Source organism: Hemiscyllium ocellatum, chromosome 22 (genome assembly GCF_020745735.1).
Source record: "Hemiscyllium ocellatum isolate sHemOce1 chromosome 22, sHemOce1.pat.X.cur, whole genome shotgun sequence".
In the NCBI taxonomy this organism is placed as follows: Eukaryota; Metazoa; Chordata; class Chondrichthyes; order Orectolobiformes; family Hemiscylliidae; genus Hemiscyllium; species Hemiscyllium ocellatum.
Genome location: NC_083422.1, coordinates 26,044,241 through 26,188,419, shown reverse-complemented (window position 1 = coordinate 26,188,419; position 144,179 = coordinate 26,044,241).

Genomic DNA, 144,179 nt, shown 5'->3' with positions numbered 1-144,179 from the left:
TCTGGTTCTCTAGTATCCTTTAGAGAAGGAAACTGCCATCCTTACCAGGTCTGGCCTACATGTGACTCTAGGCCCACAGCAATATGGTTGACTCTTAACAGCCCTCTGGGCAATTAGGGATGGGTAATAAATGCTGGCCCAGACAGTAACATCCCATGAGTGAATTTAAAAAAAAATATACAATTAAATATAGTGTCCTGGATAGTATTGTCAAAAAGAGAAACTGGGGGTCCTTTAAAGTTTGTGAGAAGATTTGTAGCTCGGGTGCTCATTGTTGTGGTTCTGTTCGCCGAGCTGAGAATTTGTGTTGCAGACGTTTTGTCCCCTGTCTAGGTGACATCCACAGTGCTTGGGAGCCTCCTATGAAGCGCTTCTGGGATCTTTCCTCCGGCATTTGTAGTGGTTTGAATCTGCCGCTTCTGGTTGTCAGTTCCAGCTGTCCATTGCAGTGGTCGGTATATTGGGTCCAGGTTGATGTGCTTATTGATTGAATCTGTGGATGAGTGCCATGCTTCTAGGAATTCCCTTGCTGTTCTCTGTTTGGCTTGTCCTATAATAGGAGTGTTGTCCCTTTCAAATTCATGTTGCTTGTCATCTGCGTGTGTGGCTACTAAAGATAGCTGGTCGTGTTGTTTCGTGGCTAGTTGGTGTTCATGGATAAGGATCATTAGCCATCTTCCTGTTTGCCCTGTGTAGTGTTTTGTGCAGTCCTTGCATGGGATTTTGTACACTACATTGGTTTTGCTCATGCTGGGTATCAGGTCCTTCATTCTGGTGAGTTGTTGTCTGAGAGTGGCTGTTGGTTTGTGTGCTGTTATGAGTCCTAGAGGTCGCAGTAGTCTGGCTGTCAGTTCGGAAATGCTCTTGATGTATGGTAGTGTGGTTAGTCCTTTGGGTTGCGGCATGTCCTCATTCCATTGTCTTTCCCTTAGGTATCTGTTGATAAAATTGTGTGGGTATCCGTTTTTGGCGAATACATTGTATCGATGTTCTTCTTCCTCTTTTTGCAGTTCTGGTGTACTGCAATGTGTTGCGGCCCTTTTGAATAGTGTCTTGATGCAACTTCTTTTGTGTGTGTTGGGGTGGTTGCTTTCGTAGTTCAGGACTTGGTCTGTGTGTGTGGCTTTCCTGTATACCTTTGTGGTGAATTTAAAAGTTGTCACATGTAGACAGGGTGGTCAAGAAAACATGTAGCAAGCTTGCCTTCATTGCTCAGACCATTGAGTATTGGGATTGGGATTTCAATTTGAGGTTGCACAGGATGTTAGTGAAGCCATGCTTGGAGTACTGTGTACAGTTCTGGTCATGTTGCCTTAGGAAAGATATATTATTAAATTGGATAGGTTTCAGTGAAGGTTTACCAGGATGTTTCAGGGAATGGAGTGTTTGAGTTATAAGGAGAGGTTGGAAAGGCTGGGACTTTTTGACTGGAGTGAATGGGGTTGAGGGGTCATCTTATGGAGGTTTGTAGAATCATGAGGGGTATAGAGAAGCTGAATAGCAAGGGTCTTTTCCCTAGAGTGGGGGAAATTCAAGACTAGAGAGCATATTTTTAAGGTGAGAGGAGAAAGATGTAAAAGGGACATGAGGGGCAACTTTTTTCACACACAGTATGGTTCCTCTTTGGAATAAAGTTCAGAAGAAATGGTAGATGCAAGTACAGTTACAACATGTAAAAGACATTTGAACAGGGACATGAATAGGGAGCATTTGGAGGGATATAGACCAAATGCAGGCAAGTGGGATTAATTTAGTTTGGGAGATTTGTTTGGCATAGATGAGTAGGACTGAAGGGTCTGTCTCCATGCTGTATGACTCTCTAACTCTATGACTCCACTATTGCTGAAATGTTGTATCCAGCCCTTCTAACCTATTCTCAATATCGGGAGGAGTGAATCAAATTGGCTGACGACTGACATCTGTGATGCTGAGAACCTCTGATGGAGGCCATGATTGATTCTCCATTTGGTAATTCTGCTTGAAGTTTGCAGCAAATGCTTCAGCCTTCTCTTTTGTACTAAAGTACTTGGCTTCCTTGTTCGTGTGGATGGTGGTATTTGTGAAGCCTCCACCTCCAGTGAGTTGTTTAGTTCCCAATAGATTGGGCAGGACTGCAGAGCTTGGATTTGATCTATTGGTTGTAGAATCAATTAGTCCTTTCTGTCACTTGCTGTTATGTTGTTTGGCATGCAAGTAGTCCTGTTTTATAGCTTCACCAGGTTTGATCCCCAGCTTGATGATGGTACTGGTTAAGTGTGGATATGCCAGGCCATGCAGTTGTCAACTGTATTGGATTACAATTCTACTGCTAATGGCTCACAGCACCTCATGAAGGCCCAATCTTGAGTTGCTAGATCTGTTTAAAGTCTATCCCGTTTAGCACAATGGTAATACCCTCAACATGATGGAAGTCATAATTTGGAGATGCCGGTGTTGGACTGAGGTGTATAAAGTTAAAAATCACACAACACTAGGTTGTATAGTCCAACAGGTTTACTTGGAAGCACTAGCTTTTGGAGCACTGCTCCTCTATCACGTATTTGTGGAGTATAACATTCTAAGGCACAGAATTTATAGCAAAAGTTTACAGTGCGATGTAACTGAAATTATGTATTAGAAAAGACCTGGATTGTTTGTTAAGTCCCTCATCTGTTAGAATGACCACGTTGGTTTCAGTTCTTTCATATGTAAATCACAAAACTTTTTTTAGAAGTTACATTCTGAAGTGAACTTTAACAATTGGGTGTCTGATGAAGGGCTTATGCTCGAAATGTCGAATTCCCTATTCCTGAGATGCTGCCTGGCCTGCTGTGCTTTGACCAGCAACACATTTTCAGCAATTGGGTGTCTGTCAGCCCAGATAGTGTATTGAAGATGTGAGCTCCCCTGTGTGGTACTGTCTGTGCCACAATGTTTACACTGATTCTAATCTTAAAAAAAAGAATTTACAGAACCTTACGTGGATTCATGCAGTTTTTGAGTGAAGTAAAATGTAATTCTGCAAGTACACATTCATCCCACAAACTTATATATGTGTATGTGTGCATCTGAGTGTGTGTGTGGATGTGTATGTGTGTGGGGGGTGTGGTGGAAGGTTGTGAGTGTCAGTGAGAGAGTGGGTGCATGTGTGTGCGTGTGAGTATAAATGGGTATGTCTGTGAGAGAGTATATGTGTGTGTGCGCGTCAACATGATGGAAAGTATTCTTTGTGTGAAGATGGAACTTAGTCACTCATACAGGTAATGTCACATGAGATTGTGGAGGCAGGTGTGAGTGTAGGGTTGTGGAATGTGGTCATCAGTAGAGGTTTCCTTGTCAATGTTTGACCTGATGCCATGAGACATCATGGGGTTGAGAGTCAATGTTGAGGACACCTTAGACAGCTATTCCTGACTCTTTGACTGTGCATTGTCCGGTATCACCTCGCAACCTTGGAGCAATGTATGACCCTGCCAGGAGTAAGGCATTCTCGAAGGCTTAGAAGGTAGAGATTCACAAAGGGAAGTGCAACAGGGGGTTTGGGTGTAGTAGGGTGCTACAAACACTTGTGAAAGAGCAAAAAGGTATTCTGTTTTTATTGAGGAACAATTGTCAGAGATCAAGGAGAAAACTTCTGCTCTTCTTCAAAAGAGTATGATGGGACACTTACATCAACCTGTAAGACCAGAAGGGCCTTGGTTTAGTGTATCATCCAAAAGCAAGTATCTTTGACAACCCAGCATGTCCTGAGTGTTGTGCTGGCAATTGTGTACTGAATGTTGTTGAGTAAAGCTTGAACATCTTGACTTTGAGATGAGAATTCTTCCCACAGAGCCATGGTTGACAGTGTATGCAGCAAATGGGTTAGTAGGACAAGGTTTATAGCAGGTTGTAAGACTCACACAGGATATTTTTGCTATACTTGATTTGTTAATTTTAAGTGAATGGTCTAATGTGTAAAAAGGAAATTTTCTGTTCATTTTGAAAATGTTCAGAGTTTTTGGATGCTCTGAATAAATATTAGTTGAAAAGTCCTTGTTTGCGTTTCATTTAAAATAAGATTAGCCCAACCTTTGAAATATTATACTTGCTGCGTATCCATCGTGGTTGTGTAGTGGTGCTCACTAGCCTTTGTAAAATACTATCAGATACAAGATATCATTATCCAAGCCCAGTGCTTTCCAATATGAAAAATTGATCAGCTCATAGTATGAGTTGGCCTTTGTGCACAGTTTCCTCAGAAGTGTTTAAACCTGTATTGCTCCCAGTATGTTTTGCTCCCTATGATGACAAAGAAGGAAAAATTCAGTTGCCCTTGACGCATAGATAGAATAAATTATATTGAAATGAAGAACATATAAAATGTTATTTTTATGTTTTTGTGCCGAGAAAGAGTTTGAGTCCTACAGTATTAATCATTCACTGACATATGTAGCATGAAGTGCATTGAGGTGAACGGAGATTGTTGAATCTGTGTTCGCTGGAAATTATTTTAGAATTTGCTTTGGGCGAATTTTACCAAGTTGTCTGGTATACACACTGCCAGATTTCCACTGAAAACAGTGAAAATAAAAATTGAATGGTGTGTAAGATGATTGTCTAGTCTGCTCTTGATCATGTTCTGCCCAGTGGTAAAAGTAAAAACTCCCCCATGGTTCATCAATCAGAATTTACAAATGTCTATCTCAAACAAAATTATATTTATCCATTTCGAATTTATTCCAGTGATTTTTACTTGGTCACATTCATTACTGCTATAAAACTTCTGTTCAAACACTTCAGGCAGCAAAACTAAGTAATCTTGTGATTAGATAAACATTTTTTTTTGTTTTAATACAGTAAATCAAACTATAAGAAGTGGGCTAATTTTGAAATTTGTGTCTGATTAATAAAACTTGTTTTCTTGCATGCAAAGTGTGACAAACATTGTGTGTTATTTTTACAGTGGGACCGCATAATGCATCCTTCAGTTGTAGGATTTCCTCCACCAGTTGACTTTATACCTGTAGTTCCACATATGTACACCTCCTGGAGACCGTCAAATAAAGGTTGGGAAGAAAAAAGGAAGCCCGATTGCAAAGTGAGTTTAATGTCTAGATGTAGTACACTATTAAAATGCAGGTCTCGTTTTCTTGGTATCCCAGAATGGTTGTTGAGGAACCTGATGCATGTTTTACATTCAAGTAAAATTATGACAAACCTAAAATGAGAGGCCTTTTTTTGAAAAGAGAAGGAGCATTGGGATATATGAATTTCTGCTGGAAATTTTATTTGATAGGGCTCCTATGAAATGCTTTGGTATATTATATTCTATAATCGTTATTTAAAATGTTGATTGTTGCTGTTACTTTTAAAGTTCTAGAGACCTACAAAGTTCTAGAGACCTAGGTTGCATTGTTGGGAATACCCATCATCTACCTTTCATTTATAGTCCACTGTTTATTTAGTTCTCTGGTAGTTTTAAACTTCAGTTAATCATTAACAGAAAATTTCAGTACTGAAATACTTCTGTATTCTTTCTAATTATTATTATATTATTAACGTCAGTTATTTAATTTGTGTCATCTGATAATTCAGTTTTTAGCACTTAGTTTCACTTTATATTGCTTATTGAAGAATTCAAATTTTTTAGAGTTCCTGCTATTTGCAATGTTTTAAATCTAACTTCTGTCTCATTGACAATTACTAAAATATACAGGATGTGTCTTTTAGTGAGTATACCTCAATTGGATCAATTTATTGACTCTTATTCTAATGTTCAGATTGTAAGGATTTAAAAATAACCCAGCATTCTTTTGACATCATTTGAACAAAGATTTTTTATTCCAAAACTTTCTGTTTTGATGAATTGAATTAAGCTTGAGAGTTGACCTACTAGTACAGTGCTAGAATATTGATCTGCTGTTTCTTCTCCGGTTTCCAATAAGGAGCAACTGTTACCTGTCTCATTTTGGTCAGTGGAGGGAGAAAAGCTTTACCAGTGATGGATTGCCTAGAGAAGAACTATTGTGCTTTCCAAAACAAAAGTATGCTAAGAATAGGGCAGGAAAAGAAATGTATTGAAAACATCATATTGAATATAGTGCATGTATTGCACACATATGTGACCTGATGCGCTTATATTTCCCTGTGCGACTACATAACATTTAATTAACACGACTAAATCCATCTTAATCATTGGCTAATTTGTTCTATCACAGCAAAATTTCCTGAGCAAATCTAAGCTGCCCAAATGGCTAACTTCCCAACCTGATCATCCATGTCCTGTCTCCTTCTTTTGCTGAAGTTGCAGTAAAGCAGAGAGAAGTTAATTAAAACAATTGACACATTGCTGAAAAGAGATAAGTCTTCCTGAAGTTTTGACTTAACTCTTCAAACAGAATTTAAAAATTCAAGCAATCACAACAATTCATAGTACAGGAGAAGTGTGTTGATTGGTTGACAAATCAATGCTCATTGGTTGAGATGTTGGCATGGGGAAAGCAATAAAAAATGATTGGCACTGTAAATGTCCAGCTAATCCAAAACACGCACAAAGTTCAATCATATTCCTTTAGTTTACAGAGAATGGGTCCCTGAGTGTGAAAGGAAGTGTACACAAGCCTCCTAACACACTCAAATCAATATTTAAATTGTTTATTGTAGCTTTTTATGCACTCAGGACTTTTTATTTATTCATGAGATTTGGGCATCATTGCCTATTGCTCAATTGCCCAGAGGACAGTTACAAGTCAACCACATTGCTATTGATCTGGAGTCACATCCAGGTCAGTCCAGGTGGAGGCAGCGGTTTCATTCACTAATGGACATTAATGAACCAAACAAGTTTTTCCCACAATGGTTTCATGGTCATCATTAGCCTCTTATTAATGCTTTTTTTGAGAAATGGAATTCAATTTCTACAACCTACCATGGAAGGATCTGAATTCGGATCTGTTTCCACAACGCTACCTGGGTCTCTGGATTAATTATCTAGCAATAATACCAGGAGGCCATTGTATCCCCATGCTAGACCATTGCAAGCCATCATCAAGTTCCACATAAGCATAGAATTACATCTAAAAGTTGACATTTTGTATTTAGTTTTTTGAAGCACAGCACTGGTTGAGTATAGTCTTTACTATGCTTATGAACAACCGAAGAGGCATGTTGTTTGGTCTTATGTTCCTGGAATTGCGTATTTTCTTTGCATAGCAACTGTATAATAGCAATGTGAAATGGCTTCCTCAAACTCCTGTTCAAATTTTTGAGATATAAACAATTTAGAAGAAATCTTCCCAGCCTCTGAATGCCATTGGCTATGGGTGAAAAAATTGGGAAAATCAGATGAGAAGCCCAGCAAGGCCCAACTTGACTTTGAGACCAAAATGTTGCATTCTCTAAACAAGTTCTGAATGGAGGTATGAGCTTCTCACTAGGAAATAGTGATAGGATTGTTAATGGGGTTGATTACTCATTATCCCTAATTACTGTCTGATCTTATCAAATTAATACGCCAGTTCCCATTTGCTCTCCTGCCAGATAGAAACTGATCATTAAGAATTCCCAGCATGAAAGTCAGAACAGGTACATTGTGTCTCCAGCTCATCACTTGATCCATTGAACCTCCATTTTGGATCTCCAGCCTATAGTTCGTGTGCAGTGGCTGCATGTATGCTGTCTTGCCATCTAACAGCCTTGCTGTATCATCACTGAATATCTCAAATCCACTCACAATATTTTGCTGCACTTTGGAGTGCACATCGAGTCATAGAGATGTACAGCATGGAAACAGACCCTTCGGTCCAACCCATCCATGCCGACCCGATATCCCAACCCAATTTAGTCCTACCTGCCAGCACCTGGCCCATATCCCTCCAAACCCTTCCTATTCATATACCCATCCAAATGCCTCTTAAATGTTGCAATTGAACCAGCCTCCACCACTTCCTTAGGCAGCTCATTCGATATACGTACCACAGAGAAACCTCCTATTGGAATACTGCTACGAGGACAGTCACCCAGCTCAAAGAATGGAACTATGTGCATCTCAGGACTGTTCACTTACTCTCTTGCCATGCATTCAATTTTTTTCCGACTCTGCTCACAGCTTACCTGCCTTGTCTTTCCACTTGCCATTTTGCTCCTTAAGCCAGACCTTCAATGCTCACAGTTTGTCTGTCTTGGCTTGTCTGTTAGCACTGACACAAAACCAGGAAACTTGTCATGGTTACCGACAATCATCATTCAGACCATTTCTTTGAGGTTTTTGCTCTAAGTATTTTTAAATATTCATTTACTTCATAAGTTTAGCCTTTGACTGGATGTTGTTCCTGAAGAATAATTAATAGCACTTGTAAACACATGCAGTTTATAAAATATTGTTGCTTTCAATTTATATGAGAATGAATTGAAGTAAAATGACATCTCCCATCACCCTTAGTGAATTTTTGCATGTTTTGCAAAATGTTTTCAAAAGAACTTCTGACTTATTTAAATATAGAATACAGGAATGCAAATGCATTCATGCATTGTAGGGAAGCTGATCGAATCAGTTTATCAATTTATGTAATTTGACAGTTAATAATGAATGTAATTCCTAATATAAACACTGGCATGGTTCATATAGGGCTCAATGGACTGTCTTATATTTTAGATTCTATGTAACAAAAAAAAAGACCAAGTGAATGTAGTCGATGTACAGAGATATACAGAAGTCTCATTTAAGACATTTATTACAAAAATAAGGGCAAGTGGCATCTGGCTTTGCTGTTGCCTTCTGCACTTTTGCTGACCAAGAGACTCACCAGCTGTTATTGTCTGTCATCAGGTGCATTAGGAAGATTTACAGGTTGAAAATCAACCTGTATGGCCACAGTTTGAACGCATTTCCCATCATGTCCCATAGTGATACTTAAATCCAGACCTAATGGCTGCTACCCACTGCACCACAAGATCTTGAAAAAGATTATGAAATTGAAAACACATGATAGGGATTAAAAGAAGCATCTCAAACTGGTAGAAAGTGGGATGTGATGTCCTGTAAGGATTTGCATTAGGATCACCATTATCTGACGAGTCATGAATTACTTGAATTGAGTCATTCAAGGTTTAGTTCTGAAATATACGTGTTATTAGCAAAGCGAAATCTGCCTGAAATCAATGATAAGAATAGAATACTGAACATTGGAAAAATCATAGGCTGCTCAGGTCTGTTTTAATGGGTCTTTACAGGGTACTTTAGGCTCTGAAATGTTACAGTACATTGATAAAAGGAATGCGGCGAAGGCTTTATGAATGGGTTTTGAGTAGCCACTTGATAAGATGCCATGTAAAAGGTTTATGCAATAATTTATGCAGCATGTTATGTGGAATGCAGCCATATGGACTGAGATCATGAAGGGACTGGAACAGATGGTAGTTGTAAATGGATGTTTTTTTCAGACTGACAGGATGTGGTTAATAGTATGCTCATAAATCTATGATTGACCTGTGTTCTGTTTGATTAAACAACCAATATGCAAGCTGATGAAAAAAGAGTGATATCAATATGAGAGTGAATCCAAGCTAATATTGGAATGCCTTTTAATGGGTCAGTGAAGTGAGTGAAAGCATGGAAGGTACAGTTGATTACAGCTGAAAATGTGTTGCTGGTTAAAGCACAGCAGGTTAGGCAGCATCCAAGGAACAGGAAATTCGACGTTTCGGGCCAGAGCCCTTCATCAGGAATGAGGAGAATGTGCCAGGCAGGCTAAGATAAAAGGTAGGGAGGAGGGACTTGGGGGAGGGGCAATGGGGATGTGATAGGTGGAAGGAGGTCAAGGTGAGGGTGATAGGCTGGAGTGGGGTGGGGGTGTAGAGGTCAGGAAGAAATGACAGTTGATTACAGGAAAATATGGAAGATTATGGTTTACAGGGAAAAGAAACTTGAAAAGAATTGGGTTCTATATGATAACATTCTGAACAAAATGGAGGAAGTGAGATGGATGAAAAGTGCAGATGTGTGCATTTTTAGATCTGGAAATGACATTAGAATCAAGCACAAAGAAGCAAATTGAATGCTGGGGTTTTTTTTACAGTACAATTAATTAAAAAAACATGAAATGAGGTGACATTTATATAATGATTTGGAGATGCCGGTGTTGGACTGAGGTGTACAAAGTTAAAAATCACACAACACCAGGTTATAGTCCAACAGGTCTAATTGGAAGCAGACTAGCTTTCATCAGGTGATGAAGAAATGGCGCTCCGAAAGCTAGTGCTTCCAATTAAATCTGTTGGACTATAACCTGGTGTTGTGTGATTTTTGACATTTATATATGACATTGATTGGGCCATAATAGTTTGAAACATTAACTCTACTTATATTTCCAGTCCACTTGCTGAGTTTCTCCAGCAATTTCTGCATTTATTACAGATTGCTAACAATCACAGTACTTTGATTTTATTGATTTAGGTTGCAGTTGGAGAGTTAGCCGTAGTACTGGCAACCTCATTGTTTGACAGATTGAGCCATAATGATGTATGTTGGGACCAACAAAGTAGTGAAAGGTAAATGCTCCTTTTTGGAAAATATCAGGAACTACATCTAAATCAAATAATAGGACCGCTGGAGTTTTAACCCTAAAATTATTAACCATTTACAAATTGGCTTAAAGATAAGCAGTTTAGGTAGATGATTATGTGGCCGATGAAATGATGTGAGATTCAGTGAATGTTTCAAAAGGATGATAAACACTGGTAATGGGGCATGGCTCTACCTAAATCGGACTGTGGTTTGAGTCCTAATGGGAAGAATGTGGTAGGTGATCCCTAAACCTTTAAAGTTGTAGATTGGAGAAATGTTCAGATGGAAAAGGTAGTGCAGGTGATGATGCAAAAACAGATAGAGAGGTAAAGTAACTGTCAGAAATGGTGTCTCAAATGCAAAGGAAACAAAAGTATCTCATGTTATTAGACCAGGACTGAGCAATAATAAATAAAGCATTGCAGCAGAAGGTTATATAAGCTTTATACAAATGTAAGACATTGAAAGAACAAATTGAATGAATTTCAAACACAGATTCAACTTAAAAGGTATGACCCTGTAACCATTCCTGACTGGGCTTGAGGTTCCACTGCCCTGACCTCCACTGAGATGCTGTTCCTGATTTCAATTAACTGCCAGTAGGCAGGAAGACTAACCAGTGAGGGAACAGCTGAGGCCACTGAAGTGATGAATACGGTGCCAAATCACACTAATTGAGTTTCTGGCAGCCTGTTAGATGAGCTACTAGCATTCATTCACCTCAGCCCTCATAGATACTGGTGTCAATAAATACACTGCAATGTTCTTAGCTTTGTGTTTTTGATGATTATGCAAACTTCCTGTTACTGGTTCTGAGAGTAAGCCCACTGCCTTTGAATGTGCCTGTTCCATTAAAGGGCTCGCCTCCCTTCCACAGCAAACCTACTGAAAGTGACAGGAAGGAAGGCATCGTTTAGTGATAATTCCCTGCAGACTATTCTCTCAGCTTTTCAAGAAAGACAAGTCCTCCTTATAAGGCACTGCAGGAGAGACCAGGCAACTGGTTTTAGGCTGTCTATGATTAAAAAAAGTAGAAGAGGAAGAGGCAAATAACCTTCATGATTGAAGATAAATTTGCTTAAGGTAAGAGGATATAATGAGGAGTAAGCAGATAGTGGAGGTGATCTGGATGAAACTCAGGAATTGTAAAGGATTTAAGACTGGATTGGCAACCATGTATGAGTCCTCTCTTAGCAGTGCAAAGTTGTACAGTTCATAAGTGCTAGGATTAGGCATTTGTTTGAATTTATTTGGTCATGGAAAAAGATACAGAATGGAAGTACAGTACTGAGTGCCGGGCATACAATATAGAAGGAAAGCCGAGCTAATCAAGCTAAGAGAACCTGGCAAGGTTGGATGGCTTGTATTTTACTGTAAGGAGCCTTGCGAGTAATGTAGATGAGCCAAAGGTGCTGATTTAATGCATGGTAGTATAACATATTGCTATCACAGAGACATGGTTGAGCGAAGGACTGAACTAGCACGTCATCCTCAGAACCTTCAGGCGAGACAGGGAAGGGTTTGTAAAAGAGGGGGTGGTGTCAAACTATTGATCAAAATCAATTACTACAACATGAAGGGATAATATTTTGGGAGGCTCCAATTGAGAACATAAACAGAAAGGGGGCGATCACATTGGGAGTGACCAATAAACAGTTAGGAAGAGATGAAGGGAAAATATATAGGCAAATTTCAGAAGTGTAAAAATAATAGGGTAAGAAAAATAAGGGTTTCCAACTTTGCCAACATGGACAAGGTATTAAAAGCTTAGAGGCACTGAAATTTTAAATGTATCCAGGAGAGCATTAAAAGCTAAAATGTCCAACAAGAGACAGGCTAATGCTAGATCTATGGTTAGGGAATGAAGTTGGGAAAGTGGATTGTGTCAGTAGGGGAACAGAGGGTGACAGTGACCATAACTTAGGAAGATTTAAGGTGGCCATGAAACTTAGACAGAATGGGCCAAAATTTTTAACCTGGATGAAAACTGATTTTAATATGCTAAGGTAGGATCTGGTGAAAGTGGACTTGGAACAATTACTCAGGAAAAGAGCAATGGAAGTCTTTCAAAAAGAAAGTAGTGAAAGTTCAGGGCAAACATATACATAGAATCATACAGTACAGAACGTGTTCTTCAGTCTATTGAGTCTGCACTGACAAAAAAGGCTACTCTAAATCTGTACCAGTCCCACTTTCCAGCACTTGGCCCAAAGCCTTGGATGTTGTGATGAAGTGTGGGTCCAAAAATACTGGATATCAAGGAATGTAAAGGATTATACAAAGAGAAAAAGGCAGGCTTATGGTAGATACTGATGTCTCAGAACACCAGGAGCCTGAGAGATGTAAAGAAAATGCAGGGCTTCTAAAAAGAAAATAATTTGAGGGGAACGAAGGGTGGAAGGGGTGGCATGAAGAGAAAAGTACAGGCAGGTTGTAAGGCATTTTGTAAGCATATTTAGGGGCAAGACGATAACCAGGTGGAATGGACCCCATGGACTGAAATGGCAGATTTTGGATGGAGCTGGAAGACAGAGCTGAGGCTTTATATGAATAGTTCCACCTGTATTCACTTCAGAAAAGAACAATGTAGATATAGAATTCAGGGAAGAGAAATGTGATAAACTTGAACAAACTACAATTTAGCAAATGGAGTTTTTAATGATTTTACCAGACTTAAAGTTAAATATATATCCAGAAACAGATGCGATGTATCCCAAGCTGCTGTAACAGGCAAGGGAAGAGATTACAGTAACACCTAATGTGAATTTTCAAATCCTCTCTGGACACAGGAAAGGTGCAAGGACCTAGAGGACCACTGATGTGGTCATAAAGGGTGGGAGGAGTAAAACAGGGAAGCCTCGACCAGTAAGTCTAACATCAGTAGTAGACAAAACTATTGTTAAAAAAATGGAGGGAGAGAATTAATCTCCACTTGGAAAAACAGTCAGCATGACTTTGTCAGAGGGCGATCATATCTGATTGTTTTGATTGAGTTTTTTGAGGAGGTGAGATAACATATGGATGAGCAGAATGCAGGGAATATGGTCTACATGCACTTCAGTAAGGCATTTGTAAAGGACTTGAATAGTAGACTAATCAAGAAAGTAAGAGCTCATGTGATCCAGGGAGATGTGGTAAATTGGATCCAAAATTGGTTTAGTGGCAAAAAACAGAGGGTGATGGTCTAAAGTTGTTTTTTGACTAGAAGCCTGTGCCAATGCTATACTTCATGGTTCCCTTGTTGTTTGTAATGTATATCATTGATCTAGACATGAATGTGAGAGGTTTTATCAGTAAGTTTATAGATAACATAAAAATTGATGTGGTTAAAAAAATAAGGGGGAAAGTCTTAGATCGTAAGGCAATATAAATGGACTGGAGAGAAAAAAATGGCGAATAGAATTTAATTCTGCAAAGTGTGAAGTGATACATTTTGGGAAGGCTAACAAGGCAAGAGAGTATATGCTGAATGGTTGCGCCTGAAGAATTTTTTAAATTGACTCATGGGTTATGTGTTGCTGACTGGGTTAATATGTATTACCCATTCCTGGTTGCTCTCTAGAAGATGGTGGTGAACTGCCTTCTTGAACTATTGCAGTCTATATGCTGTCAGGAGATCCCCACTGCCCATAGGATGGGAATTCCAGAATTTTGATCTGGTGACAAATAAGAAACTGTGATATATTTCCAAGTCAGGTTGGTGAGTGACTTGGAAGGGAATGTGCAGGTGGTGGTATTCCTAGTAGAGAGGATCAGAGGGACCTTAGTGTGCATCTCCACAGATTCTTGAATGCAACAGGACATGTAGATTAAGTAATTAAGAAGGTGTCTGGAATATTTTCCATTATTAGTTGAGGCATTGAATACAAGACGATGGAGGTTATGATGAAACTGTATAAGATGTTTTTATGTCAGTATTTACTGTGTAAAAGGATATGGAAGATATAGACTGTTGGGAAATAGATGGTGATATCTAGCAAAATGTCCAGATTACAAAGAAGGAAGTGCTGGATGTTTTGAAACGGTTAAAGGTGGATAAATCCCCAGGACCTGATCAGGTGTACCCAAAAACTCTGTGGGAAGCTAGAGAAGTGATTGCTGGGCAAATATCTCTTGCTGAGATATTTGTATCATCGATAGTCACAGGTGAGGTGCTGGAAGACTGGAGGTTGGCAAACGTGGTGCCACTGTTTAAGAAGGGTGGAAAGGACAAGGCAGGGAACTATAGATCAGTGAGCCTGACGTCAGTGGTGGGCATGTTGTTGGAGGGAATCCTGAGGAACAGGATGTACATGTATTTGGAAAGGCAAGGACTGATTAGGGATAGTCAACATGGCTTTGTGCGTGGGAAATCATGTCTCACAAACTGGACTGAGTTTTTTGAGCAAGTAACAAAGAGAATTGATTGGGGCAGAGTGGTAGATGTAATTTATGTGGACTTCAGTAAGGCGTTCGACAAGGTTCCCCATGGGAGACTGATTAGCAAGGATAGATCTCACTGAATACAGGAAGAACCAGCCATTTGGATACAGAACTGGCTCAAAGGTAGAAGACAGAGGGTGGTGGTGGAGGGTTGTTTTTCAGACTGGAGGCCTGTCACCAGTGGAGTGCCACAAGGATCGGTGCTGGGTTGTCTATTTTTTGTCCTTTACATAAATGATTTAGATGCAAGCTTAAGAGGTACAGTTAGTAAGTTTGTAGATGACCCCAAAATTGGAGGTGTAGTGGACAGCGAAGAGGATTCCCTCAGATTACAACAGGATCTTGACCAGATGGACCAATGGGCTGAGAGGTGGCAGATGGAGTTTAATTCAGATAAATCTTGGCAGGACTTATACACTTAATGGTAAGGTCCTAGGGAGTGTTGCTGAACAAAGAGACCTTGGAGTGCAGGTTCATAGTTCCTTGAAAGTGAAGTTGCAGATAGATAGGATAGTGAAGAAGGTGTTTGGTATGCTTTCCTTTATTGGTCAGAACATTGAGTACATGGGTTGGGGGGTCATGTTGCGGCTGTATAGGACATTGGTTAGGCCACTGTTGGAATATTGCATGCAATTCTGGTCTCCTTCCTATCGGAGAGATGTTGTGAAACTTGAAAGGGTTCAGAAAAGATTTACAAGGATGTTGCCAGGTTTGGTGGATTTGAGCTATAGGGAGAGGCTGGACAGGCTGGGGCTGTTTTCCCTGGAGCGTCGGAGGCTGAGGGGTGACCTGATAGAGGTTTACAAAATTATGAGGGGCATGGATAGGATAAATAGACAAAGTCTTTTCCCTGGGGTCTGGGAGTCCAAAGCTAGAGGGCATAGATTTAGGGTGAGAGGAGAAAGATATAAAAGAGACCTAAGGGGCAATGTTTTCACACAGGGGGTGGTACGTGGGTGGAATGAGCTGCCAGAGGAAGTGGTGGAGGCCGGTACAATTGCAACATTTAAGAGGTGTTTGGATGGGTATATGAATAGGAAGGGTTTGAGTGGTATGGGCCAGGTGCTGGCAGGTGGGGCTAGATTAGGTTGGGATATCTGGTTGGCATGGACGGGTTGGACTGAAGGGCCTGTTCTCATGCTGTACATCTCTATGACTGTATGACTCTATGACGATGTTAAGTGAGGCCAAAGCTGGAATACTGAGTGTAGTTCTGATTATCATACTATAGAAAACATTTGATTGCTCTAGAGAAAGTGTACAGTCAGTTCTGCTGTAACATGTGTTTCTTCAACACAACTTGGCTTGAACGTGATTGAAGACTTTAGACCATTATTTGTAGAATGTGAACTTTCCTTACCTGTATTGGCTATAACATGATTCTTGCCCCATTAGTTTAAATGACACAGCTGTTGCACGAATTTCTTATAATGCATAGATAAAAAAAGAAACATTTTCCCTTAGTTGAGGAATCATAACCAGGAAGCACAGATTTAAGATCAAGTCCAAGAGGGTTAGAGAGGATTGAAGAAAGATTTGCTTTCTCCCAGAGGGAGGTGGGTACCTGGAACACACTGCCTGAAGATGTGGGATCCATCATTGCAGTAGTATTTTGATGATCACTTGAAATATTACAGCATATGGATCAAGTGGAACTAGGCCTGCTTGATGACCACTGCTGATCCACTGGGCCAAAGGCCTCTTTCTATTCTGTAAAATTCTGATCATATGAAGAATAGCATAGGTAGCATGGATTTAAATCAGGAATTTTTAACTTGCATGAGGAGTAGACTTGAATAAATGGACTAACATATGTCAGAGTGTAGTAAAACTTCAATTATGTCCAGGATTTTTTTTATTTCACAATATGTCCTAGTACCAACAAGGGTGTAGAACATACTAGGTTTATAATGAGAGTCGCGTAAGATTTAATTAACAATCTAATCGTGCGTGAACATGGTGTGATTAAGTTTGCTCAGTGCTGGAAATGGAGAAATGTGAAACAGTTATTGAGTTTCCAGATACAGAGAAGGCTGACTTCTGCAGAGTGCAAATTAGACTGTCTATATTACACACTACAACAGAGACCTGTTGCTGATTGAAACAAGAGATCGTAAGGGATATTCAAAAAATGATTCTCTGTCATATGAAACCAGTTAAGTTCCTAAGGGACAAGACCTCCACTGACAACCAAGGAGATAAGAGATGCCATAAAACTAAAAGAGAAAGCAAACAAAAATTTATAAACAGTTGACAGAATGGGAGAGATGAAAGGAATGGCAAAGGGTGATAAAACAGATAGAAAGATACTCTAAGAAGCAAACAATGAATTTTGGAAAGATTTGCCATGTTATTTGGACAATTTATTAAGCAACAGAAGGAAGGTCAGCAGTATTCTAATTCAGATGGTACTTGCTTCCCATTGATTCTGGTCACTACAGGCAACTCGTAGAATGTGTACTTGTTTCTCTCCTTACGTCATCTTCAAATGTATGCAATATTGAACCTCTTCCATTGTCCTTTTTCATCCTCTGCAGCCAGGGCTTATGCTGTGCACTAATATTACTGTGATACTTTGATCTTATTATTCAATTTGTCGATGGTGATGGACCTTGACAGAATTTCTTCAACACATTGTTAACTTATTGCTGTATTATCATTTTCTGGGAGCCATAACCCTTGCAGTCATTTTCGTTAGAACTCCAAATTCCACTGATCTAAACATTTCAAAACCTACACTTTGGTAATGACTGATAAGATAGTTTGGAAGTTTGTCCTAATTTTATTTTTGCAATTCACCTTACTACATGACTTTGATTTTACCCTCAATAACATAAGCCATGCGACTACACTGAGAATTAACCCTTCATCAACCAGAAGCTTGTACACATTACAAGAAGCGTGTAAAATTGAATTCTTAACATAGAAATTATTTTTTAAAATTACATAAAGTGTAAAAATGTATACCTTTCCTGCAGAATTACCTAAATAAAGTAATGCAAATAAATTACTGAACAAAAATAATTACAATTGTGAGTGGAAAGAGGTGGCAGAAGCAATGAGTGCATAAAAGCTGCCAAACTTTAGATTGTCAATGAAAGTAAGGAAATTGGAATAACAGTCTTGCATCACTATTGAGTGAGTAAGTGTAATGCACATGTTCACTAAAGCTGTTTAGACAACACCTTCATGATCTCTATCCTCTAGAAGAACAAAGGCAGCAGGAACATGGGAACACCACCTGCGAGGTCATCTCCAAGTCGATCACCATCCTGAATTGGCACTTTATTACCTTTCTTTCATTGTTGCTGGCTCAAAATCCTGGAATTCCCTCATTAGCAGTGCTGTGGGTGTACCTACACCAAAATGCAGCAGTTCAAGAACGCATCTCACTATCACTTTCTCAAGGCCACCTAGGGGTAAATGCTGACAGTAATCAAAGCCTACATCCCCTGAATTAATTTTTAAAAAAAGGTGAAGGAAGAGTGTAGAGTGCTGGACATCCAAAAGAAACAAATATTCAATCAGCAAAGAGTGGCACTACTTGACTAATTTAAATTGCAGAGAATCCTCAATTCTGTATTTTCTCAATTGCTGTGCCATTTTAGTGGTTATTAAAGTGGGTGATCATTTTCTTCTCTGGATATCAAACTGATGGCCAACTGAACTCTCAGTCGGGCAGGGAGCTGGACACTGACAACACCACAAAAAGTATATCTGCTTGGAGAATGGGAATTAAAACATTATTGGAGATGTGGTGAACAGTATCTGAGGGTTCACTGGAGCTCACAGTTGATGAAAGAGAAGTTAGAGTGAGGATAATCAGAAGGTGAGGAGTGGGCAACTGATATGGGACGTGCTCAGAGTTGGGAGGAGGGGGTGGCATAATGAGAACTGCTGATCCTAAGAATGAGGTCATGACCTGGGGGTTGGAAGGAAAGGTGTTCTTGGTAGAAGGGGCTTGTAGGCACTGGGATGGGGCAGGTTGGAGTCAGCAAGGGGAGTCAGTTAGAAGGGCCTTGATCATAGACAAGTAGTTTGTGTTCTTATTTTGAGAAAGCTGTTAATTCATCCAGTGCTTAATAGATGATAGAGTCATAGAGATGTATGGCACAGGAGCAGATACTTCAGATCCAACTTGTCCATGCCGACCAGATAATCAAAATTAGTCTAATTCCATTTGTCAGCATTTGACCCATATCCCTCTAAACCCTCTCTAATCATGTACCCATTCAGATGCCTTTTTACATGTTGTAATTGCCCCAGCCTCCACTACCTTCTCTGGAGGCTTATTCCAAGTAAACACCACCTTCTGTGTGAAAAAGCTGCCTCTTAGATCCCTTTTAAGTCTTTCCCCTCTCACTTCAAACCTATTTCTTCCAGGTTTGGGCTCCTCTACTGTGGGATAAAGATCTTGGCTGTTCGCCCAGCCCAAGCCCTGCTTGATTTTATAAACCTCTCACCCCTCAGCCTCTGACACTCCAGGGAAACTCACTCCAGTCTCTCCCTATAGCTCAAAACCTCCAACCCTGGCAACATTCTTATAAATCTTTTTCAAATTTCACAACATCTCACCTAAAGCAGAGAGACCAGAATTGCACGCAGTATTCCAAAAGTGGCCTAACTAATGTTCTGTGCAGCCGCAATATGACATCCCAACTCCTGTACTCGATGCACTGACCAATAAAGGCAAGCATACCAAATGCCTTCTTCCCTACCCTGTCTACCTACAATTCTACTTCCAAGGAACTATGAACCTGCACCCAAAATTTCTTTGTTCAACAACACTCCCCAGAATCTTAGTACGTTAAAACTAAAAAAGCAGGCTAGGGTCAGGAAACAGATTTCTGGTCATCCATCTAACCATCAGTGAAAAAGATATTGCAATGGAAAATAATGTGGTTAAAGGCTGACAAATCTCCAGAGCCTGATAATCTACGTTTCAGAGTGCTAAAGCCCTGGAAGGTATTGAATTGAATTCTATACCTTCTGCAGTGGCTCCTGCAGATTGCTGGGTGTCAAATGTAACTGCACTATTTAAAGATGGAGAGAGTATAGAGAAAATGAACAACTACAGTTACAGTCAGTCTAACATCGGTCATGGGAAAATGCAAGAATCTGTTATAAAGATGTGATCTCAGAAACTTGGAAAACATTAATATGATTGGACAAGGCCATCATGGGTTTATAAATGGCAAATCATGATTATTAAATATAGTGGAGCGTGGCAAGATGTGTGGTAGAATTGGGCAACAAGTGCCATGTGTGCCCATTCAGTGGTTAGCACTGCTACCTCACAGCGCCTGAGACCCGGGATCAATTCCCAACTCAGGCGACAGACTGTGTGGTGTTTGCACGTTCTCCCCGTGTCTGCGTTGGTTTCCTCCGAGTGCTCCAGTTTCCTCCCACAGTCCAAAGATGTGCGGGTCAGGTGAATTGGCCATGCTAAATTGCCCATAGTGTTAGGTAAGGGGTAAATGTAGGGGTATGGGTGGGTTGCACTTCGGCGGGTCGGTGTGGACCTGTTGGGCCGAAGGCCTGTTTCCACACTGTAAGTAATCTAATCTAATCTTTTTTCAGAATGTAAGTAGTACAATAGATAAGGGAGAAGCAGTGAATGTGGTATATTTGCATTTTCAGAAGGCCACTCAAGGTCACTCAAGAGGCTAGTGGGTAAAAACTGAAGCACATAGGACAGGGGTAACATATTGGCATGGATTGAGAATTAATTGACCGACAACAAACATGTGAGAGTTAATACATCTTTTTCTGGGTGATTTGCATTGACTAGTGGTGTATGCCCAAAACATCAATTCTCCTGCTCCTTTGATGCTGCCTGACCCTCTGCACTTTTCCAGCAACACATTTTTGATTTCCAGCATCTGCAATCCTCACTTTCTCCTCGTGGTGTGCTGCAAGGATCTGTGGCCCCAACTGTTCCTGACTTTTATAAATAACCTTGGAAACAAATGCAACATTTCCATGTTTGCTGGCAACACAAAATGGGCAGGATTGAGAGTTGTGAGGTGGCTGCAAGAAGGCCTAAAGATGACTTGTTCAGATTGAGTGAGTAGGCACACACCTGACAGATGCAGTACAACATAACTGTATGTGAAGTTATACACTTTGGTGTGGAAAAAAATGGGCAGTATTATAGGACAAATATTACTAAATTGGAGAGGATTCAGAAAAGATTATGAGGATGTTACCAGGGCTGGAGAGTTTGAGTAATAGAGAGAGGCTGGATAGGCTGGGACATTTTTCACTGGAGTTTAGGAGGTTGAGTGATGACCTTATCGAGGTTTATAAAATCATGAGGGGCATACATAAGGTGAACATCAAGGGGTAGGGGAGTTCAAAACTAGAGGGCACAAGGTGAAAGGAGAAAAATTTAAAAAGACTCTGAGGGGCAACTTTTTAACAGAGCCTGGTTTGTATCTGGAATGAACTGCCAGAGGAAGTGATATATGCGAGTACAGTTACAACATTTAAAAGACATTTGGATAAGTACATGAATAGGAAAAGTTTAAAGGATATGGGCCAAACACAAGCAAATGGGACTAATTAATTTGGGGAAACTTGGTTGACAAGGACGAGTTGGACCAATCAGAGTGTTTTCATGCTGTATGATTCTATTTAAATGTTGATATATTGGGAAGTATAGATATATAGAGAGATCTGGGTGCCCATTTCCATCAGCCGGTGAAAGTAAACAGACAGGTGCAGCAAGCAATTAGGAAGGAAATGGAATGTTGGCCTTAATAGCAAGAGGATTTGAATTAAGAAGCACGTGTGTCTTGCCTTACCTTTATCCCCCTCTGTCCACGCATCAATGAATTCAACACGCGTCGTGACATCAAACACTTCTTCCGCTGCCTCCGCCTCTGAGCTTACTTTTTCAATCAGGACTCCCGCCCACCTTCCGAGAATCCCTTCACTCGCCTCCAACACACTCCATCCACCTGGATACCCTGCCCTCGATCTCTTCATTTCCAACTGCCAACGAGACATTAACCGCCTCAAACTGTCTACACCCCTCCCCCACTCCAACCTCTCACCCCTACGACGCGCAGCCCAACACTTCCTCTGACCCAATCCCAACCTTCGCATCAAACCAGCACATAAAGGGGGTGCAGTGGTAGTTTGACAGAATGACCTCTACACCGCTGAAGCCAGGTGCCAAATCAAAGACACCTCCTCCTACCGCTCCCTCGAGCATGACCTCATCCCCCCCATCTCCCAGACCATACAGAACCTCATCACCTCAGGAAATCTCCCAGTCACAGCTTCCAACCTCATAGTCCAGGATCCCCGCACCATACGATTTTATCTCCTTCCCAAGATCCACAAGCCTGACCACCCTGGCTGACCCATTGTCTTAGCCTGCTCCTGCCCCATCAAACTCATCTCCACCTACCTCAATACTCTCCTATTTCCCCCCCTAGTCCAGGAACTCCCCACATACATTTGTGACACCACCCACGCCCTCCACCTCCCCCAAGACTTCCATTTCCCCAGCCCCCAACGCCTCATCCTCACCATGGACATTCAATCCCTCTACACCTCCATCCGCCATGACCAGGGCCTCCAAGTCATCTGTTTCTTCCTCTCTCGATGTTCCCAACAGTACCCTTCCACCGATACTCTCATTCGTTTGGCTGAATTGGTCCTCACCCTTAACAATTTCTGCTTTGAATCCTCCCATTTCATCCAGACCAAAGGGGTAGCCATGGGCACCCGCATGGGCCCCAGCTTTGCCTGTCTCTTTGTCGGCTACGTAGAACAGTCCATCTTCCATGCCTCACCCTTCCAACCGCCACCAGGACAGAACCCCACTGGTTCTCACCTACCACCCCACCAACCTCCATATACAGCGTGTCATCCGCCTTCATTTCTGCCACCTCCAAACGGACCCCACAACCAGGGATATATTTCCCTCCCCTCCCCTATCAGCGTTCCGAAAAGACCACTCCCTCCGTGACTCCCTTGTCAGGTCCACACCCCCCACCAACCCAACCTCCACTCCTGGCACCTTCCCCTGCAACCGCAAGAAATGCAAAACTTTCGCCCACACCTCCTCCCTTACTTCCCTCCAAGGCCCCAAGGGATCTTTCCATATCCGCCACAAATTCACCTGCACCTCCACACACATCATCTATTGCATCCGCTGCATCCGATGTGGCCTCCTCTATATTGGGGAGACAGGCCGCCTAGTTGCAGAACGTTTCAGAGAACACCTCTGGGACACCCGGACCAACCAACCCAACCACCCCGTGGCTCAACGCTTTAACTCCCCCTCCCACTCCACCAAGGACATGCAGGTCCTTGGACTCCTCCATCGCCAGACCATAACAACATGACGGTTGGAGGAAGAGCGCCTCATCTTCCGCCTGGGAACCCTCCAACCACGAGGGATGAACTCCGATTTCTCCAGTTTCCTCATTTCCCCTCCCCCCACCTTGTCTCAGTCAAATCCCTCAAACTCAGCACCGCCTTCCTAACCTGCAATCTTCTTCCTGACCTCTCCGCCCCCAACCCACTCCGGCCTATCACCCTCACCTTGACCTCCTTCCACCTATCGCATCTCCATCGTCCCTCCTCCCTACCTTTTATCTTAGCCTGCTGGACACACTTTCCTCATTTCTGAAGAAGGGCTCATGCCCGAAACATCAAATTTCCTATTCCTTGGATGCTGCCTGACCTGCTGCGCTTTTCCAGCAGCACATTTTCAGCTCTGATCTCCAGCATCTGCAGACCTCACTCTCTCCTTGAAGATCTTCCAAAGTTACACCGGCACTACTCCCCACCTCTTTCTCCGCTACATTGATGACTGCTCCTCGTGCTCACATAAGGAGGTTGAGCAGTTCATCAACTTCACCAACAATTCCACCCCGACCTTAAATTCACCCGGACCATCTCTGACACCTCCCTTCCCTTCCTGGACCTCTCCATCTCCATCAATGATGACTGACTTGACACTGACATTTTCTACAAACCCACTGACTCCCACAGTTACCTGGATTATGCCTGTTCCTACCCTACCTCCTGCAAAATGCTATCCTGTGTTCCCAATTCCTCTGCCTCTACCTTATCTGCTCCCAGGAGGATCAGTTCCACCACAGAATACACCAGATGGCCTCCTTCTTTAAAGACCACAATTTCCCTTCCCATGTGTTTGAAGATGCCCTCCGACGCATCTCATCCACATCCGCACCTCCACCCTCAGACCCCACCCCTCCAACCGGAACAAGGACAGAACCCCTGGTCCTCACTTTCCACTCTACCAACCTTCACATTAACCGCATAATCCTCCCACATTTCTGCCACTTCAAACAGACCCCACCACCAGGTATATATTTCCCTCCTAACCCCTTTCTGTTTTCTGCAAAGACCGTTCCCTCCATGACTACCTGATGAGGTCCACGATCCCCAACAACCCAGCCTAACCCCCCTCCTCCTCCTCCCCCCCCCGGCATCTTCTCCTGCCACCACAGGAATTGCAAAACCTCTGCCCACACCTCCCCCCTCACCTCCACCCAAGGCCCCAAAGGAGCCTTCCACATCCATCAAAGTTTCACCTGCATTTTGCCACGTCATTTATTGCATCTGTTGCTCCCGATGCGGTCTCCTTTACATTGGGGAGACTGGGCACCTTCTCGCAGAGTGCTTTAGGGAACATCTCAGGGACACCCGCACCAATCAATCCCACTGCCCCGTGGCCCAAAATTTAAAGTCCCCCTCCCACTCTGCTGAGGACATGCAGGTCCTGGGCCTCCTCCACTGCCACTCCCTCACCACCCAACACCTGGAGGAAGAACACCTCATCTTCCGACTTGGAACACTTCAACCCCAGGGCATCAATGTGGACTTCACCAGTTTCCTCGTTTCCCCTCCCCCCACCTTACCCCAATTTTAACCTGCCAGCTCAGCACCATTCTCATGATCTGTCCTACCTGCCAATCTTCCTTCCCACCTATCCACTCCACCCTCCTTCTGACCGATCACCTTTAAACCCACCGCATGGGCAACATGGTGGCACAGTGGTTAGTACTGCTGTCTCACAGCGCCAGAGACCTGGGTTCAACTCTCGCCTCAGGCGACTGACTGTGTGAAGTTTGCACATTCTCCCCGTGTCTGCGTGGGCTTCCTCCCACAGTCCAAAAATATGCATGTTAGGTGAATTGGCCATGCAAAATTGCCCCTAGTGTTAGGTGAAGGGGTAAATATAGGGGAGTGGGTATGGGTGGGTTGCGCTTCGGCGGGTCGGTATGGACTTGTTGGGCCAAAGGGCCTGTTTCCACACTGTAAGTAATCTTAAAAAAAACTCCATCCACCCATATGACTCTGACTCTATTGTACTCTTGGCTACCTTCTCTTGAGCCCCACCCACCTCCCATTTATCTCACCACCCCAGAGGCTCCCTCCCTTCATTCCTGATGAAGGGCTTTTGCCCAAAACATCGAATTTCCTGCTCCTCAGATGCTGCCTGACCTGCTGTGCTTTTCCAGCACCACTCTAATCTAGACTGTAGTTATATAAAGTCTAGGTGAGACCACACCCATGGCATTGAATGCAGGTATATTCGGTCTCCCTACCTAAGAAAGGACATACTCATTGTAATGGAAGTGCAACAAAGATTTTCAAAGCTGATTCAGAAGATAAATGGGCAGTCATATGAGGAGAGATTAATTCACCTGTGTCTATATTCGCTGGAACTTAAAGGATGAGAGACACAAAGTTCTAACATGACTGGATATTCTAGATGTAGAAAGGATGTTTTCCTTGTTTGGGGGCATCTAAAACCAGAGGTTACAGCTTCAGGATTTGGGTTGGGCCATTTAAGACTGAGATAAGGAAACGTTTCTTCCCTCAAAGGGCAGTAAATCAGTGGAATTCTCTACCACAGAAGACTATTGAGGCAAATCTCTGAATATATTTAAAAAATATATTGAAACAATTTTCGACATTAAAAGCATCAAGAAGTATGAGAGGAAAGTAGGAATATGGTGTTGAGTTAGTGATCAGATTGAATGGCGAAGCAAGCTTTTCTTGGCTTACTATTACTTCTAGTTTCGATGGCTTCATCTAGGTTTATTTATTCTTGTTCCAATCACAAGAAGAAATTGATCTGGTTTGTTACAAGTGGTTATTAGCAAAAGGTTCACTTGTGGGTTTTCTTTTCAGCAGAAGAATGCCAGAACCACTATTTCAGTCAAACTGCTGATGTAATTATTGTAGCTGATCAAATGGTTCCTGTTGAACTCCTGACAAATAATAATAACTCAGTGAAAATTGATAGGTCAGAAATACCAGAGTGGCTGATCATGTTTAGGGGTAGATAAATTGTCTGTTTGAATGTCTTGCAACCCTGGTTTCAAAAGGATCGTTGTTGATGGTATACTCAAGTCTGCAAGGCTCTTCAAAAATGGCATTTTTGTCAAGCTTCATTGTATATTTACACTTTACATTTATTTACACTTAGAGTGTCAGAGAGTCATAGAGATGTACAGCATGGAAACAGACCCTTCAGCCCAACCTGTCCATGCCAACCAGATATCCCAACCCAATCTAGTCCCACCTACCAGTACCCGGCCCATATCCCTCCAAACCCTTCCTATTCATATACCCATCCAAATGCCTCTTAAATGTTGCAATTATACTAGCCTCCACCACATCCTCTGGCAGCTCATTCCATACACGTTCCACCCTCTGCGTGAAAAAGGTGCCCCTTAGGTCTCTCTTATATCTTTCTTATCGCACTTCATTAAATTATTTTTGCGTAATTATTAACATCATACTGCAGATGTTCCCTCTATTTATCAGTCTTCCATGAATCATTTATCCTTTAAACATAACAAAAGGGACTTCTGGTTGGAGTTTGCAGAAAGACTAGTATCCCATCTTTATCCTATATAAGGGAGGTACCAGAATATTGGAAAGTGATAAATATAACACTCTTATTCAAGAAAAGGTGTAAGAATATTCCTAGCAAGTGCTGGCTTTTCAGTTTAACATCTGTGGTGGATAATGTTTTATGAATAATTTAAAGAAAAATGAAACAACACTTGCGGAGGCTGGATTTTATTAAGTATGGGCAGCACAGACTTGTGAAAGGTATATGATGTTTTGCTGATTTGGTTTAATTGTTTGAAGTAACTGTGAAAGGTGTTTGCATAAATTTACCAAAGCACTTTGGTATGCAAAAAGCCTTTTAACAAAATTGTTGCTCAGTGAAGACAGAAGCTCATGTGAACATGAATAAACTAACGACTTAAGGACTGAAAATCTGAATCTGGATTATTGGTTGTCTGCCTGACAAAAGGAAAAAGCAGATAGTAGATAGTGGTGTCCCCCATTGGTTAGCACCATGACCACTGCATTTTCGGATGTGCATAAGTAACCTGGATATTAGAATACAAAGTAAGTTTGGAATACACAAAAATTGACAAAGATACTATATTTGGTAGTGTAGCACAGCATGAGGATGATACTCATTAACTGCAATGGAACATAGATAAGCTAACAGTATGTAAAACAGTAGCTAGTTGAATTTAATACAGGGAAGTGTGAGGTGATACACTTGGGATTAAGAGACTGTTATGAAGATGTAGATGTAATGTACCTTTAAGAGAGTTAAAAGCTAGCAAAACTACCTGACAGCACCAAGTGCTCTCAATAGCTAACAATGTAACACTTGGTCGAAAGCTAAATTAGCTGGGTTGTGTGGAGACAAAAACAGATTCAAATTAGGCCAATCGCTTAAAATTATACCCCCCCCCCCCCCAAAGAAAACAAACTCCATTCCAGTTTGAACTTAGTATATTGATAATCTTAAAAGCCAATGACACAATCTGATGCTGTGGGGATATAAGACCGGGGAAGGGGGAGAATGAGCGGGAGGTGGGGAGAGATGGAGGGAAGCACAATAGTCCAGGTTTTGAAGTATGGTGAGTTTGGGGTTGGTGGATGTTGGTTTTTATAGTTGGTGAAATAGAGTTTATGCATGGATCCAAGGATGAGGATGAGAGATTTTATCTCGGAATTATGGGGAGATGAGGAGAATAGGATTTAGTGCAGGATAGGATATAAGTATGAGATCTTTAACCAAGTAATTATTTAAAGAGAGTATAGGTTGGCAGTCTGGTCAGTAGAGCATTGAAATTGTCACCTCTGAAGGAGACAGTTATGGACAAATTTAGTTGAGGGGAGAACTGCCAAGCCACCAGTATGTAAAGACTGCCCCAAAAAAATCTCTCTTAAAAGTACCTTTATCGATCAATAGCCTGTGAAGCAGAATCCCCAACAAGCAGAAAAGAAGCCAGAAATACAGAGAAGAACCGAAAGCTGTCAGGTTTTGAGATAAGACGTTTTGTTTTGTAGATCTTAATAGAGACTTTTATTGGATTAATATTATAGAAGGGAAGGTTAGAGGAAGGAGTTGTAAATAGTTGTTAGTTAATTATTCTCTGTTATACTTTAAGAAATAAAATTGTTAATTGCTATTTTAAATAGTTCTTGGCCTCTCGAATTTTCACAGATTATTGCATGGGATAAATCTTTTCTGTGTTGCTGGCTTAAATTAAGCAGGAGGGTCTACCCCATTTCATAACAGAGACAAAATGGATTATGTAGCACACTTCTAAAAAGTGTGCTAAGCCATGGGGATCTAGAGGTTGATGTGTATTTTTGAAGATGGCAGGATATATTGAATGAGCATTTAGAAAAACATTTTGAGAATGTGGGCTTCATAAATATGAAAGCAATGAAAAGAAAACCAGGATAGTTGTGCTGAATTTGTGTGAAGTTCAGGCGAGGTCTAATTCTGGTTGTCACACTTTAGGAAGCATGTATGAATACTTAAGAAGCTAAGAACATCTGTTAGATTGACTTCAAGGATGAGGAAATGTAGCATTCAAGGTTTGATTGGAAAGTTGGGGTTGATCTCAGGGCAAAAGAGGTTGAGGGGAGATTATGCAGAGGCCTTCACGATTACAACTGGTTTTGATGAGGTAGGCAAAGAAAAGCTGTTCCCAACTTCTGCTTCTTTTGTGATGTTTAAAGAATAAACAAGATGCATGAGAGAATCCATGGGGCAATAGATAAATAGAGGTAAAAATCTTTAAAATCGAGAGGATGCATTCCTACAAGAAAACCCATCAAAATAATGTTATGTTAATAATTAGGCAGAAATAATGTTGTTATAAAGTATGATACATGTAAATAAGCATGAAGTATAAATATACTATGAAACTTGATATTTTTGAAGAATCTTGCAGGCTTGATGAATGTACCACCAATAAAGATCATCCATCTCAGGAGCAAAGCCCTCCTGGCATGTTACCTGAAGGGGGCGAGAGAGAGAGGAAGGGGGGAGAATGAGCGGGAGGTGGGGAGAGATGGAGGGAAGCACAATTGTCCAGATTTGGAAGCATGGTGAGTTTGGGGATAGTGGATGTTGGTTTATTTAGTTGGCAAAGATAGAGCTTATCCATGGATCCAAGGATGAGGATGAGAGATTTTATCTTGAAATTATGGGGAAAATAGGATTTAGTGCAGAATAGGATATAAGTATGAGAACTTTAGCGAATCAGTTATTTAAAGAGAGTAGATGTTGGCAGTCTGGTCAGTAGAGCATTGAAATTGTCACCGCTGAAGGAGACAGTTATGTATAAATTTAGTAACTGGGCTATGGCTGGGACAGTGGAAGTCAGTGTCGTAGAGTGGAAATAATGGCCTTTGTGATGCTTTGCATTGGGCTGACTACAGTGCCAAAGTTGCTCAAAACATTCAGCCTTAAATAGTTGAACAGGTCCCAAAAGTGTGAAATTGGTGGAGGCCAAAAATGACTTTGAGTTTCCCTTTGGCCATAAATTCTTCCAGTTGAACAATCAAAGAATGGGACAAGTGGTTTGTTGACATTAGAAGTAGATAGTTGAAAGGAGTGGTAGTGCTGGGTGTCTTCGGATCATGTTGCCAAAAGTAGAATGCAGATGAAGAAATATATACATTTCAAAATATAAATTCTTTGAGAACTCTGGAGATTAAGTCAAGCTCAATCAAGTTATAGAGATCCAGGATTGCTATTTGTTAAGATAACACTTTCTAATCCTTACATTTTTGGGGGGGGGGGGCTTTCTTCCATAAGGCTCAGCCAAGACAAAGAGCTGAGTTTTAACATGCTGCATAATCCATCCTATTTTTTATAAAATCAGATTTTAGTGATCGATCCATAATTATATTCTCAGATCAGCTTATAACTTGCTTACAAAGGGTACATGTCTGGGTATGTTGGATTAATGGTGAAAAATATTTCGTTTCAAATCTATTGTGAAACAAATATAATGGAACAGACATAATAAGTTGTCTGTTGTGATACTAGTCAAGAGCTAGATGGAAGGACTTTTAAGTGATTAAAATTTGTTGACTGGTTTTGTTATATAATACAATCTACATGCTTTCATCAAGCTAATTAACAGAATGTGATAGTAGATTAAAATTGAGGAATTTAAGTGCATTGTGACTTCAGATACATATGTATCATGCATCAGAAAGGTTGATGGAGACATTATTTGCGATAAAAGCTTTTTAATAACTTACTGTTCCGATCCAATGGAAGCATTTCTGCTTTGATGCAGCTCTTATTGAATGCCAAATTGTTTCCATTTTTAAATCAAGTTAAAAATATTTTTATTCATTATTTTCAGTTCAATTGTGAAGTGGAATGGCGAACCATTGTCTGCAAGGTTATTTAATCCAGCAAATTTTAAAATTGCCCAAAATGTTAAAATGTAACAAAGCATTTATAGTTATTGACATGTTCCCCTCTTCAGAAATGTATATTTAATATGTTTACAGCATTTACTCCTCTTATTTTGAATAGATTTTAGTCGTAAGGTATTTTTGTGGCTTTCCCATCCCTTTTAGCATCTGTGTGTACTGGTTACTTGTTAACTGTTATGTGTTTATCCCAAAAAGGCTTCTATAATCTTAATTTCATAGATTTGATTTGTGGTTGAAACCGATCTCAGCTTTGAAGAAGGGTTTATGTTTCCTGATGTTTTGCCATTACTGGCAAATGGCATAGCAGCTGTGCTATGATTTTTACAGTCCTACTATATGACTTATATCAATAACTGCCAAGTTCAATTTATTGTTTAGTGATTCTTTATATATAGTTTGAAAGGATCATGGAAACTATATCTGAAAAGGAAATATTTAGAAAGGTAAAGATGGCCAATTCAAAAAAACTAACATGCAGAAAAAAATATATATTACAACGTCAACTAATCAATGTATAGGATATTTTTTCATCTGTCTACATTGAGTTTGGAATGCACTATGAAGGCTAGTCTTGTAAGCAACTTCAATAACCTATGAATGAATAATGCAAAACCAAAGATGGTAATATAGTTTTAATCAGGGGACAATTTGAATGAGTATGAATGATTTGAACATCAAAAAAACTACAAAATTTGTGTTCAGTAGTTTCAGAACTACTTGGTGTACAATCAATAATTAATTAGTCTGCAATAAATTGGCCTCCATCATCGAGTCAAAAATAGATCAAAGTCTGCTTCTGGCTCACATCTGCATAATTTTAATGAATTATTTTGTTTAATGCTAGTCAGTAATTAAGTGTACTTAATAATGCAAAGTAACTATTTGTGTGTGTTGTTGTTTGGCAAATATTACATCAGTTGACTTCTTTGAAACGTTTGATCAGCTTAGATATATTTTATATTTATTCCTCTGAGCTTGGCATGATTAGGCTTGTCTCCTACCTGTCACATATTAAGGAATGACCTATATAATTATTCACACTAACTCTAGCATTTACTGCTGAATTGTCTATTCATGTACTCTTTTGTTGTGCACAGGTATATTTCAATAATGCATTTGCTGTGGAATCAACCTGGGGAAAGTCAGAGGAAGTTAATTTTTTTCAAGGACACAAAATACCTGTTTTAAAAGCAAATCAAGTAGCAGTGGCATTATCAACAGTGACTAAACCTGCATCACCTACCGGACCCAAACCTTTCCTTGTGGTTACACCTCAAACAATAACTGGTGAGCTGCTTAAAATGTTTACAATCGTTCATGTAACTCATCTATTCTTCTTTTGTTTTTGTGTTAAACATCTGTATTTATTTTGTACAAAATAGACCCTTCAACATATTTAACTTGCATGCTTCTGTAATTCCAAATATGCTGCTTTTCCATTCCAGCATTTAACTGTTTCATCTTGAAACTGGTTCATTGTTATACTTTCAATTGTTTGTCCTTTAGAACACCTTTGCACTACATTCTGTGTACATTCTGTGCACAGAAATTCTTCTCGACACCTGTGGTAATTTGTCCTTCATAACCCTGAACCTCTGCGCTCTTGAATTATCCTGCCACAACTATAAGTATTGCTTTGGGGTTGTTCTCTCTATTCCACTGAGTATCTGATTTACATCTAAAAGGTTCTTTTGGATGCATTTTAAAGACTTTATAAACCCTATCTATCAAACAGATACATGTACAATCTTCCTTTTTGTTACTGAGTGTGAATCTCATTGTCTTCCTTCAGTCCCTCAATGTGGATGTCTTGTGGTTAGTACTCCAGTCAAATAGATAAGGTTTGAGAGCTAATTTTTAGTTATCATCGAACTGGCACAGGTCAAATACCTGAGGTTAAAATGCTGGTTAGACAAAATTAAGCCATAAATCTTGTTTTTTTTTTCCGTCAGAGTTTGATTACTACTGGATTGTTAGTTGAGTGACATCATCAATGCATCAACACTTCCCCAGTATAATGCAAATTTTAACTCCAAATACTGTTCTTGCAGTGTTTCTTAGAGATTCTGCGTTCTTTGAAAAGTAAGCAGTTGCTGTCATCCACCCAATTCAATTTGCATGTTTCTCCCTTCTCCATTGTCTGTTTTCAAACTGCAATATCGAACCCTCAGAGTTGTTAATCATTTTCAGAGTTGTTATTTATGTAGGATTGAATGGGTCTTACTGCTAAATCACTTTTTAGAACTTCTTCCAATATTTTCATTCAAAAAATGCTGTATTTACCGCCTTAATGACAGTGAGATTTTCTGCTGCTGAGATACTTCTTACAACCCTCCTAGTACTTCCAATTAAACCTGTTGGACTATAACCTGGATGTAGGTTTGCTCACTGAGCTGAAAGGTTCATTTCCAGATGTTTCATTACCTTACTAAGTAACATCTTCAGTGGATCTCAGGCAAAGCAATGCTAAAAATTCCTGCTTTCTATTTATATGTATGGGTTTCTTTGGATTGGTGATGTTATTTCCTGTGGTGATGTTATTTCCTGTTGTGAAGTCACTTCCTGTTCCTCTTCTCAGGTGGTGGTAGATGGGATATAACACAATGTGTTTGTTGATAGAGTTCTGGTTAGAATGCCATGCTTCTAGGAAATGAACCTTTCAGCTCAACGAGCAAACCTACATCCAAAACCTCAACCTGAGCAACAAATCTTCTCAAAACTCGCTGGGACCATAACCTGGTGTTGTGTGATTTTTAACTTTGTACACCCCAGTCCAACATCGGCATCTTCAAATCATGAGGTGTAGGAGAGTTCATAATTTCCCTTCACAAAGAATGGTTAAGTATTGCCCCACACCTCCACTGCTGGCCTTTAAACAACCGCCAAACCTCAAACAGATCATTTTTCATAGCAAACTGCCTGGCTTTCAGGACAACTCCATACAACCCTGTCATGGTAGGCGATGCAAGATGTGTCAAGAGTGTGGACATGGATACCACATTACACATGGGGACACCTCTCACCATGTACGTGGCAGGTACTCCTGTGACTCAGCCAACGTTGTCTATCTCATACGCTGCAGGCAAGGATGCCCTGAGGCATGCTACATTGGTGAAACTGAACAGAGGCTACAGCAATGGATGGGCACCGCACAACAATCAACAGGAGTGTTCCCTCCCAGTTGGCGAACACTTCAGCGGTCCAGGACTTTCGATCTTGGACCTTCAGGTGACCATCCTCCAGGCGGACTTTAGGACAGGCAACAGCGAAAATTGGCCAAGCAGAGGCTGATAGCTAAGTTCGGTACCCATAGGGAGGGCCTCAACCAGGACCCTGGTTTCATGTCACACTACAGGTGACCACCATTGCACTACACACACTCACACACTCACACACACACTCACACTCACTCACTCACTCACTCACACATGCACCTTCTCACAGACTTAGACCCCTTTAAACTCACACACACATATACACTCTCTCACAGACACTCACAACCCACCACCCCAGACACAGACACACTTTCACACTCCCACATGCACCCTCTCACAGACTTAGATTCCCACTCACACACACATACATATACACCCTCTCTCACAGACACTCAACCCCTCCCCACCACACACACAGGCACTCCTATACACACACGCACACACGTGCACAAGCCCACATAGACATATATGTTTGTGGCATGAATTTGTACTTGCAGAGTTACATTGTACTTTACTCAAAAAGACTCTGTTAACTCATTTTTTAGATTTGAATCAGTCCAAACATTATGGCACAGAAACAGCACACAGGGGGTGAATACCTTCAATACATTATCTGGGCAGACCCCAATTGTTAAGTTAACCTGAGACTGTAACTTTTTAAAAAAGTTTTGTGATTTCCGTATGAAAGTAATGAAACTAACAGGGTCATTCTAATAGATGAGAGACTTAGAAAACAATCAAGGTATTTTTGAACGTATAATTGCAGTTACATCACACTGTAAATTTTTGCTATAAATTCTGTGTCTTACAATTGTGTCCTCCACAACCACCTGATGAGGGAGCGGTGCTCCGAAAGCTAGTGCTTCCAATTAAACCTGTTGGACTATAACCTGGAGTTGTGTGATTTTTAACCTCCTACACCTCAGAAACTATCACAGGGATTCACATAAGATGCATCATAATAAAAATAATTTTTATATCTCTGGCATAACCCAATGTTAGGAATTTCAAAACACAAAGCTCCAATTATTTTTTCAATGCTGTGTTTGCTTGAATAATATAGAATAGCGTTTAGAATAGAACAGCAATTTATTGTGTCTTCTATTTGTGAAAATACTATGATATGAGTACAAGTCATTCAATACAGAAATGAGAAAAGGGTTTGGAAGGATATGGGCCAGGTGCTGGCAGGTGGGACTAGATTGGGTTGGGATATCTGGTCGGCATGGACGGGTTGGACTGAAGGGTCTGTTTCCGTGCTGTACATCTCTATGACTCTGAGAGAAAAAAAATAATTGAGACACAGTTAGGACAAAGTTTACCTTTAGTTCCCTCCACGGCTCTTGGCTTTATGGAGTGGCTATAGGAAGGCACTGCAGAAGCCGCCTGTGATGTCACCAAAGCAAGGATTTCTGGACCTAACCCACCACATTGCCGCAGCCAAAGCAGATACTGAAGCAACTGCATCGCCGCCATAGCAGGGATGGACAGATCAGAGCTACCAGTGATCAATCCATCGCCACTTTCATCACTGGCCGAAGTCACCACATTGCTGCCATAGCCAATGGAAACAAACCAGAACCACCATACCACGACCGCTGTACCGCTGCCAGGGCCAATGGATCAGACCCACAGATGATGAAGCCTTCAGTAAGGCTGTGGCCATTCTGCCCATTCACCAAGTTGCTTTTGCAGCTGGCACTCACAAACACCTTCCTCCATCACAACCACAGAGTAGAAGGAAAGGTGCACTTTGCAAATGAAAAATGAAGAAATAGGGCAAAAAACAAGAAGAATGCAGCCTTTGGGAGTGTATGGGCACAGACTTTCTATCCTGCTGCTGATGCTGCCATCTTGAAAAACGAACCCTCCACATTCAAATTTTCACAGTCATACTCAACTCTAAGAATTCAAAATTAATACCTGGCCTTAGTTGGGTGGCCAGCCAATGCAGCTGTATAATTAGATTACAGAAATCCTCCATTTCCGATTTGGAAAATGCTTCTTTTTTATTTGCGAGACCCTGCACTGACTAACACTAATGGGGCTAATATTTTCCAAATGAAATTGCTGATACAAGTTGGCTCTCTCCATTCTCCCTAGGTGGCACAGTGGTTAGCACCTCAGAGTGCTAGGGACCAGGTTTGATTCTAGCCTCAGGTGACTGTCTGAATGTTTGTGCATTCTCCCTGTGTTTGTGTGGATTTCCTCCAAGTGCATTGGTTTCCTTCCATATTCCAAAGATGTGCAGGTTAGGTGGATTGGCCACGCTAAATTGCCCATAGTGTTTCGGTGTATGTAGACTAGGTGGATTAGCCATGTGAAATGCATGGTTACAAGGATAGGGCATGGGGATTGATCTGGATGGGATGCTCTTCAAAAGGTTGGTGTGGACTTAATGGGCTGAATGGCCTGCTTCCACAGTGTAGGGAATTCTATGATTCTGCCTGATTTTTCAACACAATGTATTTAAAAACTCATGAAACCTCAATTCCAATTTTAAATTCCACTGTATGCTCATTTATGGCAGTGTTTTCAAAACTCATTGCTCCCACTCCACACATGCGGTTCACAAAGATGCCAGAAAGCTGTCTTCCCATCCCCATCCCCCATCCCCCATCGTGCCAACAAAACATAGAAGAGGCTACTTTAAACAGGAAACAGCACAATTTTAAATAAAACGTAACTTCCTGAGAAATGTCAAACTTCATTTCGCTCATGTAGATATTTATTTAACTTTCAGTGTCTGGATGTAGGTTTGCTCATTGAGCTGGGAGGTTCATTTCCTGACGTTTCATCACCCTACTAGGTAAACTCTTCAGTGGGCCTCAGGTGAAGCAATGTACATGATTCTTGCTTTCTAGTTATATGTTTGGGTTTCTTTAGGTTGGTGATGTTATTTCCTGTGGTGATGTCATTTCCTGTGGCATCACCACAGAAAATAACATCACCATCCCAAAGAAACCCAAACATATAAATAGAAAGCAAGAATCATGTACACTACTTCGCCTGAGGCCTACTGAAGAGGTTACCTAGTATGGTGATGAAACGTCTGGAAATGAACCTCCTAGCTCAGCGAGTAAACCTACATCCAGACCCTCAAACTGAGCTACAAATCTCCTCAAAACTTGCTAGGTTTCAGTGTGTTTGGTGGCTGAACTGGACAGTGAAGAAACACTACTATTTGAGTTGAGTTGATATTTCTGCAGAAATGCAGCTTTCATATCAATTGATCTACATTACAAGCATTTTCCTTTGGTCACAAGGTCAAAAAAGTCTTCCGAATTATTTTTCTTGTTGTAAGTGAGTCTATTCTTATGTCTTAACCCCCCAGTTTTTCTTCAAAACCTTGTGATACCAGTCTTGGTTTAGTGTTACAAATCCAGTCAAGAGACACTCTATTTTGGTGCATATCCACCCATGTGGTCAGGTTGGCTGTCCACTCTTTGGTAGCTTTGTGAACACCCCAAATGCTCTCTAGCGTTGTAATTCTTGCTTCATTTTTTTGACCAATTGTTAGTTCCTGGACACTAAGATTTCCTGATCATGGGCTTATGCTCCTTAAACAATTTCTAGCCTGTACTTCATTTCTTAACATTGTTAAACTACAACCTCTCTCTTGCCCTGTAGCTCTTTCTGGACTGTTTCTTATTGATCTATTCCTTCTGGTACAAGGATGTGTTTTGATGGTTTGTGATTTCTTTCAAAAGCCATTCTCTGAGCTTGCAGTGCATTTACTTGCCTCCTATTTTTGTACCACATGTTCCCACACTATGCATCTAACCTCTAACCTCTTTCCTCTCTTTCTGTACACTCAACCAGTTGTTATATTTTCCAGAGGCCTTTCCTGCTTTGCTTTTATAACTTTGAATTGATGTAACCTTTCTAGAAAATGTTTGACTTTCATACACACTTTTGGCAGTTGCCCTTTGTGACTGATGACTAATGAGATCAAAGCTGGGAATTAAGTCTTCAAGGTATGTGACTTTTTGAAAGGATAGGAAGAAAGGAGAGCTTGGTGGGTTAGTTTGGTATGAGATAGAATAAATGCAAAACAAGAAGTGAGCTTGGATTGGAAAATGTAATATTCGAATGAACAGAATTAAGAAATGGCCAGACCATTGCAAAAGCCAATCTTCCATCCATGGACTCCATTAACATTTCTCGCTGCCACGGAAAGGCTGCAACATTACCAAAGACTTCCATCCAATAATGCTCTCCTACAACCAGTTCCATCAGGTAGAAGATACAAAAGCTTGAATACACACACCAACAGGTTCAGGAACAGCTTCTTTCCTGTCATTATTACACTGTTGAATGGACTCTCTAACTTAATATAATGTTGATCTTGTTAATATTGATTTTGTTTCGTGCACCTTCTGTGCAATTGTAACATGTATGTATCACTCTGCCAAAGCGACTTATGATCTGTATGTCTTTGCTTGCTATGATCTGCCTGTACCGCTAGCAAACAAACCTTTTGACTATAGTTAGGTACATGTGGTTACTATGCAATAAATCAAATCAAATAACAAGGGGAAAAAGACACTGCTGTTAGGAGTCTGTGGGTTCTGTAACAGTAGCTGTACACTGGAACAGACTAAATCAGGAGATAATGAGGACTTGTAAAAAAGCAGTACATTAATCATAAGTGACTTTAATCTTCATATCGATTGGGGAATATCAAATCGGCAGAAGTGGCCACAAGGAAGAATTCTCAGAGTGGGATCTTATAGGGGCCTGAATAACCAAGCCAGTGGTGGTAAATGTAACAGAATGGTATAGACCTTCAAGTAAAAAATGAGGTCTGCAGATGCTGGAGATCACAGTTGAAAATGTGTTGCTGGTTAAAGCACAGCAGGTCAGGCAGCATCCAAGGAATAGGAAATTCGACGTTTCGGGCATAAGCCCTTCATCAGGACTCCTCCCTACCTTTTATCTTAACCTGCCTGGCACCCTCTCCTCGTTCCTGATGAAGGGCTTATGCCCGAAACGTCGAATTTCCTATTCCTTGGATGCTGCCTGACCTGCTGTGCTTTAACCAGCAACACATTTTCAACATAGGCCTTCAAGGCCTGTATTGATATCAGGAGCAACTTGCTGCATCTTTTAAGTAATTTCCAGGCATTGAGCTGAAATTCCTGCTAGGAATTGGCAAGTTGCCAATTATGGGGATTATTGCAAGTTAATAACCTTATAATATGCCCATCTTCCTTCATTAATATATAACCTGTCACTCCCACATGCCACAAACAAACTATATGTCAAGAGTTCTCCATGCAAGTCAGGGTGAGCATTTGATGACTTAAGTTTGCTGCTTGCTTAAAAGTTCGGATACCGAGCACCAACAACTTGGGGGCAATCTCTGTGGGCAGCAGTTGCGTGCACCCCATGTCCACAGACATTAGGATAGAACATGTGCCAATCTCTAACAACGTATCTCTGATTCGCTTACAATACACTGCTGTACTTCAATGCTGCATCGTGGTCTGAACCATAATGGTGGAGAAGTACACTCTACACCCAGGAACATGCGTCTTGATCATGGACTGGACCATTTTGTTCACTCGCTACCCTAGTGCTCACTCACTACCTGGATCCTCATAGCACCCCTTACCTTGAGTTTTTGTGATTTTCCCCCCTCTGCCAGAGATACCAGGCTCCTAGTAACGCGATATTGGTGTTCTGTAAGCACAATTGCAAAGTCAGGAAGCTTTCAGGAATGTCAGCAGTCTTCAGTCAAGCCAAGGGCAATAGATTTCAGTCAGGGGGTCCTGGCACAGTAAGTCAGAGTCAGGATGTCCTCGTTATAAGTGACATGAAGGTGAATGTTGACCAGCCCACCCCCAGCTTGACCTTTTGATGCCCTATGCTTTCTTCCTGGAATGAGAGAGGAGCAGGTATTACAGAAGATGAAGATAACACAGCTATTACCTTTGGTGCCGATAGGGAGATGTCCCAAGAGAGTGAGTAGGGCATGCAAGGTTGGTGCTATCTTGGTTGTGGTGGGTGACAGTGAGCAAGGGCGATTGTTACTGGCAGTAGTGAGAATGGTATAGCATGAGGCCTGGTGGGAGGGTATATACAGTGGCAGAGTGAGTATGAGATAGCAGAGAGATGATGATAGCACTTGCACTAACAGAGTGGAGAAGGTCATTGACCTCTTTCTGACAGGAATGTGCATTCCTCTAGACAGCTGAGACTGAATAGACAACCTTGAACCAAGCTGGCATGGTGTTGTATGGAGAGCTCGACTGTTCATCCAGGATGATGAGGAAAATCCCACATCGGCGCCATCCCATCGACCAAATCATCTAAGTCCCTGCCCACAAAGTCTTCTCTGGGGCAAATGTGCAGGGCTCCTTCAGTCTATCAGTTTGTTCAGGTGTACAATGTCTTTTTAAAGATGATGCCAGTGTCAGGAATGTTGGCCATTTCCGGGATATACTGATGAATTGTCCTGGAAATGGTATCTAGTAAGTTGTGACTAGAATCAGTGAAGAACACCTTAGGCTCAGGAGACACGGATATTGAGGTGAATTTGGTAATGTATGGCAAGCAATCTCACTAAGTTTATTGACAAGAAACTTTTCAAAAAACTTAACAGAACTGACAGTTTGCTGAAACAAAGTAAGATTCAGCTCAGATTTATTTATGACATGTTTTGAAAACAATGTGTTATGGATTCAACCAGGAATCAGGGTACTTTGGATCTGGTAGTGTATAATGAGACAGATTTAATAAATAATCTCAGAATAAAAGATCCATTAGTGACAATAACAATATTGAATTTAGCGTTCAGTTTGAAAATGAGAAATATGGGTTAGAAACAATTGTATGAAACGTATATGCAAGAATAACCTTGAATATAATTACAACGAATGAGGGCAATGTTGGATGGACTGGGTTTGAAAATGAATTATTAGAAAAGTCACTTGATGAACAATCGCAGACATTTAACAAAGTAATTCATGACTCACAACATAGATGTATCTTTGTAAGAATGAAGGAATCTAGAAAAGATTTCAACCAATCATGGTTAACCAAGCAAGTAAATGATGGTAGAGCATGAGGTCTGGTGGGAGGATAAATAAAGTGGCAGAGTGAGTATGAGATAGCAGAGAGAAGATGGTAGCACTTGCACTGATGAAGGGCTTATGCCCAAAATGTCGACTCTCTTGCTCCTTGGATGGTGCCTGATCAGCTGTGCATTTCCAGCGCCTCCCTTTTCAATTCAAGTAAAGGATGGTATCAAGTTAAAACAAAAAATGCATTATAGCAAAGATTAGACATCTCCAGAGAATTGAGAAAGTATTAAATAAAACAAAAAGAGGAGGGAGAAAGCAAACATTGAGGGTTAATTTAGCAAGTCATGTAAAAAGGAAGGGAAAGGTCAAAATGAACGTAGTCCCATTGAGAATAAGGCTGGGGAAATAATAATGTGGATGAAAGAAATGGCAGAAGAGTTTGATAGATACTTTGCAGAGGTCTTCATGTTAGAAGCCATTCATTCAGAGTGTGATACTGGAGCATTTAGAAATGCAGCATAAAATAAAGCAGACCCATCATGGTTTTATGAAGGGAAAATCATGCCTAACCAATTTAGTAAAATTCTTTTGAAGAGGGAGCAAGCAATATATATTAAGTGGCATCATCAAATGCAATATATTTAGATTTCAAAAAAGATTGATAAGTTACCACTCATGAGATTTCTTAACAAGATAAGAGCCCATGTTATTGAATGTAGTATGTTAGAAAGGATGTAAAATTGCCTGAAAGATAGAAGGCAGAATTAAAATAAGCAGGGCATTTTCAGTATATCAATTTGGAACCATTGTAGTGCCACAGTGATCAGTGCTGAGGCCACAATTATTTATCATATTTATTAATGACTTGCACGAATTAAATGAACATAATACTGCCAAGTTCACAGATAATACAAAAGTAGGTTGGGAGGCAAATAATGCGTTGATGCAGACTACAAAGGGATATAACTGCGTTAACTGAATGAGCGAAAATCTAGTGGATGGAATGTAATGTGGAGTAATGTGCAGTTATGCACTTTTGCAGGATGAATAGAGGAGCTGAATGTTATATAAAGGGAGAAAGACTGCAACAAGCTACAACACAGATATTTGTGGTTCCTTATGTATGAATCACACAAAGCTAACATATAAATTCAATGGTCTGTACAGAAGACAAGCCTTTTACTTTAGGGATAATGGAGTATAAAAGTAGGGAAGTCATGCTCAAACTAAAAAATCAGACTGCTCCTGGAATACTGTGAATAGTTTTGTTCCCCTCTTCAAAGCACTGGAGGCAGTCCAGAGAAGGATCTCTTGATTGATCCTGGGTATGGAGGGTTTTTATTATGAGCAGAGTTCTGTAGGTTGGGCTTGTACTCATGCAAGTATAGAAGACTGAGGCAAACTTACTGAAACATATGAGATTTTTGGGGACTCGTTGGAGTAGATGTGGAGAGGTTGTTTGCCTTGTGGAAGAGTTCAGGACCAGAGTGTATAATCTGGGTAAGGAGTTGACCATTTAAGGCTGAGATGAGGAGGAATCTCTTCTCAGAGAATGGTGAATCTATGCAATTCTTTACCACCGAGGACTATAGAGGTTGTGTCGTTGTGTCGAGATAACTGATATTTAATCCCTAAGGGAATTAGTTATGGGAAAATGACAGGAAAATGGAGTTATCAGCTGTGACCTCCTGGGCTGAGCAGAGCAGCTTGATTGTCCAAATGGCCTAGTCTGCTCCTCAGTCATATCATCATCTTGATTTTCAGAACTTGTATGTCCTTTATCTAATGATCTGTTGTGACAATCTACTCCTCATAGCTATGCAACACATAAATAATCATGAGTGACACCTGGTTCCTTGTAACTTTATAACTTCTTTGGAATCTGTAACTTTGAAATTTATACCCAGAAGTGATATCCAATCAGTATCTTTCCATTATTACCAATGCTCATTCTTAGGCTTCTCTACTGTTTAAGCCCCTCTCTTATAGTAATCCATAGCCTTAATAATATTTTAAACTTGCTGATTTCTTCTAGACTTTGACTTTCTAGCCTTTCTGTCTGCAAGGGGAGTATTCAAGTACTCCAAAAAGTAAAGATAATTGTTGTCCTTTCCCCAAGCTGGGGCCCACTCACTATTACTGATGGAACATTAGGATTTCTACCTGAATCTAGAGTATATCCTTTGAATATCAACATAAATTTTATAACACAGACAGTCTGTGCCAGTGCAGTTGATAATTAACAATACGGCTGATCTGCTAAAATTTTGTGAGCTGTCACACCCATTACTTTGATTCTTTTTGTACACCACATTACTAAAAGGGATTTCTGCTGCGGTATTCATAACTATTGTGTTCTTATTTGCATACATAGGCTCTAAATTCATCATGAGCAAATTCCTCCCATTTCTCCACCAACTACCTTTGGGGAATTTTGCTGGTGGTCTAAGTCTCATCTTAATCCACATTAACATTACCTTATTTATGACTATTTTCTTATCTTTACAATGTATTATTGTCAGCTAACTAAATCTAGTTGCCGCATCTACAAAATTGTATTTGCCTTTAACATACACCTTTAAATCCATAGCCATCACCTCATTGAAGTCCCTTGTTAGAGGTAGATTTCATATAGGTTGTGATGATGTACTTTGGCATACATTATAGACCTTTCGTCTATCACTACTCTCTTCCATAAGGTTAAAAGTCACACAACACCAGGTTATAGTCCAACATGTTTAATTGGAAGTTCACTAGCTTTCAGAGCGGCGCTCCTTCATCAGGTGATTGTGGAGGGCTTGATTGTAACACAGAATTTATAGCAAAAATTTACAGTGTCATGTAACTGAAATTATACATTGAAAAATTGATTGTCTGTTAAGCCTTTCATCTGTTAGAATACAGTGATAGTTTCACTTCTTTCATGTGTAAATCACAAAACCTTTTTTTAAAAGTTGAATTCTCGGGTTAGCTGTTAACAATGGTGATAGCTAGACAATATGTTGAAGGTGTTAGCCTCCTGTGCTCTCTGTCTATGACCTGATGTTTAGATTGATTCTAATCTAAAAAGTGAGATAACAGAGTTTTAGATAAATTCATGCAGTTTTTGAGCTCAGAGTTCTATATGAATGCATGCAGTTTCTGAGCAAATTGCAATGTAACTCTGCAAGTATAAATTCACCCCACAAAATATATGTGTGCATGTGGATCTTTTCTGTGTCTGTGTGTGTGTGTGTGTGTGTGTGTGTGTGTGTGTGTGTGTGTGTGTGTGTGTGTGTGTGTCTGTCTGTCTGTCTGTCTGTCTGGGGTGGGGGTTGTGAGTGTGAGAAAGTGTGTGTATTGAGTGCACAGTGTCTTAGGTCTGTGAGGGGTGCATGTGTGAGTATGGGAGTGTGTGTGCCTATAACAGTGTGTGTGGGTGTCTGTGTGCATGTCTGTGTGTACCTGTGTCTGTGTCTATGTGAGAGTGTGTGTGTGTGTGTGTGTGTGTGTGTAGGAATATCTGTGTGTGTGTGTAGTGCAATGGTGATCACCTGTAATGTGACATGAACCCAAGGTCCCAGTTGAGGCCCTCCCTATGGGTACCGAACACAACTATCAGCCTCTGCTCGGCCACTTTTCTCTGCTGCCTGTTCCGAAGTCCACCTTGGAGGATGGTCACCCGAAGGTCCGAGGCTGAATGTCCTGGACCACTGAAGTGTTCCCCAACTGTGAGGGAACCCTCCTGAAGGTTGTTTGTTGTGCGGTGCCCATTCATCCGTTATAGTAGCCTTTGCTCGGTTTTCCCAATGTACCATGCCTCCGGGCATCCTTGCCTGCAATGTATAAGATAGACAATGTTGGCTGAGTCACATGAGTACCTGCCATGTACAAAGTGGGAGGTGTTCCCACGCGTAATAGTGGTATCTATGTCCACAATCTGACATGTCTTGCAGCGTCCACCGTGACAGGGTTGTATGGAGTTGTCCTGAGAGCCGGGCAGTTTGCTATGAACAATGATCAGTTTGAAGTTTGGTGGTTGTTTAAAGGCAAGTAGTGGAGGTGTGGGGAAGGTCTTGGTGAGGTGCTCATCCTCATTGATAATGTGTTGCAGGTCACGAAAACGTAGCGTAATCTTTCAGCTCCTGCGAAGTACTGAACAACGAAGGGTACCCTGTCAGTTGCAGCACATGCAGTCTCCTGAGGAGGTCATTACGGTTCCTTGCTGTGGCACGTTGGAATTGGCAGTTGATGAGTTGAGCATCGTACCCCGTTCTTGTGAGGGCATCCTTGAGTATTTCCAGGTGTCCGTCACGTTCCTCCTCATCTGAGCAGATCCGGTGTATGCGTAGGGCTTGTCCATAGGGAATGGCTGTTTTAATATGTTTTGGGTGGAAGATGGAGAAGTGTAGCATTATGAGGTTTTCTGTGGGTTTGCGGTAGAGTGTGGTGCTGAAGTGTCCGTCCTTGATGGAGATGCATGTGTCCAAGAATGAGACAGATGGTCGAGAGTAGTCCATGGTGAGTTTGATGGTGGGATGAAACTTGTTGATGTTACTGTGTAGTTTTATCAGTGACTCCTCGCCATGGGTCCAGAGGAAGAAAATGTCGTCAATGTACCTGGTGTACAATAGGAACACTTCAGAGGTCCAGGACATTCACCCTCGGACCTTTGGGTGACCATCCTCCAAGGTGGACTTCGGGACAGGCAGCAAAGAAAAATGGCCGAGCAGAGGCTGATAGCTAAGTTCGGTACCCATAGGGAGGGCCTCAACCGGGACCTTGGGTTCATGTCACATTACAGGTGATCACCATTGCGCTACACACACACGCAGATATTCCTACACACACAAACACTCTCACATACGCACAGACACAGGTACACACAGACGCACACACACACTCACACACACCCTTGTAGACACACACACTCACACACTCACACATGCACCTCATCACAGATTTAAGACACTCTGCACTCACACACACACACACACACACACACACACACACACACACACACACACACACTTTCTCACACTCACAACCCCCACCCCAGACACACAGACAGACAAAGACCCATGTGCACACATATATTTTGTGTGGTGAATTTGTACTTGCAGAGTTACATTGCACTTTGCTCAAAAACTGCATGCATTCATATAGAACTCTGAGCTCAAAAACTGCATGAATTTATCTAAAACTCTGTTATGTTACTTTTTAGATTAGAATCAATCTAAACATCATGGCATAGACAGAGAACACGGGGGCTAACACCTTCAACATATTGTCTAGCTATCACCATTGTTAACAGCTAACCCGAGAATGCAACTTTAAAAAACGGTTTTGTGATTTACACATGAAAGAAGTGAAACTATCACTGTATTCTAACAGATGAAAGGCTTAACAGACAATCAATTTTTCAATGTATAATTTCAGTTACATCGCACTGTAAATTTTTGCTATAAATTCTGTGTTACGATCGAGCCCTCCACTATCACCTGATGAAGGAGCGTCACTCCGAAAGCTAGTGTGCTTCCAATTAAACCTGTTGGACTATAACCTGGTGTTGTGTGATTTTTAACTTTGTACACCCCAGTCCAACACCGGCATCTCCAAATCACTCTTCCATAAGGTTATTGTCTTCTTCATTCCTTCCATTATTCCTGTCTTCTAAATTTCAGCCTCCATGTCAATAATGTGTCCTTAATATCTTCATTGGAGAGGTTTATCCCATTGTAGTAGTGCTTTATAAATTGCAATTTTGCAAATCTTTCAAATTCATAAACTGTTTTATTTTTTATATCTGATTTCCACTGCACTTTTGTTAAATCAATGGCCTACTTCATAACAATGGTTTTTCACCGCTTCCATGCTGACTAAGGAATGATTCATGATTTTACTGTCTTATTATCCCTACATTTTAAACCGGGGCAGGGGTAGAAAACACTCATTCCTTAACTTTGTTCTGATTCTTAATAATGGAGAGTCATGTCCGCACATTGAAGACTTGCATCTGAGGTTGAATACTGCATAATTGAAAGATCCTGCTACTAATACATTCATCATTGGACAGAAACATCTTGTGACCAATACATTGCCCTCTCTTTGATCCAGGTCTCCAGTCTCTCTCTCTCTCTGATCTATCATTTTTTAATCTGAGTTTCAAACACTATTATTCTGTTTGGGGCAGTTCATGGCATTACGGTACTTTGAATTGCTCCTAAACATCAATAGGCTGCCCATTGGGCATTTCTAAGGTTCAGTTTGTTTTTTATTATATGTTCCACATTGTCTTCACTTCACACAATTGTCAAAAACATTCTGTCCTCACTTCTTCAAGTTTTATTCTTTTGTATAGTCTCCTGTGATCTGTATCAAAAATGGTCTTGTTAATGTTGTGGCTCCATTTTGTGTCAGATGGCTCCATTTGTGGCATGTACGTAGCTGAAAACGAGTGCTTTAAGAATCTTTTTTAAAAAATGCTGCCAATATTTGTTCCAACAATTTGTGTTTTTGTAGATTTGACTCCCATCAAAACAAGTCTGTTTATATTTGATATTTTTACGTAGCCTGATAATTTAAATGCCAACACAAATGGACAAATTTTTAGCTGCAAATTCTTTAATCTTGTGTACAATCAACTGAATTCTGTTGTGCATTTTTCTATTGTGCTATTGTCAATCATTCTAAATTTGACTATGTTTCAGAAAAAGTAAATTATCTTTTAGATAAATTTTGTCTGTGAAAATTAATTTACTCAAGACTTCATCAGTAATCAAATCATTAGGATTCAGTTCTGAATAAAACATTGACTTATCTTGCTATAGTATCATAATTGTCAAGGCTATCTCTTATTCTCAAATAAAAGCAAAATACTTCGGATGCTAGAAATCTGAAGTCAACAATGTTGGAAAAAATCTGCAGATCTGGCAGCAGCCATGGAGAAAGAAACAGTTAATGTTTCAGGTCCAAAGTGATGTTGTGAAGAAGTCATTCCAGTCTCTTTGTCTCTGTCTCCACAGATGCTGCCAGACTTGCTGAGCTTCTCCAGCATTCTCTGTTTGGCTTATTCCTTGTTTCTTCTTGGGTATGACAGTTATCGTGGTATACTTTCGTTATCTTTCTTCCTTTGCATATCAAAAAATTCATTTTCAGAATGGGTAAGCCTATTGCAATACTTCCCATTTAGCTATAGCCATCTTTCCTGAATTTTCTCAACAATGTTTAGTTCTCAATCCTTGATTTACCAACAGGCAATCAACATCTGCCACCATTGTCAAATCCCAGATATTGAAGTGTTGATTAGACAGTGTTCAGTCACAATTGTTTGAGTTGTATTCCTATCTCACACATCACTATTTCCAACAACATTGATTATATGCGCCCCATATTTATGCGGGGTAAAAACAATGACTGCAGATGCTGGAAACCAGATTCTGGATCAGTGGTGCTGGAAGATCTAGTTTTCAACCAATTATCAGTTCATTAATATATAAAACCATCACCTGTTCCCTAGTTTTGATTTGGTTCTGCATGCTATGCCAACCTTTAGTAGATGATAACAGTGCATTCACCATGGCAAAACCTGGACCAATCAATCCATAGTCCATTGTCATAAAGCATAGTGTTGTTTCCCTTGTGCATTGATAACTCTGACAAATTTTCATGCTTGTCCAAGACAAAATGTGGCTTTCTCTGCAATACTCAAGTTCTACACTACCAAATGACTAGTTGCTCTCAGTCTAGGAAACATTCACTTCTGATTTGTTGTCAAAAACCTTTGGGAATTTGAGAGCTACTGAAGGACTTAGAGTTTAGGTTATCATGGCCGGAAGAAAGGAGTGTGATTGGTTGGTTATGCAAGATCCCCTGTCTCTAAGAGCTGTATTGGTTGTTATTTATTGGATTTATTTTCATGGGTGTGTTCTGTCTTTGGGGGTTAGGGAAAGTGTGTGGGTAGAAGACTGCTAGGGTATACCAGGAGGGCATTGTGGAAATTCAGGTGATATAGAAGATAGAAAAATCAGCTGAGCTAGTTGGTGGGGATGGGTGGATAGTTCAAAGTGGGGTTTGTGGTGGAGGGGGTGGAGATGGGACACATGAGGCCAGGTCTAAAAGAATGTGGTTGGAAAATTCAGGGGACTGTGGCAGTAGATTATGGAGTTTGGGTCAGTGAGGTGATTGATGGGCCAAATCATAATATGATAAGATAATATCATAATTATCATAAGATAATTGAGATAGGAAGATTTGATCTTGAAGATTGCAATAGACTTGCACCCATCCAACATAAGTGGGATGTAGAGATTGATTCAGCGAGATAGTGGAGACTAACCAAGAGGGGAGTGAGAGTTATCATGGGCTGGGGTGGATAACATTATGTAGGTAGATGGGGAGCATGAGGAAAGATTGGATTACAAGGGGTAGTGTGGAAGAGTAATCAGACGTAGTGATGATGGGAAACCTTCTTGCTTTTCCAGGCTCACAGAAGAGCTAGGAAGGTACTTAACTGTTAAGAGAACCATATGGTTCAAGGAATTCCTGTTTTTGGGTCAGATATGACTTGGTCTGTATTCCATTAATCAATGATATAGCTATTCTATTTTCAAGTAACTATAGATCTGATCTATTCAAAAAATTATTTGATTTTTCTGTCCATGCATCTAAGAAAGAAATACATTCAAAATGGTGACAAAACAATTGATACAGAGCAACAAAATGAGCTTGGCATTCACATAAACAGCATTCCTTTGAGTGATTGTTGCACTGCTCAATTCACCATTACCTTATTATATTTGTTAGCATTTTACTTGCAAAACAGATAGATCCATTTACTGTTTTGTCATTTATTGTCAAAGTGAATTGCAAGTTTGTAATAAAATACTTTGAATAGAAATTTGCTTTGAATGACAATACCTTTTTTATGCATCAAAATATTTAAATGTTTGTCTGAGTGTTTTCCCTGTGGCTCAGCTGATTATGGGACCAGAAACAGAACTTATTTGACATTCTTATGACATTCCAAAATATTTCTTGTTAATGTGAAGAAAATTCATAAATTACTACAGGATTTTAGATAGCAGTATTGTGTTGCAATTATCTCCCAAATTAGCACTTGATAATGGAGGGATCCCTAACAGTAATTTCCTATGTAATGATTGATGTTATGAATACCTTTTCATTTGGAAGATTTAGAAAATTACAGCAGAGGGATTTGACTTGAAGCCGTGGTGATGAGGAGGTCAACATATTTAGCAATTGGATGTAAGTTTGCTCGCTGAGCTGCAAGTTTTATTTCCAGACATTTTGTTACCCTACTAGGTAACCTCTTCAGTGGGCCTCAGGAAAAGCAATGCTGAACATTCCTGCTTTCTATTTATATGTTTGGGTTTCTATGGGTTGGCGTTGTCATTTCCTGTGGTGAAGTCACTTCCTGTTCCTTTTCTCAAGCAGTGGTAGTGAAGGAACAGTGAAAAAGTCCTAAATCAGGCATGGTGTATGGCTTCTAGCTAATATTTTCAGGTTACCATTATAATAATGTCAATTGATTAGTAATCCAGAAACCCAGATAAATTTACTGAGGACATGTGAAAATCTCACCATGGCAGGTTATATACCTTATATTCTGCTAATAAATGTCAAAATTGAAGACCACTCTCAGTCATGATGACCAAGAAACCATTAAAATAAAAGGAAGAACTGTGGATGCTGAAGATGTGAAACAAAAACAGAAATTGCTGCAGAAACCCTCAGCAGACCTGTGGAGAGAAAGTTAATGTTTTGACCCCGGTGACCCTATCTCAGAAATTCTGAAGTTCAGAAGTGCTCTTGAGAAGAGTCACTGGACTTAAAACATTAACTTCTTCTTTCTTTCCACAGACGTTGCCAGACCTGCTGAGTTTCTCCAGCAATTTCAATTTTTGTATCATGGAACCATTAAAAAGTCTAGTTCATTAATGATCTCCAGGGAAGAAAATTTGCCGAACTTATCTGGCCTGGTGTACATGTGACTCCAGGTCTACAGCAATGTCGTTCAATCTTAAGTTTCCTTTGAAAATGCCATGCAAGCCACTTACTTTAAGTGTAGCTAGGGAAGGCAACAAAACAGGGTCTTGAGTGTGACATGAGTATCATCTTAAAGAGAAAGTAGTGGTTGTAGTTTTAGAAGGATCCTTCATGAATTGCATTCAGACTTCCGCCTCTGTGCATTGACACTGGAGGGAGTGCATGGTGGCTGGTGTGCCTATTTAGTGGATTACTTTGTCCTGGATGGTATCAAAATTCTTGAACAGGAATGCATAATCACCAGCAAATATCTTCTCAGCTTATGATCAGTGATACTAATTTAGGAACTCCTGCAGCGATGTCCTGGGATACAGATTGACTGCGAACAACTACAACCGTCTCCTCTGTTGTCAAGTAAGACTTCAACCAGCAGTTAATTTTGTATCTAATTCACAGTGAGTGATGTTTTGCTAGGGATCTTTGAGGCCAAGTTCAGTCAAGTGCAACCATTATGTTCAGTCACTCTCCTCTCAGCTCTGTAATTCAGCTATTTTGTTCATTTTTAGATTAAAGCTGTATTGAGGTCAAGAACTGAGCAACTCAACTGGAACCCCAACCAGACTTCAATAAGCAGATTATGGCTGTGCAAATGAAACAGTAATCTGTATACATAATTTTACACAAAGCCATACAACTTCAGGGGCTGGCTGGAAATTAGCGAAAATGGAGAGAATGATTGTATTGCTGAGTAATTGAGCCTATTACTTTCCCATGAGTCTGTTGCTGATAGTGCTATCAAGTAACACTTAGTCAACAAAAACTTGCTTAGTTTGAGTTCCATAAGGATCATTCAACTTCAGACATGGGTTACCGCTTTGTTGTGAACATGAACATAAGAGTTGAATGCAGAGATGAGGTGAGACTGACAATAAGTTTATAATTTATGTATATTAATGTTATTTTTGGAATTTGAATTTCAACACCGTGGCATGTAGCTGTTGGTTACTTTATGAAAACTTTCCTTCAGAAAAAGCAACGTTGGAGATTCCTTCCAGAAGAGTGACCTAATCCAGTATGTATCAGAGTGCGGGTAAGTGCAACTCCAGTGGTGCCAAGGGAATGATGTTTATATAGTGCAATGTTTACAAAGGGTAGAAGTAAACAAGTGTAGCCATTAAATTTACTTTCAATTTAGAAAATTTGAGAATGAGCAAGATTTATATATTTTTTTAAATTCAGTTCTGGACAAGTCTTTTTTCTTAGATCAGCTTGGTTGCATTTAGAACCCAATTTGTCTCATTGAAGAAAGATTCAAGGCAGTTCAAGGAATAAGTTCCTTCAGCAGAAGTATAGTTGTGCACCTTCCAAACCAGGAGAGTTTGGTTGTAGCTTATTAGGACAGAGAGTTAACGCTCTTAAATGTTTGGAAGAGTTCATTTTGGATTTGGAAAAGACTTGTTAGATTGCCTTCATAGACCCTGGCTAAGAAATAGTTGAACTCAGGTAAGTAGCACAGTTAAGAATTGAGATATGGAACGTAATTTCTCTGGACTTGAGTCTCTGGAACATATAGGTCCAGAATCAAGTTAAAAGATTGTATTGCCATGTGATGTGAAGTTGTTCAATTGTTTCGGATATTTTGTCTTTGTGATAAACTTCTGTTATATGTTCAAGAAAATCTACAGCTTTGTGTGAATGTCTCTGACTAATTACCTTGTAACTAACTAAACTTGGCTGATCAAGCAAGGCCTCCTTCTGGGATCTGACTTGTCCAGTAGTACATTCAGTTAGGCATAGCAAGAGAGACTGACGTTGACACCAGTGTGGCACTAAGAAACCTAAGCAAATGTGAATTTAATGGGAATAGAAGGAAACATATTGATTGGAGTAAAACTTAGCTCAAAGGAAAATTGTTGTGGTTGTTCGAAATCAAAAATCTCAGTTTTAGAACATTACCATTAGGAATTTCAAAGGCAATGTCCTTGGTCCAAACATTATAATCGCTTCACTGAGTAGTTTCCCTTTAACATAACATCAGTGTGAAGTTATTTGCTGTTGATTGTGTGGTGCTGGATATATGCACAATTCTTCAAATACTGAAGTATTTAGTTCTGTATATGGCAAGATCTAGGAAGTTATGTTTATATACAATCACTTCCAGAATCCAGAAAGGATCATCTTCAAGAAAAGAGAATCAAGAAATGTCCTTGAAGCATTCAATTGCACTGCCATTCTGAATTCCTTCAGCAATCTTGAAGTTACCATTGATCACAAACTTACCTGGATCAGACATTAAACACTGTAGCTACCTGAGTAGACCAGAAGCTGAGAATTAGATTAGATTACTTACAGTGTGGAAACAGGCCCTTCGGCCCAACAAGTCCACACCAACCCTCCGAAGAGCAACCCACCCAAACCCATTCCCCTACACCCAACACTATGGGCAATTTAGCTCGGCCAATTCACCTAACCTGCACATTTTTGGACTGTGGGAGGAGACCGGAGCCCCTGGAATAAACCCACGCAGACAGGGGGAGAATGTGCAAACTCCACGCAGACAGTTGCCTGAGGCGGGAATTGAACCCAGGTCTCTGGCACTGTGAGGCTGACCACTGTGCCACCATACTGCCCGTAAATAAATGTCTAATACTTTTTCACAAAGCACATGTCAGGATTATGATGGATTATTCTCCATTTGCCTGTATAGGTACAGCTGCAATATCACTTGAATTGCCAGACTCCATGCAAGATTAATTAACAACTTGTTCAGTCCTTCCACGATTTGTATACAATGCCAGCAATGCATGACAAACAATGTGCACTGCAAGAATTTGCCAGGGTGCTTGAACAGAATCTTAAGATGGTGACTTTTGTCACCTAGAACAATAACAGCAGATGGATGGGAATGCTACTACAGTAAGCTCCCTCCACATCAGACACCAATGTGGACAAGGCTCTAGATGGTGGTTGGTACACTGTTGTTGGGTCAAAGTCTGAGCATTGTGCTTGCCACATGGACTGCAGTGATTTGAGAAGGCAGCTCATCACAACCTGCTCAAGAATAATTAGGTTTGGACAATAAATTCTGGTCTTGCCAGTGACATCCCAAGAATGCATTTTTAAAAAATCAATTTCATGAGATCCTAAAACTGACCCTGATTAACATATTCACAGTGGCTGCCAGGAATTCTTGACTGAATAATACACTTGATTCAGTAGTTGTCAAATCTATTTCTGGCATCTTTCAAGTTTAGGACACTGGCCCAATTTCATGGTGGTAAACACATTTACCACCTGAAAATGAATGCAACAAAGTCCAATATTTTGACTTGGGTCTTTTAAAAACACAGTGCTTCAAATTGCTGACATTTAATGAAATATGGTAATTGGAGCTCTGCAAACTCTGCTCCTTTGCTCTCTGTCAAAAAATAAACAAACTGACAAAAAGGTTAATATTAGGGATTTGTAATTTTTACTCTTGTCATATAATGTTGAAACTACAAATAGCCTGAAAAAAAATCATCTACATAGTTAACTTTCTGTAACGAATTACTGAAACTGAATGAGTCTTCCAGAAAACTGAGTAAAAGCTGTAACAATATTCTTTAACCTCATGTCAGTATAGTTTCTGTTTTAAATAAACCACCATTGTAAATATTTTCAGAATATATATTTTACAATTTATTGTCTAGCTTTTCTCAAAATAACTTTGAAAAACTTTTAGGTGGAAACTGTGGAATGTTCCAATGTACCTTTTGGCCGATGGTGCCGATGCATTGTGGGAAAATTGTGTGTACACACTGTGTCATTGTAGCTTGTACTTTTCTGAATTGGCATACTCATGCATAGCTGCTTTCTGTATTGAGGCATGAAGACAGAAATTGTTAAAACCAGCATGGAACATAATGTCAGAAGTATGTAGCTGTTGCTGTGTAGATTTTGAGAACCAGGGTATTAGTTTAGGTTTCAGAAGTTGGGTTTTGAAGCTGCCATAGATCTCCCCTTGCTGCACAAAATGTTTGAGTTCTCTTACCCTCACTCCCAATCTCTCTCTCTGTCTGCTCTCTTGCTCTCTCACTATTACTTACCTTCTCACTCTCTTACAGTTCTTCTTTCTTTTGTTTGTGTTTTAACTATATGAAAAAATAAAGTGTGATTTGCTTAAAGCTGAGTAATGTGAACAATCGAGTTACATTTGGAACACAGCACCTTATACTTGCTTTTAAATAAGATAAAAATAAGGGTTAAGGTTACCTCCTTGATATAGTTAAAGGGAGTTTGGTCTGGTCCATAACGAAAGATTCAGCCTGTTTTCATTAGAATTTAGTAGGTTAGGTGTGATTTGATTGAGGTTTCAAGATACTAAAAGGAAAGGACTGAGTAGGTCGATAAACTATTTTCATTGGTTGGAGATTCTAGAATTAGGGAGCACAGTATAAAAATTAGGGCCAGACTATTCAGGAGAGATACCTTTACACACAGGATGGTTGAGGTTTGGAACTCTGTTCCACAATTGGCAGTTGATACTAGATTAATTGTTAGTTTTAAATCTGAGATACATTTTTGTTAAGCAAAGATATTAAGGGATATGGTCCAAAGGCAAGTGTGTGAAGCAGGACCTAGATCAGCCATGGTGGAACAAGGGACTGAATGGTCTCCTCTTATTCCTAAAATCTGATAACAACCAACAACAATGACTACATAGGACATAAAAAAGATCTGATTGCTTTAAAGATAAAGTATGTAAAGCATAGGAGAAGGTGTAGAATTTGCATGGGAAACTTGTTGGTATCTGAAATCGTACACTTGTTCCCCACCTCATTCATTTCTTAATAGCAAGCATCTCTTGACTTTTGACAGGTTTGTCATCCACTAGTCAGCTTCATTGACACACTCTGTTTTACTGGCTGGGTGTGGATATTGGCAGGGAAATGGGGTTTTCTCTGAAGCATTCTCTGAATTCCCATTCCCAGCAAGGGAGTTGATTGTCCAAACCCCAGGAACTGAGCTTGCGAAGTACAGACCTTGATGCTGAGCCCAATCTCTGCCCACAATTTATTTGGGTGGTAATTGCCAAAAGTTGAGGTGGTCTACTGAAGAGGTTGAGGTGGGGGTAGATTTGGGGGCTGGAAGCAACACTTCTGCTCTTCCTAGCCTGCAAGTAGTGATGCAAAGACACATGTTTCGCACTGGAATTGTTTGTTTTCCCCTCAGTTGCCTGTTTTTGCTAATTTTGCCGATGTTTTGTATTCTAATTTTTAATTCCCTTTTCAACTGCTTTATTTTTGTTTTAAGCATTGCTATGCTTTTCTGCAGTCTGTTTTTCTTCTAACAGGGTGGATCTTTGTGGACCTGTCTTTTCAAAGAGTGTCTGATTGAGAAACCGTCACCAACATCTGCCACTTTCTTCAGGCAATTCTGTAACTTTTGGCTTGGGAGAAAACACTTTTTTCCTGTAGGGCTAAAGATCTCACAGCTGTATTGACATTCCTTGACACTGGCTTCTCAAATCTCAACTGGAAACTTGTGTAGAATTTCTCAACCAGCAGTCCACAAGTGGTTTTATGATTTTACTAATGTCCTTTACAGGAAAACGGTTCAATTTGTCCTTTTCACCATTGACCCAGATATCAACACCATCTGAGTCATGGGATTTGCAGCTATTGCTGGGTTCCCTTGGGGACAAGGGACCATAATTAAATCTATAGCACTCTGAGCTCCCTGGTATCATGCAGCCATGTTCATGCACAGGAAATGGTTTCACTCCCTCAATGTCCAAATTGTTTGTGAATGCAGGGAGCAATTCCTCCAAATGTACTCCCACTATCCTGGGAGCTGTCACAATGCTTATATTTTGCATAGCTTCCAATTTCCTAGATTGTTTCCTTGCCCCAATCCCTATCTTCTCCAACCTTCGCTCATGAGTGACAAGGCATATCCCCAGAAAGCATAGGTAATGATCACCTTCCAAAACCCTCTGGCTGCCTTGCTTCAGGTGATATTGGTGGATGTACTCTGATCACATGGGTCCTTGAGGGTCCGCGCCTGCTGGATATCTCTTGCATAGCTGCAGGTGTAACTTTGACCTGAACGAAAGATGGTATTTGTTGGACCAGGCATCCTGGTACAGCAGAGCATCCCTGGAGTGTCCTGAGAGGTTTATTCCAGGATGCCTGTGCTTTGTACCTGCTGCCTGTCTTTGTATAGTGCAATCACCTTTACCCATGAGGGTTAGAGCATCTGGAAGGGGTTGGGGGGGGAGGTCAAAGCTTTCTTGGCCCCATCTTACTGAGCTAATGAATGTCTGAATGAAACCATAGCTTGAATCATGGAGTGAAGGTCCAATATGTAGACAGCTGGACATGGTTCTTGAAGGTGGGTGTCACGTGTTTGGTGGAGACAAGCATGTGCTCAGATGCTGCAGACACAGCAATGAATAGAACTTAGGCAGAGTACTGTGTCCTTCACACTGGGCTACACAAGATCTCTGGCACCTGTGTCAGATCTCCCAATGCTTATCTCTTCAACTCTGTCAGCTTATTTATGGCCTAATCCTGAGGCTCCTCATCTGTACTAGATTCAGCAGAGTCTGTTTTGCCACAGTCTTGAGTGTCAGAGCCATTGGCTGTTTCTTCCCCTAGTAGCTCATCACTAGTATGTGATCCGGAGCATACTCTAGATTCTTTAAACCCAAAGTGAATGTCTTTGCATTGGTGGAGGCTGGGGTGGAATGCCTTGATGCTACATCCTTTAAGGAGCGAGGTTGTACTTCTTCAGAGATGTTGGCTGTAGGCCTGGTAGAGATAGGCTTGAGAATTGGGTCTCTTCCTCTTCTGGTCCTTTCTTGACTTTCTGTTCCAGAGGCTGCAGAGATATATGTCAAAATTTGCTAGTGTTACTATGCCCCATTGTTACCCAAGTTCCATTACCTTGGTGATGCTCCATGTGCATCTGGTAGTAGCTGCTTGAAGGTTGTTTCACTGGATGGCTGGATCTACACCATTGATTGATATGGATAGAGATGTCAGTCCCCAAAGTTATGATTGCCCTCGTAAGCTCCAGAAAAGATGAATGTGATATGGAGGGCAGTTAAGAGTTAAAGGATTCTGAATGAGAAGTGATTCAGTGCAGTCAAAGAGCTAGAATTGCTCAGGATGGTATACTGAAAGGGATCCGTGTGCCTGATACGGATAGTGAGGTAGTCATCCTGAAGCCCATATCTCATGGCAGCATCCATGACCCCTGCAAGCCTTTAGTGAGAAGCTCAGTGACATGTACATTCTCATAGTTGCAATAAAAGACCATTGAGCTGATGGTGCATGAGCCACTGAGTGCGGTAGTTCTTTTTATGTTTTATGGGTGGCCCCGAATAGCTGGGAGAGTGGAAATAATGCATGCTATGATGTGGCCATAACGGAGATGTGGGTTTCACAGGGGCAGGAATGGTTGCTTGATGTTCCACAGTTTAGAAAGTTTAAAAAGAACAGGGAGGGTGGAAAAAGAGGAAGGGGTGTAGCATTGTTAATCAGAGAGTGCATCACAACTACAGAAATGAAGGTTGTTGAGGAAGGTTTGTCTACTGAGTCAGTATGGGTGGAAGTTAGGAACAGCAAGGGAACAGCCACCACATTGGGGGTTTTCTACAGACCCCCTAATATCAGTAGAAAGATTGAAGAACTCATAGGCGGGCAGATTCTGGAAAACTTCAGAAGCAGCAGGGTTGTTGTTATGGGTGATTTCAACTTTCCCAATATCAACTGGAACCTCCTAAGTGCAGGTGGTTCAGATGGAGCCGTTTTTGTCAGGTGTGTTCAGGAGGGTTTCCTTACTCAATATGTAGACAGACCGACGAGGGGAGAGGCCATTTTGGATTTGGTGCTCGGCAATGAGCCAGGACAGGTATCAGATCTCGTGGTGGAAGAACACTTTGATGAAAGTGATCACAACTGCCTCACATTTACCATAGCCTTGGAGAAGGAAAGGAGCAGTTACCGAGAGGGAAGATATTTAATTGGGGATAAGGAAATTATGATGCTATCAGACAGAGTTGGGAAGTACAGACTGGGAGCAATTGTTGCACAGAAAGGGCACAGCAGACATGTGGAGACTATTTAAAGAGCAGATGTTGCGAGTGATGCATGAATTCGTTCCTCTGAGACAAGTAAGAAGAGGTAAGATTAAGGAACCTTGGATGACGAGAACAGAGGAGCTTTTCATCAAAAGGAAGAAGGCAGCTTACTTAAAGTGGAGGAAGCAAGGATCTAGCACAGCTTTAGAGGACTACAGGCTTGTTGGAAAGGAGCTCAGAAATGGACTGAAGAGAGCCAGGAGGGGGCACAGAAAAAGCTTGGAAAGACGGATTAGAGAGAACCCAAAGGCATTTTGTTCATACATGAAGAATAAAAGAATGATCAGGGAGAAGGTAGGGCCAATCAGGGATAGCGGAGTGAACTTATGCCTGGAGCCTGAACAAATAGGGGAAGCCCTAAATGAGTTTTTTGCTTCGGTTTTCACCAATCGAAAGGGACCCTGTTGTGAATGAAAACTTTGAGGAGCTGGGACACAGGCTTGACCAGATCAAGGTTGATGAATTTGATGTGCTGGAAATTTTGGAAAACTTTAAGATTGATAAGTCCCCAGGGCCAGACCAGATTTATCCGAGGTTGCTCTGGGAAGCGAGAAAGGACATTGCTAAGCCACTGGCGAAGATCTTTGCCTCCTCACTCTCCACAGGAGTTGTACCTGAGGATTGGAAGGAGGCGAATGTCGTTCCTCTTTTCAAGAAGGGTAATAGGGAAATCCCTGGCAATTACAGACCAGTCAGTCTCACATCTGTGGTCAGCAAAGTTGTGGAAAGAATTCTGAGGGATAGGATATATGACTATTTGGCAAAGCATAGTGTGATTAACGGCAGTCAGCATGGCTTTGTGAGGGGCAGGTCATGCCTCACAAATCTTATTGAGTTCTTTGAGGAGATGATAAGACAGGTCGACGAAGGTTGAGCCATGGATGCAGTGTATATGGACTTCAGCAAAGCAGTTGATAAGGTTCCCCATGGTAGGCTCATTCATAAAGTCAGGAATCCAGTGGCTATCTGGATTCAGAATTGGCTGGCTGACAGAAGGCAGAGAGTGGTTGTAGATGAAAAGTATTCTGCCTGGAAGTCAGTGTTGAGTGGGGTCCTGCAGGGCTCTGTTTTGTGGCCTCTGCTCTTTGTAGTTTTTATAAATGACTTGGATGAGGAGGTTGAGAGGTGGGTTAGTAAATTTGACATACGATAGAGATGCATGGCATCCAGTCTTGTATATGACATTCCTGAGCGGTGACAGTTACTCTGGTAGTGCACAAGACATTATTCATCCTCTTGTGCCACCATGGATGCTGATTGCTACAGCCACTTTGGTCTAGGCTGCCTTGGTGATGCTGGATGAATTCCTGTTGACGTCATTCCGAAAAGTCCATCTTTTCTCTCTCAGCCAGCCTACAGGAGAACATTGCAGGTCACCCCTGAAACCCATGGCCTCGTCTGAAACCAGGCAAAACATTTCCAGGAATGGTTTGGGGTGATGAGCAGAGATTGTGTGAAAGACCTGGCTTGTAGGAAGTGATGTACTGTCCAAATACCTTTTTAAGCATGCCAGACAGTATCAGGAGGTGGACAAGTCAACATTTCAGGTGTAACCCTTCTTAGGGCTGGGAAGGCTGTAAGTGTAGCTGCAGATAAAGGGGGTGGGGGGCAGGGTGGATAGGTGAACAAGGATGGTCATATCGGATAGGGAGTGTGAAGAAGAATTAAAATGGGACCATCCTTGGCCTCCATTGCCACAGTGAATCAAACCGCAAATTGGAAAATCAACACCTCATCTCCCGCTGGGCAGCCTACAGCCCAAAGGACTCAACGTTAAGTTCTCCAATTTCAAACAACCTCCCTTCCCATCACCCAACTCCCTTTCCAGCCCCTCACCCTCCCCTCCCTTCCATTTGTCTCATTGACCTCTCCTCCCTGCCACCAATTGGTTTATTCCTCCCATTAACCAACCTGGTCATACCCTCTATCTGTGTTCACCTATCCCTACCTCACCACCCTGCCCTTTATCTGCAGCTCCCTTTCCACCAACTCCCAGTCCTGAAGAAGGATTACACCGAAATGTTGACTTCTCCACCTCCTGATGCTGTCTGACTTGCTGTGTTCTTCCAACCTCCTGCTTGTCTACCTTGGATTTCAGCATCTATCTCTAACCTTTTTAAGCATGGTATGTGGAAGGTGCCAGAACCTCTTACCCACCTAATGCTGAAATCTGATGCTTTACCTACACTTGAATATGAAATGAAGGTCAGAATGTAATTGCACAATACACTGCGCCTGAGTAAAAGTCTCACATGTCTGATGGCCTTCTCCCCATTCACCCTCTGAAATTCTTTAGAGTACTACATTTTTACTTTTGTCAATTATTGTTTTTCTGTAGAGGAATGGGAATGAAAACTAATATGTAAGTTTCTTAAAATAACTGAAAAGCCACAGAAATGAGGGCATATACTGACAAGAAATGACCTACATTAGGTGTATGTGGGTTTAGATTGGTTTTCAGATAGTACATAGATAAGAAGAGATTCTACTTCAGGAAGTGATTTTCTGATAAATTACGTGTATGCATGACACATTGAAGTGAGAAAACCGTCCAGTTCAGGATGTAAGAAAAGTTCCAATAACCAGATGGCAACTGGTATGCAATTACAGGTTTGCAAAGATGGATAAGACATTTGAAATAATTTGCACCTATTATTTTACATAATATATAGAAAAAAAGACACCCCTAAACTGCGAATTCAGGCATGAATCCAGATTGAAAGCCTCTGAGAATTAGACTTTTGATGGATGTAGCTGGCAGGATTTTCAAGGTGCATAATATCTTTGCTTTGGTTTCAAGTAGTGAATGCTCCTTCATAATTTAGCTGTGGTATTTTTTAATTAAAGTCCTACAGATTTGAAATATCCTATGTTTGGTTGAGGGACATAACACTATATAACTTATAGCCTGCGAGGTTTTTTAACTTCCTTGCCATTTACTTTAATTTCGGTTTGTATTGAAAGTAGCTGTGAAACCCATATATTGGCCAAGACGTGGACTGAATTTCAAATAACAGGTGACTTAGTTTTTTTTTTGTAATTAATTTTGATCTGTAATACTGATTCAATAGCAAGGTTTTTAGTGATTCTTTTTAAATGTTTGCTTTGATTTATAGAACTGAATAAGAGCAAGTAACATGTTGTACTAATAATTGTGAAGAAAACCATATAGGGGAAAAAAAACTGTCAACACAAATCAGACGGCAGATGTTTTCATCTGATAATAAATTACGCCTTTCTTTAACCTATAATTGTGAATAGTAAAAATACTACATTTTTAAGCTGTCAGACTGATATATTCTGTTGTTGTTGTTTATCAGCTATTCATAAATAACTGCAATCTTGCCTAGATAATTTTTTTTTGATGATTCCTTTTCTGGTATTATTTCATGCTTTGCATACTGTAGATCTTCTAATGATCAAGTTGAGGCATATTTTGCTATACATGAATACACTGGACTGTTCATCATTGTTAATAAAGCAGAATATTTAATAAATTCAACAATTCAAATCCAAAAGGTCAGCCTCATTTTTTGTTTTTGTTTTGTTTCTAACAATTATTCACTAGCCTAGATTTTTAGAGTTTTAGAACACAGTGGACCTTCCAAGTATCAAGTGGAGTCAGGAATATGAAGATCCACCCTCATTTCCATCAGATCCCATTCATTAGTAGGGAAAGGGCATAATTTAGACATGAGGGAAACCCAGAAATCAGGTCAGTCATTTGAACTTCATACTGAATTCAAACCGATCCGATTGTCAGTATAATAAGAGCCTTAGCTGACATTGTGGGTATTTTTTTTAGAGTGGATGTGAATACTCTTGAAGGATGGATACCTTAACAGCTATCATTATGCTGCTACTAATCCTTCACTGCATTCCACAACCTGCAATTATCCCAGCAGTGAGTTGAAAGTTCAGTTTGGCTGACAGCTCAAAGAGATTAATAAATGGTAACTGTAATCCATATGAGGTTATGAGGCAATTTATGAGGCAATGTTTTGAATAGAGATGGATGTTCATAAATGGGATTGATTCTTCAATTTAATAAAGATTGTAACAAATATTGAGGACAATATTTTATTTTATCTCAGCTTGGCGCGTGCCCATTGTGGATGGAATGCATGAATTAATATGGAGAGTATTAGGCTGAAAAGGCTGTTGCGAGAGTTGGCACATGTTCACAGTGATGGTTCTCAAGGGCTGTCGGGCTTGATGAAAGGACATGAAGGTAATCAGCCATTGGAGTGGATGGGAGGCCTGGGTTAGTATAAATGTTATGAGGCGATACTTGAGGTGAAGAGTCCAAGTTGATTACAGTAGGTAAGATAGGTCATTTTGGATGTCTGGGATTAGACATAGGGAGTGGGTTTGGAGAGTGAGCGATGAGATCTAGAGGACCTGAAAAATGAGAAAATCACTTGAACAAAAGCCCAGAAAATTGAGGTGATCCCTTTCAACAGCCTGCATTCTCACTCCCTAGTCCCGTGACTACGTGCGATGTACCTTGTGGGGTTGCAGGCCAACCTTCACTCTGCTGTATTCCCTCTGCATTAACAGTCCTGTCATTCAAGAAATTACTCCTGAGGTGGATGTGGTGAGTTAGGAAGTTTTCCATTTCATGTCTGTCTGAATTATAAAGTACTCAAAATATAGAAGTGCAATAAATAGAAAGTGTTTTAATAATCTTAACTCCACATGATTCCATGTTTTTTTTTAATCCCTTTATGGCATGAGACCAACATTTGTTACCTTGCTCTAACTAGTACTGAGTAGTTTAATTTTATTTAAATCAATTAAGGAAATAAATTGGTGGGCATTTGGAGTAAATGTATCTGCTGATGCTTCCCCTTACCATCGTACTGAACATCAAAAGATCAGCTGCTGATTGTACATGTTTTTTTGTTAGAAAATGACTAAATCTACTGTTAGTGGCAGAGACATACAGCCAAAATTATGAAGTTTGAGTACTTCAGTTTTTCTCCAACAGTATTTTACATTGCACATTTTTCTCTGTGTTTTTGTTGAGATACCATCCAGCCTTTGAGTGCCTCAGTGATTTGTGAAGTAATCAAAAAGCAGATGGAGATAATTATGCGATATATTCTCTGTGTTATGAAAGAAGTATAAAGGAATGATGGCCTGAGCATGATTTGTTGTGGCTTGCCGTCATGGGTGATATACCAACATATGCTTCTAAAATTTACAGCTCAGGGAAGTAATTTTCAATTATGATAAGAATCGTGTCTGATGAGCATTTTGAATGAAAGTACTACAAAATTAGCCAGTAGCCAAAAATGGAATCATAAAATTATTCATTTCAAAAATATAAAAAGTGTAGATTTTCATCCAGAAAGGGGTAGAGTCCCTTTCTCAGACTAGGTGTTAGGGTGAATGTGGTAAATGGTGACAACCATGCTATCCCCACTGCTGCGATAATTTGACAGTCACACACCAATCAGCTAATTGAGAGCTGACAAGCAAATGTGGGGGAGTTTCTCGGTCAATGACAGTTCTCGATACTGGCATCCTGTGGGTGGGGTTTGGAGCAAGGGTAAAGAGTTGCCTTTCAGAGGTCATCCTCTTGCTCCCTATTTGAGCATCTGAACACCACCTCCCCTACCCACCCAACCTGACATACTGATCGATCTAGCCATTGCACTGAAGACAGTTAATTGGGGAGGAGGTGAGTTCAGGCTCTTAAATGGCTGTTAATTGCATACTTAAGGGCTAGAATTGCCCATGGACCATTTCATCCAAAAACTCACTGATGCCGTTTGTCTTTTTCTCAATGTTAACCCGCTTAACATATCCCACAGATGGACATGCTCTTGAAATTTACTGACCAGGCTACAGCGTCATAGCCTGAGTCCTGTACTTACCAATGTTATTGTATATTATGCACACACTGAATACACTGATGCTATTACTCAGTGGCTGAAGCTGAGCTAGTGACTTTTATATTGGAACGTCACACTTGTGGTTTCATGAAACTGTTGTCATGAGGCCTGCCTGGTCTGGACTCTGTCACAATCCAACAGGTGAGATGGTAAAAGGAGTCAAGTGTCTGTTCAGAGCCAACTCACTCAATTTATTTCCCCATCTTTCCATATCAGTTCCAGAGGAGAAAATTCCACCCATTTGTTTCGGTTTTCCTCTTATGAGGATGCTTTGAATAGCTGTTTCACATGAATCATTCCATAGTTGAGGAACTTCAGTTAGATGGACAGTTTGGAGAAATTGAGACTTCATTAGAAAAAAAAATTGGGAAGAGTTTGAGGTATCCAAAATAATGTTGATTCTGGACAGAACTAATAGGGAGGAACAATTTCCATTCGTAGTAGGATCAAAAACCAGAAAGCATAATTTAAAGGATCAATGACAATGGAAAAGCTCTCTCATGCCATGAGGAGATAGGATCTACATTGCACTGTCTGAGTCTGTTGTGGAGGCACATTGAATCAGGAAATTTCAAAGGATTTGATTGTTATTGGAAAAGGGAAAACAAGCTGGGCTATGGGGAGAAAGTGAGTGAAATCCACCAGCTAGATTCTTCCTAGGAAGGGCCAGCATAGACATGAGAGGGGCTGAATGGTTTCCTTTGCTGCTGTTTCAAATGTATGATTTTAAAATCATGTATAAATTTTTAAAATCCTGTATTTTAAAAGCTTACTCTTTGTGAAGTCTTTGACCACACTGGGATTGAACCTTCATTAAAGGCAATTTAATCAATCTTCCCCACAAAAATAGTCTTTGAAATAAACCTTTCAAAATGACTTATCTTATCTTTTGATGTATTTCATGTGATTTTTAAATATAAAACCAAATACATTTCTTTAGAAGTACGATTTGAAGGGTGGCTGTGTTGCTCAGATGTAAACCCTTGTTTCCAAAGGAATCTTGAATCTGTTTTTAAAAATTGTCTTTCCAACTTCACTTTACAAGCAGCCTGTACTTAGGAGTGACTGAGTGAGTAAAGGAGACAATAAGAAATGCACCAAGTATTTCCTGTATGTAATTTAATAAAACTAATACGCTTCACGATCTAGCAAGAATACTATAAAATCTTTGTCATTTAAAACCAGTAAAATACTACAATTTTCAAATGTATATCAATGTTTAACAATCTTTCTCAAATTAATTTTGTACTGCAATAAATTTTCAGTTCAATAAAGTACAATTTCTATTCCTTTGACAAATGAACAATATAGCGGTAGTAATGTTTCACTTAAACATGTCGTACTGCCTTCGCTGTGTAAAAGAATTCAGTCAGTGCATTTCATGAGTTTCTGTTTCAGCTGCAGAGATTCCTCCAGGCAAATGTCTAGACATCACAAATTCAGCCACACCGGTTAGCAGGCAGTATTGGTTTGGTGTTCATTAATATTAATTGGAAATTGCTAAAGAGGGGGGTATGCCTGACACCCTCCTTCCCCACCCACATTTTTGCTAACTTTCTGGAGGTCAGACTGTACGAGGAGCTCAAATTCTGAAAAAGTACCCTGACTTGGGCTGTTATGACTGCAGTGCTGTAATGGCAACCTTTGCACTGGTGCTGCTGCTGCTGTTTCACTTATCCTGGGAAAACAGAAGCTCTTACATTATATGTATGAAACTATAGTTTTCGCAGTTTGGTTTTAGAATGGCATTGGTTGCTAACTTCATCCTTGAGGAAGAATAGTAGACTAAATGGGAAGACAATGGCCTAGTGGACTGTTAATTCAGATATTCAGGTAATGGAGACTGAGGTTCAAATCCCATCATGACAGATAGTGGAATTTGAATTCAATAAAGATTTAGAATTCAATGTCCTTTAGGGAAGGAAATGCTATCCTCATCTGGCCTATATGTGAGTCCACGCCCACAGCAATGTGGTTGACTCTCATCTGCTCCCTGGACAATTAAGGATGGGCAACAAATGCTGACCTAACTAGTGACACCCTCATCCTTTGAAGGAAAAAATGTTCCTCATCTTTTAATTTCCTACAAGGTTTATAGTTCCTTTGATTCTCCCCTCAAAAAAAATTAAATCATTAAATTGAATTTTGAAACCTTATTTCAGGAGTGCTTCACATTTAAGTCTGTTTCAAAACTTTTTTTTTATTTCTGACATGTTTGATTGATGGTTAAACAACATCCTTGTTTATTTGGCTATTTCATCAGTATTTGGTTGCTGTTGATATTTAAAAAGTAAAGAAAGTAAAAGAAACATTGTTTAATGGGGAATGTATCTCCTAGTGGAACGGGTCAAATAATGCTTCTATTTGTTTTGAAAGTGATTTTAACCAAACTGGAAAATTAGGTTGAATTATTAGGCTGGAACTTTGTGGTTCCCTCGGGATAGAGAAGAACATAGACCATTCAGACAACTAAGTCTGATTTGCCATTTAGTGAGACAGTGACCGATCTGACAAACTTGAACTTCACATCCCTGCCTTAAACCCATACCCTTTGATTCACTTACTAATCACAAATCTGTCCATCTCTGCATTGAGTATACTTAATGGCCGAACCTCAACAACCTTCTGTGGCGGAATTCCACTAACTGATTGAAACAGTTGGAAATCTTTGAGCCTGGGACACCACCCTGAGTAAGAAGGGGCTCTTCTGGTGCAGTAGTAGTGTCCTTACACCTCAGCAAGGAGGCCAGAGGCGTGGCATAACATCTCTGAACAAGTTTATCAGTAAAGGAAATAAAATACCTTAGGAACACCAACCCCTTCACCTTTGGAGATCTATATTACCCTCAATAGGTTTTGCATGCAAACTTATCAGTTGGAACACAAGTGATTTCCTGGTGGTGGTGAATCGGTGGAAAAATACCGCAAGTGATTTGGTGAAGGAAAGAAAAAGATCCTGAGGAGTTGGGGTTATTTTAGTACAGTAGTAAGGTTCCTACCTCTGAGCCTGCTCGGAGTTGCATCACCGAATATTAGGAAATCTAAAATGTGAAATAAATATCTTGAGGAACGAGGGTTCTCGTGGTGGTGTCTCCACCTCTGAGCACCACTCCAGAAGGTTGTAATAGAATCTCTGAGCAAGTTGATTTTAAAAGAAAAATTACACTGAGGAACAGAGGTTCTTGTGGCATTCAGGTCCCATGTCGTCCAGATATGTATCATAATATGTCTGAGCAGGTTAATGAGAAGAATTCATGCAACAATGTCCTGGTACTGAGGTAACTGGCCTCAAACAACCACAACCATCTTCCTTTGTGCCTGGTATGATTCCAGTCAACAGAGAGTTTAATTCCTATTGAATTCAGTTTTGTTCGAGCTGTTTGATGCCAAGTTCAGTCAAATGTGGCCTTGATGTCAGGGGCAGTCGCTCTCACTTCCCATCTGGGGTTCAGTTCCTTTGACCATGTTTGAGCTAAGACTAATGGAGTGACCTTGATAAAGCCAAATTGAGTGTCAGAGACCAGATTATTGCTAAACAAGAGATACTTAATGCCAATAACTCTGCTAACCATAACCCTAACCTTTTGATCACTTTACTGATGATTGAGAGTAGCCTGATGGGATGGTAATGGGTGGTTTGGATTTGCTGCAAATGTGTTGCTGGTCAAAGCACAGCAGGTTAGGCAGCATCTCAGGAATAGAGAATTCGACGTTTCGAGCATAAGCCCTTCATCAGTTGTGTTGCTGGTCAAAGCACAGCAGGTTAGGCAGCATCTCAGGAATAGAGAATTCGACGTTTCGAGCATAAGCCCTTCATCAGGAATAATGCCCTGTTTTTTGTGCATAGGACATACTTGGGCAATTTTCCATGTCTTCATGTCAATGCCGGTGTTGTTGTTTGGCTAAGGTTTGGGAAGTTCCAGAGATGATGTCTTCAGTACTATTGCTGGAACATTGTGAGGGCCCATAGCCTTTGCCGTATCCAATACCTCTAACTATTTCTTGATATTACATGGAGTGAATCGAATTGGTTGCAAAATGTTGACTCCATTTGTTGACTGTTAACTGTTGAATACTTTGATTAAGTCAAAATGTTTAGCGTGCGTGACTTCCTGAACAGCACTATCTGGTTAAAAATCTGCAGGTCATTAGAAGCTCCAAAATTAGTAGCAAGAAGCGGAAGATGATGGTCGAAGGGTGCAAAAAAAGGATCTGATTGCACTGAAATGGGAGTAAATAGGAAATGCAACAGGACGTTGCCTGGGATGGAGAATTTGAGCTATATAAGGCTGGATAAGCTCAGGTTGTTTTCTTTGAAGCAGAGAAGTATGAGAGGATCGTGACAGAGGTGTTTCAGACTATGAAGACCATAAACTGCCTGAGTAGAAATCAGCTACTCCCCTGAGTTGAAGAGTCAGTAACAAGAGGGCATATCTTGAAAGTGAAAAGCAGGAGGTTTGGAGGGGATTTGCGGAAAAACATTTTCACTCAGGTGGTAAGGGGGGGTCTAGAATACGTTGCTTGGGAGGATGTTGAGGTGGGAAACGTCACAATCTTTAAAAACTATTCGGATGAGCAATTGAAGTGTCATATCATTCAAGGCAATGGGCCTAGTGTTGGAAAGAGGGACTAGTGTACGCAGTGGTGTATTTTTGACCATACAGATTTGAGGGGCCAAAGAGCTATTCTTTACTTGGATTCTGACAAAGTCTATAGTTTCTGTTTTTGTGTTCATGTATGGAGACTCCACAGTTCACAAGACAGAAATGAAGGAGAATCTGTTAAGTCAAATTAAGAATTGATATAAAGGTGTAATTTCTCTGGCATTGAATCACTGCAAAGTTATGGTGTTGGGGGAAAGATTGAAACGTTGTGTTGGACGTTTTAAGACTTTTTCATCTGAGGTGATTGAGCTCCAACATTGACAATTATCTTCCTTTTGAGATAGATACTTCTTCCTGATTCTCATTAATTTCAGATTTGATAGAGTTTTTAGATCCCATGACTACACCAGTGCTGCAGATGTCAAATTATTCATCCACACTTTCATTTTTGAGTTTGGCTGTTTTGTCCATGTTTTGACCAAGACTGTCATTAGGTCAGGAGCTAAATGGCTGTGGCAGAACGAAACTGTGGGTGAATAACAGCACGTTGCTCTTTAGTACTGTTCAAGATTCTTTCCATTGTTTGCTGCTTCTCAATAGCAGTCTGATAGGGTAGTAGTTTTCTGAGTTGGATTTGCCCTGTTTTGTGTGGACAAGTAACACTGGCTTAACTTGCCACATTTCTGGAGAGATGCTAATTTTGTTGAACTGAAACAGCTTAGCTAGAGGTGCAGCTGTTGGCCCCCAAACCTTCCATATTGTTGCCCGAATGTTGTAAGTCCTTTGCAGTATTGAGCGACTTTAGCCATTTCTTGAATCCACGATTGAGTGAACTGAAGAGCGATATCGATGAGATTGGGTACCTCAAGAGGGAGCTGATATAGATCATCCACTCATCACTTCCTGGCTTCAACGTTGTCTTTTGCACTGCGGTTCTGTGTTTCCCTGTCATTGACGATGAGGATATTTATGGAGTCTTTGTCTCTAGTGAGTTGTTTAATTGTCAACCACCACTTGCTGTTATAGGATAGCAGAACTTGAATCTGATCCATCAGTTACGGGATCACTTTGCCGTGTTTATCGCGTACTTTTTATACACAGTTTGACGTACATGTAATCCTGTATTGTTCCTTCATCAGATCAACACCTCTTTAGGTGTGCCTGCTGCTGATCCTTGCACACTTAGTGAACTCTTTTTCTGGAGCAGGTTTGATGGTAACATTAGAGTGTTAGATACGCTGGGCCGTCCCAGGCTGTGAAATTGCAAATGGTCATGGAATACAATTCTGTTGGTGCTGAGGCCAAACCTCAAGCCCAGATTTGAGTTGCTGGATCTATTCAAAATCTATCCCATTTAACATGGAGATAGTGTCACACAAAAGAAGGTAGAAGGTGTCCAAGGGACTGTAAAATGGTCACTCTGATCCATACTGTCATGGGCAGATGCATCTGTGACATGTAAATTGAGGAAGACCCATAGGCTTTCTCTCTTGTTGCTGATGGATAGTAAATCTGGTCTCATTCCCTTGAGATTTAATAGTGGTTTGTTACAACTCATTTGGCTCTCGCAGTCATTTAGGAATTATTGGGCATTTGGAGACACAAGTAGGCAAAGGATATCAGAGCCAGATGGGCTTTTATGTCAATCAACAATGGTCTAATGGATTAGCTTTTAATTCCAGATTTATCAATTGAATTTAAATTCCACCAGCTTTCATGGATGGAGTTGAATTCATAACCCTGATTCCCTGAGCCAAATGACTTTACCACTATGCCACTGCCTTCCCTGTAACTTGACGCTAAGATGATTTTTGTTGTGTAAAGTATAAATGCTAATTATGTAAATGGTCAGCCTAAATCTTCAGTGATATAAGAAAGCACATAACAGCAACAGACTGGAGAGTGGTGGTCCTGTATTAAACATTGTGCTAAACCTTATAACATAAAAAGTTAGAAAATTAGTTATTAAAAAGTGAAAAATCACACAACCCCAGATTATAGTCCAACAAGTTTATTTGGAAGTACTTGCTTTCAGAGCATAGCTCCTTGATCAGGTAGCTGTGGAACAGGACTATAAGACACAGAATTTATAGCCAAAGATTACAGTGTCATGCAACTGAAATGATATATTGAACAAACCTAAATTGCTGTTAAGTCTTTCATCTTTTAGATGGGTTGCAGGTTTTGATTCATTAATATGTAAATCCAGAACTTCTTTTAAGTCATATTCTCGAGATAACTTAAGGTTTTATAAACAAATGTGTCATCTCAGCTCAGCTCTGTTCAGATGAGAAGGAATGTAACCGTCACCTGAGGGTGCTGAAGTACACCTGCATAAGAACAAGGTGCGATGCTCAACTCATTGATCGCCAGTTCCGAGGTGCCACAGTGAGAAACCATAATGACCTCTTCAGGAGTTAGACATGGGTTGCAACTGATAGGGTCCCCTTCGCTGTCCAGTACTTCCTGGGAGAGGAGAAACTACACCATGTTCTTCGCAGCCTGCAACACATTATCAATGACGATGAGCACCTCGCCAAGATCTTCTTCAGGCCTCCACTTCTTGCTTTTAAGTAACCACCAAAACTTAAACAGACCATTGTTCACAGCAAACTCCCCAGCCTTCAGGTGAACATCGACCACAACACCTTACAACCCTGTCATGGCAACCACTGCAAGACCTGTCAGAGTGTCGACGTGGATGCCACAGTTACATGTGGGGACACCACCCACCATATATGTGGCAGGTACTCATGTCTTGGCCAGCATTGTCTATCTCATACGCTGCAGGCAAAGATGCCCTGACGCATGGTACATTGGGGAAACCGAGCAAATGAATGGACACAGCGCAACAATCGCCAGACAGGGATGTTCCCTCTCAGTTGGGGATTACTTCAGTGGTTCAGGACATTCAGCCTCGGATATTTGGTTGACTTTGGGATATGCAACAATGCAAAGTGTCCAGGCAGAGGCTGATAGCCAAGTTCAGTATCCACGAGGTTGGCTTCAACTGGGACCTTAGGTTCATGTCACACTACAGGTGACCCCACTACACTATATATACACACACACACACACATACACACACTTCCTCTTACACACACACACACCCCTCCTCTCTCATACGCACGCACACACACATACGTTCCCACACTCTCACCCATGCACACGCCCTCTCATAGGCTTATACTCCATCACATTCATGCACACACTCTACCAAGCGTGATACATGCAAACACACACTCTTTCACACGCACACACTCACACTCTCTCTTTCTCATCTTTTTTTTATAAAACTTAAGTTATCTTGAGAATGTGACTTAAAAAAATTTCTGGGATTTACACATTAATGAACCGAAACCTGCAATCCATTCTAAAAGATGAAAGACTTAACAGCAAACTAGATTTGTTCAATTATTCGTATAATCGCATGACAGTGTAATCTTCTGCCTTAAATTCTATATCTTATGGTCCTGCTCCACAGCTACGTGATGAAGGAGCAGTGCCCCGAAAGCTAGTGCTTCCAAATAAACCTGTTAGGATATAACCTGGTGTTGTGTGATTTTTAACTTTGTCCATCCCAGTCCAACACCAGCACCTCCACATCATATTCACAAATAAGATTGCCAACAGCTTTCACTAGTTTGGACTCAGGATGCAGCTTCCCCTAAGACCCATCATGATAACAGAGTAATGTGGAATGTAAGTGAAAAAAATACCTCATGGGTCAATAAGTAAATTGTCTGGGGTATTCAAGCAAGGCGCAAGAGTTAATTATTCCACTCTCATGCAGTCTCACCCGAGGAGTTTGAGACTTGTCTTTTTCCTCATCCCCCTCCTGATTCCAGTTGTAGGTAAATCTGGGCTTTCTCGCTGCTGCAGGTACAATAGGGAATCTGGTTATGTTGCAGCTTCACAGGCCTGAGCAATTTTCTTAACCATTCAAAGAACCCTTGCTGTTACTTTATTTGACAATATTCAGCAGGGTGTGTCTTGGGGCCTGTGTCTGATCCAAGAACAGATTTAATCTAAAACAACCACGATATGATGTGGCAGATGTGAGCGTTGATATTGGTGTTTTCCATATTCCACTACTGATTATCTACCACGATGGAGGCTTGGTCCTTTAGATTTAATCTGAATAGTCGCCCTCATCTTGCTAGTCATAACATTACAAAGTTGTTTATTCTACATTTGTTCTCTGAATTAATGCACATTAGGCAAAGCATTGCCTCTCCCAGCTATGTAGTGGAAAACACACATGGATGACAATTGTTTAAATGTATCGCTCTTTCTGAATATGGCTGTCAACATTTGCCACGTCTCCTATATCTAGGGACCCTACAATCATTGTAGACGACAACTTGGAATCAGACATTTGGAGCAGTTACAAAGTTGAACGTCTGAAGACCCTATTATGCAATTTTACCATGACTAAGATTGTAAGCTGAATTATTTCCTTTTTTAAAGAGTGCTAGCAAGTCCTCTTGAAATGTTTTTCCATTTTCTGTAGTATGATGTGACACCACAATGCAATGGTTGTAGCTTTACCAAGGTTTTATTGAGTAGCATTTCAGAATAAACCTTCATGCTTTAGATCACATCTTCATTCTTCTCCAAAATGCTGTGGTAATAGTTCAATGATTCACACTTTAATATTTTTCTCCAGGCTGATGATTGAACCATCTTGATTCCAAATATCGCATTTGCAGTGAAAGTCTGTCTTCAGTTTGTGTATCTCTGCATTCCAACAGAAGTCATTTTAAACACTAATGGAATATGTCACATTTCTTTTCCTTTTGAAATCTACAGTGTTATCAAAATACTAATTAACTTTAAAGAAAGACTGAGGTGTGCAGCAGTTATTTGCTGCCTTGTGTTTCTCTTCCATTAGAACTGAAATATTAGTATTTACTCTGAGGTGTAAGAAACTGACCTCTGCTCTGCTAAAGGATCAAAATGTATATGGAATTGTCACAACAAGTTCTGCAACTGTTGCTTTGAATGTTAATGTGTAGTACCTAGATTTTGAATGTAATAGACATTGGAAGCATTTTGGTTCTCATTCAATACAGTTACGGTTAAATTACGACCAAAGTAGAACATCAAATGCAATGTAGCTCCAATACTGTTGCTAGTCAGCTGAATTATTTAGTCAGTTCAAATATTGAATATCTTTCAGTGTAATTTTTGAGAACATTGGAACTGAGAGACAAGGTCTCAGGTTTGGGAGAAGGAAGATACAATATCATGTAGATAATGGTGTTCATATTACTTTTTATGCACTTGTTTGGCAAAATGGGCATCATCCAGTTGGGTAACCATGAATCTATGTACATGTAAATATATAAAATTGAACGAATAATTTGCTAAAATAGGTGTGCAGGCTGATCAGTTTGCCTGACACTATAGCCTGGTGTTCTGCTGTCTTGGTCCTTTGGTTACTTGTTGTTTCAATTGTTTTATTTCTGTATAGGCTCATGGGGTTAGCCTCAAATGTCATGCCCATGAGGTGGCTGCTGCACATATTAAACCTGAATATTAACAGCTGGAACTAAGTTTTAAGCACCTGTAATGTTTTATTGATGTTGAGACAGGAGATGAAGCCAGCTACTTTACTCTCTTCTATTTTAAATTTTGTGAGTAAAAGTTTGTCTTTATACTTTAGGCACATTTTCGGTGATGATTACTTCACTAATTTTCCTTTTGTGAATGACTCAAAAATACCACATTGACACGTTGACTGATGTTTGTCAAGTTGTGTTTGAAAACAAATCTACTGTACACTAATAAACCCTTTGAAGATACGTACAGAAAATGGACTATTCAACTGTGTGCACTGCAAAATTCATAGTAACCTGGTGTAAGACTGTATCAGATCTACATGCTACTCCTGAGGGCAATGGATTGTTCTGACCAACAGCTCTCATATTTGGAAGGCAGAACCAACACAGCCTATCAGTGCCAAGGGACCCAGGTTCAATTCCACCCTCAGGTGACAGTCTGTCTGTGTTGAGTTTGCACATTCTCCCTGTGTCTGCATGGGTTTTTTTTTTATGCCATGGTTTCTTTCCACAGTCCAAAGATGTACTGGTTAGGTGGCTTGACCATACTAAATTTCCCATAGTGTCCAGGATTGTGGATGTAGACTTATGGGGATAGAGGGGTTGGGTCTGGGTGGGATGCTGTACAGAGGATTGGTGTGGACTCAATAGGCTGAATAGCCTGCTTCTGCATTGTAGGGATTCTATGATTCTAAATCATTCATGTACATTGTGAGTATAGTGGTTCTAGCACTGATCCGATGGAACACCACATTCAATTTCTGCCACTCTGCCAGACTATCTTTCATTCCTGCTAACTGCCTTTCCCAGTGCTAGAATAGATTCCCAGCTGGCCTTAAGAAGAATTTTCTTCTTAAGGCCAGCTGGGAATCTATTCTAGCACTTATTGATTGACACCACATTCTCTGATCTTATTCATTAGTCTGTCATGGAACATTTTATTGAAGACATTTTGGAAATTCAGAAAAAAATTGCATCTATTACATTATTATTGTCACTTTTTTACCTCCTCAAAAAATTCAATAAGTTTGGGCAAGTTAGAATTTCCCTCTTGAAATCCATGCTGACTGTTCATTGGATTTTTTTTGGTTCGATATGTTTTACTTCTGAATCCATCATTTTTCCTACCACTGATATTAAACTTGAAAATGGCAGAGAAAAAAAGCCCTATAATTTTATTTACAAGGAAAATGGTAGAGGTGGCATGCTGAAGACTGGGTATTTCTTCACAGGCTTGTTTCTGAACACAGACTTGGAGAGGTTGTGGGGAGGTAGCTGTAACTTTGCTATTATTGCAGAGTAAAGAATATTTCAGTGTTCAAGAAACAGCTCTTTGTTATATTTTTATGAGGTATAGTTCGATGATTCTCACTGCATAGCTTAATTATCCAATATCTTTTACAACTTGCTTTAAATTGTGGAAAAAGAATCCAATGCTATGCTTCTATCAAGATTGTTATAAGTCCACTTCATCCTTTATTATCCATGGTTGTAAATATAATAAAACATTAAATTGCTTTTCTGTACTCTGGCTAAATCTTCAATTGCAATGTGTTATCCTTCAGAATTTCAGAAGGACATTAGCAGATCTCCACACGAAGCTGTAATGTATTTTTTTGTAAAATTACATGTTCTACTTAAGTAAGACCTTTTGGGAATTTTTTTCAAGTTTGATAGATATTTATGTGGTAAACAAGTTGGCTGAATAGATGGAAATAAAGGCACTTTTGCTTTGCTGATCCTGTTTAAGTTGACAACCTCATTTTAATCTACTGATGCAAACAGATTGGTAAGAATAACTTGAGTGTTCTGAGTTAAAAAGCACACAACACCAGGTTATGGTCCAACAGGTTTATTTGGAAGCACTAACTTTTGGAACGCTGCTCCTTCATCAGATGGTTGTGGAGTATAAGAGCATAAGTCACAGAATTTATAACAAAAGTTTACAGTGTGATGCAACTGAAATCATATATTGAAAAAAACCTGGATTGTTTGTTAAGTCTCTCATCTTTTAGAATGAACATGTCGGTTTCAGTTCTTTCAGATGTAAATTGCAGAATCATTTTTTAAAGTTACATTCTTAAGTGAACTTTAACAATTGGTGTCATGTCAGCCCAGGTGTGAGGTGTCCTGTGCGGGACTGTCTGTGCCACAATGTTCAAATGGATTCTCATCTAAAAAGCGGATTTACGGAATCTTACATGGGTTCATGCAGTTTTTGAGCAAAATAAAACATAATTCTGCAAGTACAAATTCACCTACAAATTTATGTAGGTATCTGTGTGTGTGCATGTGTGGGAGTGTACATGTGAGCGTATGAGAGAGAGCTTGTGTATGAGAGAGAGTCTGCTTGGGTGTGTGACTCCGTAGGGGTGTGTGTGTGTGTGTGTGTGTGTGTGTGTGTGTGTGTGTGTGTGTGTGTGTGTGTGTGTGTGTGTGTGTGTCTAGGAATGTCTGTGTATGTGTATGTTTGTCTGTGAGTGTGCGTCTGTGTGTGTATGTGTCTGCGTGTGCATGTAGTGCAGTGGGGTCACCTGTAGTGTGACATGAACCCAAGGTCCCAGTTGAGGCCATCCCCATGGGTACTGAACTGAGCTATCAGCCTCTGCTCGGCTAAGTTGCATTGTTGCCTGTCCCAAAGTCTGTATGGAGGACGGTCATCTGTAGGTTCAAGGTTGAATGTCCTGGTCAACTGAAGTGTTCTCCGACTGGGGGTGGGGGGAAGCACTCCTGTCTGATTGTTGTGCGGTGTCCATTCATCCGTTGCGTAGCCTCTGTTTACGTTAGTGCTCTGTTTACATTGAGTGTTCTGTTTATATTAAATATTGGAACAGTAAAAAGAGACATGCAACATTCTGAAACAAAGAGTAGTCAGTCAAAAGGTTGAGAGAGTTTTAAAATTAGAAAAGGACCAAAAATTGGAGAAAACAGAACGGGAATATTGAGCAGGAAATGTAAAACTACTGTTTTTATTTAATATATGTTTGGATAAATGGAAGTCAAAATGGGGAATTTAGGGCACAGTTTAAACTAAACATGACAAGGATAATAAAGCAAACATGGATGATTTCAATTTGCATTTAGACCAGTTAAATCTTATTAATTCTAGTACTACGGAGGATGAAATCCTAAAATGTATATAAGATGTTTTCTTGAATTACATATTGAATGAATAATTGGAAAGTGGACTATTTTAGATCCAGCATTGTGCCATTAGGAAAGGCTGATTAATGATCTTGTTATAAATAACCCCTTAGGGAAAAGTGATCATGCCATGATAGAATATTACAACTAATGTGAAAGTGATTTAGTCCAATCTGGGACAAAGTTCTTAAATTTAAACAAAGGGCACTACAAAGATGTGAGGAGCAAAGTGGCCATGGTAGACCAATGATAAAAGGTATGACAAAATGTGGGCAGTGGTTATCGTTTCAGGAATTAATGATCTAGTTGAATGGTGGAGATGGCTCAATGGGCTAAATGGACTCCGGCTCCAATTTTCAAAGTTCCTGTTGGGCTTTCGAAGCAGAGATGGGAAAATTATTAATGAGGAAAAAGGAAATGACAAAGTTAATCAATATTAATAGATGCAAAGAACCTACTGAAAATTGTGAAGAGCAATGATCCAATGAGGAACTTAATTTCTGCAGAACCTGGTCTTTACAAATTATTTTAACAGGAATAAAAGTTAACAATCCCATTGGCCTGATGGCCTGCATTCTAGAACTCTAAGGGAGGTTACATTGAAAGTAGTTATGTTGACTTTGAACTCCAGAACTTGCAGATACGAGAATATTTGCTATGGATTGGGAAGCAACAAAGCTATTCATGAAAATTATGAGAGAAAAACAGGCAATTGAAGGCCACTTAGCCTAATACCAATGATTGGTAAAATACTTCAATGTATTGACTAAGGTCCATTTAGAAAAGTCGGGGCATAAAGTTTAGTCACCTCAGATTTGCAACAAGTCTATTTGAGGCTTAAACCAGCAAGATGGCAAATTTTTCACGAGTAAAGCAGTACTGTAAGGACCACTGCTTGCTCCTCGGATACTGCCTGACCTGCTGTGCTTTTCCAGCAACACTCCCGACTCTGATCTCCAGCACCTGCAGACCTCACTTTCTCCGACTTGCTTCCAATCCTGGTCACTGCTGCCACTGGGACCTATGCCAGAGTGCACACTCATCTATTTAACACTCCCAGAGGAAAAAACAGTTGTGAGTTGCTGTGATTGTTGGAATATGCACCCGGCTGACTATTCAGATGGTGATGTGGGCAAGTCAAACATCTGAAAAACCCTGCCCCTGGAATACTGTGAAGAGTGTTGGTTTCCTTACCTAAAGGAGGATAGTCATTTTAAATGGGCATGTTATGATATTCTTTTGGTGGGACTTAAACCTAGAACTTTTGGCATAGAGGTAGAGACAATGCACCTTTCTAAGGAAGGGTATGGTGTGGCATAGAGTGGGCGCATTTAGTATTCACTCATTTATGGAATGAGAGTTCCATGAGCAAAGACTGAGTTGAATAGGCCAATGTTCTTTGGAGTTTGAAAGATTGAGAGATGAGCTCATCAAAGTACATAACATTTTTAGGAGGATTGCAGATGTTGAGATGGGTTTTCTATTTGCTGCAGTCTAAGATGTTTGTTTGGAATTGAGACATGAAATAGCTTCAATAAAGAGGTGTGGAATTTTGTAATTCTCCACCTAAAAGGATTGTGGGCTCTTGAGGGTTTTTAAGATTAGGATTGATGATTTGTGATCAGTAAGGGATTTGGGGATAGACAGGAAAATGGAATTGATAGAAAAGTTTGAGTCTAGATTAGAGTGGTGCTGGAAAAGCATAGCAGTTCAGACAGCATCCGAGGAGCAGTAAAATTGACGTTTCGGGCAAAAGCCCTTCATCAGGAATACCTGATGAAGGGCTTTTGCCCGAAACTTCGTTTTTACTGCTCCTCTGATGCTGCCTGAACTGCTGTGCTTTTCCAGCACCACTCTAATTTAGACTCTGGTTTCCAGCATCTGCCGTCATTGTTTTTACCCGGACTCCGTTGAATGGCAGTGCAGGCTTAGTAGGCTGGATGGTCATCTCCACTTTATCTCTGGTTTTTATGAACTCAGCAGCATAATGATTATGTAGAAATTGATAAAATACCTCAACAAAATTTTTTTATCTATATAATTTTATGATGTTTTGCTTTGTTGCGGCTGATGTCTGGACTGGCATCATTTTTCCCAGCAAGGAAAATAAATAAGTTGATGTCTTATTTCTGGGTAGTTGGAAAATATAAACAGTCATTTTGCACTTGTTAAGGTAACCTTCAGATCTATGTGGATATTAAATTTGAACCCAACTTTTTGATATATATAATATAAAGTGTGTATGGTTTATTCTCAGGTGATTCTGAACCAACTTTCAAATGGGTTACCAATAATCAGGCAGTTGTATTAGCTACAGCAGCAGCGGCAGCAGCAGCAGCAATGGTCGCAGTTGAAACAGAAACAAAACAAGAGCTGCCTCCTGCAAATATGCAACCATATCTCCTGACACTATCTCCAATCAAACTCCCATTCCTAACTACACATCTTCCAAGTAAGTTAACATGTATCAGTTTGCTTAATTCTGTGTATCGGGAAGTTTCATATGGCTATACATGACTAGAAAGGATTGTCTATTCAAGTTCGCTCTGATCTGTTTCCTGATGCTTTTTCCATTTATATCCTGTTAGGAATTTGTGATCACTGGTTTTATCTCCAGACAGCAAAATACTTATAATTGAAAACAAAATCCAATACAATTTAGCAGTGTAACATTAATAAATGGACAACATATTGCTGATGACTCAGAGGCAAAGAGCATTTTCCCTAGATGTTGTAAATCTGTAATTCGCAAGTGCATTCTGTCAATCTTCCACATGGATGTCTCTAAACCTTTGAGTCAATTTTTCTGCTTATAGTAATGTAATGGTGCATGGCTTCTGTATTAATTCTAGATATTTCCAATTAGCCTGTTCTCAGATGCTATTACACATGTCCAGAGCAGGTGGACTTGAACAGGATCTCCTGCTCAGATGTAGAGACACCAACACTGTGCTACAAGAGCCCTTCCTGATGTTAATTCTAACGTGTTTGGATTTATGAAGAATAAAAACCAAAAGAACTGTTGATGCTGGAAATTAGAAACAAAAACAGAAATTCCTGGAAAAGCTCAGCAGCTCTGTGGGGAGAAATCAGTTAACATTTTGGGTCATATGACTCTTCGGCAGAACTGAGTAATTCAAAAAGAAATTTTTCTGAGGAAGGGTCACTGGATCCCAAAGTGTTATTACTGATTTCTCTTTACAGATGCTGTCAGACCTACTCAGCATTTCCAGCAATTTCTGTTTTTATTTATGAAGAATATTTGTTATAGATAGAATAAAAGCATTTGGCTGTTTGAGTAAGAGAACACTAATCAAATGGTGCTCCAACAGGACAGCTAAAAATATCTGCCGTCAGTGAGACTTGCCTTTGTACGTTTCAATTCCTTTTTGAATGACAACTTCCTACAAATGGAATTTGAGAATATTACACTGAGGAAAACTAAGCATCTGAGAACTGAATGAAAGTAGTAGTCATCTGAAGAATTGTGAAATTAACTCTGTACATGTGGAGAAAAGGAGATGAAAATTAGATTGGTTGAATTTTGGGTCAAATGAGATATAAAGAGCAAAATAAGAAGTTTGGATTAAGGGATATAGATGGAAAGAACAGAAACAAATAAAACATTAAAATTCCAGAAGTTAACATTTTATATTTTAAAATGTACAACAATTAAAAACTGAAGGAATGAATAAAGACTTGAATTTTTGTAGGAATTTGCATGAGTATTGAATGTCTCAAAGTATTTTACAGCCAATGAGACCTTTTTTTAAGTGTCACCTTGTTATGTGGCAGATGCAGTGACTAATTTGCTGTCAGCAAAATCCCAGAAACAGCAATGTGATAATTGTCAATTAATTTGATATTTTCTTACAATATTCATTGAGAGGTAGATATGAGATTCCACACTTCTAACTGTTAATTTTCAGAATTAAGCACCATATCTATAGCTTGTTTGACAGTGGTTAAGACATTTCAAACATTACAAGTGAGCTGAAATGCAGAAGCCCTGAGTTTCTATGGTGAGTATAGTTGGTATCTGCATGGAAACACAAACTTCATTTCCTTGAGTGCCTTGGAATAAGGAGACAAAGTTTAGAGGTGTGGCATGTCTTGTACTTTCCATATTTTGGGATGTTTGACTAAGTCTCTTTGCTTGCCTGAAGTTGCCATTTGATTTGTATATGAACAATGGCGGGTGCTGTCAGCCTCACCGTTGGCTTTACACTGAATTCTGGCCCGAAATGTCTTTCTCAAAATTACCTGATCTCAGGTTCCAGGAAAGAATTCAACATAACTGCCAGTGTTTTTTGCTTGTGGACTCTTTCCAAATGTCTAATAGGAATTGAGGATATGTGATTACTTACCAATACTGCTTACTTATGCGCATCATTATCTTTCTATATAAATATAGTTAGCAATTTAGTATTTCATGGAAACTGTTCAGCATAACTGATTTTATCTATTTTCTGAATTGGTATGAAATGTAAATTCTTATTTAGCTGCAAAATGATAGGAAGGAAAGATTGTTTGCCTTGTAGCATATTATATCTGGTAAGCTAGGTACTGAAGATAAAGTGTCTGATAACAAGTAACATAGACTCGTCAATTAAAAGCTGCCTTTCACTGTGAGAATGAAAAATATAGTTTGATTCGAACCAAAATCAAATCAGCCTGCAGGTTTCTTTTTACCCCAGGTCCATATGTAATGGACTTTGACTCAGAAATTTGTTTTGGCAGATCTTATGTGTAACCTACTCAATTTGCCTTTAGATCTGGTTGTCATTGAAAAAGAGCATTGAAAAAGACACATTCAAGTGTTAAAGGAATTGATTGGACCAGGCCATGAGATGCCGGCGTGAAGCAACACTTGTGACAGAGGCTTCTTGATTTTCTGTGCAAGTTCTTCAAGGTCTCCTTTTGAGGAAAACAGCCACAACATCATGCAAAACAATGCCATTATTTTTCTGTGCTTTCCTCCAGGTTTTCTACAGTGCTCTTATTTTAGAACACTTTCTGCATGAAGTCAGTGTCAAAGGCAAATGAAGTTAAGAATCGTGAGCTCCAATATTATGCATATCATGCCTCGGACAACCAATAGAAAATGTTGAACTACAATTACTTCTTACACTATTGGAATAATCTCGCACCTCCAGGATTTATCTGCATTGTAAGATATGCATCCTATTAGGTCTCAATATTGTCTTGAACCTTGAGCACATTTCTTATATGAACAATGAGGCAGCAAATTAGTAGTAATAGCGCACTTCTCCTGTGTGATCAAGACCAAGTGTAATTTTCAGCTCAAGCGGGATTAATTTGTGGATTGGAGCTTTTGTGAATGTAAAGATTTTGCAATTTTCTTAAAATCTTTATCTACCATGCATGTCAGAGTGTCAGCCAGCCTTGGCATGTGCAAAGAAAACATTTCAAAGATAGGATTGGCTTATTGAATTTTTCTAATCAGCCTCGACAGAGATGTTACTATCCAATTCTGGAACATGAAAGAATTGAACTCAGGCCTCCTGGTTCAGAGATAGGAATGCTACCACTGTGGCACAAATGCCCTTTGGTATTGTAAACCAGTTATTCACATTAAATGATGTGGCATTATAAATATATACAGCATAAATTAATTGTGCAAAAAATGATTAATAATGATTGAATAAGCCCACTAGACATAGCTGAAGAAGTAGGCCATTCAGCCCCTTGAGTCTATTCTATCATGGCTGATCTGATCATCCTCAACACTACTTTCCTCATCCCTCAACCCATGATTCCCTTACTAATAAAAAAATCTGTCTACCTCAGCCTTGAATTTTCTTAAGCACCCAGCCAACCCAATTCTCTGTGCTAAAGCATTCCAGAGGTCCACCATTCTCTAAGAGAAGAAATGCCTCTTCATCTTTATCCTAAATGGTTGACCCCTTACTCTGAGTTTATGCCCTCTGGTCCTTGACTCTCCTCACATTTACCCAAAATAAATGCCATCTGCAGTGAATGTGTCTGCTCAATTTATCCATATCTCTTTGCAGACTCTTTGTGTCACCCTCATCACTTGCCTATTTTTGTGTCATCTGCAAATTTGGCATTAATATATTCCCGTCTTTCAAGTCGTGAAATATATTGCAAATAATTGTGGTTCTAGCACTAGACCAGTGGCACTTAAACAGTTACAGGTTTCATTCTAAAAATGCCCCCATTAGCCCAACTCTGTTTTCTATTATTTAGCCACACTAATATACTATCCCCAACACCATGGGCCCTGATCTTATGCGGCGTACTCTGTAGAATGTTCTTTGGAAATCCAAATGTATTGCATCTATTCTACGCCCCCCTCATTATCTCCTCAAAGATTTCTAATTAATCTGTCAGATATCCTGGTCATAGACTCTCACAGAAAGGGAAACCACTTTACTCCATCTACCCTGTTAATATCCCTAAAAATTTTAAATGTTTCAATAGGCTTCCCTCTCCTTCTAAACTCTAATGACTATAAATCCAACCAACTCAACCTCTCCTCATAACACAGTCCCTCCATACCCAGTATCAATCAGTTGAACTTTCTCTGGACTGTCTCTAATGCCAGTATATTTTCCATTAAATAAGGATAGCAAAACTGTTCAGAGTATTCCAGCTGTGTCCTGACTGGTTTGTTGAAGTTTCAATAAGACTTTGCTATTTTTATTCTCCGGTTCCCATTGAAATAAAAACCCACATTCCACTTGTGTTCCTGATTACTTGCTGATCTTGTATGTTAGCTCTTTGTGATTCATGCACAAGGACTCTAAAGTTCTTCTGTGCTTTAGCTTTCTGAATTCTTTTTTTCCTTTGAATAATATTCAGCTCCTATGTTCTCCCTTCCAAAGTGCATAACCTCACAGTTTTCCTCATTATATTCCATGGAAATTTTTGCTCACTCAGTTAACCTATCTGTATTCCTCTCCAGATTCTGTGCCAGTGAATATTTATTGCAAATACCTGTGACCCTGGTAATGATCTCTGTGACATTCCATTTATTACACATTGCCATCCTGTAAATGCTTCCCTCATCCCAACTCTGTTTTAGTTAGCCAATCCTCCATCCATGCTAATGTACTACACTCAACACCATGGGCCCCTAAATTATTAAGTAGCCTAAATTGTGATATTATTGTTTGTTTTTAAAATCATGTTCAGCAGCATGGTTGAACTGACTGGTCTGTATTTGCTGTGTGCATCCTTACAGCTTTTTTAAACAGCAGTCTTACATTTCAGATTCTCCAGCATTCTGGCACCACTCATTAATCAAAGAAAGATTGGACACCAATGATGATTGTCTGCATTTTCCTCTCTCTTACATCAGTATCCTTGGATGGCATCGTGTATAGTCCTGGTACATCACCAACTTTGAATACAGACAGCCCAGCTTTTACAAACATTTTCCTTAATTGTAAACCCTTCACAAAGAGTCAGAAAGATGTACAGCACAGAAACAGACCCTGAAGTCCAACTCGTCCATGCTGACCAAACACCCTAAATTGATCTAGTCCCATTTGCCAGCACTTGGCCCATATTCCTTGAAAATCCTCCTAATAATGTACCCATTAAGGTGCCCTTTAAATGTTGTAAGTGTAACAGCTTCCATCATTTCCTCTGATGGCTCGTTCCGTACACGCACCACTATTTGTGTGAAAAGGTTGTCCCTTTGGTCCCTTTTATATCTTTCCCCTCTTACCTTACACCTATGCCGTCTAGTTTTGAACTCACCCACAATGGGAAACAGACCTTTGATATTCACTCTTTCCATGCCCCTCATGATTTTATATGCCTCTATAAGGTCACCTCTCAGCCTCTGATGCTCCAGGGAAAATAGCCCCAGCCTATTCAGCCTCACCCTTTGGCTCAAACTCTCCAACCTTGGCAAAATTCTTGTAAATCGTTTCTGAACCCTTTCAAGTTTCACAATATCCTTCCTATAGAAGGGAGACCAAAGTTGCACACAATATTCCAAAAGTGGCTAATCAATGTGCTGTACAGCTGCAACATGGCTTCCCAACTCCCATACTCAATGCTCTGACCAATAAAGGAAAGCAGACTAAACTCCTTCTTCCCTTTCCTATTGAGACTCCAGCTTTGAGAAACTATGAATCTGCACTTCAATATCTCTTTGTTCAGTAACACACCCCAGGACCTTACTTTAATTGTATAAATCCTGGCTTTATTTGCTTTTCCAAAATGCAGCAGCTCACATTTATCTAAATTAAACTCCACCTGCCACCCCTCGGCTCTTCGGCTCACGTCTGAACTATCTCATTTTGGCTATGATCGGAGTACCATATGCTTTGGTAAAGACTCTTGCAAAATATTCTGAGTGTCTTTTGTGCTTTAATCTCCTTTAAGGTCCCGGCTTCATCATATTTAAATTGCTTATAGAAAATTTTGGAAATCATTTTATTTTAACTGCCAATCTTTTCTTATACTCTCTCAATTTTTCCCCTTATTTGTTCTTGGAAATTAAAAATCCTCTATATTTGATCTACCTCACAATTATATTATCATCTGTCAGTGAATCCCTACGTTATGGAAGCAGGCTATTTGGCCCAATGTCTCCAAACCAACCCTCAAAGATCATCTCACCCAGTCCCACCCTCTTACCTTATCCATGTAACCCTTCATCTCCCATGGCTAATCCACATAGCTTGGACATCCTTGGACTATGACAGGAAACCGGAGCATCTGAAAGTAACCTACGAAGATGCAGAGAATATATAAACACCACACAGGGTGGAATTGAACCCAGGTCCCTGATGCTATGGGCAGTGGTGCCAACTACTGAGCCACTATTCCCTTTTCAAATATTTTCAAACCTTTTTTATTATATTAGGCCAGCAAATAACTAAATTATTTCACATGACTTTGCAAACTCAATATTCAAATGGTCAGTAGAGGGGCAATAACTGATTCACTTAGGAGCTAACGAGCGCGACTTTACCTTTAAAAAAGCTTGCCTTGAAGATTGTTACTTAGAAGGGAAGTGAGCACACGTTGAAGCCGTGGATGCTGGAAATCTATATGAAAGGCAGAAACCACTGGAGAAACTCAGTAGCCTGGCAGCATCTGTGGACAGAGAAACAGTTTATGATTCATGGTTAATGCCACTCCTCTTATACAGAAGTCACATTGCACTCGAAGGTTTCATTCTGTTTTTCTCTTTATTGATGCTCCGAAACCGACTGAGTTACTCCAGTACTTTCTGTTCTTATTTTGGTCTTGTCCATGATGTTCTTTACAATGCCGAGTGACTAAGTGCACTCATTAGGATTCCTCACTTGGCCAACAGAGAGCTGCATACTGAACCATACTACAGCAAGAGTCAGCCCCCTCAAGATAAGAGGGAAAATATATATGGAAGTAAGTAAAATGGAGTTCAAACATTTTTATATTTCTCGATACCATCTATTCTATGGTAAATTTGAAATGTAGTGTTTGAACTTTGTTGAAACTCATTAAGTGTCTGCAGTGCCCGTTACTCCAGTGGGTGGTGCTACAAGAGGTATTTTCAATATTAGAAACATACCGTATGACAGGCCATTATATATTACTCTGAAATTAAGCAAGCAGATTGCCTGGATCTCATGAATCTTAGTCTGACATCTTCTTTCAACTGAAATTGTATTCACAGCAACTTTAATTACTAATGTCCAAAGTAAAAGTTCAAAATAAAAACATCTAAAATTCGCTGTAACATAATTGGCAGAATGTTATTGAAATGGAGTGACACTATAGAATGCTGTGAGATGGAAGTATAAAGGCCATTTTCTTCCCCCAGTATTTTTGATTGTGGACTGAACTGGGAAAAGAACTAGTTTAAAAGCCAAGAATTGTTGAAGGGTTACTGCAATTTTTCTTGAAGAAAGTTACCTGACACTCACTCTGAGTGCTTTTTACAACTAATTTATTTCAAGGGTAGAGCCTATTTACAGTCAAAGTGGAGCCAAGGGCTGTGTATGAATGGAGACTTGGTTGGCAATCTTAAATTGAGACTCAGTGGGTTTGGTATTCCTAAGTGTGGCTCAATAGCCGTATTCACAATACACTTTACTGATGATCAAGAGTACTCTGTTGGTGTGTTAATTGGCCAGGTTGAATTTGCGTTGCTTTTTTTTTCCAGGTCATTACCTGGTAAATGTTCCATGTTGTTACATAGATGCCAAAGTTGCTGTATTGGAACAGACTTGGCAATGAGTGTGGCTAGTTCTAGAGCACAATATTTCATCCTATCATCTCACGATTAACTTTCTTTATAATTTTGAAGGAATAAAGCAAACTATTTAAATCTTACAACTTTGTTGTGGTACGCATAAGAACAGAGAATTTTGGTTTTTTTTGGATGGTTATTAACGTTGCAGACGAGGCCAGTATTTATTGTTCATCCCTAATTGCCCTGAATAAGCAAGTAGTGATGTTTGACGTGATGCCATGAAACTTCATTGGGCCTGGGATCAATGTTGAGGACTGCTAGGGAACTCTATCCTGTCTGTATATCTCTGAGCCGTCACATCTGGTGTATCTGCCTAGTCACTAGAGCAGGATCTATCCATGGATATACTTCTGTGAGTGTAGATATATCAGGCTCGGGGCGGCACAGTGGCACAGTGGTTAGCACTACTGCCTCACAGCGCCAGAGACCCGGGTTCAATTCCCGCCTCAGGCAACTGTCTGTGTGGAGTTTCCACATTCTCCCTGTGTCTGCATGGGCTTCCTCTGGGTGCTCTGGATTCCTCCCACAGTCCAAAAATATGCAGGCTAGGTGAATTGGCCATGCTAAATTGCCTGTAGTGTTAGGTGACGGGGGTAAATGTAGGGGAATGGGTCTGGGTGGGTTGATCTTCAGAGAGTCGGTGTGGACTTGTTAGGCCGAAGGGCCTGTTTTCAAACAGTAAATAATCTAATCGATTGGATATTTCTCCCAATCTTCCAGCCCCCTTGCATATTGATATTTTCCCACATTTGAAGACTAACCTTAGTTAGTCAGTGCAACCCAGTCATGCATTTGCTCTTTGATAGTGTCATATGCCAGACATATGGATTGAAACTGAATTACTGCAGACCTGAGAATAATACTTGCCAACTCTGGTGTTTTTGGGTGCTATCCAGTATGAAAGCCTCCAGTGCTATAGATCTAAACGGAGGCTTTGTGCAAGGCCTAAGATTTAATTCTGTGTGCCTTTTATGATTGGTGATTGCCTAGTGCTGCAGGGAGGGAACTATAGGGCAGATGCCTTTATTGTCACTTCATCCTTGTGTGTTTGTATGTAAACCAGCTCACTTTAATATTCCCAGGCTGATGCAAAGTTACAAGTCTCTCTCCTCTCTCTCCCTCCTTCATGCCAGACAACTGAGTCATCCTCAAGTGCAAAACTGATGAAAAATGGTCATACTATTTTCATTATTAATGTTAAATTGATAAGTAACATTAAATTTTATTGCCATTTTCTATTATTGATCTGATTGCAGTTACGATCATTTCAAGCAATTATTAGCAATAAGATTTAGATGTGTCAGTTGGCAATTGTCAGAAGTGGTGTTCTTCCTGGCAGTAATAAAATATTCCAGTCAGTGAGAGAGGATGCCATGCAAGCAAACTTATCATTATTTTCCTTTCATAGTTATTGATAGTGGAAAGCAGCTGCAGAAGTTCAGAGGACCATCGTCCTCTTTGGTTATACAGTAGTAAATAATTTTTTGAGTAAGATTAGTTAGTTAATGGTAATATTTCTGCATTGGTAGCCAGATACATGATGATTACCTACTTTGGCATCAGTCATAAATTCTGTCATTCATGGATTGATTCATTTTGCAAAAGTGTTTTGGTTTTGTCAATTGAATATTAACTTTTTGCCAAAAATATTTCTCAGGCTTTTAGAGAATCACTTATAAAATAGCAGATTGTGTAATGACATAAATGTTATGAGATGGTTTTGGACTGAATAAGAAAACTATAGAATCATGGAATAGTACAGCCATGACAAAGATTTGTAAGTATAATCATTCTGAAGTTGGGGAAAGTGGACTTCAGTGGTCAGTTCTGGGCAAGTGTTTTTTTTTGTCCCAGAGATCAGAAAGTCATTTTTGAGCAGAGAGTTCAGACATCATTTCCAAAGAAGCATCAAGTTAACTGATTTAATCAGGTACCTAAAAGTTAATTGTGGAATATTTGCAAAGTGAAATATTTATGACTACAGAAAGACAGAGTCCATAATCATATTTCGTATCAATAGGAGGGCAGTTTGATCATTTGTCAGACTTCAGGCTGGAAAGACGTAAGTTTCATATAAGAGAAAAGAATCAGTGAGTTAGTGTGTATTTTTGTGTCTCAGCGAGAGGGAATTATATCTGGCATATGTGTAGAAAGATCAAAGGAAATGTGTGCAACCTGTCAATCAAGAAATTAAAGAGTTAAGATCAGAGTGATGTTTATTTCTTTTTCAAACATTTATAAAATTCCCTTTTGAATATTACTGCTGAATAGTGACACCTTAAAGCCAAATTATTTGATGTAAAAGAAAAGGTTTCTTCAACATCGCCTCTGGTTCTTCTGCAAAAAAACCTTAACCTGTTCCATTTCATTGCTGACCCTTCAGAACCAAAGAATAAAATACACTTTATTTATTTACACCAAACATCAGATGATTTTCAATGCCTCTGTGAAATCTCATGTTGCCCTTTTCTGCTCCAAAGAGAACAATCTATGCTTTTCCGGTATATCCACGTAACTGTAATCCTTCAACCCTGGAATCATTCTAGTAAATCTTTTCTGTATCCTTTCCAAAGCCCTTATATCCTTCCTAAAATGTGGTTCTGAGACTGTTGCACCGTTCTCCAGCTGGAGCTGAACTAATGCTTTTTATGGATTTAGTATAACCTCTTTGCTTTTGTGTTCCATGGCCATAAATTTCCCTTATTTCAATATACATGAGCTGGAAGAAGGCCAAAACAGGGAGAATACATGCTCCCACTGTCTTCCTGTGTGGCACATGTTAATTGCCATGGTTTAAAGGAGTCTTGCGTGGGTTTTTTGTGTGTTTGCTGTAATCCGTATCTAAAACTGATTTTACAGCAGACTTGATTTTTTTGGACCACATTAATTTAGTTCACACTCTCAGAGAAAACTTCATTGCTGTATCGCCTGTTCAAAAGTGGCTGGAGAGTAGATGGGAGTGAGGTCAGGGAAAACAGGTAGCAGTGGATTTTTGGTCTTTCTTCCTGGTTCTATTGCACTCTCTGCCTCCCAGCCAGTGCCTGTGGATGGAATTGATTTCCGTCCTCCCTGCTCACCCCCAATGTATTCATCCTATCTCTGTGATATGTTCAATATGGCTGGATACAAATTAGTTGCTGTGTGTGAGATCAAATAGCTGTTTTTTCCTCCATGCTGTTCCTCTGGACCTTCATTCATAGGCACCATTGGCTGACTAGCCAGCAGTTCCTGATTTCAGAAGAGAATATTGGTGTAAGGAAGAGCTGAGTGGAACACAATACGGTTACAGCATATGGGACTTGTACATGATATCATATTTTAGGAGGAGAATGAATAGGGAGTTGAGAAGGTCCATACAAGGAATATACAATTAACCTAAATGCTCTTGGCAGTAGTGATTGCATTGACTTCAGTTATTGTCGCCCCAATAACTTGCAGCCATCCCTTTAAGAGGACATGCATCCATGGCTTGTGTCTATCCCCATCTGGTTCTTTGCTGGTGTCTGCACCACCCTGTCCTGCAAGAGAATGTAAGAAGTGTCAGTATTTGGTGCAATATATTTGACTGATAGACTGGAAGAACATTGATGTGAGATGTAGCTAGGAAGCTTGCAGCTATGGTAAGCCTGTGAGTGTGAGGTGGCTCATATTAATATTCGACACATTATATGTTCTGATTGGTGTATATTGGAGGTTTGGTGTGTGTGAGAGCTTTATAGAAGGTTTGTGGTTCAGTTAATAAGTAATGGCACTTCAAGACATTCACAGACCTTTCCAACATTTGTGAGGTGATTGAACATTTTGCAGCACTGTATCAGGTTCAGACTCATAGCATGGACAATGTAGCTCTCTGCTCCTATGTCTTAACTGTACTTACCTGTACTCTGCAAGAAAAATGATCTTTTACTTCTAAGGCCTCTAATGCTGTGTGTGAGAACAATAAGAACCTGTCTCTGATCTGTTATTCCATATTCCAAAACATATCTCTTCACAGTTTACTGCACTGACTTTATTTTTGTTGTCCATAAGCCTGCCAATGTCCTCTTGAAGTCTACAGCCATGATCCTCAGTGATTCATACACTTCTAGATTTTATGTCATTTACAGAATTTGCAATGATATCCTGTACCAAGATCAAGACATTAACGTAGTCTCATTAATGTACATTTCGTCTGAAAAGTATTCACCCCAGCTGCACTTCAAGTGTTGAAATAATATAATCATTTTAATATTACTGGCTTTTTAAAATAAGTCTGTGTATAAGTATCATAATATCATATAGTGTATAATTAGAAGGTAAAACCTGGAGGTTATAATCAGACATTATTATCTGAAGTGCATAATCATATTTAATGAACTAAAATTCGTTTGTTAGAAATAATTTGTTTGAAAATCATTCTCTCAAATGCCATATTATGCTCAGTTGTATAAATCTAATTCTTAATGTTACAATTCTGGAGCCGGCCCCCAACTGTGGTTATGATCCATTTAGGAATAAATAGCATTTATCTAAAGTAGTCAAAATGTGGAATCTTGTTGAGGTCTGTGAGCAGTGGGCTTTGGCAAGATTGGTAGCAGAACTGGATGAGAAGTCCTGATGAGGCCCATTTCAATGTCAGGAGTATCTTGTTTCATATTTTATTCTTTTCACAAGTGGCAGTGGAGAGTTGCCAATTCTGGGGATAATTGCATGTTAAACACCTTGTTGGCAGGCCAACTCACCTCATTTAGCTTTCTACCTTAGCAAATCTGCCAAACAAACTAGGTGTCCAGAAAACCCCCTCCCCTGTCTGCAGACATTGGCATTTGGCATCTGCCAACCCTCAGGAACATCATAGCATCTCTCTGATATACTGGCAGTATACACCAGAAGCATAGACTTGCATTACAGGATGCACCAGCAACTATCATTGGAAGGCTACAGAAGGGACACTTTGCACATTGGGCAGAAGCCAGCTCTCAGACAGGACCAAGCAGCATCTCAGGGATGCTCCCTAGTTTGCTTCGCACTTCCTCATTCAGTGCGACTTGCTTGCTTGCAGCACCCATTCTGCTTTGTCTTACTGTTCCAATTAGCACAGTCACACAGCCAGGTAGCTTGGCTTGCTGGCCAACAGTCCTCAGTCTAGGGGATGTATATTTTTCTGTATGAGAGTACATCAAGCTCACAGCTGCTTGAGTTACCACAGCAAACACACGGCATGCGGACCAAGCAAGCAGCTATTTCCCAAAGTCTTAGGTGCGTGATCCTCACCGAGTTTCATGGAGGTAGCCATCAGCCATGGGTCCTGGCACATAAGTCAGCAACAGTCTCAGATTGCAGCCCAGAGCATTGGCCACACTTAGGCATTGTGTCAAGGTGATCTCAGTCAGGTTGCCTGAGCTTCTCAAGTCTGGGGAGTGAGTCACAGACAATCTTGTAGCTCCATCACAGTCAGTTCAGGCTTTAGACTAACATGGTCAGGAGATCAGGTACTTCTTATCCAGAGCTGTCAAGGGGGTGGGCCATGGTCACTCTGTTGGCTCCGTCTGCAAACACTAGCAAGCAAGGGTAGGCATCGCCACTGGAATTAGATTTGGCAGTTTAGTCTTTGAGACTGGGGATTGCAAGCTGAGGGAGAAGCAGTGATGAGAATTGTGAAGGAGAGCAAAAGTATCTGCAAGGGGTGATATGGTAAACATGAATGGGAAGGGGGGTGTTATTTAGAATGGGTACTCATCCACAGTCAGCAGCAGCCTGTGATGGGAATGCAGTGAATGGCTCCACTTGGAGTTGTCAAGTTGGGCTGGGAAAGGAGCTGACTAGGAAAGGTAGGCAGATACAGGCTCACGTTGGTAGGCGGTTGGCTGGGGAGCAGAGGAAGTGTGATCCCAGTGGAGTTTACAGGAATTGTTTCCAGGAGGGGTCCTAGAGGACTCACTGACACATGCAGACAAAGGTCAAGGAGTGCTCACTGTCGACTTCCATCAAATTGCAAATCAAAGTGCATAATGGAGAAGGAAATGGCTGTGATTACACTGTGATTGGGCATTGTAAGTGACTTGACCGATAAGGGAGAGAGTGACAATACCCACTGAAGGGAAGATTTTTAAAAGAAACTACTGTGAGCCATGTACTGTACATATGCATTGACCCGCCCCCCCCCCTCCCCTTTGTGTGTTGCTCCTGTTGTCACATACATTGCTGAACAACTTATTGACAACTACAAGGACAGTGAAAGAATAGGGATGTTGTTCAGGAGGATGGCGGTTAAAGGGCCAGCTGCACCTACAGCCCTGTGTACACATTGTTTCTCTTGCTTTTAGATGATGCTACAAGCTCTCAGCCCCTGAAATTTGTCTGCAGCTGCAACGTGATGCCCAATACTATCATAAAGACATTCCAGGCCTACAGAAAGAAACAAATAACCAGGTGTAAGCTAAACTCAGTGATGTTTCTACAAAAGTGCAAAATCAATTCCAATTCATTGTCAGCATACCACCAAAGTGATGTCAATAGATCTCCTTCCTCTCTCTCCCACTGCATGTTGGAAGAGTCCCTGCAACTGGATGGAGGGATCCTGCCCAGCAGTGGAGCACGTTGGCCCTGGAGGTTGGTCAGGTGATCCTGGGCTGCTTGTAATGGCTTGGACAGCTCAGAGATTCTGAGGGTCTTCTTGTCAGAGGCAAGTTGACCCTCCTCGGTATGGGCCTCCAAGGGACATCAGCTGTGCTGGTAGGATAGAGGTGGAAGGCCTGGCTCTTTTGAAGTGTCATGAGAGGAAACTTCTGAGAGGGGCGCATGTGGTTTGTCCTCTAGTTGAGTGCCTCATAGCAACACCATGTCTCCTTGTGAGAAAAGGGGCAATGAGGAGCAGTGTCTGGAATCCCAGTGTTTGTGCTTCTTCAGCAAATCCTGAGGGTGCTGGAATTGGCTCTGCATCACAGTCTGTCTGCAGAGGCAGACAGATAGTCACCCAATTTGTTGGGCTACTGCAGCATCAGGGCAGTAAGGGCCATTGCCTCTCACAGACCTATCTGTTGCTGCTGGTCCTGCCTGGGCTTCTGTTTGGAGACTCTGGTGGGCAACCATACACTTCTCTCCTGTCTGGGCCTGATCAAGTACTTGGCCTCTGGCAGTCCTCTGAGCGCCAGTGACCTGAGACCATTCAGCCCAGCCAGCAGCAGACCTATCATGGTGAGGTGTTCACCAGATTGTGCTGCCACACCTTTGAAGCCCAACGTTCAAACCCACATGTCAGGATCTGAGTCGGTGTGGCTGAACGAGGCAGCTGTGCAAATGCTTCCTCTGAGGGTTCGATATTCTTGTGCTCCAGGGTGGAAAAAATGGCTTCACAGGAAGCCAGGCCTTTCTCCACAGACGTTTGGAGATGTTGGCACTACCTGCGAGACACGAGAGAGAGAGAGAGAGAGAGAAAGAAAGCATCATAGCCCGTGGTATGAGGTGGAATGCAAAGGATGAGATTGACAGTGGGATTAATGTGAGAGTTGAGGCGGAATGAAGAGTGGTTCTTAACTTACTTAACTTGCTGCTTGATGGGCATGCAAGTCTCAGCATACCTGTGAGACCAATTCTCATCATCCCCAGGATTTGTACCTTGTAACATGTGGGGAAATTTAATAGTGGGCACCTCTCAACCCGTAGGGACTTGCTGTGCCATGTCATGTCTTGTCTTTTCCTGCCATGAGGGGGGTGAGGGACGATGATGCTTGCAGTAGTGAGAGTGGCAGAGCATGAGCATTAATGGGAAGTAGGTGCAGTTGTCGAGATAGTGAGTGTGAGATAGCAGCGAGAAGATGGTGGAACTTAATCTGTTGCAGTAGGGAAAGTTACTTACCTCCTTATTGGCACTGCTGGTCATTCATCCTGTCTGTGGACATAGCACTGACCTATGGGATGACTTCAGATCAGATTTCTGGGCTTGGTGGTTAGGCCATCTCTGTCAGTTAACCAAGAAGAGAACTCAGTTCTTTTACAGGGCCCCTTTGATGGGGGACCTGCAGGTCCCTGTCGGGGAATCAGTACCATCTCCTCTATTTCTGACGTCCCCACAATCTGTCCATGAATGAGCATGGCAGCTTTGGAAAGTAGTACTCCTCTGGTTGATCAGCAACCTTTTTACAGATGGTACAGCCACAAAGGATGTCAGGCTTTCAGTGGGTATCCTGTGTGTGCCAAGTTGTTCCAGAAATGGCATATATTAGATGGGGCTGGAATCAGATGTGATAGATGCCATGGGGTACGGAGGCTAAGATGTGGTGAGAACACTTGTTATCAAAATCTTCCAAAAACTTGGCACAATTCAGACTTTTCCAAATAAACTGGCTCAAGGGTAGAAGACAGAGGCTAGTGACCAGTGGTGTGCCACAAGGATCGGTGCTGGGTCCACTACCTTTTGTCATTTATGTAAATGATTTGGATATGAACATAGGAGATATAGTTTGTAAGTTTACAGATGACACCAAAATTGGAGGTGTAGTGGACAGCGAAGATGGTTACCTCAGATTACAACAGGATCTTGACCAGATGGCCAGTGAGCCTAGGAGTGGCAGATGAAGTTTAATTCAGATAAATGCGAGGTGCTGCATTTTGGGAAAGCAAATCAGAGCAGGACTTATACGCATAATGGTAATGTCCTATTGGAAGGATGTTGTGAAACTTGAAAGGGTTCAGAAAAGATTTACAAGGATGTTACCAGAGTTGGGGTTTTGAGCTATAGGGAGAGGTTGAATAGGCTGGGGCTGTTTTTCATGGAGCGAGAGAGGCTGAAGGGTGACCTTATAGAGGTTTATTAAATCACAAGGGGCATGGATAGGATAAATAGATTAAGTCTTTTCCCTGGGGTGGGGATATCCAGAACTAGAGGGCATAGGTTTAGGGTGAGAGGGGAAAGATGTAAAAGGGACCTAAGGGGCAACTTTTTCATGCAGAGGGTGGTACGAGTATGGAATAGGCTGCCAGAGGCAGTAGTGAAGGCTGGATAATTGCAACATTTAAAAGACATTTAGATGGTTATATGAATAGGAAGGGTTTGGTGGGAAATGGGCTAAATACTGGCAAATGAGACTAGATTAGTTTGTGCATCTCTATGACTCTATTCAGCTTGATTTTTGGGAATTGCACAGGATACAACACTAGTATTCTTGCAAGCTACCAGATTAAAATGATAAGGTTTCTTGAGGTTTTAGAATCTAGACTTCGCTATGCCAAGTTTAAATAACAAGGTAAAATAACTAGGTAAAATAAGGTAAAGTCAACATGAGACAAAAATAAATTCACCAGTAGCTGTGGTCAAGCATAAAACAGTTCACTTCCCACCCAGATGTCTGTGGGAATCACAATCATCTCAATATCTTACTCCAGGGGAATTTTTCTCTTCACTCTGGAAGACTCCACCTCTTAACTCCTTCCAAAAGTTGCTGTGACTAAGTGCAATGTTATCTATCAGACTGTGCTCTGGTACCAACTCCCTGGCTAACATTCAACTCCCTGGCTAGCATTCAACTCCTTCTCAGCTCTTCCAGGGCTTCTCTCAGCCCAGTTTACTCTGAGCCTGAACACACTGCCAGGAACAACTTCCTTAGCTGGTGATCACCTCTTAGTAGTCTCCACCCAGTCCACGAAAAGATTTTTCAGTGTTTCAAGGGGACATAAATTTAAGGTGAAGGGTGGAAAGTATAGGGGGGATGTCAGGGGTAGGTTCTGTACCCAGAGAGTGTTGGGGGCATGGAATGCGCTGCCTGTGGGAGTGGCAGAGTCAGAATCATTGGTGACCTTTAAGCGGCAATTGGATAGGTACATGGATAAGTGCTTAAGCTAGGACAAATGTTCGGCACAACATCGTGGGCCGAAGGGCCTGTTCTGTGCTGTATTGTTCTATGTTCTACGTTCTATTGTCCTCTCCTCCAGGTTTGTGTTCCCTTGTTTTCCTTTTTAATTCCTTCTTGCTTTTCTTTTTTATCCCAGAACTTCTGGCTTCTTCTTATTACCTCCTTATTCCAGAACTCCTCCAATGATTTATTTTCCTGGCTAACATTTACAAAACTTCTGGTTCCCTCTTCAGCTGCCTCTAACCTCTTAGGATCATCTTTGGAACACATTTTCAGTATTGTCTGCTTTCATGTTTCACTGTATGATTACTGTGAACACTCCTTTTATCGGGCCCATACAGGGTCTGGAGACTCATAGATTTTGCAGCAGATCAGTGCATTCTAAGAATCTAGATGACCAGGCCCTTTAAAAATCACTCAAATAGGTCCAGAACAGATGCATTGGAAGCTTGTGGCCTCCGGGAAACTGAAACTGATAATATAAAACACTTCTAAAGTGTGTCCTTCCTGATTTGGTAAATTGAAAAAAAAATTGTTTAAGGAAGGCTTTTTTTTGGCCTGATATCATTTGGAACATGTGGATGATTTGATTTCTTTTCTCTAACTAAACCTTCCTATATCCTGTGGAGGAATGAAAATTCAGCATATAGAGAATTGTGATAGTATTTTAGTTTTCAAACCAAATTTCATTTGTGCCCTTGTTGAAACAAATGTTGTAATATTAAAAATAGTTCAGGCATGTTGTAAACACTTTTTTCATCAAGTTATAGTATTGTACTTGCATTTAATGGTATCTTCTTAAAGCCTTCTGCATAAGATGCAGAGCAAGATATGAAGTTTTTTGCCTGCCATGGTCCCTACTATTTATTGGGTTTGTAAAGCATGACTGACTTCATCTATGTCAAACAGTGCGATGCTGGAAATGCACAGCCAAACAGGCAGCATCCGAGGAACAGGAGAGACAACGTTTCACAATAAGCTTTACATCAGGAATGAGGGGTTGGCCCAAGGGGGCTGAGATATAAATGGGAGTGGGGTGGGGCTGGAGAGAAAGTAGCTGGGAATGTGATAGGTATATGAAGTTGTGGATGAAGGTGATAGGTCAGAGAGATGGGTGGAGCCAATATGTGGGAAGGATGATGGACAAGTAGGACAGGTCCAGAGGGCGGTGCCAAGTTGGAAAGTTGGAACTGGGATAAGGTGGGGAATCTCAGTGGAAGGCCAATGTCCCAAAACTGATAGCAGCCTTATTTTAAGAAGCAAATTGGGATCCTGTGCCAGACATAGGACTCCAGTGCAATTCTCAAAATACAAACAGGTTGCATGCTATTCTCATTGTGACTGAATACAGACTGGCAGTGCAGCATTTATTTATACAAACATCCTGTTAAAGGATCAGACATTGCCATGTGCATTCTCAGAGACTGGTAGGTATCTGAGGAAGTGGAGAGCATGCGGCTGTTGTACCGGACTGTGCCCCGAGAGGTTTCTGACCATTTCCCAACAGGGAGGTAATTCATAACAAGTGGTGAACTAAATCCACTGGGTGTGCACTCTGGATGTTCCTGTGAACTTTCCTGACATCCAGCTTGTTTGACTAGTTTGAATTGCCTTGGGCTGTTAGCAAGACATTTAACAATTAGTGATGACTATCAAAAGGCAGCTGTCCACTGCCTAGTGAGAATCTTGCCACACCACTTGTGGAATATGTAAAAGATGGAGTGAGTTTCTCCCATTGTTAAGGTGGGCTTCAAAGCATTTTTCATCCAATTGTGCCACTCAGCTTGCCTTAGCCCATGCCATTTGAACCCCTATAAAATTCTACCCATTGAACTTTACGAAATGGTTTTTAAGGGGCCTTGTGTTCTTTATGGATTCACAAAATGCTTCCCTGCAATCATTACCCTTTCCACCCCTCAAGCCAAAATGGTCTTCTGTTCACTTGAAATGAATCCTGCTTTGTTTCTGGGAGCTGTTGTGTTTCAGCCCTCCTGCCTTTTGTACCCTGTAGGATATTTACCATCAGTTGCTGAGTGCTAGAAATGTTCTAGTTATTTCTAATCAACCTGATTTGACATGCTATAACACACATCTAAGGCAGGTGAGTGTTGAACCTGTGTATCCTAGCCCAGAGCCTGGGACATTGCCACTCCAGTGCAAGACCCAACTGGCAACATTGTAATTGTACTCAAAAACAGCATGACCATGAAAATGGCTTGGACTTTTTGATCATGGTATCTCACAGGAAATGTAATTACTCCAATCACAACTTGCATAATGTGAGCTATAAATAACAATGATAAATTATGTATCTCATCCTGTTAAAACTAGATCAATTATATTAAATTGCTCATGTGTTCACTAGTTTCTGACCAGTTGTGCACTGCGCTTCCATTTTACTGCTTTAAGCCATAATACAAATTATATTATCTTGAGTTAATTTATAATCATTTTTAAATGTATTTCTGAGATACTTATTCTCTTTAATAGTTGTTTAAGAGCTTACAAGTTGCAAAATATTTCAAAATACAAGGTGCTGTTTCCTGGGTATGGTATTTTGTTTAAGAGTAAATAATTACAGGGAAGGAATTATGAATTTTAAGGTAGTATTTCATTCAACCTCCTTTTTAAATTCTCTTGTGCAATTGAAAACATTTATTTTAACTGTAACTGCATTTTCTGCCATTAAGAGAATACACAAAACAGCAGTGATAAGTATTAAACAAAAACCAAAGAAACGTGGATGCTGGAATTCTGAAATGTGAAAACAGACTAGCTGGAGAAACTAGCTGGCAGCATCTGTGGAGAGAAAACAGAATTAACATTTTAGGTCCAGTAACCCTTCATCAGAACTGATTGTAGCTAGGAAAAGGAGGTACATATGCTGAGAACAGTAGCCAGATGGGTGGGTATGATGGGAAGAAGGGGCTGGCTGTGAAAGATTAAATGAGAAGTGGAAATGGAATCTAGACAGAGAGAACTGTAGCAAACCTGAGATAGAAATTGTCCAGTGAGACCCATCATCAGCTGGAAGAACATCATCTCATTTTCTACTTGGGGACTCTGCAGCCTTCAGAACTCAATAGGTATCAAGTTCAGTAATATTAAGGTCTGAGCACCTTCTTCCATGTCCTTTAACCACCTCATACCTTGTCATCATATGGGCTACTTCCAAAACTGCCAACCCATTTTCACCTATCCATGGTCTCCATTAACAGCTCTTCTTTCTCAGCATTATCCTTCCTTTTATCATTTTACTTGGTTCAAGAAAGAAAGGATTGGATGCATTTATTTTATCTGCCATTCTCTCTGTCTGGGCTCCATCTCGACCTACTGCCTACCCCTCTCTTCATCACCTTTGCCGAGCTACAGTCAGTTCTGAAGAGGGAGCACTGGACTTGAAATGTTAGCTTGTTTCTCCACAGATGCCGCCAAACTTGCAATATTTCTCCAGCGTTTTCTGCTTTTGACCCATAAATGCTCCGTCAATTAAGAATATATCTTCTAAGTTGCTTAAAAAAAAGTTGGGAGTTGAAAGACGTCAAGATAGAGGGATATGTTTTGTTATCGGGAAAAGCTGTGCATCATGCGTTTAAGAGGAGGGAAATAAACGGTGCAGACCTGAAAAGTAAATAGAATTATTTCAGAACTACCCAACAGCTCTTTATCTGCAGGAAAACAACAAGTTCTTGAATGTTAACATTTAACTGATCTGCTGAAGTTGACACCATTCTCTGTCTTTACTGTGCATTTTGTTTTGTTGCTGCTTTGGAGGTGTGAGAATTTGCTGGAGGCAGTTCGCCAACAATGGTGCCAGATAGAAGATTTACTGAGAGGGTGCTGAACATTTTGCAGTGAGAGAGAGTGAAGTGCTAAATGTCATGCTCCATGCCAAAACCAACAACAGAAGCAAAAAGAGAGCTGTGGTCCTGCAGTCAGAACATGAGGGACTAAGAAGGGAGCTTTTTTAAAAAAAAACACAAGGACTTCAAACTTAACCATTGCTGGATAGCTCACATTACTGAGCTACACATTACTGAAAGTAAAAATTACTGGTCATGGAGCATGATGAGATGGGATTCCAGATTCCTGAAAAATGGCAACCTGTTCTGAGATGGGTGACCTATTTAACATGCACAAGTTTTCACTAAACAGTAAGGGGCTGATATCTTTATTGACAGTTGAACTATAGTGATGATGAAATCTTTAAACAATGTCAGCAGGGAGCTGGGCAACAAGATTTAATGTTATAATTTTTAGATTAGATTACTTACAGTATGGAAACAGGCCCTTCGGCCCAACAAGTCCACACTGACACGCCGAAGCGCAACCCACCCATACCCCCACATTTACCCCTTACCTAACACTAGGGGCAATTTAGCATGGCCAATTCACCTGAATCGCACGTCTTTGGACTGTGGGAGGAAACCGGAGCACCCGGAGGAAACCCACGCAGACACGGGGAGGACATGCAAACTCCACACAGTCAGTCGCCTGAGTCGGGAATTGAACCCGGGTCTCAGGCGGTGTGAGGCAGCAGTGCTAACCACTGTGCCACCGTGCCGCCCAGAATGTAGAAGCAAAGAACACAGAGTACTGCAAAAACAATTAAATTTAGAAATCAAACAGAATTTGGTGGGATCAGAACAATTATAATGAAGTCTCAGTTAGATTTGCAGTATACAATAAGGTAAATACAAAATCGTGTGGAGACCAAGATTGGTGAGCTGCCAGTGTAAGTGTCCAAATGGGAATATGATTCACGGGAAGCTGAACCCTGGTTCAAGAAGGAAAGGATTGGATGCAGATTATTCCTAATAAGAAATAAACAGGGAAAGATAGGAACGGAAAGAATGGAAGAGTGATTGTGGTTTCAGTTAAGGAAAACATTGCACTGATAGAGAGCAGGGATGTTCTTGTGAGGTAAAAGATGGAATCTGCTTGATTGAAGCTAAACAAATAATAAATGAGATATTACAGTAATCCCATATTTGCAGGGCACCAAATAATAGAAAGGACAAGGCGAAGCATATTTGCAAATATTGAAAGATTGCTGAGAAATCAATGAACAGTAGAACAGTAACAATACAAATTATAATTAGCACAATGATAAAAAAATACTTTCACAGGTCACAGGCATCACTGACTGATTAATATTTATTGCTTCCTCCCTAACTATTCTGGATGATGTGGTGGTGACGGTTAACCAGGATAAAAATGTAAAAATAATAGAGTATGCAGAATCCTTAAAATGCATTTCAGAGAACCTTTTCAGACAGTCCATATCAAACCTGAGAGAGGGAGCAAGAGAACTTTTTCAGGGAATGAAGCTGGTAGATGTGTAGGATATCATTGGGAGAGCATATTTGGAGACTTGATTATTATTCAGTTAGATTTAATGTATTTGTGAAAAAGGACAAAGATAGACACTTAAGTTTTCTTTGTAATTGTGGGAAGGCCTATTTTACTGAACTGAGATGTGATTTGAAGAAGTGCCTGAAAATAGCTTCTTGGAGTGAGATCAGTGGGAGGCAATCAAGGTGGAGAGAGAGAGGATTCACATCAAATATGTTCCCACAAAGAAAAAGAAGTGAATTGCTGGATCTAGTTATCAAAGAAAACCACCAAAACATGTAAGCTTCTGCCAGATTCTGAGAGGTGAATACATCAGAAAGCTGAGAGGAGTACACAAAATGCAGAGTTAAATTAAACAGCAAATTAGGAAAGCTAAAAGAAGCCATGAAGAAATACTGCCATGCATTCTTGAATATCTAGTTCATGCTTCTTGTTTAGTATGTAATTTGAAGATTTAGGAATTAAAATTTAACTAAAAAATGGGATAGAAGCAATTGAAGCACATTAAAATTTGTTACACTCAAAACGTATGATCACAAAACAGCAGATGAACTTGCTGAGCTGAAAAGCTAGAATCATGCTATTTATATGCTCGTAGAAATGACAGTCCAGAGAGATGATTGCTTGGGAGTGAGGGTGATATTATTTGAGAAGCATTCAGTATCTATGATAGGTGTACAAATGTATTTCCTTTACTAGAACAAAGAAGCAACTCTAAATGGTGGCCACTGAATCATAAAGACCAGGTGGAGGATGATACAGAGCAGGTTACATCATCATGGAGGTGGGTGGGGCTTAATAAGGACTGAACTGATGGCATATGGCCTATCTATGTGGTACAAAAGGAAAGAGGGACAAAGTCAAACAATTCCATGAAACAATACATAGAGCATTTGCTTAAAGTGGACAGAAAGTAATTTTGATTTGAGGGGCGGAAAGGATGATGATTGCAGGAAAGCGTTTTATGAGTCCATAAGGAGCGTGAGGCCTCTTGTTTTTATAAAAATCATAAAATTCAATAGATGGAATTTTATAGGAGTCCAAGAGATGTGGGCTATGGCAAGATGTGTGGTAGAATTGGGCAACAAGTGCCATGTGTGCCCATTGTGGGTGGCACAGTGGTTAGCACTGCTGCCTCACAGTGCAAGAGATCCGGGTTCAAATCCCGACTCAGGCGACTGACTGTGTGGAGTTTGCACATTCTCCCCGTGTCTTACATTCTCACCCTCTGGGTGCTCCGGTTTCCTCCCACAGTCGAAAGATGTGCAGGTCTGGTGAATTGGCCATGCTAAATTGCCCGTAGTGTTAGGTAAAGGGGTAAATGTAGGGGTATGGGTGGGTTGCGCTTCGGCAGTTCGGTGTGGTCTTGTTGGGCCGAAGGGCCTGTTTCCACACTGTAAGTAATCTAATCTCAATGTTAGGAGCAACTCTTCTCCATTTTCACAAGCAAGATCCTGGCTAGGCACTGGCAAGTTCCTAAATGACATTCATTATTGATTGTTAACAGCCCAACACATCACATCAACAATCAGCTTCCAATCTTCATATCATCATAATCTAGTTTTAATTTATTTTGTGAGTTAGGAGTAGGAGAAGTTTGGGGTTTAGAGAGAACTGAAGCAAACCAGTAGCTTCAGGCAGAACAAGCACCACTATTAGCTGACTGCAGGCACTTCGGTAATGAGTAATCCCTGGGAACTATTGATAGTTCAGTGCAGCTGAAAGTCAGAGTGAAAGAGGCCCTTAAGCAGTGTTTGTTTGGTGTGTTTGTCAGATATTGGAATTTAGATAAACCCCTGAGCTGGTCTTAGTTTACTGATGCTTAACTATCTACAAAAGGACTGGAATTGTACTTGTGAGTTGATGTTGGAGCACTGTGTTGGGAATCCAGTGGAAAACAGTCTCAGGTGAGCGAGTGAACTCCTATTTTGTGATGAGCACTCTTTGAGACAGTCCATGATGGAGCGACTTTTGATTAAGTTACAAGGGTGGATCATCAAAAGTGAATTTATAAATGCTTGTAAATAAGACAAAATTTGAATGAAGTTTAGTGATCCATAGTAGCACTAACTTATGGCTGGTATCTGTCTTGATGGCATTGGGTGTTTAAAGTGCAGTCTGCATGCTGTTTGAGAATAGTTTGTCGATTAATTCATATATCAGGTTAATTCTGCATGTTGTAGTATGATTTGTGTACATAATAGATTTATTTTTGCTTTTCAAATCTTGTGTAGAGATATTTGGGTTGTTTATTCAAAACCCAGAAATCTTGTGGTTGTGTTCTCTGAGGTAGCTGGGATCTCTCTCTGTTCAACAAAAAAAAAACAGGTTACTAATGGGATCACAACGTAAATGCAGTGGTCTCATCTAGGATCATAACATAATGAAAATCGTTGAGGTGTTTTATAAATGCATAAAGAGCAAAAGCCTAGCTTAGGATCAGAGACTAAAAAAAACATTTTTGTATGCAGATGGATAATAGCTGTTCACACTTGATGTCTGCTTTCACAAAATAGAGCATGATGCATACAACCATGCATAAATAAAAAGTGTGAAATTTTGCCTGGTGAAACATAAGAGAAAATGTTAAATTTATGTTTGAAGGTATATAACATACCATGTTAACTGAAATGCATCTGGGCTTACAAGAAAAGCAAGGAAAGAATTAATGGAGGTAATGGCAAGAAATGTTCAGTCTGGTGAGCTTGATGGATTGAAAGGCAGCTAAATTTGCACAGTTACTTGTAAATAAAGGAAGGTAGACATTGGAGGATTACAGGTCAATTAACCTAACCTCAGTAGTTGGAAAATTATTGGATTGAATTCAGGTGGATCAGCAAAAATGTCGATTAGGGAGGCACAACTTAATTTATGACAGTCGTCACGAATTTGTTAAGAGAAAGTTGGTGTCTAACATATTTGAAATTTTTGAAGAGGTAATATGGAGATTCAGTGTGGCTAGAATATGCGATTTTGTCTTTTTAAATCTTGCTAAATACTTTGACAATGTTCCACTTGGCAGAGTGGTCTGAAAATTATTGTGTGGAACTCAAGGGAAATTAGCAAATTAGATCTAACATTAATTAATTAGCAGAAGTCAGTGGATGCTTCATTGGGGTTCTGAAGAGCTTAGTACTAGGTCACTTTTAGTTTGTATCAATGATTTAGACTTGTGTGATGTTTGCAGTTGATGCACTGATTTGGAGTGTGTTTGAGAACAAGAATCCAGACAAGATAATGTCAATGGACTGTTCATGTTGGCAGAAACCAGAAGATAATGTATTTGGGGTTAGAAAGTTGAGTGAGGGAGCACACAATAAATGGCAGAATCTAGATAGAAGGTATCTAGACAGAAGGTATCTAGATAGAATGGATAAAAAAGACCTGTGTCCAGGTCATAGATTTAAAGTTCTATACAGTGGCATTAAAGGAGAATTGAGGAAAAATGTTTTTACCCAGTGAGATCTGGAACTCAACATCTGAAAATATTGTGGAGGCAGAAACCCCCATCACATTTTTTTAAAAAATCTTTGTTATCCACTGAAATACCATAAACTACAGTGTCATGAACCAAAACTTGGAAAGTGAAATTAGATTGAAGAGCTTTTTTTCATCTGGCACAGACTAGGTTAGTTTATTGGTCTCCTTCCATGCTTAAAACAAAATTTTGCTGTTATGTAATGCAAACCAGTCTGACAGATAACGAAACATCCCTTTCACAGACTCACATTGGTCAATGCAGGGTTCCCTGTTCATCATGACACATGTGAAAAGTTTCTTGCCAACAAGAATGGGTGAAAATATCCTGCATAATTATATTCATTTCAGTTAAATCTCACACACTTTTCTGTAGTTGTAGCATTCGGAGGAACGGGGACAGAGGTTTGCAAGAGTGACTTTTGTAAGTGGTTGTTAGATGTTTTCCAACTTAGCAGCTCACAATAATTAGAATATCCTGGGGATGGTGGTGCATGGACTGCACCACCTTTCTCATCTTCATCTACCTTTCCCTCCAGCTCTTTCATCTTCTATGCTTTGGTGTGAGGTATTTTGCAGGTCTAATCCTTTCTACCAAGTAATACTGTCATTTTGCAGTTCACTATAACCACACTTGAGATCCTGCCAGATGTTTACTGAAGTAAGTCTCCAGCTATATCAGATGACCTCTTCATAGACTCATTTGTTAGTAAGGTGGCCGTCTTTGATTGTTTCTGAGAGGTTCTGCATCAGCTACATTTTATGTCTCTGAGCAATTAGATATGAAGATGTGTGAGCAGCTAAACCATCATGAGAAAAGCAACATGGTAGCTTCCCAAGAAGCTTTTGCACCTGTGCACCAAGATCTTCTTTGTGGAATTCCACCAGATGCATATCGATGGAGTGGAACTCCCTTGCAGTTGACAGATAGCATTGAACGATCAATGGGTTGCTCAACTTCCACGTGTGTAGTCACTGACATCTTACACATGGATAAAGCCACCTCGCACTGCAGATCTGAGCAGCTGCTTCTCCTGATGTGTTTCATTGAAGGCAATGTTGATGTAATTGCTAGTCCTGGTAAAAGACCATCATTCACACTTCACATACATTTGTGTGTCGCTGATTAAAATCCAAGGAATTAGATCTGGCAGCACTTGTGAAGAATCTAGAGGCAAAAGTACTGAGGAGTTTTGACAGCCACTGATGAAGCTTGGTAGGAGGCCCAGTGGCTCAATGGGTAGCACCCTTGCCTGTGAACTAGAAGCTCCATGTTACCATCCCACAACATGATGTGTTGGCCACAGAAGCAGTAATTATGACAGTTCAACAAGATGATAATCAGATAGCTAAACCTTCCAACAGTTCCCGTATTCAATAAATAGAATAAAAATCTGTGAAGTGACAAAATAAATAAACCAAACTGGCAGCTTGCCTTGTTCTGGATCTTGTTCCAGCTAGCTGCAAATGTCCTCCACCTGACATTATATCCTGACATTCTGGTATTCAGAAAAACCAAAGCTGAAGAAATGGGAGCAGCAATGTACTATACAGTCTCTTGAGTCTGCTTTGCAATTCAGTGGTATACCATCATGTGTGATCTTCTGCTTCACCTCTTACCGATACTCCCTACGGCCACTCATAATCTATTTGCCAACAAATGCTTCTCTCACCACCCTCAAAGGCCCTCTACAAAGCCTATGCCAACTTAGCATTGACTCATGTCAACCCATGACCCTTTGTAGCCCATAAACCTATCCCCTTTCCCTTTCCACACCACTTGTCAATATCCCCAGGCACCACCATCGACAGACCTCAGGAGCCATTCTGAAATTTAAAAAAAAAACTGGATGGACTGAATTTTACCAAAGATTGGCTAAGTGACAATTTTGAGGAGTTTCATGGAGTGTTCCTCTCTGAGTTCCAATGATTTATCTCACACTGCTCACCTCTGTGTATGTCACTGTGACTCTGTGGTGCCACACTCACACTATTGTGCATTCGTTATTGTGTACTCACCCTGCTCAGACCTCCTGAGATTTCCACCATCCGCGCTATATTTAAAGCCCAGCTGTGCACCATGTCAATAACTGCCAAACATGAATAGCCTTTCACAGAACATGTACATGTAGGACTGACTGCTGCCCACTTCATGGCTATACACCTCTCTGACAAACCCAAGTGGTTGAGTGACCATCTCCAAGCCTGCAGCCTAGGATTGGACAGTGCCCTAATTGACTGTAGTGACACCATGACTGATGACTGTTCCTTTATGTTGACTGAGGGCCATTTCTCTTGGACTTTAAAAGATGGCCATTCAGCGTTTGCTGTGTAAGTTGCTGACACATGCTAGAGATGTGACACTGAGAGAGCAAGCCAAGAGACCTGAGATGCAGCCTGCTCTGATGCATGAGATGATTATCTGTTCAATGCAACATTCCAATGTAAGTTGTTAATGTGCTCCAAAAAGCAGCATTGACATCCTGAACTGTGTTTTCAAGTTTGTCCGAAATGTGCCATGATGATGTTGTTGGGCTGGTGTGTGTCCAATGTCAACCTTTGCGAATAATGGGTTACAAGTGGATGCTGCCTATGGAATGTAACTCTGAGCTGCTGGGTACAGCTGGCTAAGATGGATAATTGGAGGAGTAAGTGATAATCTGGAGTTGCCAGGTACCCATTCAGATTTTAATGTCAGGAATTGTTGCTGATTAGTTTCTTTCTGACACATTGGACATTGCATATAAATTAGGCAAGATCAGGTACTAACGAGATGGAAGTAAATGAAAGTAGGTCTCTCACCAGTCACTGGAGAGTTTTACATCTTGCTGTCAAACGTTGAGTATAAAATCTGTTTTTTCTTGATGTCAAGCATTTATTTTTCTAATCGTCACATATTTTCCCAGTTGATATGCCATTGCCACCATTGTTCAGTGCCTGAAAAATGTCCATCCTCAGTGTCTATTGCAGACCTAAATGAGAAATAATAAAACAGCTACTCAAATGTGTAAAAGTACTTAATCCATTATGAAAATTAATAAATTATTCGAGTACCTAATCCATTACAAAAGTACATATTTTTATTTAGAGCAATCAAAGCTGTGAAGCTGTCAATCAAATTGTGAACTTACAAACTGACCACAGTAATAAACATAGGTTATAGAATCAGTCATGCAGCACTAATCCTACAATGAAAGTCAATTGGCAACAAGTACTGATCACTTTCAAATGCAGAAAGCTCTTCTTTCAAATATTTAAAGAGCTTGGGGATGTAAATATCTTTAGAACTTGACAGTTTGACAGTTTCCATTGCAAAGTGGCACTTTCCTCTCCAAAAGTCTATCTTACCCCTCATTGAAATCCTGAAAGTTTTAGGCCTTTTCTTTAAATGCCCAAAGCCCAAAGGTCATTTTTGGATAACCTACTAGGAAATCTGGATCTGTTTGAAAGACTGACGTGCAAACTACAACTTGCCCTTATTCCTCTCTCAAAAATGAAGTGTTTTCAAAAAAGTTATTCCACAAATGTGGTTGTCACTGGTTAAGCCAGTATAGATTATCCATCCTTAATATCTCTTGAAAGTGGAAGTGAGCATCTTTCTTAAACCTCTGCAGTCCATGTTTCATGAGAACAGTCATCATGCTTTAGATACACCTCTATTACAGTCAGGGATTCTGACCCAATAACCATGGAGAAGTAGTGATGTGGTTCTGTTTCAGGATGGTGTATGACTTGGAGAGGATGGTGCTCCCATGTGTCTGCTGCCATTGTCCTTCTCAGTGATAAAGACTGTGGGCTTGTTGCATGCTGTCAAAGGAGTGCTGGTGAATTGTTACAGTCCCTTCTATACATGCTGCATACTGTTGCTTCTGTGCTATGGTGGTGGATGAGCTGCCAATCAAGCAGTCTTCTTCATCTTGCAAAGTTCCAAGCTTCTTGAGTGTTATGGAACTCTAGACATTAGGCCAAGGGAGAGCTTTCCATCACAATTGTGTTATCACTGTCATGAATGATGCTGAACATTGTGCAGTTACACACACACACATCTCCATTACTGACTTATGATGGAGGAAAGATCATTGATAAGGCATTTGAAGATATTCAGGGCCCAAATCACTACCCTGAGGACCTCCTGCAGAATTGTCTTGTGACTGAGATGGTTGACCTCCAACAATAAAGCGCTTACATTTATGCCAGGCATGACTCAAACCTGTAAAGTGTTCTGCCATTGTTCTCTTGTTCCTCAATTTATAAACTCTCTTGGCACACCCATCTCATATTCACTTGATCATATTCCCACTCAGCTGCTGATTACCCAATATCTCCGCAGGACATTGGTTAGGCCACTGTTGGAATATTGCGTGCAATTCTGGTCTCCTTCCTCTCAGAAAGATGTTGTGAAACTTGCAAGAGTTAAGAAAAGATTTGCAAGGATATTGCCAGGGTTGGAGGATTTGAGCTATAGGGAGAGGCTGAACAGGCTGGGGCTGTTTTCCCTAGAGCGTCGGAGGATGAGGGGTGACCTTATAGAGGTTTACAAAATTATGAGGGGCATGGATAGGGTAGATAGGCAAAATCTTTTCCCTGGGGTAGGGGAGTCCAGAACGAGAGGGCATAGATTTAGGGTGAGAGGGGAAAGATATAAAAGAGACCTACGGGGCAACTTTTCATGCAGAGGGTTTTAAGTGTATGGAATGAGCTGCCAGAGGAAGTGGTGGAGGCTGGTACAATTGCAACATTGAAGAGGCATTTGGATGGGTATATGAACAAGAAGGGTTTGGTGGGATATGGGCCGGGTGCTGGCAGGTGGGACTAGATTGGGTTGGGATATCTGGTCAGCATGGTCGGGTTGGACCGAAGGGTCTGTTTCCATGCTGTACTAGATTGGGTTGGGATATCTGGTCAGCATGGTCGGGTTGGACCGAAGGGTGTGTTTCCATGCTGTACTTCTCTATGACTCTATCCCCAGTTGGCACTCATGTCTGCCAAGTTGCAGGCTGTTCTTGCTAATCAGGTACTGCTGTTCTCTCCCTTAAATCTACTCCTTGACTCTTTTCCTAAAAATAAATTTCTTACCCTTTTATTGGTGTCATTAACAACATGTAAAATATTTGAGGCTAATAACATTTAATTAAAATCCTGAAGGTTATCAAACAGGAATGCTGGACTGAATTTTGACTTTTCAATATCCATGCATAATATGATTATAATCTCAGCAGAACACTGACCATATCATTCTATATTTACTCATCCTGCGCTCCTCAGATGCTGCCTGACCTGCTGTGCTTTTCCAGCACCACTCTAATCTTGACTAATCTCCAGCATCTGCAGTACCCACTTCTGTCTATTTGCTCATCCATGTCTATTCTAGAATTGCAATCCTGCAATTTTGTTATTAAGCAGATATTCCTTTACTGCAAAAAGAAAATACTGCAGAAGCTAGAATATTCCTTCTTCTTTAATTAAAGAAATTCATTGACATGACATTAAGTGCTTTTGACGATATCTATATCATATCCTGTAAGAAAGTAAAGCTTCTGGCTCTAGTCAGAATTTTTTGTTTTCAGTCTATTTTAAATGCTCTGCTACCTTATTTGATCAAATGGACTTTTTTCTCGAGATAAATTAAATAACTGAAGCAAAAAGATACTTTTTTTGACTGCAATCAAATGACCATTCCACTTTTTTGATCAATTTACAGCCTAATATTTCCCAACCATTGCAGCATACCTTTAACATTTTTTTCTCAAGCAACTTCTTTTGACACCGCCTCCCCCCCGCCCCGCCCCCCCACTAGACAGTGGTAAATTGAGAAACAAATTTGTAAAGACATCTCAATTATATCTAAGAATAAGAGAATGGTTTTGGTCGGGAATTTTAACTCTCCAAGAACTAGTCCTGCAATAATCTTAAGGGCTTAGATGGAAATGAATTTGTTAAATGTATACAAGAAAATGTTCTGATTCAGGATGTGGATATACCTACTAGAGAATGTGGAAAACTTGACCTACTCTTGGAAATAAGGCAGGCCAGGTGACTGAGGTGTCAGTGGGGGAGCGCTTTGGGGCCAGCGACCATAATTCGAATAGTTTTAAAATAACGATTGAAAAGGATAGATCAGATCTATCGGGAGGAAGGCCAATTTTGACAAAAGTTGATTGGAGGCAGATGTTTTCAGGTTAAGGGATGGCTGAAAACTGGGAAGGCTTCAGAAATGAGATAATGAGTGCCCAGGAACAGTATGGCATTTACTTACAAGTAGGAGCATACTTAAGAGGGAAATCAGGAGAGCAAAAACGAGACATGAGATAGCTTTGGCAAATAGAGTTAAAGAGAATCCAAAGAGATTTTCTAAATACATTAATGACAAAAGGGTAACTAGGGAGCGAATAGGGCTCCTTAAAGATCAGCAAGGCAACCTATGTGCGGAACCACAGGAGATGGAGTAGAAACTAAACGAGTATTTTGAGTCAGTGTTTACTATGGAGAAGGACATTGAAGACATAGAATGTGGGGAAATAAAATAGTGACATCTTGAAAAATGTTCACATTACAGAGGAGGTGGTGCTGGACTGATTAAAATACAAAAAGCTGGATAAACCCCTGGGACCTGATTAGGTGTACCCTTGAACTTTGTGGAATGCTAAGGAATTGACTACTGGGCTCCTTACTGAGATTTTTTTTTTCACAGGACAAGCCTTTCAGCCCTCCAAGCCTGTGCCAATCCAGATCCACTATCTAAACCTGTCACCTATTTTCTAAGGATCTGTATTCCTCTTTCCCTTCCCATTCAGGTATCTATCTAGATACATCTTAAATGATGCTATTGTGCTCCCCTCTACCACCTCTGCTGGCAACATGATCCAGACACCCATCACTCTCTGCGTAAAGAACTTTCCACGCATATCTCCCTTATACTTTTCCCCTCTCACCTTGAACTCGTGACCCCTAATAATTGAGTCCCCAATTCTGGGAAAAAGCTTCTTGCTGTCTATACTTCACATGATTTTGTAGACCTCAATCAGGTCCCCCTTCAACCTCCGTCTTTCTACTGAAAATAATCCTAATCTACTCAACCTCTCTTCATAGCTAGTGCCCTCCATACCAGGCAACATCCTGGTGAACTTCCTCTGCACCCTCTCCAAAGCATCCACATCCTTTTGGTAATGTGGTGACCAAAACTGTACGCAGTATTCCAAATGTGGCTGAACTAACTATACAACTGTAACGTGACCTCCCAACTCTTGTACTCAAAACCCTATCCGATGAAGGAACGCATGCCATATGCCTTCTTGACCACACTGTCAACCTGCATTGCCACCTCCAGGGCACAATGGACCTGAACACCCAGATCCCTCTGTACATCAATTTTCCCCATGGCTTTTCCATTTACAGTAGATTTCACTCTTGAATTGGATCTTCCAAAATGCATCACCTCACATTTGCCTGGATTGAGCTCCATCTGCCATTTCTCTGCTCAACCTTCCAACCCATCAATGTTGTGCTGCATTCTCTGACAGTCCCCTTCACTATCTGCTACTCCACCAATCTTAATGTCATCTGCAAACTTGCTAATAAGACCACCTATACCTTCCTCCAGGTCATTTATGTATTTCGCAAATAACAGTGGTCCCAACACAGGTCCCTGTGGAACACCACCAGTCACTGTTCTTCATTTTGAGAAATTCCCTTTCACTACTACTCGCTGTCTCCTGTTGCCCAGCCAGTTCCCTATCCATCCAGCTCATACACCCTGGACCCCATGCGACTTCACTTTCTCCATCAACCTACCATGGGGAACCTTATCAAACACTTTACTGAAGTCCATGTATATGAATCAACTTTGTCTCTTCCTCAAAGAATTCTATTAACTTGGTAAGACATGACCTTCCCTGCACAAAACGATGCTGCCTATCACTGATTAATCAATTTTCTTCCAAATGTAAATAGATCTTATCCCTCAGAATCTTCTCCAGCCGCTCCTCTACGACTGACGTCAGGCTCAGCAGTCTATAACCTGGATCATTCTTGCTACCCTTCTTAAACAAGGGGATAACATTAACAATTCTCCAGTCCTTCGGGACGTCACCCAAGTTCAAGGATGCTGCAAAGATATCTGTCGATGCCCCAGCTATTTCCTCTCTCGCTTCCCTCAGTAACCTGGGGACTTGTCTACCTCAATGCCTATTGGAATACCCAACGCTCACTCCCTCCCTCCTTATGCTGACTTGAACTAGATTAATCAAACATCTATCCCCAATGTCAACATCTGTCATGTCCCTCTCCTCGGTGAATACCAATGCAAAGTACTCATTAAGAATCTCACCAATTTTCTCTGACTCCATGCATAACTTTCCTCCTTTGTCCTTGAGTAGGCCAACCCTTTCTCTAGTTATCCTCTTGCTCCTATACACAAATAAAAGGCTTTGGTATTTTCCTTGATCCTGTTTGCTAAGAATATTTCATGACCCCTTTTAGCCCTCTTCATATTTTTATCATTGACAGATACAGGTGATGTGCCAAAAGACTGGGATTGGCTAATGTGGTGCCATTATTTAAGAAAGGTGGCCAGGGATCAGTCGTCCTGTGAGCCTGACCTCGGTGGTGGGCAAGTTGTTGGAGGGAGTCCTGAGGGACTGGATTTACATGTATTTGGAAAGGCAAGGACTGATTAGGGATAGTCAACATGGCTTTGTGTGTGGGAAATCATGTCTGATTGGGTTAGTTTTTTGAAGAGGTAACAAAGAAAATTGATGAAGGCAGAGTAATAGATGTGATCTATATGGACTTCAATAAGGCATTTGATAAGGTTCATCATGGTAGACTGATTAGTAAGGTTAGATCTCATTGAATACTTGGAAAACTAGCTATTTGGAAACAGAACTGGCTTGAAGGTAGAAGACAGAGCATGGTGGTAGAGGTTTGCTTCTCAGACTGGAGGCCTGTGACCAGTGGTGTGCCACAAGGATCAGTGCTAGGCTCATTGCTTTTTGTCATTTATTTAAATGATTTGGATGTGAACACAGGAGATATGGTTAGTAAGTTTTCAGATGACACCAAAATTGCAGGTGCAGTGAACAGCGAAGAAGGTTACCCCAGATTACAACGGGATCTTGATCAGATGGGCCAGTGTGCCGAGGAGCGGCAGATGGAGTTTAATTTAGATAAATGTGAGGTGCTGTATTTCAGAAAGCAATCAGAGCAAGACTTATACACTTAATGGTAAGGTCCTGGTGAGTGTTACTGAACAAAGAGACCTTGGAGTGCAGGTTCATAGTTCCTTGCAAGTGGAGTTGCAGATAGTTGAATAGTGAAGAAGGCATTTGTTATGCTTCCCTTTTTCGGTCAGTGCATTGAGTCTAAGAGTTGGGAGGTCATCTTGCAGCTGTGCAGGACATTGGTTAGGTGACTTTTGGAATACTGTGTTCAATTCTGCTTTCCCTGCTACAGGGTGGATGTTGTGAAACTTGAAAGTGTTCAGAAAATATTTACACAGACATTGCCAGGGTTGGAGGATTTGAGCTATAGGCAGAAGCTAAATAGGCTGGGTCTATTTTCCCTGGAGCATTGGAAGCTGAGATGAGACCTTATAGAAGTCTATAAAATCATGAGGGGCATGGATAGAATAAATAGATTAGGTCTTTTACCCGAGTCCAAAACTTGAGGGCGTAGGTTTAGAGTGAGAGGGAAAAAAATTAAAAGGGACCTAAGAGACAATCTTTTCATGCACAGTGTGGTGTGTTTATGGAGTGAACTGCCAGAGGAAGTGGTGGAGGCTGGAACAATTACAATATTTAAAAGGTATCTAGATGGGTATATGAATAGGAAGGGCTGAGAGGGTTATGGGCCAAATGCTGGCAAATGGTAATAGATTTATCTTGGATATCTGGTCAGCATGGACGAGTTGGACCGAAAAGTCTTTTTCTGTGTTGTACACCTCTACGATTCTGTGACTCTAAATGGGTTGGCTTCAGAATTTCTGTAAATGCAAAATGAGCATTTTTGTATGAGAAGAAGAGACTGGATTCTGGGTAATCCAAGATGGAGGACAGGAAAAATTTCTGGCTGTAAGAGTTGCTCCTTTTTTTGAGGTATTTTAGGCACTGGAGATGATTTCCTTGAATTCCAGAAGCAGCAACTACTGTTTTATATGCTGTTGCATTGTTTTGAACTTTTGGAAAAAAAAGTCAAAACAACAGCAATTTTTAAAGGGAGAAGAACAGACAAAGGAAGCACATGGTGAGGACAGTACAGGGGAGAGAGAGAGAGAGAGAGAGAGAACATGCACAGTTACTGCCTTTGCTGTTTTTGAATTCATGTGTTGCTGGACATCGGTGTGCATACCTAAGGGGCAGCTTTCTCACGCAGAGGGTGGTACATGTATGGAATGAGCTGCCAGAGGATGTGGTGGAGGCTGGTACAATTGCAACATTTAAGAGGCATTTGGATGGGTATATGAATAGGAAGGGTTTGGAGGGATATGGGTCGGGTGCTGGCAGGTGGGACTAGGGTTGGGATATCTGGTCGGCATGGACGGATTGGACTGAAGGGTCTCTTTCCATGCTGTATATCTCTATGACTCTAATTTGAAAACCACGACATCTGCAAATTTAACTATGATAAGATCGAAATAATTAGCATAAAGGAAAGACACTACAATACTCCCATCACTGTATCTACATTTACTAGATAAAAGTGTTGACAGTGCTCTTGCTTTCCCTCAATATAGAGTTCAGCCAGTTCTTGGGTTTAATGGAGCTAACCATTGATCAGTGGTTTGAATAACCTGTTCTTAACTTTAGAGGGATCAATAGAATTATCTGGAATTAGTTCAATTAAATCCACAGCTTTGAACCAGGTCATTCACTTGAAATGGTCTGTACTGATGTTTAAGCATCTGCCAAACCACCTCAAATCACATTTTCTGTGTCAAGGTGTTTTCACTCAGCACTAACTTTGTTTCATGTGTTTGGTTAGGCAAGAAGAGGTTTCTTGTGTAGAATGGTGAACCTATACTCGTTGGATTTCAGAAGATTAAATGGTGATGTTTGTACAGGTGTAACATAGGTTTCTAAGCGGGTGCTCTGGAATTACTAGGACTAGGGAACACTGTTTCAAAATAAGACAATCTCCCATTTAAGATGGAAGTGGGAGTGGAATTCTCTCTTGAAGGCAAACGACTGATTAGTGAAAATATTTTCTTTAACATTTTGTTCAGATTAAACCGACAACTGTGGTAATGTGAATTTGAAGCAAATACAGTGATAAATACTGTAATATATGCCCTATGAACTTAAACAGAAGGTGATGAATAATTTTAGACTGACCATCAAATATAAGTTGATCGGTGCTGGGTCCTCTACTTTTTGTCATTTACATAAATGATTTGGATGCGAGCATATGAGATACAGTTAGTAAGTTTGCAGATGACACTAAAATTGGAGGTGTAGTGGACCGCAAAGAGTGTTACCTCAGATTACAATGGGATCTGGACCAGATGGGCCAATGGGCTGAGAAGTGGCAGATGGAGTTTAATTCAGATAAATGTGAGGTGCTGCATTTTGGGAAAGCAAATCTTAGTAAGACTTATGCACTTAATGGTAAAGTCCTAGGGAGTGTTGCTGATCAAAGAAACCTTAGAGTACAGGTTCATAGCTCCTTAAAAGTGGAGTCGCAGGTAGATAGGATAGTGAAGAAGGCATTTGGTATGCTTTTCTTTATTGGTCAGAGTATTGAGTACATGAGTTGGGAGGTCATGTTGCGGCTGTGCAGGACATTGGTTAGGCCACAGTTGGAATATTGCGTGCAATTCTGGTCTCCTTCCTATCAGAAAGATGTTGTGAAACTTGAAAGGATTCAAAAAAGATTTACAAGGATGTTGCCAGGGTTGGAGGATTTGACCAATAGGGAGAGGCTGAACAGTCTGGGGCTGTTTTCCCTGGAGCGTCAGAGGCTGAGAGTGACCTTATAGTGGTTTACAAAATTATGAGGGGCATGGATAGGATAAGTAGACAAAGTCTTTTCCGTGGGGTGAGGGAGTCCAGAACTAGAGGGTATAGGTTTAGGGTGAGAGGGGAAAGATATAAAAGGGACCTCAGGGCAACTTTTTCACACAGAGGGTGGTACGAGTATGCAATGAGTTGCCAGAGGAAGTGGTGGAGGCTAGTACAATTGCAACATTTAAGAGACATTTGGATGGGGATGTGAATAGGAAGGGTTTGGAGAGATATGGGCCGGGTGCTGGCAGGTGGGACTAGATTGGGTTGAGATATCTGGTCGGCATGGATGGTTGGACCAAAGGGTCTGTTTCCATGCTATACATCTCTATGACTGTATGACTCTAAATCATGTAGATTTTTCTCTTCAGCCATTAAGTTTAAGAGCTTGGTATTGTAGAAGCATTGAATAAAAAGTTAAGCAGAATGCACTTCAATTTGTTTTTGTATCTGTAATATAAATAAGTATCTTTTCACCATAATATGTCACAACATTCTGCTGAATTTTGACTGTTCGTGTAACTTGGTGCATGCGAGAAGTAATTTGTTGGGAAAAAAAACATGAGAAGTTGACACATTAGCAGTAAGAATTTGACAAGATGTTGTGATATATTGTGATTGAAGAGACAATCACTGAGTAAATCAAAGTCAACAAGTTAGAGTATTTTAAAATATAGATCTTTGGTTAATTAGGAAGATCCTGCATCACCATATTTCTAATGAAGACCTTTGACCCCAGAAGCGCGAATTGGTGGTAGGATTAATATGCTGTTTTGGAATTATCTAACTAAAATCGAAGTCTGATTCTCACTTGGGACTGTGGGATCACAGACTCACCCCAATAGCTTTTCATCTCCTCTAGCAATTTACATGACCTCTAATATTCCTATGAAATATTTGAGAGCAAGTGCATGTGAAACACATGGACAGTAGAATGGAAAACTTAACTGGAAAATTGAAATAAATCATACCACAAATTTATGGAATGTCAAACTTGGAGTGGCACTCGAATTATTTTTCATCATTGCTGCTGAGCAGTAAACTGCATAATAATTCTTTTGAAAATTAGAATTCTTTCATACAGTAAAACATCCCAAAGCTCTGCCTAACTTTAAAATAAAGGGAAAATCAGCAAAGGAGGAGTAAACAGTATGATGCACAGTCTTGAAGCAAAGTTACTGGAAATTGAAGATGTCTTATATGTTTATTTTTAATTTATTCATTCACTCACAGGATGTGGGTGTGGCTGGTTGGGCCAGTATTTATTGCTCTTCACTAGCTGTAACTGACAAGTGGTTGGAGAGATTCTTTCTTGAACCTCTGCAGTTCAATTCATGTAGATACACTCACAATGCAGAATCTACTGGTACCTTTCACTGTAATGCTACTGCCGGCCAGTTTTCCCATAGGGACAGGCACCCAACTTGTGCATTGGAGCAGTGTGCACCTCAGGGCAGTTTGCTTCCTGCCTTAGTGCTGACTCACTTAGTGCCTACATCTGTCCCTTGCATTGACTTGCTTTTTATCACTTTGCTACCTCATTCAGAGCTGACAGGATCACATTACCCTTACCTTGCCTGTCGTTTAGGGTAGTCATAAAGTCCGTGATCAGCCAAGGGGAGTGAACATGCTGTATGGTAATGTGCCCAATCAATGCCACACCTATGGCATGTGCCAGCAGCTTCATGACAAACACACTGGATGTACTTCAGTCAAATAGTGATGTCTCAAAGTCCAAAGGGAGTAGTCCTCAATTGTGGCAGGGGTCCCCATACATAGTCAAGGACAGCATCCTATCTCAGTCCAGGGACTAGGACAGTTATTCAGCAGCTTGGGGTGGTCAGGGTCAGTGGTTCCTTATCATTGAGTCCCAGTAATGGGCTACAGTCAATCCAGCTGGTTAAGTGCTGTCAGGGCATTAGAGATACATGAGTCGGGGAGCTGCACAAAGATCACTTGGAGGACTAGTCTGTCATCTGTTGTGACTGTACTTCCAAGCTAATCAGAGGATGGGCCACAGTCAGTCCTGAGGTTCTGTTCATTAAAAGCCCATGCAGGTTATTAGGGCCCATTGTGTCAGAGAAACTGTGGGGAATGGAAGCAGTATGCTGTGAAGCTGAGGGATCAATAATTGTGACAGGGCAACTCAATATACTAGAATGGGAGACTTTCATGAATTGGAGAACATAGGTTAATATCAGGGGGTGGTGGTGTGGGATTGGGGGGGGGGGGTGTCATCGACAATGACGGCACCCTGGCTTTGACGGAGCAACAGTACACCAAGATTGTTGGCATGGTTAAGTTGTAGACCCTGGGGGTCAGGGGTGAGGTTGGGAGATGAAAATTTAAATGAAAGAATTGGGTGTGAACATGTGGAAGCTCTGAACTGATGTGGTTGATGGGGAGTGTAACACAGAAAGGAACATGACATTTTGGCAGGGTCATCTAGACTAACAAGCTGAGCCTGTGACTCACTAAGTGTGACCTGTGTTTCCTTCCATCTTCATCCAAATTGCAAATATGAAATGGGAATAAAATATGGCTGCTACCACACCCAGACTGGGTGGCATGTATTGTTTTCTTTCTGTCTGAGTACATGGGCTCCACTTGTGAGCAATATGAGGATCTTCACGGAGTAACTGTATGAATCAGACACTAACACAGTACAGACTAAAGACATCTGGATTCATGGAATTCTGCATCTGAAGTATATTCAAAGATTAGCTATGTGGAATACAATTCCTGGCCAAAAGCAATCTTGACCACATCACTAATCAAAATCTTCCCTGTGAAGCAGAAATAATCTTTTAAATGTCACCTGTGGTATGCAATTCACAAAATCAGTCCGGGGTCTCATTGACAACTCAGATGTGGAACTGATTTCCTCTTACTGTGGACCTTCATCAAGAAGTTTTTACATGCAGTGCTGGCAATTTTAGATGCCGTGTTGGGATGGGGGTACAATGTATATGCAGTCCGACTGCACTCACAATTGCCTGCTATTTTTATGAACATGGTTTGCACTGTATATATTGCACTAAGTTTCACTATATCAAAGGTACACGTACAGGCAATCCATGACCCTCATCCTAGAGTCCTGTATGTGCCATCGTCTTGAGGACGATGCTTAGAATACTTAGAATCCTTAGAATCTTAGAATCCCTACAGTGTGGAAACAGGCCCTTCAGCCCAACAAGTCCACACTGACCCTCTGAAGAGTAACTCAGCCAGATCCATTCCCCTACTACTCTACATTTACCCCAACTAATGCACCTAACCTACATATCCCTGAACACCATGGGCAATTTAGCATAGCCAATTCACCTAACCTGTGGGACTGTGGGAGGAAACTGGAGTACCAGGAGGAAACCCACACAGACATGCTGAACTATAAATTGTGTGTGTTCACATTTGAGAAACATCTGGATGAGTACATGAATAGGAAGGGAATGGACGGATACGGATACTGTAAGTGAAGACTTGATTTGGAGATGCCGGTGTTGGATTGGGGTGTACAAAGTTAAAAATCACACAACACCAGGTTATAGTCCAACAGGTTTAATTGGAAGCACACTAGCTTTCGGAGCAAATCACCTGATGAAGGAGCGTTGCTCTGAAAGCTAGTGTTCTTCCAATTAAACCTGTTGGACTATAACCTGGTGTTGTGTGATTTTTAAGAAAGTGAAGACAGTTTTAACGTGGAACGTCAATGTGTCAGTGCCGGCTTGGACAGGAAAAGGGCCTATTCCTGTGCTGTATTGTTCTTTGTTCTGTTCTTTATCAAGGCTATTAATGTTACCGAGATGAGTATTGCAGTCTGAGCAGTAGACTTTGTCAAAAAAGCTGACTTACTCCACGTACAGGCATCATACAAACTTCTGAGACTGAAATAAGGTATAGTGAAGCCTAATCTGCCACAAAGGTGACTGGGGAGTAGACAGTTGGCTTTCTGAAGATTAAGTCCTGGTGTTTTGATCGGTTTTGGAGTTTGGGGTGTGGTGGTAGGGCTGACGTTGCTGGCTGTATAGTCTAGGTAGCGTGTGCCACATAATCTTTGCAAGATGTGCTGTACACAACAGGTGCAATAAACGATTGTTGTGGAAGCTGAAGAACTGAGTAAGAGCCATAGTCTTTTGAAAAGGAAGATGAGGACTTTGAGCAAGAGGAACATCGCCATCAGCACAATCTAGTGCTGCAGCATTACTGTAATAAGCCAGACAGGACTACATTGACACCTGCTTCCAATAAACCTGAGCTACATGAAGTAATCATCCAATGTCACTACACCTGTTTGCTGTTCCAAAGGCAAGCAGTTCCTATTTATTACCAGAAGCAAATACACTCTTTTTATTTGGTTTGTTTTTTTCTTTGCCTTTGATATTGTTCAATAAGTGTCTGGGTTCTAAGGATGGGGTTCTAAGGATAGGTTCATCCTTTTCATTGTAGTGACAATCACAGTCAATCAGACAAGGTGCTGATGTAAAGTAGCAATAAATTTACAAAGGTGGGGTCTATTTGTAATGAAGTGTCACCTGTAGCATCGGAAGTGTCCTCAAGAGCTTTTCATTTTTAATTGCTGTGCCACTACATGTGCTGTGTAGGGTTATCTGTGGCTGGCTGTCAGTGTTTGAGCTGATGCACAATTCGGCATTAGATATGGTGTCTAGTGACAGAAATCCCGGAAGGTCCTGCCGTCGAATGTTAGTGGTATTCAGTACACCCACCACTGATGAGCTGAAGAGAGTGTCACAGCAGTGTCGTGGTACATGCAAAATGGGGTCAGTAGCAGAGAATTGCACGAGGCAGCTCGCTGGAGCTCACAGTCAGAAACCCTCCCCAAAACTCCCAAAAATTGATACATTGCTGATTTTTGTTCAATTTAGTCAATTTTTTCTGTTTGTAAATTCACCAAGTTATGTAGAGGAAGGTTGTGAAGAAGGGTCACAGGATTAAAAATGTCAATTCTGTTTTCTTGCCACAGCTGCCGCAGGACCTGCTGAGTTTCTCCAGCAATTTCTGTTTTTTGTCTCAGATCTTCAGTGTCCACAGTTCTTTGCGTTATATTATTTGAAAGGTTAGTTATTGTCAGCTTTGATTTCAACTGTTCTAAAAGCAAGGTACCAGGACTGGTGTATTTTATGAGAAAGAATTGGTGGACCCTGCTGCACGTAGACTGAATCATCCCGGCAGAACGACCTTTGTCATTACAGTTGCTGTAAAGGAAACTCAATTCTCACTGGGAATGATCTGAAGCAACTATAGAGGAAAGAAATTACATTTGATAATATTAACAAATGAACAGAGAACATGGTCTGTCACCACGTTAATAACCATTATTTTAAGAGAAATTCTGTCCATTTATATTGAATAAATTAGTAGCTTTATTAAATTATCAGACAAAATGAGACACATGACTGCATTAGACATTCATTTGATTATAACACCAGTAATTTCTATCCTGATAAATGCAATGCAAGCCACTGTGCTAGTTTCTTCTGGAAGCTTTCAATGAAACATTAACTTCCTAACTGCTGAATAAATTCCATACAAGTGGATACTTTTGGAAGTGCTTGCAGAGGCTTACCAGGATATTTTCCTGAGTCTGTTGCTAATTTACATGATGTCTTCAGTATTGACATCAATGTGGACGTATGGGTTTAAATTGTGAGGAGAGATTTTGCAAATGAAAACTATTTTCTCAAACATCTAGACAGGAGAGTGTGATCTGTTTGAAATGCTCCAGGTATTGCCAGGAAAAGACAGAGTAGATAGACTATGGCACTGGTTGGGGATTCGAGAACTAGGGATCATAGTCTAAAACTTAGGGCTGAACCATTCAGGAAAGATTAGATTCCCTACAGTGTGGAAACAGGCCCTTCGGCCCAACTAGTCCACACTGACCCGCCGAAGAGTAATCCACCCAGACTCATTTCCCTCTGACTAACGCACCTAACACTATAGACAATTTAGCATGGCCAATTCACCTGACCTGCACATCTTTGGATTGTGGGAGGAAACCCATGCAGACACAGGGAGAACGTGCAAACTCCACACAGATAGTTGCCCAAGGCTAGAATCAAACCTAGGATCCTGGTGCTGTGCGGTAGCAGTGCTAACCACTGAGCCACCGTGCCACCCATGGAAGCCATGCCAGGAAGCACTCAGACCATTAGACATAGGAGCAGAAATTAGGCTGTTCAGCCCATCGTGTCTGCTCCACCATTCAATCATGGCTCATAAGTTTCTCAACCCCATTCTTCTGCATTTTCCCTGTAATGGAGAGGATGATAGATATTTGGAATTGTCTTCCACAAATGTTAGTGGATGCTGGATCAGTTGTCAGTGTTAAACCTGAGCTGGATATATTTTTGTTAAGCAATGATATTAAGGGATAAGAGGCCAAAGACTGGTATATGGAGTTAGACTACAGATCACTGCAGATGCTTTTCCGCACCACACTTTTCAACTCTGGTCTCCTCGCCTATCGTATTCCCAGTGCCCCCCCTCCCCTCCCATCCCCCCACACCCCCACCTTTTATCTCAGCCCGCTTGGCACACCAGCCTCATTCCTGGAGAAGGGCTTATGCCCGAAACATCGATACTGCTGCTCCGCGGATGCTGCCTGGCCTGCTGCACTTTTCCAGCACCACACTTTTCAACTCTGGTCTCCTAGCATCTGCAGTCCTCATTTTCTCCTAGTTGATCTTAACCTACTGCAAATCCTCTTGCAAGGTTGCCTACCTTGAAGAAGCTTCCTCCTCCCTCGACAAGGATCTCAGTGAGTCCCTCTCTCACTGCACCCCCCAGGTTACCTCCTCTGACCTGAAGGTCTTCAGCCACGTCCTGAAACAGACTCGCTACCACAGCCACATCTCCTTCCTCAGCACCTGCCTACGGAACCGACTGACCCCGCACGGACTCTGGACTACACTCAAACCAACACAATTTGGACCCAACCAGGACAACCAGTACCTGCAACAAATCCGAAGTCTCCAGCAACAGACCTCCCTCTGGATCCTCCGTTCCACGCTCGCAGCCATGCGCCGCTACCTACACTCCCTGTAGTCAGTCCTACCCCAGCTCAGGACAATACTCTCACCGACCTGCAAAGGACCTTTGCTGTTCTTCATCCTCAGAAGAATTCATACACTGAACAAACGTTTTTTTTTCCTAGCCATATCAAACATCAAAGAAAGTAAGTACAAAAAACTTTCATGTACTCACCCTCACACTCCGGATTCCTTGACCGTTCCTGAACCTTCTTGCGACCTCCGGAACTTCTTGGACACCATTGCCCACGTGGTCGCTGGAGCCACCACTGCCGTGGTGAACGGTGCCGTCACTTCTGCCCCCACCGCCTCTCGGACAACAGCCACCACCGACCATGCAGCTTTCGTGATCGCTGCCCAGACAACCGCCTCCACGATCGTCAGGAAGACCATCACCGACAGATACGCGGCCGCCACTGGATCCACGGCCAATGGGACCAGCGCCATTTCTGCCAGCTGCAGCCACTTCTGCCCCCGGAGCTGCCGTCGCCGCAGCAACTTCCACCCCCAGTGACGTCACTCACTTGCTCAAGGACCACACTGCACGCTACGCCACCCCCATGTCGATCTCCGCCCCCATGTCGATCTCCGCCGCCACGTCGATCTCCGCTGCCACGTCGATCTCCGCCTCCATGCCTAACTCCGTCCCCACTCCCAGCTCCAGCCCCACACCAGGTCCTAGCTCTCAGTCCTGCCATATTTTCACTATCCCTCCAGACCTCCGCCTCTCTGAGGATGAACAATCAGTCCTCAGCAGAGGCCTCATCTTCATTCCACTACACTCCCAGATCAATGAGTTCGACATGCAGCGAGACATTGAGCATTTCTTCTGCTGCCTTCGCCTCCACGCTTACTTCTTCAACCAGGATTCTCGCACACCCTCTGGCGACCCCTTCTCCCGCCTCCCACACACCCCATCCACCTGGACACCCCCCGTGCTGGCCTCTTACCCCCCCTCGATCTCTTCATATCCAACAGCCGCCGTGACATTGATCACCTCAACCTGTCCACCCCTCTCACCCACTCTAACCCCTCATCCTCACAACACACAGCCCTCCGCTCCAACCTCAACCTCACCATCAAACTGGCAGACAAGGAAGGCGCGGTGGTAATTTGGCACACCGACCTTTACACCACTGAAGCTAGACGTCAACTCACGGACACCTCCTCTTACTGCCCCCTTGACCATGACCCCACCTCCCACCACCAAACCATCATCTCCCAGACCATCCATAACCTCATCACCTCAGGGGATCTCCCATCCACTGCCTCCAACCTCATAGTCCCACAACCCCGCACCACTCGTTTCTACCTCCTGCCCAAAGTCCACAAACCTGACTGCCCTGGCAGTCCCATTGTCTCAGCCTGCTCCTGCCCCACCGAGCTCATCTCTGCATACCTCGACACAGTCCTGTCCCCCTTAATCCAAGAACTCCCCACCTACGTTCGGGACACCACGCACGCCCCCCACTTCCTCCATGATTTTCGCTTCCCCGGCCTCCAACGCCTTATCTTCACCATGGGCATCCAGTCCCTATACATTTCCATCCACCATCACGAAGGCCTGTAAGTCCTCCACTTCTTCCTTTCCCGCCACACCAACCAGTACCCTTCCACTGCACCCTCCTTTGACTGACTGAACTGGTCCTCACTCTGAACAACTTCTTCCAATCCTCCCACTAGCTCCAAACCAAAGGAGTAGCCATGGGCACCCGCATGGGCCCCAGCTATGCCTGCCTCTTCATCGGATATGTGGAACAGTCCATCTTCCGCAGCTACATTGGCACCACCTCTCACCTTTTCCTCCGCTACATCGATGATTGTATTGGTGCTACCTCGTGCTTCCACGAGAAGGTTGAACAGTTCATCCACTTTACTAACACCTTCCACCCCCACCTCAAATTTACCTCGACTGCTTCCCTCCCCTTCCTAGACCTTTCCATTCCCATCTCGGGTGACCGACTCAACACAGACGTTTACTACAAACCGACCGACTCCCACAGCTACCTAGATTACACCTCCTCCCACCCTGCCCCCTGTAAAAACGCCATCCCATATTCCCAATTCCTTCACCTCCCCAGCATCTGCTCCCAGGAGGACCAGTTCCACTACCGAACAGCCCAAATGGCCTCCTCCTTCAAAGACCGCAATTTCCCCTCCGACGTGGTCGATGATGCTCTCCACTGCATCTCCTCCACTTCCTGCACCTCTGCCCTTGAACCCCGCCCCTCCAATCGCCTACAGGACAGAACCCCACTGGTCCTCACCTTCCTCCCCAACAACCTCCGCATACATCATATCATCTTCCATCATTTCCGCCACCTCCAAACAGACCCCAACACCAGGGATATATTTCCCTCCCCATCCCTATCAGCGTTTCGGAGAGACTATTCCCTCCGCAAATCCTTTGTCAGGTCCCCACTCCCCACCAACGCAACCTCCACTCCCGGCACCTTCCCCTGCACCTCCCCCCTCACTTCCCTCCAAGGCCCCAATGGATCCTTCCATATCCGTCGCAACTTCACCTGCACCTCCACACACATCATTTACTGTATCCACTGCACCCAATGTGGTCTCCTCTACATTGGGGAGTCAGGCTGCCTACTTGCGGAACATTTCGGGGAACAACTCTGGGACACCAACCACTTTAACTCCCCCTCCCACTCCTCCAAGGACATGCAGGTTCCTGGCCTCCTCCATCGCCAGACCCTGGCCACACGACGTCTAGAGGAAGAACGCTCATCTTTCGCCTAGGAACCTTCCAACCACACGGGATGAATGTAGATTTCGCCAGCTTCCTCATTTCTCCTCCTCCCACCTTATCTCAGTCCGAACCCCCGGATTCAGCACCGCCCTCTTGACCTGCAATCTTCTTCCGAACCTCTCCGCCCCATCCCCTCTCTGGCCTATCACCCTCACCTTCACCTCCTTACACCTATCATATTCCCAGTGCCCCCCTCACCTCTCCCGTCCACCTTTTATCTCAGCCCGCTTGGCACACCAGCCTCATTCCTAAAGAAGGGCTTATGCCCGAAACGTCGATTCTCCTGCTCCTTGGATGCTGCCTGGCCTGCTGCACTTTTCCAGCACTGCACTTTTCAACTCTTAGACTACAAATCAGCCATGCTATCATTGAACAGGTTTAAGGGGCTAAATGACCTACACTGTTCCTCTGTTCCTATAGTGTTTATAGTGACACTTGTAATAGAGGAAAGATCTCTGTTTGTGCCTGCAATTGGTCACGGTGGAGTTATCACCTGCTCTTTGGATGGTGGATGGGGCCACAGACATAGCATTGAATTAAATCCATCATGTCCACTTAAAGTTCCTTCTCAGTATTATGCTAAATGCCTGTAATGATTTTCTCTTAGAAATATGTTAACTTCTCCAACATAGATGTTGAACCTAGTGGCATGTAAATGTTCTGTCTCCCTCACCCTCTGAAATATCATGTGGGGGCCCTCTATAATTTTCTCCAGCAACTGTTCAGAATTCTTTATTGTTTCCAATTATGTGCCACCATTTTAAACTTTGTGCCTGGCAAAACGTGGGAGTATGAGGTGGGTTTTTCCCCTCCCCGTGGAGTTGGTAGGACTTGACAAGGAGGGCAAATAATCAGGCAGCTTGACCCAAGCTAAATACCCGACATCTTTCCACCACCTGAACAGTCAGGTTCTGGGAAGGAAGGACCAGAGGTGACCTTCAGAAAAATCTTTATATAGATACATAATCAGCAGAGAAGTTTGATTCTGTAGGCAGTCTTTACATATGTAGAACAAACAGACTCAAAATATTCCTTACTTATACAAGACTGGAGGGTCCGATTACTGAAAGACCCCCATTGTACTTCGGTTTGAAGACGTTAGATGTGTCTTCCCCCAATGTGCCTTGGCGGCAGCTGCCTGAAACCTTACTTTGTCCCTCGGCAGGTAGACTGGACCTTGGAATATTTCAGTCTGAAACACTCAAAGTCAACTCCTTGCTCCTTGAAGACCAGCAAAGCAGACCAAAGAGTGTTTTTCACTGAGTCGATGGTCCTCCAGTTGCAGTCGATGTTTGTCTCAGTGTGCATCCAGGGAAAGAGACCATACAGCACAGAATCCTGATATATAATATACCTGTCCCACGCGAGCAGAATCTTCTATAAATATGCAGATCAGTCCCAGATAACATTTTAATTGGTTCCTAAGCATTCCATTTGTCTATGGCATCTTAATATTGCTAGCAGTTTTTTTCAAGTTGTGTTGAGACCATCCGTAATTGTTATTGTTTGTTTAATTGCAAAATAACTTCGTGAAACATTTTGTATCCTGCCTCATCTCACCCGCTTGTTATCTCCATTTGGCTTTGAGAAAATTAAGGAGTTTGTTTGATGCAGTGAATGTGCAGTGAAGATCACAAGCCAGGGGTGTCATTGTTACACTGTTAGATTATGCCATTAATGGGAAGTTAATCCTCCAAAATTTAAAGCATTGAGTTCACGTTTGGTGAATATCTAAGGCACAACACTAAATGTATTAACAATAGCATAACTATTCCTGTTACATGACAATAACAGTTTGTATCCCTAATTCATATTTACTATGTTTCTTTTCATGTGTGTATGCATGTGCTTGTGTTGGTCGATTAGTGGTCTTGACCAATCGTTATATGAAATCATTGGTTAGCTGGTGAGACACTGAAGTGACGCTGAGAATACTGTATATGGTTATGGGCCCCGTACCTAAGGAAAGTTATACTGGCACTGGAACTGGAGGCTGACAGCAGATAGTGATCAAGAATTTAGAAGAATGAAAGACACCATTATTGAAATGCATAATTTTCTTAGAGGACTTGACAAGGTGGAATTCGCAAGGTTTTCCCCCCCATGTGGGAGTCCAGAACAAGAGTGCATAATCCAAAGTAAAGATTGCATGTTTGAAACAGACGTGTAGAAATTTCTTCTCCCAGAGAACTGTGAATCTGTGGGATTCATTTACTGCAGAACACTGTCAAGACTGGGTCATTCAGCACAGTATATTCAAAGCTGAGATAGATTTTTAATCCGTAAAGGTTTCCGGGGTTATGGGGAAAAGGCAGGAAAGTGGAATTGAGAATTGATGGGCTGAATGGCCTACATCTGCTCTTGTTGTTATGGTCTGTGTTAAATATGAATTGGGATTGGGATTTACATATTCATGGTGTCTGATGCCTGTTTCCAGCAGGTATTTTGGATATTTCAAAATTAATGACTTTCAATTTTGTAGCTAGCTCATGTTTATGGGAAATTCGATATGATTGCAACGATTGAATGCTATTTATCTGATCAAAAAAAAGAGCACCGAGAATCAATTTTTTTCTCCTTGGCATACTTCTCAAACAAACAACATACAAACTGGTCAGATAAAGAATAAAGTTGTTTCTGCCTCATCAATATACCTCAGGCCCAAACTTGAGTACACAATGTGACATTTGATTCATTTTCTGTATCTTATAGATTATCTGAATTGATTTATCAGTGGCTGCTTGGTGCTGTCTATATGTATTTGCCAAGAACTTTATTGAAACTTTCCATATATTTTCTAAAATAACCTGTTTAGCGCTGTTGTTTCACACCTCTGGAGCAGGTAGGTATTGAACTCATGTCTCCTGGCTCAGTGCCACAAGAGCCCTTTATTGAATTTCCAAATGAGTAAGAACTTTAAATCCAATTGGTTTTGATAAATGTAAAACCTAACACCCGAACTCACTTCCTCCTATAATTGTTTTTTTCTCTAAATTACATTCATTGACAGGTATTAATTAGAACTTCTTAATTAAAATCATAAAATATATTAGGCCATTTGGCGCATGGAGTCCAATCCATCATTCAATCATAACTGATATGTTTCCCAACTCCATTCTCCTGCCTTCTTGCTGTAACCTTTGATCACCTTCCTAATCAAGCTTTTAAAAAATATGATTTGGAGATGCTGGTTTTGGACTGGTGTGTACAAAGTTAAAAATCACACAACACCAGGTTATAGTCTAACAGGTTTAATTGGAAGCACACTAGCTTTCAGAGCGACCCTCCTTCATCAGGTGATTGTGGAGGGCTCAATCCTAACACAGAATTTAGAGCAAAAATTTGCAGTGTGATGTAACTGAAATTATACATTGAAAAATTGATTATCTGTTAAGCCTTTCATCTGTTAGAATACAGTGATAGTTTCACTTCTTTCATGTGTAAATCACGAAACCCTTCTTTTTAAAGTTGCATTCTCGGATTAGCTGTTAACAATGGGTGATAGCTAGACAATATGTTGAAGGTGTTGGCCCCCTGTGTTCTCTGTCTATGACCTGATGTTTAGATTGATTCTAATCTAAAAAGTGAGATAACAGAGGTTTACATAAATTCATGCAGTTTTTGAGCTCAGAGTTCTACATGAATGTGTGCAGTTTTTGAGCAAAGTGCAATGTAACTCTGCAAGTACAAATTCACCACACAAAATATATTTTTGTGTGTGTGTGTGTGTGTGTGTGTGTAGTGAATGCAGAGTGTCTTAAGTCTGTGAGGGGGTGCGTGTGGGAGTGTGTGTATCTATAAGGGTGTGTGTGGGTGTCTGTGTGTGCGTCTGTGTGTACCTATGATTGCCCACACGATAGTTTCCTTCCCTAAAAAGTACCAGTGAGCCAGACGTGTTTTTCCTGACAATCGACTATGGTTGTATGGTCATTACTACACTTTTAATTGCAGATTTTTATTGAGTTCAAATTCTACTGTCTGCCATGGTAGGGTTTGAACCCAGGTCCCCAAAACATCAAGAAGGTCTCTAGATTAGTAGCTTATTGATGATACACTAGGTCATTACCTCTTTTGTGCACTAGTAGGCTATATAGTCTGTCTACTTAATGCTTCATGTCCCTGTGGTTGTGAGATAGCGTTGTAGATTTGTCACTGCACAGAATGGGTGCCAGACAGCTCCTCAGATATCGCTTGTGACTCTCAGTCATTTACTTGCAGCCAGTGTTGCACTGTTTGCATCATAGTGCTACTGCTCTGCCAATACATAAACAGAGCTACAACATTCAGTGACTGGTGTATCACCGGCTCACTGGCCCTTCAAAGCAACTCGGAGAGCAGATATATCTGAGCTTTTCACCAAAGGCTTTCATACAATGAGGTCAGAGGTTCAAATAGTGCCTTCAGAATGAACACCTCGCAGGAATAGCAGGTGCACAACATATTAAGCTTCATTGATTTCCATCAGTTCTAGCTCTTTGACAACATTGAGCCACCTTTCAATCAGAACCTTTTAACTCCTAACTTCCTCTTGCTGCATTAAACTTGGAGTAGTTAAAATGGACAACCACGGCTGTGGGAATTCATATCTCCATTTGTATCTAGCAGTGCGGGCAGAATGCTCAATTACCCATTCCAATGTCTCTTTCTGCTTCTGCAGGAGACAAATGTGAAGAATAAGTTGAAGTGTGCACAGACCACCTTCATGGTTAGGTTTCAGCAGTCGATAAGTGTAGTTCAGCCCCTCAAACCGAGTGATAGTTGATGCTGTTTGCAAATAAAGGTTTGTGTCAGACAAGTGTGGGGCCCATAATCCAGCGTGACGCCCAGTTGATGCTTTAGCCAGAAAACTGAACACGAGGTTATTGGTGCAAAGGGAACAAATGAATTACAATCAATAACAGTCAAAGTACCTTGTAAAAAAAATGAGAATTCCATAGAGACCAGGGAATTCTTCTGCACCACAATTGGTGAATATTTCTGACTGTGCACAAAATGTTCATGCAAAATCATTTGGCCTCAAATCTAGCCTCTGTCAATTTTTTTTAAGGAGTCTGTCTTCCTTGTGTCACATCTTTACCAGGATATTGACTGGTACGGAAGTTGCATAATAATGAAAGGCTGGGACTTTTCTCACTGGTGCGTAGGAGATTGAGATGTCATTCATTCATAGAGATGTACAGCACAGAAACAGACCCTTTGATCTAACTTGTCTATGCTGACCAGATATCCTCAATAAATCTATTCCCATTTGCCAGCGTTTGGCCCATATCCCTCTAACCCCATCCTATTCTTATACCCATCTGGATGCCTTTTAAATGTTGTAATTGTACCAGTCTCCACCATTTCCTGTGGCAGCTCATTCCATACACGCACCACCCTCTGCATGAAAAAGTTGCCCCTTGCTCTTTCCCCTCTCACCTTAAACCTTGCCCTCTAGTTTTCAGCTCCCTTTGTCCTGGGGAAAAGGCATTATATCTTTCTACCTTATTCATGTCCCTCATGATTTTATAAACCTCTGTCAGGGTCACCCTTCAACTTTCAATTCTTCTGTGAAAATTGCCCCAGTCTATTCAGCTTCTCCCTGTAGCTCAAATCCTCCAATCCTGGCAACAGTCTTGTAAATCTTTTCTAAACCCTTTCAAGTTTCACAATATTCTTCCCATCCAAAAACAGGGAGACCAGAATTGAACGCAGTATTCCAAAAGTGGCCGAACCAATGTCCTGTACAGATGCAACATGACCTCCCAACACCTGCACTCAGTGCACTGACCAATAAAGGCAAGCATCCCAAATGCCTTCTTCACTGTCCTATCTAACTGACTCCACCTTCAAGGAGTTATGCTCAGCATTCAAAGGTCTCTTTGTTCAGCGACACTCCCCAGGACCTTACCATTAAGTGTAAAAGTCCTGCTCTGCTTTGCCTTTCCAAAGTGCAGCACCTCATATTTTGCTGTCCATTACATCTCCAATTTTGGTGCCATCTGCAAACTTACTAACTGACCTTATAGAGGTTTATAAAATCAGGAGGAGTATAGATAGAGTGAATGGTCAGTGACTTTTCTCTAGGATGGGTGATTTCAAGACTGGGGCACATTTTTAAGGTGAGAGGAGAGGGATTTTAAAAAAGACATGAGGAGCAATGTTTTTACACAGGGTTGTTCGCGCGTGGAATGAACTTCCTGAGAAAGTGATGAATGTGGGTACAATAATAATGTCTAAAAAGACACTTAGCTAAGTACAATCAGAGCATTCTGTCTAACTACTGACTTATACAAGTTCAGCATGACCTCCTTATTTTAGTAAAGCCTAGGATTCTGTATGGTTTAAAAGCTGCTATTTCCATCTGTCCTTCCACCTTTAATGACATACATAGACAGGTTTATCTGCCTCTACACCCTTTAGAGTCGTACTCTTTATGTTGTCTTGCCATTTTCTTTCCATCAAAATGTACCTCCTCGCACCTCTCTGCATTGACCTTCATCAGAAACGGAACTCATTGAATCCCTACAGTGTGGAAACAGCCCATTTGGCTTAACACCAACCCTCTGAGGAGTATCCCACCCAGACCCATTCCCCTACTCTATTCTACATTGCTCTTGACGAATGCACATCACTTACACATCCCTGAACATGATCGGCAATTTACCATGGCCAATTCATCTGACCTGCACATCTTTAGACTGTGGGAAGAAACTGGTGAACCCAAAAGAAATCCACACAGACAAGGAGAGAATGTGCAAACACCACACAGTCGCCCAAGGCTGGAATCAAACGCAGGTCCCAGGTGCTGTGAGACAGCAGTGCTAATCACTGAGCCATCGTGCCCCACCCCTTCCTCCCCTCCCCCACTATGTGCTGTCCACACCAATTTACTAGCGTCCTTCTACAGAAGGCAGACTACATATAACTGAAACTTTTCATGAGCTGTTGAAAATGTTTGTGGGCGGCATGGTGGCACAGTAGTTAGCACTGCTGCCTCACAGCGCCACAGACCCGGGTTCAACTCCTGCCTCAGGCGACTGACTGTGTGGAGTTTGCACGTTCTCCCCATGTCTGCGTGGGTTTCCTCTGGGTGGTCCGGTTTCCTCCCACAATCCAAAGATGTGCGGGTCAGGTGAATTGGCCATGCTAAATTGCCCGTAGTGTTCGGTAAGGGGGAAATGTAGGGGTATGGGTGGGTTGCGCTTTGGCGGGTTGGTGTGGACTTATTGGGCCAAAGGGCCTGTTTCCACACTGTAAGTAATCTAATCTAATCTAATCTAAAATGCAGAAGATTCACTCTTTGCATTGTGAGGGTTTAACTATAAGAAAGCAGACTGCATATGAGTGAGACTACTTAATAGCCAGTTGACCTGGTCACGCTTCATCCCTTCCTTTCTAGCATTAACACTAATCGATTTCTTGTTTATGAATGAGCCAAGTTAGTGAAGAAGTTTTTAAGTACTGATGTTTCCCCTGCAGCAACACCTCTCTTGTACATAGTTGTGGTTTCGAATATACGTGTTTTCTGCTTCTGGCTAATTAGATTGCACCCTTGAATGGAATTCCAGCAGGCTGGTGTGTAAGCAAGTATTCATGACATGTTAATGAATGCAAGGCAAGTTGCCAGCAATGAAGCTTGACTAACCTGAAAGATTCAAAGAACTTAATATCAAAACTTTAACCTGCCTTTGGGACATTGTTGCCCTCCACACAATTAAGACCTCCCACCCAATCTTCTGAAAGGTCCAGCTGGGGCAGTAAAATTTTGCCTCAAGCTATCATAGCAAATCTATAATAATGTAACCTGTGTAGAATAGCGGTTCACACAATGTATTTCTGATATCTGTGACAAAAGTAAGTTTATTGCTGTTAAAACTCAGCTATGTTGCATTATCATTTTCTTAAGCATAATAATTTGTTCAACATTGCATTTTCTTCCATTTAATTTAGCAACATCCTCCAGTTGTCCGAATGCTCGTTTCCTCAAACAGATTTATTGTCTCCAGAGAGATTCGAGTAAACATAAATGTGGTCAACCTGCAATTTGTGACATCAGAAGAGCTGCCCAGTTTGATGGAAGGAATCTAAATAATGGTAAGTGATCATCCAGTTTATGTGCAAGGGACATTATTACCTTTGGCAGTAATGCGAAATGTCAACGCAGGGTCCAGATGTATGGCATTGAAAACTAGTCATGTATGCATGCACATATATTCACTATCTAAAAATAATGATAAATAAGAAAGATTATATATTTTCATATTTTAAAATGGATTACTATAAAAGCAAAATAGTTAACTGTGCCTTAAGAGGTTTTAGGAAATGAGTTGTACAGCAAATCAAAATGACATAAGTACAATAATGGTTGGAATTTTATTAGTAGTGTGTTTGGCAATAATCTTGTTAAGCATTGTGTTCTGCCTGACTCTGTACATTACACATTGGTAATAAATATTGTATTTCATTTTGTTCACAAACTGAACAATTGTTTCAGGGGTTTGAAAACTTTTTTTTACAGAAATGAAAAGGGTGATCAGGTAATTTTTTCTGCTGTCTTGTTTGATGTTTATTTGGTACATGGGAATAAATTTGAATGCTGGACTGACTGATATTTAACTCATTTATTTAAGTAATCCAGAAATTAGACAAGTTTAATTACTACAATATAATTCTTCACATTCAGTTTTTCTCCCTGCATTTGGCTTTGACAATCCTCAGTGCTTAAGGAGATTAGTCTACTCGATTGTACTAATCCAGTTCTGAAACGGGCTTTGGACTAATGAAACCTTAAAGTGGAGGTTTGATTTAAAAGCTGACTATTGTAATCTTAAGTGCACAAGGCAATTATATAAATGATGATTCCAGATATTAATGCAAATTGTCAGGAATATTTGTAATATTAGTGCATACCTGATTCATGTCCTCTTTCACAAGAGCCCATTTAACTACAACACTTCTGGTATTTATAAGTATGCTGAGTAATCTACACTGTAAAAGTAAATTATTTATTTTATTGTGATTTTTAAAATGTACCAAGAAAATTTAAGCATAAATGAATAAAGCAGTACATTATAAAGAAATGAAATTATCTTGTTATTTTCTACCTGATATGCCTCATTATATCAACTCTAGAATAGATTATTAATTACCCTGACTTTTCACGGGGTCTGAATACAGTGGAAGCAAAAGTGAAGAAGGAAACCAAAGTTCTTTCAGAAATTTTGTGTCTGTATTTACTGTGGAAAAGGATATGGAAGATCTAGACTGTAGGGAAATAGATGGTGACATCTTGCAAAATGTCCATATTACAGAGGAGGAAGTGCTGAATGTCTTGAAGTGTATAAAGGTTCGTAAATCCCCAGGACCTGATCAGGTATACCCTAGAACTCTGTGGGAAGCTGGAGAAGTGATTGCTGGACCCCTTGCTGAGATCTTTGTATCATTTGATAATCACAGGTGAGGTGCCTGAAGACTGGAGATTGGCTAACGTTGTGCCTCTGTTTAAGAAGGGTGGCAATGACAAGCCAGGGAACTATAAACCAGTGAACCTGAGGTCGGTGGTGGGCAAGTTGCTGGAGGGAGTCCTGAGGGACAGAATGTGCATGTATTTGGAAAGGCAAGGACTGATTAGGGATAGTCAACATGGCTTTGTGTGGGGGAGATCATGTCTCACAAACTGGATTGAATTATTTGAAGAAGTAACAAAGGGGATTGATGAGGGCAGAGCAGTAGATGTGACTTATATGGACTTCAGTACGGTGTTCGACAAGGTTCCCCATGGGAGACTGGTCAGCAAGGTTAAATCTCACGGGGAATACAGGGAGAACTAGCCATTTGGATACAGAACTGGCTCAAAGGTAGAAGACGGCGGGTGTTGGTGGAGGGTTGTTTTTCGGACTGGAGGCCTGTGACCAGTGGAGTGCCACAAGGATCGATGCTGGGCACTCTACTTTTTGTCATTTATATAAATGATTTGGATGCAAGTATAAGAGGTACAGTTAGTAAGTTTGAAGATTATACCAAAATTGGAGGTGTAGTGGACAGCAAAGAGGGTTACCTCAGATTACAAAATGATCTTGACCAAGTGGGTCTATGGGCTAAGAAGTGGCAGATGGAGTTTAATTCAGATAAATGCAAGGTGCTGCATTTTGGGAAAGCAAATCTTAGCAGGACTTATACACTTAATGGTGAGATCGTAGGGAGTGTTGCTGAACAAAGAGACCCTGGAGTGCAAGTTCATAGCTCCTTGAAAGTGGAGTCGCAGGTAGATAGGATAGTGAAGGCAGCATTTGGTATGCTTTTCTTTATTGGTCAGAGTATTGAGTACAGGAGTTGGGAGGTCATGTTGCAGCTGTACAGGACATTGGTTAGGCCACTGTTGGAATATTGCGTGCAATTCTGGTCTCCTTCCTATCGGAAAGATGTTGTGAAACTTGAAAGGGTTCAGAAAAGATTTACAAGGATGTTGCCAGGGTTGGAGGATTCGATCTATATTGAGAGGCTGAACAGGCTGAGGCAGTTTTCCCTGGAACGTCGGAGGCTGAGAGGTGACCTTATAGAGGTTTACAAAATTGAGGAGCATGGATAGGATAAATAGACAAAGTCTTTTCCATGAGGTGAGTGAGTCCAGAACTAGAGGACATAGGTTTAGGGTGAGAGGGAAAAGATATAAAAGAGACCTAAGGGGCAACTATTTCACACAGAGGGTGGTACATGTATGGAATGAGTTGCAAGAGGAAGTGGTAGAGGCTGGTACAATTGCAACATTTAAGAGGCATTTGGATGGGTATATGAATAGGAAGGGTTTGGAGGGATATGGGCCGGATGCTGACAGGTGGGACTAGATTGGGTTGGGATATCTGGTCGGCATGGATGGGTTGGACCGAAGAGTCTGTTTCCATGATGTACATCTCTATGACCCTATGACTCTAAATGTACTGTGTTTAGTTTTTAGTAGTTGCCTGCTCTAAACTGAATATTATTGGTGAAGCAGTGTAATTGTGAGATATTTTTTGGTCTTATTTACTGAGACATTAAGCATTGGTTTTGCTGAAAGCTAGGGTATAAACTTTATTGAAGAATTGGATGATGGGAACTGAATCTGGAGCCATGATCCTGTCACATCCACTCTCTCCCCCCAGTCACTGCCACCCCATTTAACATATGGAAGATAACATTAATTTGGAAATAGGCCTTTAGATTCTTCCCATATGATTTTCAGTCATTCCCCTTATGATATTTAACATTCAGACTGTGAAGACCAAAGCTATCCTTATCTTACTTTGAGAAGCTTTTTGATTTCAAAAAATACTTTTAAGCATCTGAGTTAATGGAGTACTAAAATTGGAATATGTAACTGAATCAAATGTCTGTTATAATTCCAAATGTCTTTTATCAGCATTGTTTGTACTGGACATTTAATGTTCTTCTAAGCTAAGCAATGCAAGGAAAGAATTCAAGTGAGTTTGGTTTTTAGTCTGGAAAGTAGGATAGAATTTACCATTTGGATTGCGGTTGATTTGATAAATTCAAGAACGAAGATTCAGTTGCTGCAATCTCTTTGAATAACTTGAAGAATAGCACACAAGCTATGTAGATTGTAGAGAACCTTCAGCTAGTCTGAAGTCCAGTGGGGGTTAAAGTTCAAATTTGGCACATTCATAAAATCGGCAATAACAGATTAAATGTATTAACATCAATATGGTCTAAGGCATGACAAAACAGGTGATGGATATATTAATTGAGTTGATTGGATGTGAATTGGTTGTCTAAATATCAGGAGATAAGAATCAGTAGGGTAAAGCTCTCTTATAGCACTCTGGTAGTATCCCTACCCCTGGACTGAGAGTCCCACCTAACCCTGAGGTATCTAATAAAATCTAGAACGGCTTGATTAGGAAAATAGCTTAAATTAAAACAAGCTCAGCCAGGTGTGGGTTCTATGAAGTGTGGTTAACTGAAATAAACCTCTCACTACAAGTAGTGATTTGAATGCTGTTCAAAAACATTTATTTTCTAGTGTATGACATTGAACACTGATTATACTCCTCATTCAATATTCTTTTTCATTGACTTTGGACCTGCAACTGCCAGATTTTTGGCCCCATCAAAGTTGTATTTATTGACTTTGTTTCGGAATGTTGTTGCAACACACAGGGATCATCTTATCATTCTGCAACAAGGAGTAAACAATGTGTTGCTTTCTTTTAAATGAATCAATAAATTACTCTGAAGTATGAGGCTAAAGTTGAGGTTGAAGTTCTGATGCTATATAATAAAATATGTTGAGTGTTCATGAACAAATACATTACTATGCATTTGGTGAGGAGAAAATAACAGATTTTATCAATTCAAAATTAATTGCTGCTGGAAGTGTATTCATTTCTTTTCCCGATTCAAGTTATCTATATACAGAAATGTTTGTAATTCATGGCTTTCCATAATTATTTTATTTTAAGATATTATTGCTCTATATTTTCTATTGTTATTGAAACACAAAGGACCAACATTTTCAACTCAGTGCATTTGAGAAATTGTGTCTGAAGTGTGTTCAGGAAATGTGCTGGTAAAATCAAAGTTTTCCTGGTCACAAATAGCAATTGACAGAATCCCCCATATTTGGTAAGGGTTTTGGCCAGTTTTGTGGGTGTAGTCTAGTCGGAACTAATCAGTCTTGAGGCTGGGTAATAATCACGGAAACACCAAAGGTAAGTGGCTTTGGGCATTACTCACTGACGTTTAAGATTCTTCAATCTTTGCGCGGGTTTGGTCCATTCCAACTGATTGTTATTACAGATGCAAATGGACAGAAACTTTGCTCCCTAAATATTGAAACAAAATGCTGTGGCACACGTTGATTTATTTTGAAATCAAAATTGCCATTAATGAGTGCAGAGAATTACCCACAGGAAGCAGACTCTGCAAATGACAGACAACTTGGTCACATTAAATAATGGAACATATTTCCATCTGAATCCACATGTTTAATGAAGGAAAGCATTAATTACTAAATAATGTCAGAAAGAACTGTCTGACTACTGATGAGCACACTTCAAAGGTTCAGCTACCAGCCTTGACTTTTGGTTGCGAGTTTTGGAGAATCAGAGTTTATGGGCCAAAATCTGCCTTCTATTAAAAGAAATAAAAGGAAAGTTTATGTGTAGTACACTTACAACTTCCTAACCTGCACAGCCGCTGAGCAAGATCTCCGGCCACTTAAAAAAAAACAGAAAATTCTGGTGCCACATTTCCTGGGTGCAGTGATAATTTCCATTTCTTATGCTGTTAGAGGACCAAAGAAACGTTAAAAGGAACGCAAATAAAAAGGAAAATTCAGCTCATTAACTAAAACAAAACCAATGCATTAAACAAAGCTGTCGATTCATCAGAATTTGCGCATTGGCAGGCATGAACAAAGAAAGAGTTATTTACACCCAATTAGAATGGGCGATATACTCAGAAAAGCATTCAATGTTTTAATAGCCTAAAAGGTATTAAAATGTAACAGGTTACAACAGATGAATTAGCTCATAAGATAATGAAGAAGGTATACAAAGAAAGCGATGTCAAATCACAAGCAAGAGCCATTGTTTGAAATGCATGGCAGATTTCATGAGTAAAGTTTGCCAAAACCTCCAGTTTTCAAAACCATGGAAATGCTAATTTCATTACTGGAGTCATTATTTTTCCTCACCTTCATTATTATTGCGTGAACAAGCTGCTTTTCATAAGGAGATAGTTGTGAATAAAAAGTGATGACATTTGGAATTGAAAAGCAGCATGGGTTTATTTGAGCAAGTGTCAAATATCTGAATTAGAAATAAATTCTGAAATAGGTTCTTAATAGATTTAAATTGTCCAATTATGATGTGCTTTTCAAAACCTTTATTCGATCCTGCTCATCCAGTTTATTTACATTGATTTTCTCTCTTTTATCTGTATTTTGTTGTGCTGACAATTAGAATGCATGTTGGGAGATATTAATGTTTACACTGATATTCATATTTTCTGGTCATGCCGGATTTTGAGACCCTGATTGTATCACAACAAATTGTGTTTTTTTTTACTTTATGGGGCATGCCTTATTGAGATTTCGCTGCTCGTTGGATGCTGCCTGAACTGCTGTGCTCTTCCAGCATCACTGATCCAGAATGCCTTATTGAAAAGCCTATTCTGTATTGATCCGGGTATCAGCCTGAGGTGTACTTACTAAATGAAGGGTCTCACATAAGATACATTAGAAATGAAGAAATTGATCTTTTGCACTGCAGCAAAATTGCAACTCGTCATTCTGCTTTAGTACCAAGCAGAGTGAAATTCCTGAAATATCTGGGAGAGAAATTGACACGTGACCATTTTCCAAATGGTAAAAAATTGCAGAACCAATTTGCAGACAAGAAGTTTGTTTGCAGCATGTGTTTGAAGCTAGCAGATTTGGTTCAGTTTGAGCTTTGAATGAAGCTATAGACACTGTGATCTGCCAGGAAGAGGTTAAGTTATCTAGGTTAATTGTACCAAGAGAGAGTCACACCACTGAGGATAGGGTCTTTTGATTTTGTCAGTGGTCGGAGGCAGGAGGTTGTGACTCTGCATGAAGCATTCTGGATTAGTGGTGCTGGAAAAGCACAGCAGTTCAGGCAGCATCTGAGGAGCAGTAAAATCGACATTTCGGGCAAAAGCATTTCATCAGGAATACAGGCAGAGAGCCGGAAGGGTGGAGAGCTAAATGAGAGGAGGATGGAGGTGGGGAGAAAGTAGCATAGAGTACAAGAGGAAACTGTTGAAGTCCACATTGATGCCCTGGGGTTGAAGTGTTCCGAGGCGGAAGGTGAGGCGTTCTTCCTCCAGGTGTCAGGTGGTGAGGTGGGAGGGGCAGTGAAGGAGGGTCAGGACCTCCATGTCCTCGGCAGAGTGGGAGGGGGAGTTGAAATGTTGGGCCACAGAGCGGTGTGGTTGATTGGTGCGGGTGTCCCAGAGATGTTCCCTAAAACGCTCTGCTAGGAGGCGCCCAGTTTCCCCAATGTAGAGGAGACTGCATCGGGAGCAACAGATACAATAATGATATTAGTGGATGTTCAGGTAAAACTTTGATGGATGTGGAAGGCTCCTTTAGGACCTTGGATAGAGGTGAGGGAGGAGGTATGGGCACAGGTTTTGCAATTCCTACAGTGGCAGGGGAAAGTGCCA